The 144,179-nt window shown below is 37.8% G+C and overlaps 1 protein-coding gene across 2 annotated transcripts; it reads right to left on the bottom strand.

Annotated features, from left to right (window-relative positions):
* Nucleotides 1-43,056: 43,056 nt before the first annotated feature.
* LOC122819478 (mediator of RNA polymerase II transcription subunit 13-like) lies at nt 43,057-138,297 on the bottom strand. Of its 2 annotated transcripts, none has more exons than XM_044096235.1 (31): nt 136,851-138,297; nt 114,644-114,881; nt 77,924-78,008; nt 73,920-74,003; nt 62,244-62,389; nt 61,352-61,558; nt 60,373-60,537; nt 58,853-59,009; nt 58,651-58,755; nt 56,687-57,343; nt 55,661-55,880; nt 54,759-54,837; nt 54,532-54,647; nt 54,226-54,322; nt 53,602-53,816; nt 53,068-53,246; nt 51,836-52,764; nt 51,267-51,446; nt 50,763-50,992; nt 50,414-50,612; nt 50,044-50,317; nt 49,685-49,943; nt 49,409-49,597; nt 49,091-49,314; nt 47,360-47,502; nt 46,615-46,773; nt 46,120-46,284; nt 45,830-45,993; nt 45,074-45,238; nt 44,730-44,839; nt 43,057-44,615 (listed from the first exon to the last, which is right to left on the bottom strand). In XM_044096235.1, exons 1-31 carry the CDS (start codon nt 136,920-136,922, stop codon nt 44,483-44,485), a joined length of 6,345 nt encoding a protein of 2,114 aa, XP_043952170.1. In that variant the 5' UTR covers nt 136,923-138,297; the 3' UTR covers nt 43,057-44,482. The 2 variants fall into 2 exon arrangements, with proteins under 2 accessions (XP_043952170.1, XP_043952169.1); XM_044096234.1 differs by having other exon boundaries at nt 53,602-53,819; nt 136,851-138,296.
* Between the last annotated feature and the right edge of the window lie 5,882 nt (nt 138,298-144,179).

The following is a 144,179-nucleotide window of genomic DNA, read 5'->3' as shown; positions in this document are numbered from 1 at the left end:
ACCCCCCATTCAATCTTGGAAAAAGTTAATTAGTTAGTGGTCATTCAACAAAAGCACAGTTTTGCTAATGGAACGTTAATAACGTCCTACCATCAAAGCACAAAATAAAGCCTGGAAATGTATCTAAATTAAAGAAGTGTATAAGGCAGCAGTTCTTCTATTATACATGTAGATATTCATATCATCCACAAAGTCCAAAGTAAAATATGTGTCATCTCATTTCATCCCCCATTCAATCTTGTCAGCGCTTTCCACCACTGCCCCCACATCTACTCTCATTGAGTCACCTCCATCTCTCCATCAGCTCTTATTTTTTAGTAGAAACATCTCCATAAAATCAACTCAAAAGAACTTTTCACCTTGAAATTCCTACCAGAGACATCCACCATACCTCTCTGCGTGCTTTAGAGAGAAAAGCCATTCATATTTGATTTATGTATTAAACAGAAATGGCAGTAATGTCTCCTGTAATCGTGATGAGTGTAATCAAGCTGGCTTTTGATGGATTAATGACTGAATGCATGCTCCACTTGTGAGTTGAGAGCAAAATTATATTTGGCAGCTGTGTCACATTTTTCGAAAAAAGCTTTTCTTTGATTTTCAGACGAGGAGTCCCAAACGTTCAGGTAGCATTTACATCATTCTTCTTTGTTTCTTAACTTTTCTGTCACAAAGAAGAAAACTTGTCATTTTGCTTAAGAAAATGACTTTTCTTCATTAGCAAAAGTTTTACAATTTAAAATGTAGATAATTTACTTAATTTTGACTTGGTTACCTGTACAAAGATTTGGTGGACATTTTCATTTATATGGACATTAAAAGAACCTTGAAAGCAATGTGAAAAGTTAATGACCAATTACTTTTCTGGGAAAAATGTGTCATGACCAATGCTGAATGTTTCAAGGAAACAAGCTGTATATAATCATATACAGCTTGCACCATTTGCGCTCACACCATAATGTAAATAGCTTCCCCTAGCTGACTTAGTGCTACTTTGGTCTTTTTCATGACTATATTTTGTATGTTATTTTTCTTTTATTCTGCTATGTCTCAAAAAAACTATCTAGTACTTGTTAAATCAGTCCATTTCTTCCAGCTGCAAATGGTCTAACATGGTGGAAAGCAGGAAACGGCAGGAAAAAGATGTCGGTGAAATGGGTGTAATGTGTCGTCTAATCGCTACATGTGTGAGATCAAGCGAGTTTTGATGAGCTAGCTGTTAAAGTGCTCCCCATTTTTACGCCAAGATGGATATTACAGTTGGCAGCCATGTCACGTTTTTCGGAAAGCAGTTGTCAGATTTTCTGACAAAAAGGTGCTCAGTTTGAGTCTCTTTCCATTTCCTTCCTCGACGCAGACTTGTTAAGGAGGTCTCAGCTTCGTAGATCTGCAGAAACATTCCACTCATCTGAAACCGAATGAGGAATTGCAGAGTTTTTTTTTTCTTTCTTTGCATATAGACATGCTCTGATCCAGTCATTTCCAGAACACAGCCAAAAAATCATCTCACATGTGAGTTGAGTTTATTTTGGAAAGTCTGTTTTTCCACACATCCATCACCATCGTATTTTGTGTGATTTGACTTTTTCCATGCATAAGTTTTTGGTTGCATGCTGTTTTCAAAATCCCGAATGCACATAATCAAGTCTGACACCCAACCTGAGGCCCCTTATGTTCCTCACTAATTTTAACCTCGTTCCACCTTCCTTCCACCATTCTGACAGGGGCCAGACCTGAGCTCAGTTCATTTAACTCTGATGGTAAATAGCTTCCAGAGCTGTGCCAAGCTTCTTATTTTCATCTCCAAATCTGTACAGACTCGGGTGAAATAGACCACAGAGAAGAAAGAAGTTTTCATCCCTCCTTCTCACAAATATAAAGAAACAAACTAGAAATTATCTATGACATCCAGAGAGCTCTGGCTTGATTAGTGGATTTAGATACATTGATTTCATCTTAGTTATTTAAAAGGCATAGATATACATTAGGCAACACATCTCTCAGTGGTAGAGGAGATGCACCATACAGAAGTTACAACACAGTTGTCCCTGGTTCAATTCCTGACCCTGCATCATTTGCTGCGGGGTCGGGAATAAAGAAAAAAATAAACATACACAGAAAATTTTAGGGTTCTAGCCTGAGAATGTTCAGGATACCAGAGTAAAGAATTCTTACTGAAAACAACCTAATCTTTGGTGGAAAAGGTCAAGTATGAATACATTCACTGTAATTAGTGAGTGTAAGGAAGAACTGTGGTATTTTTTATGGGTATTAGAACAGAACAAAAACCATTTGATTTTGCTAGACACAAAAACCAAAGATTCCCCTGAAATAGAGGTTTTTAATCTCAATGGGATTTACTTTTCTTGAATGAGATTTGTTTTTAATGGAAAATTAAGAAGAAACATGATGCGGTTTGTGGCCTAATATTAAAACAATATTTCGTACTTTTCTAGAAATCGTTAGCATTTTCTGAATGAAAAAGTAGAACAATTGCTAAAATAATAGGCCTTCATTTTTAAAAATACTCTTCAGTTTGAATACACTTGGTCAAAGTTATGAAGAGCTACTTTGGTAGGATTAATTAGTCAAATTAAGAGATTGTAAATTATTGGTGTAACACAATATTAATGTATTAACTTATAAATTGAAACCCAATGTCGTCCTAAAAACCAATAGTGTTCCTTGTGCATTCTGTTTCTTTCTTCATAAAGCTCTAGAAATAATCATTTGAAGTGAGTATTTTTAGTTTGAGAACTTTTTGAAGTTGATCCATGACTACAGTACATGAACGCTAAATGCTGCTTCATTCCTTTTTCCAGTCACCATTTGACTCTTTTAAAATAACCATGTATAAATCATAAGTTTATTCTTGTCTGAAAAGAGTGACTTATTTATACTTAAAAATACAAGCAAATTAACATTGTTTTACTCACTGAACAAGACAAAAAACACAATTTTCCTTACACAACTCTGGAACACTTTACCCCATTTAAATTTCTCACTCTCTTTGGTTTCCTGCACTCATCTAACCTTTAAAGCACCCAAAATTGTTTCAATCAGATTAAGAAGAGGGCTTTGAGTGAACCTCGGATCACCCTTTCTATATAATAATTTTACCAGTTTCAGTGAATTCACTGATATGTTTTGAGTCATGTTGCAAGGCCCAGTTCCTTTGACAGGGCCAGACATCCATGAAATATTTTGACTTGCATTCTGAAGAAAGGGAGTAGCTGATGGGTTTCCCTGTTGTGCAAACAGGACTGACTAATAAGAACTTCTTATAGGCAACAAAACATCCTCTTTTGCATAACATGTCTCACAGCATTTTGGACACAATGTAGAAAGAAACTGATGAAGTGACACCAAAGATAAGAACATTGTTTAAATGTTGCAAATATGACTGGCTATTTGTCACTATCAACACTAAAGTTGACATCTGTTTCAGAGCTTTCTGTTGGCAATGAACTAAATGGCTATTTCATTGTTACTGTTCAAAGAAGTCTGAACTACATTTTCATAATCTAAAATACATAAACTGGCCAAACCTGGACTCAGATTCTTCATGAAACCCTTGACCTTCATTCCTCAAGAACTGGTGTTATGCATATTTTAGATGCTGACCTGGTCCAACATTTTAATAATTTCACTTTTTGTGTTGCTTAGATCTTCTCTTCGAGGAAAGGAGGAATATTCAGCAAGACCAACAATTGAAAAACTAAACCTGTAAATGTTTCCAAGACAAACTGATGAAGTTTTCACAAGGACATAATTTTATTGCTTGCTTTATAAGGGATTTCAGCTGTTCAATTACTCCTTGTTTTTAGTTTATGGTTCCTCAAATGTTTTCAGTGTGACAGGTGTGTCTTTATACCTAAATCATTGTCCAAAATTGCTGCATTGACAGCAAAGAATGGCGTGTTTACAGAACGAGGGAGGCAACTTGTTCATGACCTGCACAAGGGGCTGTAAATTATTTTGATCACTGACACATAGTTAACACCTGCAATGTTTCTTCCAAATGGACCTGTGATTGCAAGGTTGGATTGGTTCCCCATTAAACTGTTTTCCCCATTTTCCCTCTATGTGTTTTTCTGGCCCGTTTGGGACGTTTGAGATGATGCTGATGAAGAATTATGCTTTATTTGTTTTAGTTCGAGGCAAGAACATATTTCATGGTGTTGGAGGTCATAAGGCAAGTCAAATTCTATGTGATGAGGACAGGAAATGTGAGCCTTTAAAGCTCTTTAAGCGATTCCCCCCTTGCTATCTTGCCCTCGGGGCAAAGCCAGACTTGTTTCAACACACCCATACTAAAGAAGACCCAGAGCTACACGGAAGTGATTTGTGAGTGGCTGAGGGTAACTTGTGGTCACAAACTGAAGAACAGCATGACTTTTTGGAGATCAAATAGTGCAACAGAAGGTGCAATGATTGACAAACCTATGCTCACTTACCTTGTCATCGATTTTTAATTTGAACACTACACCCCTAGTGTCTGCTCTCGCTAGAGATGCCAAGTACAAGACACTCTTCACCAATAAAATCCGCTTCTGAAAGGCTCCCTTTCTTCTCCCAGCTAATACAAAGTTCGTTTTGGGGCCACAACCTCCTGAATGATAAACCACCACTATCAGCCCTATTGGGAAAAATAACGGAAACATGCCTGGGAAAGCACAGTCGGGGTTTTCCTGCAGCAGGAGTCAAAGTGACATGATAAAGGGTGAATAGATGACTGGAGTGCAGCGTCTGTATGAAGTTTATGTGTACAGTATCCCTTGTGCCCGTCTTGGCGCTCTTCCAGTTCAACTCAGCTGAGTTCTCAGACAAGGAGGAAATAATTGGTCCACTGATCGCAGTGGAGCGAAAAAAAGAAAATTTGCTTTTTTTCCCTACTATTAAGAGTTAATAAAGGCCAAAAAGTTCTCATCATTACAACTAGCCAGTTGTTTCTTTTATGCCTTGTGGCTGATTCATTATGGGATTTCACACATGTGATCATATTATATATGTGAGAGTGATTCAGGGGCCATGCAAGGGAATCTTTTGCTCTCTTTTCCCTCATGTCTCTGTTCTCTGTCTCCTTCACCTCATCATCTCTGGCATCTCACCACCATGAGGGAAGGAAGCCACGAAGAGCATCAGGGTCCGATCTGCTGAATGGGTTTGTGTATGAGGTGTGGGGATGTGCGCATGAGAGGAGACCAGATACGTTTAATGGCATGGCATATTTGACACGGGCCTCCGGTGAAGAGGCGGACTAGATGAGACCCACATTGCGCAGATATGCACACCGAAACCTATGTGCAGACGCTCATCCCTGGAGTGTGCCCCCCTCCTCGTCAGGCCAAGTGGTGCTCTGCTTTGATCTTCACACTGTGGGTCAACACAAGCCTCCGTCTCTCTCTCTCTCTCCTGCTCTCTCTTCTTTCTTTTTTTCTTCTACACTTTCTCTATCTCCCTCCCTGCAGCCGTCTCGATGGCTGGCCCGACAGCCTTGGGGTGTTTAGGTTCTGGAGGGATCCCAATTTCCTCTTCTAATCATGACATCATCCTGCCTGAATAGGTTAAAGATGTGGCCAGGATATTCCCCGCTTCCTTGTTCTGCAGCCTCCCATCAAATTACATACATTACAGTACAACAGACTCTATTAATTTATTGAGAAACAACAGGAGCTAGGACAACCATGGAAAGAATGAATGCACAGATTGCTTGGGCAAATGTTCAAATCATGTCTGACTAGCTTTCCGTATGTTTAATTTATTTAGTGGTAAGTGTGTCAGTGTTGCAGTCCAGACCCAGGTCATGAGGTAATTCAATCGTCCATCCATTCCTCTCAGTAGTTCGGCGATCGCGTCCCAGCCTCGTGCTTGATTAAAGGCCCAGGCTGATTAGAGGTGAAGAGTGGCCGAGGCCTGCCTGGCCTGTCAATAACTGTTAACCTCACCTCTGCTAGTTCGACTAATCACTCCAAGCGGGGCTCGTCTGGCAAGCTTTGTGCTGAGTTGAGGGGGTCTTCTCTTTTCTTCCTCTCTAATCAGCACAATTCAACTTCGCCATTTTACATTCCTGGAACCCACGGATACATAGCCTTCATGTCTATCCATGCTATTCATTTAAATGCTTCAGCCTAAACAGGTAGACCAAAATTTAATGCATAAGTATTTATCCCCCCTGAACTTTTTCACATTTTGTCACATCAAAATGTTATTATTGAGATTTTTTTCATGATGGACCGACACAAAGTAGTGGATATTTGTGAAGCTGAAGGAAACATTACTTGTTTTTCTGAATTATTCTTACAATTAAAAATTTAAGATATGTAACATCTGCATTCTTCTTAAATGAGCTCTAGAACCACATTTTGCTGCATTTATTCCCGCAAGCCTTTTCAGGGTGTGTACCATCTTTGCACATACAGAAACAAACATTTCTTCCATGCATAGTCATATTGGATGGAGTGTCTGTAAATGACAATTTTTAGATTTTGCCACAATTTTGAAGTTGGGATCTATTTAGGGGTTGTTCATCCTTTTATCTAAAGATTTCCATCATAGGTATGGGTGTGCATTTAGACTCACTGACTGGAGGATGAAGCTTCTCAAGTCTTCTTTAAAATGTAATGATGACACTGCAATCACCACGTTATGCTGTATATGTGCTGTATTCAGAGTTTTGTGAAATGTTAGTTCTCATTCACACATAATGTTTGAATGTTAGCCTTCAGCCTCATCAGAGCAGAATACTTTCTTCTACCCTTGTTTTTATCCCCTAATAGCTTGTGGTCAACTCTGAACAAGATTTCTCAGAGCATTCTGTCTGTTTTTGAGTGACTAATAGATGACTTGTTAGTGGTATGTCTCTGTTGAGCCGTAGATGTCTGCAGCTACTCCAGAGTTACCATAGCCCAACTTGTCAGGTTAGGTGGATGGACGTGTCTTGGTAGTTCTGCAATTCATCCCTGCTGTTTTCCTTTGTGGGATATTAAAAATTGCCATATTGTTTTACAACCTAACCTTTCTGTAATTTTGTGACCTAGGCCAGCAATTGGTTATATCAGATTTGATTTAGGGATGGAACAGTGTAGAATGAAATAGAAGTATCTTTTTTTTGTCCCAAAAGTAACCTGGGAAAATTCAAGTTACTTTTTAACATGTGTAACACTAATGATAAATACAATTTTTGGAAATATGTATATTTTATTTCCATTTCCCAATTATAAAATACATTGTTCTGGTGTATTAAGAAATATCCTGAATATGAAAACAATAAAGTTTTGTAATTGCAGCATCAAGGAATACTTTTGATGCTACAATTACATCCATGTTGTAGCATCAAATGTAATTTTGTGTTTTACAGCTTCTAAACTTCAGAAAGGATACATAAGAACAGGGGACTTTGGTGAACAACAAAACCTGGACATTTGTTGAATAAGTTTTAAAGGTATCATAAACATATTTCTAGATCATTTTTTAAACTTCCATTGTGAGATTGTGTCAACTAGTGATTGTTGAAGCACATTTACAGAAGATACATGAAGCGGCACTAGAAATACAAACCCAGAAATGAAAAAAAAAAAGATTTGACTTTGCTTGTGTAATGCTGTTCTTGGAACGGAAAAGGGTGTTACTTATCTTCTGGTTTGTTTGGCATCTTTCCTGCAACACTTGACTAAATGCATTAAGTGAGTAACGAGAGAAGTGCAGATTACAATCATACTCTTCTCTTTCTGCCAGGCTAACATCTGTGCTCAGTCATCATAGCAAAGCAAATTTACTGGGACAGTTTGGGATGCTACTGCACACAGTGTAAATTGTAGAAAATGTTGATGACCTTTGAAACTTTGATCTTTTTCACATTTGTGAAACCATCTCAAACAAAGCATTGAAAGTTAAAATTATTAATTGAGTCAAAATATTCAACTTAAGAAATGTTCAATGTAAATTCACATGTGATCCAGTGATGAATGAGAAGGCATGTGCCTGTTTGTTGTACAAGATTGCTGACCCTCACTGCTTCTAGAGTTTATGAGGAATACATATATAAATGCACTTTTTATGGTGATTAGGCAAGAATAATAAACAGACGTTTGTTCAGGCATTCAGTGGCATGAATAATTTCATTACTGTATAGGAAATGCTGTAAGGAAAAAAGAACTGAACAGTGATCCTTATTGCAAGATGCTTGTGCAGCTCCAGGGCTAGTCTGAGTTGAACCAGCGAATAAAAGTCTGTTGCTGGAGCCTAACTCAAATTATGTTTTTGTTTTTCTGTTTTGTTTTTACTTTTTAACAGAAACAAACAGTAATTTTCCTTTATTACTGTTTTAATGATTTCTTATGTTTATTTATGATTCTTGTTTTCTTTTTTCCCCTTTTCTTTAAAAAATGTCTTTCTTAAATCAGTTTTTTTATGTTTTTACATGTTTGTTTTTTTTCATTTTGTTAAAGTTATTTGCTTGTGACCACAACATTAAGACAATATTTTCCTTTTACTGGTAGCAATATGCCAGCTGAAAATTATTTTAATAACAATAACAATGGATCTTTGCTATTAACATAGTGGGCTATTGTAAAATTGTGGGTTGAACGTGAGTCTTTATTTTAGTGATGTTTTACTTTATCCTTATTCTACTAATAAATAATAATAAAGCATACATTTTTGAAAACATGAAGCTCATAGTCACTCATTTAAACAAAAGTATTTGCTTTCTCCCAAGTTATATCAAGTGACTTGTAAGAGATTAATTTTGCAGGACAGTCAATCCATGTGTAGTATTGCTTAGGGTTAGGGTAACTTAATATGATTAACATATTAAGTGCTTTAGCATTTATTCAATGTAAACAAAACTTTATGGTTTTGTTTACATTACAGACCAAATTTTTGGACACACTTTCTAATTGGATTCAATTAGAAGGTGTGTCCAAACATTTGGATAGCATCCAACAGGGATGATTTAAAACAGCAATAGTAGTTCCATAAAGCCTTGTTCTGGCTGACTGATCTCAAGACTCATATTTTCTGCTCATATAAATCTTTGTTTTATTTTTGCTTATTTTCTTCATTAGATTCAACTTTAAACTGAAAAAAGAGAAGCTTCTTTTCTAGAACAAATGCAGCATATTAAAAAATGGCTTGAAAAGTATGACATTTTATATGAGAGATCAAATAAGGCTCCATCAATATGTTTCTTAAATGTTGCTGTGATACAGCAACAGACTCAATGTTGGTATAACTATACAGAAATTGGCCGTAGGTTTTTATAAAACCAACCACCTAACAAAACGATTCCCTCATTGCAAGCATTTCAGCGTTCTCATTCACCTGTCTCTATATCAGCTAGTGACAGGGTCTCTTGGGCTCAGCTTTGGGAAATCTTCATTCCACACCTCTTGCTCAGAAACCTGAGCCAGGAATTTTAGGTCCTCAGAGGAAGGCTTTTAACTCAAAATTTACTGCTCCTACGTACATTTCCAGCGCTGAGGGGGCCGCAGTACCCTCACCAACTATTTACAGCTTCACAATCTTCTTAGATCCAACAAGTCAGCTTGTTCAGGAATGACTAAAAAAGCATTAATAAAATGCAGACCCTTTTGATCGGTAATGGGAGAGGTCCTGATTTCCACTTTAATGATGTGCTATGTATTTTAATTAGTGCTTTAATCACGTATAGTTTACCTGTAAGTCTGATCCCTAGCATATCATCTCATTATTTTTTCAGTGTCTATATTTTTATAGATGAACACTATGAAAACACCACAGGAATATTAAGTGTTTTAGGATTGTAACATTTAGCACTCTGGCAGAGCATGCAGCGCACAGAGTGTGTTTTACATTAGAGAGTGAGTGAGTGACACTGTGCTTGAACCTGGCATGTTGTAACCTTTATGATGGTATGAGAGGTGCTCAAAGTCAAACTCACACAGCCGTTTTTCATTCTTTTAACCATTCATTTCTTAGTTATGCTTCCTCCGTGGCAAACATGCCTTTCTCACAATTGCGATTAAAAATGAAAATTGTTCCTCGATGCCTCGGGAACACCTCTGGGGTGTGTTTGAAAAAATAGGATATCTTCCAAAAATCATACCAATTCTACGCAAGATATCACTATGAATGTAGTTTTCTTGGTTTTAACCAAGACAAACTGTATAATTTAAGCTTAGTTATTCAATAAGTCACGCATCTGTGAACTTACAAGCATATCTTCTTTTTTTTATTAGTGAAATGAGTAAGGAAGGTAGGAGTAGTGGAGAATTAGATTTCTCCGAGCCTGCTGTTCCCAGTCAGTGTGGTTGTAGACAGCTGGGCGCCCACTACAGTTAAGATCAGAGGCCTTGATAACCTGGGCCCTGATTTATGGAGAGCAAGCAGCCTCTGCAATCACCTAATGAGGGAGAGAACGCAGAGTGTTTACATGTTTATTAGATAGGCAAAACCAGCTGGGGACACTGTTTCCCACCATCACGCTTTTACTCTTTCCTGGTCTCTGCATCAGAGAAAGTCACTTTTGAATCAAAATTAGTCCATCATCCAGTCTGGTCATTTAAGCATTGTTTTATCTGTCTGTCCTCTGTAGTCAAATAAGTAAAAAATTTTTCTAGTCCTGTTAAACAAGTGTTTTAATCTGCAATTATATTTTCTTATACTTTTTTCCCCTTTGCACAGGTAAATTAAGGTTTACTAATGAATCATTCGGTCTTAAATGATCAATTATCTTCTACCATATCAGTCTGCTCCTTCCTCATTGATTTGCAAGTGCAGTCAACTTGACATTTTGTCAAGTTGTAACCACAATGTTCTTTGCATTTGAGGGTGGGGGTTAAGGAATTAATTTGTGAGAGGAAGATGCTCTTCTGAGACCAAAATGTAACTTTTTGCTACAAACAAGAGAAGAGAGAAGGTTCTAGTTGTGTCCTAAACAGTATCCTAAACCTAGTCAGAATCATAATGGAATGGCCTAGAGGCGAGTATCCTCATGTGTCAAAGCTAATATATAAATCCAAATAACTCCAAAATTGATGTTCAAAGATCCTCTCCCTCAAATCTGACCAATCATGAGCTTTCTTGATTAATCTTAAATGAATCATTAATAAACAGGGTTTTTTTAAATATTGCTTACATCGCTTGAGTTTGGTTTTTCATTTATTTCCATACCTTTATTATTAGCTTTTTATTTGTAAGCTATCTTAAAAACTGGCTTCCCTTTCCTTCTTCTGCTCAATTACAAATGACTGAAGCACAATTCACTTTACATTATGAGAACATGTACGAATTCAGTCTATTTGCAAGAAAGTTGGACGTTTTGCTCTTTCATTGAGCACTTTTTAATTAAGCTGTTTCATATCAAATCAAAACAAAATGCATTGAGGTTTGAGGATGTGAAAAAAAAGAGTATGAATACTTTCAGGAAGGTTCAGTATATTCTGATAATATTTCATGCTTTTAATAACAGACGTTCTTGCTATGGAAATGAACCGTTTTCTGCTCAGTAATTCCTTTTTCTGCCAGCATGTTTGCATGCATGACTGCTCACCTCCAAATAAAGACCTTTCTAGCAGCTGATGCTCACCATACACACTGCCGGCTAGACTCTAAAACAAAGACAGAGCCACAGTAAAGAGACGAGTGGGTGTTGTACTGAATCTCATGCATATGTATTATACGTGTGTGCACACAGAGTTGATCTCTCTGCCAAGAATATCCTTCAGGTTATGGCAGTAAATGATAAACACAACATGCATGTGTACACACAAGGGCAAATAAACACACTCTCCTGTCAGCCTCTCAGGAATCCTTCAGCACCTGGAAAAAGTTTGCTGCTGTCTAAAAACGTTAATGCACAACAGATCTCTCTGTCTCTCCCTGTGTCTCTGTTTTCCACTCTGCTTTTCTTTGTTTGGTCGAGTAATACTCCTGCGATTCACATTCCTCTGCTAGAACGCTCTTCTGCGAGCATTTGTAGCTTTTGATGACGCTTGATTCTATTTTTTAAGAAGCTCAACAACAACGGAGAGCACATTCTTTTAGGTGAGAATCTTATTTTCAAAAATTCCAAAGTTTTGTAAGTTATAACATAGCAAAAAAAAGATAAAAATAGCATTTTTCTGTTCTTGGAGTGCAAGATAAATTTACCATTAAATGGGCAACAAAACAGGACATATTACATTGTCAGAAGCAGTGCACAAATAACTAAGTGCATATCCCCACTCCCTAGAGAAGAAATGGCAGCATTTGGTTACCTAACCATCAACAAGTGGAACCCCTTCTCTATGAGCAGACCTTTTAGCAGTTTATAAGTCTGGAGCATTTAGATTCCTGAATTTTGACAAGATTGATCATTCAAGATAAGCAACTGCTGCTGCCCATCAACTCTGGAAACAATAATCATCCATTTTCATTGAACGTAGATTTCCTCTTCCTTCACTGAGAAAGATGACGCATAAGAGGAACACCTGGAGAAAACTGCCGACCTTCCAAGGAAGTTGTTGTCCCAGCAAGTTCAGTCCGAGGTCGACTCGTGCAATGATCGGGAAAATTTTCAAAAAAAATCCCCGATGGGCACACCTTAGACCTCACAGGCCTTACTTAGCATGCTGCAGGTTAAAATTTATGAGGGTTCAATTAGAAACAGACTGAACAAGTTTTGCTTGTTTAGAAGGGTAACAAGGAAAAAGCATCTTCTCTCTGTATAAAGAGTATGACAGCTCAGGTTTCGAAACATGTTTTTCCATGAAGCAAAGCATGTTATTAAGAAAAAAACATATTCCAAAAACAATAACACCAACTTTCATGGTAGAAGGCAATTTATTTTTAGGTTTGTTTCACAGATTCGGGATATAGGGACTTTTTTGTCATTGCACTGAGCACCTATTCCTCTCTACACCAAACGTGTCTGTGGTCCAATTTAAGGCCATCTGGTTGACAGCTGAAACTTGAGTGAAAATTGGTCATCTGCAGAACAAGGATCCCAAATGCTTCCCTACATCTACAGCAAAATGCTTCAAAAAGAGCAAGAGTTTACGCAAACTCCTGACATTGACATGCTGGAAAATAATTTAGAAAAAAATTCTAGATTTTTGCATAAATAATATCTGAGAACATAAATAAACTAGAGAAGCCTTTCAATGATGAGTGCAGGAAAACTGTGGATTTACGTAAAAACAATTACAGAGAAATTGCTGTTTAAATATCTACCCACCTGTAGCACAGATGTATAGTGCTCTGCTTTTATCTTGTACAGGACATCCTTGTAAAAAAATCAATAATCTCAAGAGATTTCTTTCATGGAAGAATAAAGGTAAAATTTAAAAAAATATCACATAGCAGTGGAATAATTATTGTTCATGACGACTTTTATTTAAGCAAAGTTCTTGTGGGAAAACATGAAGTGTTTTGTTACAGTTCAGGCATGTTTTTCTTGTTCCACTCCTTGAACAAACATAAATTAAATAAGTAGGTCATTATCAGGCTCCTGAATGACACGCAACATTGATACTTCACACAACAAATAAAAACTTCATGTAGAAAATTATCCTGAAACACACAGCATGATTAACATTAATCAGGTCACACTTCTACCACCAAGACAGAGAAAAAGCCATCCATCCATCCATTGTCCATCATGAGAACAAACTTCACATATTTGGACTTTGGGAAGAAGCCAGAGTGTCCGAAGAGCCAATCAGAACATGCAAAATCCATGCAGAAATATTTTAAACTGGGATTCAAACTCAGGATCTTCTTGCTGCGAGTCTAGTGTTCACAATCTCACCATCTTCCAGCCCAAAAGACAAAATTTATTGCACCTATAAAGATGCTCTAAAAAAGATTTTCAGGATCAATTTAGAATTAACTATGAAAACCTAACAAGGCATTTTTCAACTGTTTGAGGAAAATTACTGGCTTTCCATCAAAAGGTATTATATAGAGGTTTAATGATCCTAATAGTTTTTATATTCCTCTGTCTTTTCTAAAAAATGTTGATCAGCAAGAAAATTTCTGAGGGATGCATTTCCCTGCCAGCGTGTTTCTTCCCGTAATACAAGTAAAATTGCTTTTGGATGCTTTTGGTGAGTTATGTTTAAATAATTGGTGTCTATACAAACAGCAGTGTGTTTAAAAGAAAAAAGTAAAGCTCAAAACTCTTAAAATAGTTTTAATTTCTCTAGGTACACTATTTTAAAAACATGAAAAAAGGATCAAATTATTATAAAATCTAAAATGAGCAATAATGAATATCAGGCTGTTTGGAAAAAATAGCAGTGTTTACATTTTTTTCTTCATAAACTCAAACATGGACCCTAAAAGTACTAAATGTATCATAGATGTGTGGTTACATACACAATGGAGACTGATCACACTTTCTCATCTCACCTTCTGTCTCCCTCTCTTCTGTCCTCACACGCCGACCGTCCGGCGCTCCAAACCAGTCCAAACCTCAACAAATCACTCATTTTTATACAATTCCCTCCCGCTCCCTTCCTGAGCATGGCCGGGTGCAAGTGTCGCCCGTCTGCCTGCCATTGTGTGCTAATTTTAGGCCCATTATTTGCTGTAACAAATGTGTATTGGGCAGAGTCACTTTCACATTAATAGTTTGCACCCAGAGGGGAAGTCTTCCTCCTCATCATGGATCAAAGGTCTTCTCTATTGTATCGAACTTCCTGTTTCCCATTTTAACCACTGTGTGTTATTTTTTTTCTCTCAATTTAGAGCAAAAAAACTCCAGGACTTAACTTTTGTGAAGAAAGGAGGTTCTCTGGTGGTTGTTGTGAGGCAGAGAATTTATGAAAGGAGATGAGAGGAGGTCGTAAATGAAAAGATTCCTGTACAGAAACGTCAGCAGATAACTCTCAATAAAAATGTCATGAAATTACACGTTTTTTTTCTTTAGACTCGATTTCACACAAATCTCCATCTTGATGAGTTAGGGTAATATATTCATAGTTAAAAATGAAAACAAAAACACAATCCTTCCAAAGATTCTAAGTCCTATTTGTTTTTGTTTATAATTGTGTTATCGGTAATAACAGGACAGTGCTTGATAGAGCTCAGTCAGATGATTCTGCAATCTTAAGAGGTAGCCAAACATTTACTGATAGAATCATGAGTCCTTTGCTCCAGCATTGCTCCCATCCGTCTGCACAAAACAAAGCACAGAGTGTATGCTGTCTCAAATCTGAACCCTCACGGCAGAGATGAATTAATTTGTTATAATGAGCAAAAATTTCTCGTGATCTGCTTGACAGTACAGTTTGCTTTTCTCCTTCATCCCCACCTCCTGTTTTATCTGATCAGTGCACAAAATCAGGCACTGTAAGCAGTGTTACTAAATGATAGTACTACCTGGGTTTTCCCTGAAGTACCAGTAAATGTGAAACACGGATCTCCTACTCAAGGAAATAATATATAACCATCCTTAATCAAGTTTCACTCTCACTGTTTTATGGAGGAGCTGCAGAAAACTAATTCAGTTCTATATGTAACAGATATCACAATATATTTTTCCTAACAGAGCAAATTATTAAATGGTTTTTAGGAAGAAAACATCACTTTGGGCTCAGTCTGAAATCCTGCAGTCGGAGCTGCGGCTCAAAGTTACTGCTGATTGTAAAGGTGAAGGGCGGGGAAATGAAAAGGCTTCAGCCAGCATAGCTGTTACACAACTTTATCATTCTCTGTCATGCAACATTTAATGTTATTCCAACAGGGACTGAATGAGTAGAAACTGAGCCTCAGCAGGAGCAGCTTGCTCAAATTGTTAATGGTCTTGCAGATTTTGGTGCTGATGATTTCATCTGTTCGTCTGAAAGTTGCTCCTAACTAGAGCTACATCGTTTCTTTCTTGTTTTACAGAATTTTCAGGCCAGATAAAAAGACTGATTACATTATAGCTCACTGTATGGTGAAACTGATGGTTTCCTCCACGGCACTGATGGGAGTCAGCGATGGCTTTTGATATGGCCCACATGGGCCGTTGTCCAGAGTGGTATTAGAAAAGGATATGCACGAGCACCATTTTGTAAAGACATAGTGCTGGTGCAAAACTGTCATTATGCCCTTAAAGTGCTTCATATTGCGCTTTGCAGCCTTACTTCTAAGAAGGGTCAGATCAAGCTCAGCTTACTGTCTGCCACACTGAGCTAACATAGAGAGAGCTTCAAATTATCCTGTGTCTAGGAGGTACTTTTATTTACGCTTAAGCAAAAATGACATTTTTACAAATTGTGTTGTAGTATGGGTTGGGAGAAGTGAAGGAAAAGTTTGTCGATTCATTCAAGAACTGCCACTGGGTCCCCCTGTTTCCACAGATTCTCTGGTAATTTCCCAATACTAAATTTTGATTTATCTCATCATGTTCCAAACATAGCAGCTTCTTGAGAATGTGCTTGTTTACTTGCCCACTGCTGGTTTGCAAGTGCAAAACAATTCCCACCATGCCACTTTGACATCTACTGATAAATTGACTCATTTCATGATTCAGTTCATTTGGAGATTTTGAAGAAAAGTCAACCCACAGTATACAAACTCCTGACACTAGAATATCCATTCATTCTTCTTATCCAAAGTTGAGTTGCCGGAGAAAGTCCAGGAGAAAGTCATAGACATTTCTTTCTCCAGCGCAATGTGGCAGAGTCCAATGAGTTAATGGGCCAGAAGTTATCCAGTCATATTCAATATATTAGAATGTCATTAAAAAGTTGTTTATTTTTCCAGTTTCTCAGTTAACCAATTGAAACAGATAACAGATTTATTATACAAAGACACATATTTTCCACTTACAACTAAAAAAACTGGAAATTAGTAAAATTCTTTACTAATATGATGTAAGATTACATTATATCACATTAGTTAATTAGTACATTTCTTAGTAAAGAAAACATTTTCATACATAAATGTCATGCAGCCTTTACTTGTTGCTGCAGAAAAAGTTGTGGTGGCAAAGCAAATATATCGGTAAGTTTGGCATATTTTGCTGCATTCACTTGCAGACTTTTTTTTTTTGCTTTTTTGACCCCTTTGTTTTCTTTGACTCTGGTCAGCTCTACTGGCAAAATTTAATAACTTTGGTCAAAGGGGAGGTGTGAGTTAAGGAGGACTGTGTATGTTCTTCAAAATAATCAACCAATGGCTGTTGCAGTTGACAAAATATATTTAGAATATACTTCTGTGCTTAAATTATGTTAATCCGTGGCTGGCCTATACATGCTGGGCATTGCCCAGTAGGTCTGATGCTTACTCACAGCCAAAATCATGTTCTTTGAATCAGGATTTATTGTGGTATTAAATACAATTTGAATATACAATATCAAGACAAAATAAAAAACTACACTTCATTTGGTTCCATTGGCATTTTCTGAGCGTTTTATGTTTTATAATAAAGGAGTCTAAAACCTTTGGGCTGTCTTTCCCATTCTTTTGTAATTCTGTGTGTTTCTTGCATTTTTACACAAGTTCTTATGTCATGGCATTTACAATGAACAAGTTTCTTTGATTTAAAGCCAAATTGATTTTATAGCATGACTTTCAGCACTTTGTTGATAGCTTCCTAATCCAAAAATGTATAATTTGTTCCAGTTTCTTGTGTTGCATCAATAAAAAATACCGAAGATAATCCAGCTTGAGAAGCATAAAAAGTTGAAAGTTATATCCTTAACAAATAGGATAAAAATGCACTTGTTAACGAAAGACAGAGATTTTTCTAAAGTTTCATTAGAAATGGTCTTTATACACAGATAGCTCTAAAGAAGTTAGTCTTATTAGGAAAGACTGCACAACCTCAAGAACTTTCTTGAACCAAAGTAAAGTTATCCTTAGCAGCAAGTTTCATGCCATAATCAATCTAAATTTTAGATTTAGGAATAACATGCGCCAGAAAGTTTCAATAACTATTTGACAACACAGTCCAACCTGTTTCACAGGTAATCAGCATGCAGTTTAGGTGTTACTGCATGCTCAATAACAATAACAAATACCAGCAGACATATAGATCAGGCTTCTTATTGTCATTTGCTGCATTGAGTAAAAATAAACTCAGACACATTACGTTTACAGTAAAATGAGGTAAGGTCAAACTTAAATTGATGGTAGTGGTTGACAGACTCTGTCACTGGAATTGTAAAAAAAAATAAAACTAAACAAAAAAATCAGGATTGATGGGAAGGTATGGAGGCAAGAGAGGAATGAAGACTAAGCGAGCCACCTTTGTCCAACTGTTTTGCCAGCTCCCACACTGCTGCTAATATTAAAAAAATAACTAATGTCAGAAGTCAGCATTTGTTGTAACTTCTGTCTGGGTTAAGGTTAAGTTTGGACCACTGTAGATGCCGTTCCTGCACCCATCTTGAACGCTTTCATTGGCAAATATCTTGACACACAGCTATCATACAGCAGGGAATGTCTGCCTTTGACTGGAGTTGTTCTTTTTCTGAATCCAGCAATTATTTTTTTCCTTATTAGGTTCCGTCAAACCAATTTGTAAACAGTTCAAGAGGTAGTCTAGGTACTACTTTTCAGTTTGTCTGCAGATGCACAAAGGCAACAAAAAACGATGCTTACTGAAACTGTAAAGAAGGTTAGCTGGAAAAACAAATGAAAATCATATATCTGGAAAAAAAAAAAGCTATTGAATCTTTAAATGCTTGTCAGGCTTGATGAATTTGTTTGTGAGTTGGCATTTAACAACTTAAAGGCATAAAGGATTAGTTTGGCTGAGTTCAACATCATGATGAAGGTCTTCTGCAAAAGTCTTTGGTTAGTGTTAAAATGTAAAGGAAATCAGATTTCTGAGTTGTTTATGTATCTAAGATATTATGTCATTTTGTAACAGAGGGTGATCAGTGTGACCTGCCAGGAATAATTTGAGCACAGTCATGGCCTGCCGTCCGTAGCAGTTTGAGAAACTTTTTCTGCAGTTAATCCAGTCAATCATGCATTAATTCTGTTCAGCTGCCACTTACTGTGCAGGAAAGGCCTGCATCTTGAGCCTCTGCTTTGAAGCCAGCATGTCCCACCTTGTTACCCCTCAGATGAGAAGCTGTTGATTTAGCTGCACTGAGCTCCGCCTGGAACAGGCGTGGACAAATTGACTTTATCCTTTTCGCAAAGTTCAGGGTTCTGACAAACGGAGGGATACACGCAGATGGGGGAAATATTTCTCTGAGCAACTGTATGTCATGGAGTCATGGGGCATCTTTGGAGTAAAATGGGAGGCAGTGGGGGTTAGTGCTGCGTGGAGTAGCACATACTGAAGGGGGGCAGGTCATTGTGCCTTGGGCCAGGTGGGGGTGGGCTTAGAAGGTAATTGGTAGTTTGGGGTTTGATGGTGAATGGTGGTGACAAGTCTGCGTGGCCAGACCCAGTGAGCTCCTGCTGCATACTCACTTTGTCGCTGAACATTGTGGCAACTGTTACAGCTCACTGTGCCGCAGAGATAGAAACGGGGTGGAAAGGGGAAGGGAGGGAACATTAAGTGTAACCCTCCTTTACTTTTTGTCTTGCTTTTTCTTTAAAGCTACTTGCTGCCATCTATATTCTGAGAATTAAGTGTCCCCAGAGGATTAAAAAAGAGCCATCTGACAGTTTCAAGTCAGCTAGCAAATGTGGGGAGTAGGATTTCAGGCTAAAACGACCTTGCATGGAGTATGACGCTGGGGTGACTCAGTCAAGCTCTGATCCTAATTGTGGCCCAGGGAGTCTATAGTAACTGGGGTGCAGGTCACCCCGAGCCCCAGGTAGGTTACATTGGCCCTTTTAAACCTGTTGTTGCCTGGCGCTCACATAAAAATTACACCTCGTAAATATGGACAGCTAGGGAGTGCGTGAAGCAGTACAGGGTCCTTTACTTTCCTGAACCCTGCCCTTTTAACTCACAGTCACCTTGGCCCTCGCGCTGAATGCCAGTTACCTTGTTCACATGCAGCCTGAGCAGCACAAAAGACAGTAAAATCCAACAAGTTTAGGATGTTTTTGCTGCAGTAATTTCCATTTCTCTTTTGAAAACCAAACATGCATTTCTTTTAGGTACTTTTAACATTGTTACTGTCTAATTTAAAATGTATTTCTGGTGATTTAATCATTATTTTTTAGACTGCAAGATAGACTCCAGATTTATAATGCTGTTTAAAAGACTAATGTAATTTTCTGATATGAATACTAAAAGTTAATTTATTAAGACACGTTTTCAAAACCATATCAAGAATCTTTGAACAATAAAAGGCCAATCTTATGTAGACCAAAAGAAGTGAAATAAATTCATGTAAGCTTCTGATTCTGGAGCGAATCATTATTCAGGCAAAAAGCAAATATAAAAACAATGTTAGTAATGAATGACAGTGAGAAAAAAGATTATATCTTTTCACACAGTATATCAACATACCTGTTTTCAACTATACATATATAGCTGGTTAAAAAATAGAATTGAAATGTTTAGAAAATCACTTGTATTTTTTTTTCTTAGTGTGAAACAAGTGTTCATCATCTAATAATTATTAAATCCCCTTTTCCATGTGGGTTGAAACTATACAATCTGTGTGTGTGTCTTTATTTTTAAGTGATGAGCTTTCGTTATGTCAGTGACATGCTTCTTAGTGTGATATTGTTTTACAGCATAGTCATTCAGTTGCAGCCTAATCAGCCCCTTCTCTCTATAGTCAGTTTCCTTTTCTTTGGTATCCCAGGAACCTATGTAGGAACAATAGATGTACAATTAACGTCAGCCAGGCACCGAAGAGCAAACGTTTGATGTTACTGTGGAGTGGCCAGCCTCCTTAGTGTGCGTAGGAAAGCTTCGCTTGGCTGTTGTACTCCAGGTTTTCTGTGTTTTCCATCTTTCTGAAGCTTATTAGCTCTCACATTATTAAAATTCAAGCCATAAATAATAGCTGATTGCAGCTGCAATATACCAGAAATAATGTTTACAAAGCCATGGCCTTCATTATCTCCCCAAGGCCTAAAGTAGGAAGACAAGGAGTTGGAGGAAAAAAGAAACATGCTTTTAACCTCCTGGATACCTACTTTTACTCCACTCTTCCTCACTCTTGTTTCCTCATGTGCCACCCCCACTTCAACTAAGAGGGAGCTAAGACGTACCACAGGATAGAATCATGCTAAAACCTGACTAATAGCAGCAGTAGTAATGGAGATTCACTTCACTTGTTCTCCTCAAAGTGCCGGACATAGGATACATGCATATGAATAAAAGAAGGGGAAATTTTTGACTGTACTTTAATCTTCACAGGACCATTTTTATAGTGTAGTGCTTGTGTTGCTTTATATGAAACATCACTCACAGGCCACATATAATCTCCTACATTAGTTGTACCAACACTAATGTTACATTTTCCCTCTATATGAGGACAGAAAATATTAATCAGAATTTAATGATGCCATTGATGAAAACTAAACTGAGACGTTGCTTGTACCTGTTTCTCTTTGTGGACTCACCAGTGGGTGGTTGCCCATCTCCAGCCTGGGTTGGGGTACACCTTGGACAATTCACCAATCGAGGAGGATAACACTGGGAAAAATAAACTTTACACACATATATTCACAACTTAGGGCAATTTGGAGTAACCAGCTAGCCTTGCAGTTATGTTTTCAGACTGTGGGAGGAAGATGAAGAATCCAGAAGGAACCCATTGATAAACAGGAAAAACATGCAAACTCCATGTAGAAAGATCTCATGCCAAGTGTCAAACCCATGGCCTTCTTGCTGCAATGTAACAGTGCAATTAACTGCACCACTGTGCAACCCTATTATTATTACTTTAAGATTTAGGAAAAAAACTATTTTTATAGAGCAAATTAACATTCATTAATTACTTTTCAATAAATGTAAACAAGAGGCGAAAAGACATTTTGTTGTTTTACACAGACATTGTTCTAGCTAGGTTAATTTCTCTAGATTTGATTTTAAGCGTAATGCTATGTATTTACCTACATACAAAGCATAGTATTTACCTAGAGGGAATTGGATTATATTGAGGTAGATTTAAATAGCACATCTTCAAGAATTTTCCATGAGTTTTTGTAGCTCATCCTACATAAAACAATTACTCACAGAAAGTTTTAGTGAAATAATTCACTCCCATCTCACCTGAACCTTATAGACTCTATTCTCATCTTGACTTGGGCACGTCTGAGAAAAAGTTATTAAAAATTAAAAGTGACCAAAGGCTGAAAGGCTGATAGAAAGCATTTATGTAACCTCTCATCTCTGATAAAGACCTAATAACAAGTGTATTCAAACACATAATTATAAAATGTACACATGCTTAAAAATGTACTCCCCTTTTATTTGAAACCACAAAATAGCCTACGTGACTATTATTTGTCTTCATCAGGCCTTTTTGTCAGACCTGCTTTTTGTGGCCTCAGATGTCTCCACTAAAGAGCAGTTGGAGTGGGTCAACCAAATGAGCCCATGGACATAAGGACTACAAGCAATTCATCCTAAAATGTGGACATGATGAGAAAGGACATTCGGGTCCATGCACGCTTTGTTACTGCACAATAGCCATTCAAGGGAGAGAAATAGCCATGAACTGGAATCATTTGGCTGCCCTGGCAACCTTAAAAAAATTAGCAGTGGAACAGCAATGAAAGGTTCAGAACCCAAAAAAAATAACAACAATAATAATAATTACCAAAACATGTTTGCAACCAGTTTTTCTAACCTTTAACTTCTAAAACTGTAAAGCGGCTAGCACACCCCCATACACAAGCTGAAACACAAACAGACAAACAAACATAATGCATGTTCTTTCAGCCTGGTGGTGGTAGCTGCTTGCTCCAAATTTAGTTGTTGTGTCAGAGTCTTTGATCAGCAGGGCTGCTGATGGAGAATGGTGAGGGTCAGAGTGTGTTTTCACAAGAGATGAGTAGAGGAAGAATGACAGCATAACACACAAAAAAACCCGGTTTCTTTGTTTGAAAAGAAGGTCAGAGTGAGTGTATGCTAAAGTGTGAAGAAATTAGACGGGTACTGAGGTACCTCAGGGATCTGATCAGATTCACAATAAAGCACATTCCATGAAGGAGAGTAAATTAAGAACAAAGACTTCCTCAAGGAAATGCAATATATGTTCAATGAGTTTCCATTTATGATGATTTGGATGTTATTGTTAGACAGGCGTGGGTTTAAAATATTATTTAAATTTTACCAACGTGATTCTTTTGACTTTGATTAAAATTAATCTTTCAGTGAGAACCATTCAGAAACTTAAACATAATAGAGAATCTTGGAGCAGCTTTTAAATATTAGAGTGATGACAAGGATGCCAATCGAAAACATGCAAAAAAGCTGGTTGATATTGTAAGTCTTTGATTGCAGTAATTTCATCAAAGATTTTCCTTTGAACATTAAGAACAGCATAGATAAGTGCTGACATGCCATTTTTAAAACAAAATTTAAATGAAAACAAGTCAAGTGCTTTCTTCAAACCTTCTTACTCCGTCCACTTGTTCAGAGATGCTCATTTCTTGTCAGAAACAATCTATGTGTTTGAATACAAATAATTTTAATTCCAAATAGGCAGGGGTATGAATGAGTTTGGGCTTAATTTTATAAACAAGTGCATGCAAAAAAGTAGTTTTTTTTATCCGGTTGGTAACCTAGAAAATCAAGCAGATTACCTGATTCAGAGGAATGTACAATAATTTAGAGAAAGCTTCTTACAGTCCAATGAATCTGAAATACTTAGTAGAAGAGGAATGTTCACTGATTTCTTTCTTTTGTGAGAAATATAATTTATTTTCTGATAGTCTGAGTTGGAAAGGGATGTTCGAGGAGGTAGATTTAGTTTTGGAAGGAAGGTAGAAGCTACCCCTCAAATACGTACTGCAGTTTGCAGAAGTTTTAACCGAGAACAATGAAGCTTTTCCACAGAAGAAAGAAAATCTACAGTATTTGACATTTCTGTTCCAAAGTGTAAGGAACAGGTTGCATAGTTTTTATAGAAATCTCAGTATATTATAAGAAAAAGAAACATGGCATGCATTTGCATTTAACCCTTTGAATTAGTTATTTGTCAAATCTTCTTTCACTGCAATTATAGCTCATCTCATTTTAGAACATGCGATAACTTCGTTTTCTTTAAAACTTCAATATTTTCATTTTGCCAGCTGGTAGAAGGAAGCATGTTTTCCTTAGTAATTTGTCAATGGCCAAAAAAAGACAGTTTTAAACTAATTTTTTTAAATAACGGTGATGATGTTAAGAATATGGTATTAAAACAGATTTCCCCTAAATTGAGAAGTTTAATCTACTTGGATAAGCAGAGGAAACACATGTGGTTTGTGTTGAGGTGTCGGAGTTTGTCATTGTGGTCACAGTAATGAGGGCTCGGTTGGGTCAGCTGAAACTACAGTTTACAGTCTGCTTGAATTCAAAACTGAACAGAGGTCTTCCAGCAAAGTAAAGAGGCTAACTGACCAACCCAAAGTGAGAGTTTTCATCTTTGTTCTCAATGAGAGCAATCTTAACTCAAGCTGATAAATGACTTTGTCACATAAGCATTTGTTCTCATATGACAGGATCTATCCAATATTAAGCACACTACGCAATATTGAGGTTATTTCGAGTTACAGTATTCCAACACAACAGAATTAGTATTTTCATATGGAACAATCAAAAATCAGGTAATGAATTGTTTCCCTATTCCAGGCAGTGGTTGAGTTACTCACTTATTACCAACGCTAAGGTTCATTTGCGATCTCTTTAAATAAAAAGAACACAAAACAAAGACTAATACAAAGTATATACTGTTGCAAAAGAAGAGAGTAAAAATATGGACGTATTCAAAATGTGATCTTATCAGAGCAACGTTTTAGCTCTTCTCAAAAGTTATTCTGGTCTCTCTGGAGTTTAAACAAAGGGGTTGTGTCCTGATTTTGAACTAGGAAAATTTGTTTGAGAGAAGTAAAAAAAAAAAGAACAAGCAAAGTTTCTAGAAAACCTGGACTTGCTAGATTGCAGAAGAAGCTGAACGCCTTACGAGGGTCCGACTCTTGTTGTGTCACCTCTTCTTGACCTGAGCCTCTAACCTGCGGTCGTCATCCTGTTCTACACTTGACTGATTGGTGAATCTCAGCACAGCTCTGGTTTTCTTTGACAGGAATCTACTGGTAGATCTGTCTGGCCCATGGCTCTTTGGATGTTTGGATGCTTTTCCACTTTGGACCACTCCAGAACCAACTTGAACATGAAAAATTTTAATGAAGACTCATAAGATGTAAGGTCTGACTAAAGTCTTTGTCTTCTTTTCTTGCTTTTGCTCTGGTTCTTGGTTCTTCATCAGATTAAAACTGTCGAGAACCGATTTGAATGGGGTTTGGAAGATTTTAAATAAAGAGATGGTTGTTGAGTTTCAAAAGCTATTTAGTTATGGCAGGGTCATGTAAAGCATAAAGTGCAAAAGTTTGAGAATTAGTTGGCACATTAACCCCAAAAGAAAAAGTCTTTTGAGAAGAATTTAGCTGGGTTATAAATTTGGGGCATAAAGTGGCAAAACAGAAACTCAACTGCAATGTTTCATGAAACACATCCTTTTCTTCCAGCCTGCAGCAGAGCTCCATTTTCAAGCGATGGAGAATTGAAATTCCAAGATGCCTTCAGCCAGATCTCTCAACCTGGTGAAACATTAGAGTAATCAGATTTGGAGATGGCTTTTTCTTTTTCTTTCTTTCTTTTTTGAGGAAAGCAAGATCCCGGAGAAAGCGGGAGCCCCTGGTGATGACATGAGCTGAACAGATTGGACAAGGAGCACTTTTTCCTGACTGACAGACAGTTTCAAACAAGGCTGCTCTCTGAGGGAACAGAGACAGGGGGGGTTAGGGTCTCGTCCTCAGACATGATCCCTCCAGCAGCTCAGCAGAAAAAACTTTGAGGAGGAAAAATGGAGTTCTTTGTGGATCTGAGGACACGTCCGCTTGATTTGTGGGTCTGATAAGGGGTAGAAGAACTGGGAGGCTGATAGAGGAATAAATCTTGGCAGTTTCTATTTAATCACATTTTAACATGCTTGTTTGTTGTCTTTCAGGTCACTTACTGTAGTAAATGTATGTGCATGCACACTATTACACGTTTTTTGTGGCTTGTTGTTGATGTTTGCATTTCTTTTATTTTCTGAATTTCAAGACATCAGGAGTACAAATAACAGATTTTTTATGTTTTTTTTTAGTTTTTTCTTAAAACACGTTAGAAAACTGAAACATATCTGCTGCCCTCTCTGGCAAAACAGCAAGACATTTGAACTGTGGTTACATTTTCACAAAGAAGCTGCTGTCACTTAAGTCGGCCACTGACTGCTCCATGCTGTTCTGCAGTGACGTACATTTATCTGTGGAGGCTTAATGAAACATGAGATCTGTCATGAATGGGCAATGAAGCAATCAAAGAAGTGACTCATCCATCCCAAACAGAGCGTGTTTGGACAGGAGAGTTTGAAACACCAATTATGTTGCTCTCTTCAAAACATAAAAGTTAAGAGGCAAGTTCGCACCAAACGTCAGGAGTCCTATTGCTTACACATTATTAGATCTGTATTAGGCTTTTCTTAATTGAATTGATTGTTGTTATAGAGAGTTGTTGTTTATTTTTATTTAACATTAAATTTTTTGGATATTTTGCACCCTTTGGTATCTACAAGGAATTTCGGTTTTATTTGTTGTTGCTTTACTTTTTTTAAAATTAAGTTAGACTGAGCAGGAATAAAACCCGCTAACATTAAAAAAGCAACTATTTTTTTTTTATTCTTTTGTTGAGACGTTGTAGCACAACAATTCTTTTTTGTGTGTAAATTCTTCCAGTAAAAATAAATTGCATTGCTTCCTCAGGACATCGTCTAAGCACTGTGTTGGCTTATTAAAAAATTATGTTATTTTCAATATATTTTGGCTCTTACTGACCAGTTACGATGATTTGAGCCAGTGTTCTTCTGTGGTTCCTTTTGTTTTCCTCTGCTGAAAACAAACGAATGCTGATGTTTTCGTTTCCTAAATTGTGATCTTGCAAACACATGGTCAGCAGAGTGACAGTGTCAAACAAACCGCAGGAAGCCTTTCAGGTGTTGTCAACGGCCCAGCTGTTTGTGTTTGGCTCTTGCTGATCCATACCGTGCAGCGAACAGAGCCGGGGAGCAGCAGCAGTATGCGGCCGGGCAGGCAGGCAGGCAGGGCGGGTTGCTGTAATGTGGAAAGCACCGGCGCTTTGACCGCAACAGACCTCACTTTGCTGTGGTCACTGTCCTGCAGCTCACAGAAGCACTTTGATGTCCCTTTTTCCCCCTGCTGACTGGAGTAAAGCATGCACTGCTCTGTGCGTGCGCGTGTGCCTGCGTGCGTGCGTGAGTGTGAGTATTCAGAGCCGTGCTGCGTTCTTACTGCTGCAGAGGCAGGTACAGGTTCCGATCACACACAGAGAATCAGCCGTGTGTTTCTGCGGAACAGAGACGGACAGACAGCAGTCAGGCGAGATAAGGTGATTGGAGACGCAGGCATGTATTTACTTGATCTTATTTATTTCATTTTTACACCTTGGAAAAAAAAGACCCAAAAGGTTAATCTACTGAACACCATGATGGGACAGATTCCAGTAGTGATTTGCTGCTGCATGTGACTGTAGATCAGGCCCCGCTCGGATTGTCGTTCACTAATGCTAACATTTTAAATCTTCAATTGAGTGGCTTTATTACGTAATTTAGCAACAGGTGATAAATTCATATTTAGAATTAAAAGTTTTACTATATATATATGTGTGTGGGTGTGTGTGTGTGTGTGTGTCTTTAGTTAGCAAAATTTGAAAATGTAAAAAAAAATACAGAAATAATTTAAGAAATATTTTATATAACTTTTATATTTTTTTATTAATATAAAAAAGGCAAAATATGTAATTATAAGTATAACCTCGTTCATGGTAAATTATGACGCGGCCATTAAAAGTCCTTTTAAGGAGGTGAAATTATAATAAATAATGTATGTTTATGTCGATGCAAAAAACAAATTAAACGGCAAAAAATAGAATCCTAAATGTAAGTATATTGAAGCCACTGCAACAGTGAAAATATATATGTGTATCTAATACCCAAAGCATATATTTGCTCCCATTTCACCGTATTATTTATACGGTAAACCATGGCATCATTTTATTCTAAATCTATTCTTCATATAATAATCTAAGAACTTTATTATTATTATTATTATTATTATTATTATTATTATTATTATTATTATTATTATTATTATTATTATTATTATTATTATTATTATTATTATTATTATTATTATTATTATTATTATTATTGACGGATTTAAAGGAGATTCTAACCTGTTATAATGTTAGTGAAAGCGCGCTGTCTTCGGTTCCTTAGCGCCATGCAGTGGCAGCTGAATATTTTCAATTCAGCCTAATCCTCCACATATGCTAACTCTTTTATTTATTGTGTTATTATCAATAGCAGTGCTGTATACAACTGATTAATTTAATATAATAATACTCACTAATCCTTGTAGTTTATTTGAATGCTTTTACCCCCCTCAACCTTCACTCCTTCCCCTTTATATATATTTTCCCATAAGCTGTGAAATGTTTACTCTGAATAAGCAATTTGTTTCCGCCTCTAAAACTGTCTAACAATTTTTGTCGGCACCAAAATCAACTTTTGTTTAACTTAACTTTGATGTCAGCAATCAAACACGTCTCAGCAGCAAGATCCGCTTGAGGACGAAGCGCCCTAACAGCCTAATTGGCTCTATCATGTAAAATTGATACAATAACATCCTCTCGGTTCGCTTCAAAGACAGCCCAAAGAAAACTGACACTTTTTTTTTCTTCCTCACTCTTTCTTTCTTTGCTCTTCTTATTTTTGCGGTGTAATGACCCTGGCAATTTTCTTCCACCCCAGAGTCATTTGCGGCGCAAGAGGAGGAAATATTACGCGGGTCCATTTGAAGAGATGTGTTTTTTTTTTTTCTTCCTTCTTTGAAACATTTTCTTCAGGTCGTTCCTGAAGGAAGTTTGAAAACATGTCGACTCCAATTAGCGCTTCAGACATCACAAACGAATCCAAGAGTTACTCCTTTGGACTTTGACATCAATCTTGTAAAAAAAATAAAAATTAATAATAATAATAATAATAATAATAATAATAATAATAATAATAATAATAATAATAATAATAATAATAATAATAATATTAATAAATAAAAAAAGAGCTCCATCCCCACCCCCATCAGCTTAAAACCTTGATTTGTTTTTATGTTTAATCCTAACTTTAGAAGTTGAAAGCAGAATATCTTTTTCAGTAAATGTGCAATTTATTTATCTACTAATTCAGGAATGAGCAACCGTGCTTTTAAAGGATCTGCATATATATATATATATATATATATATATATATATATATATATATATATATATATATATATATATGGAAACTTGTCATTTCCTTCTTAATTGATTTTGCTTTTGCTTGTGTAAATCACATTTAATAAGTCAATATTATTATTGTTTGTAATTCAGCTTACTTACCTTGTTATTGCTGAATTGTTTTGACATGCAGAAGTCCAGCCACCCCAGTGTGCTGGTGTATTAATACTTATTTAGCATTATTGAAAAGATAGAATTGCCATTTTGCAAATTGATCTGAAAACAGAGAGGATGCCATCATGCAGCATGGGCCTCCTCAGTCACTGTGCATCAGTGATGATACCAGTATCACAGCAGTCATTTAGCCCATTGCCTATTAATCACCTTCCATTAGTGTCTTTTATCAGCTTTCAGATAGCTTCCATGATCCCTGTCTGTGTTTCAGGGTAAATTAGTCATCAAGCTATACAATAACAGACTACACATAGTTCCTGCATGTCGCTCCAGCAGATTTTTTCATTATAGGGTGCAGAGTGTAAACAATGGAATCTATTTGCCCCCTCTGCCCCCCATCAGGGTCTGACGTGTGACAGTATCTGTAGGGACCAGTAAGGTTGGTGTGGGCACACTGGGAATGGGAAGCAGACACACTTTAAAGAAGGAGGGTTCTTCATCTTGCTTTGTCGGGGGGGAGGGGGGGGGGGGGGGGGGGGCTGCTGACATGGGGAAACATCTGCTGTGTAGAAATAGAGACTGATGACTCAAATTATCTGCCATCAGGAGGACTGCCAGCTTACAGTATGGAGAGTGAAACGCCACAGAGCATTGATAGACAGCATCCGTTCAGTTAAACCGGTGACCCTAAGGGGTTTAGAGCTCAGGGCCTGCAGAGTTGCAACCCCTCCACTATTGCGTAGAGACTATAAAATGGATATAACACATCTATGGAGGTGTGTGTCTGTGTGAAGAGTGAAACTTCAAAGATAGGCTGGTATGCGCTCAGCCCAAAGTGGATCCACATTATGTCAAAAGTGTAGCTCACCTTTGCGTGCTCACAAGAACAACCGCAGCAAAACACGCTCGCACACACATTTCAGCAGAGCTGTTTGTTGTCTGTCTCTAATAATGAACCTCTGCCATTTGATCTGTGAGGCTGAGAAGTCTGCCTGCGTCTGCAGCGCCGTTCCTTGTTGTGCTCGTCCACTTGAGTGAAAATGGAATTTTTAGGGGGCACGTTTCACCTCTTGGTTTACTCCGCAACAGCAGCTCGCCAATGCTTTTATGATTAGGGACGACTAAATTAGAACCAGAGGAAGGGCAAAAAGCAGGAGAGAAAACGCTGGAAGGACCAAAGAGAGAGGATCACCTCAGAGCCAGCAAAGCCTTTTGTTTCCAAAAAAGCTGCATGTTGTCATTGTTGTAATGATAATGGCTGCATTCAGAGCTCACGGAGAAAGCCCTCCGCTCCTTGATAGCACGTCAGTTGTTATGATCATAAAGACAAACAGGCACAACACAGGATCCAGCATTGTTTCATAACATTTCTCCACCATAATAGTCTTAATTTACATGCAATTGTGAGTGCTCCATGTGAACAACAGCAGAGGGTTGGGGGAAGCTTATGTTTTAGTCATAGTAAGCCTATTCTTCCAAAAGAGGCAGATCATGTCTATATGCAATGAGAGAAAAGCTGATGGATCATTATTATACGTCCCTCACGCTCTATCTTTTGGACTGCGGGGCTTTTGCAGCTCTGGCTTTGATTTGGAGCCATCTCTCCAATGTGACTTGAGTGGACTAGCTGAACTTAGATGTGATCTCCTCCAGAAGATTGCACAGTAAGTGCCTCTGGCAGGACCTTTTTATTTATGTAGCACTTGACTTTATTCCTCCCTCCTTTTGGGGAAACACAGAGTGAGAGGGCTTTTTTTTTTTTTTGTTAAATTGTTTTGATTTCTTCAAAGGATAAAAATCGTGGCTGGATTTAATGTTGCAATAAATATCAATAACCGAGTGGATTAGAATGATCCCAATATATATCAGGGTTAAGTCAGGTTCAGATCTCATAATTCTATGAATTGTGTTTAAAACTTCTTGAGATGAAGTGACAGGTTTGGCATGGAGGATATTATTTAGTAACGCAGCCAAGGTGCTCATGGTAACTCTGGAGGAGCTGCTGAGAATCCACAGCTTAGGTGGGAGAATCTGACCAATCTGATTTTAATGTAAGAGGAAAGAAAACTACTGCTGAAGAAATCTTGTTTAAGCACACCACAGACATGTAAAGTGGGTGTTCTGGCCCAACAAGATAAAACCTTATACTTTTTGGCATATGCACAAATTGTCCTGGTGACAAATGGTGGCGGCATTATTATTCTGTGGGGAGACGTTTCTTAGGAAGCTCGTAAGAGTTGTTCAGGAAATGGATCGAGATAATGACAGGGCAATCGTGTAATAAAAAAACAGCTAGAGGTTTGATTGGAGGTTCACCTTCCCGTAGGACAATGAACACATACATGGCTTAATCAAAGTTCAAACTAGAATTGAGCAATTCCACAAGACTGAGGCAAGAAAAAAAAAAAAAAAGATTTCAGTCTAGGGCTGCATGGTTCACAATTAGTTTTCTTAATCTATCAGACAAATTCACAATAAAATATGTCAAAAGTTGTACTTGCAAATGAAAGAGAGAATAATTGTTAATTTTTGCAAGCTACATTGACCGCACAATTTGTGTCAGCACTTTAAAGAAATATAATCAATTCTGTACAAATTTACATTAAGAAAATAAGTGGTTAAATTGAGCTTTATGCTTGTGTTCAGCTTTCATGACAAATCTTTCCTGTTTTAAGAAACTGACAGAAATAATTTTGTGTTGGAGCATATTTGAGAGCCTTGAATTCTTCCTCATGGCATGCAAATTATTGCCTAGATCTCAGGATAGTTAAATCAGAGGAAGGATCTAAAATTATATGTTTTGCCTGCAGGATTAGTTCAAACAAGCAGTTCATACATTGACTTACAACTCTCCCTTGTGGGCATGAAGGACACTACAATAGGGATTGAATAGGCTTTGAAAATGTTTTCATTGACGCTTTGTACAAGTCAAATTGCAACGCTCGCTTGATTTCCTCCCATGAAATGATGCACACAATGTAAACATAACATAAGGAAAAATAAACATTTCTGACTTTTGCAAATCAGGAAACAGTGCATTTGTTTGTTATTGTGCTATAAACGTGCATTAAATACGATAAATGCGGTGGCCAGCAGTACAGTTACAATTAGGCTGTTGGTAAGAAAACACTGCAGTTTCCAGGCAACATCAGCAAGAGTGTATAATTACCAGTGTTAGTGGCAGTTTTCTATCAGCGTAGGAAACATTGAAATTCATAGCACAGGTGTGCTGTTGTTGCTTGCCTTCTTTTTCAGCAGCAGCTTCAAACATGCCTCAGACAATCATAGCTGCTGAGTGGGACCTCCTCTTGATAATTAGGTCAAATAATTAATGAAATAATGAAACAATGAGCCTGGAGAGGCCATGTTTTACATCTCAGAGGCGTTGATAGGCCTCATCGTCATTCCAAGTGGCCGGCTGAAGTGTTGAATGGCTTATTGGTTTTGAGAATCAGCAAAACACTTTTATATGCTTTTGTATTGGAAAAGGGAGTAAAGGAAGAGTTTGCTAAATGTTAGCTCTTTTTTTTGAAAAAAAGAAAAAACATTCATAATAAGTAACAGGAGGGTTTTGATATGTTTGTGACGTGAGGCTCAATGGCAAAACATCTGTTACAATCTTACAGATTTTATCATGGCTGTCAGCTCTGTAACAGAAGACGTGACAAAGCAAAAAAGTTGGGCCCAAAATATGCTAAAGATGTTCAGGCACATAAAAGGCCTTGGTGTTTGCTTCGTAGATGTCTGTTAGTCCATTGTAGTGTTATTTTTGTTACAAAGATATAATTGGACATTGACAAGTTAACTCTATCAAGATATAATAAAATCTTAAATAGTTACTGTTTCAAAACAACTCAAATATCCCATCGTACCAAAATGTTTTAAATCCTTTTAAGAGAAGCAAGCAGTTACTACCTTGTACTACAGTAGAAAGCAAAGAGTCCCACATTTCCCCCTTTTTTATTACTGTTTGCTTCGAATTCTGATCAGTGTGCTAAAAATGGCTTCTAAACTTTTTTTTTTGGTTACAAAACAGGCAAATTTACCTATTTGGCAATATTTCAAATCCAGAAAAACACTCTTTTTATGGTAACTCCATGTAACAATCAAATATATAATAATAAACAAAAGCATAATAATGTCTGGCATTTAAAATGTAATAAATAAAAACAAAGTGCAAATAACAAAATAATGTTTTTGAACCAATATTGTAATAAAATACAACAAAATGTAAATTTCCACTTTAGATATCAAATATTTTATGGCAGTTTCAGTGCATTTTGCTGAATCTTTAATGTTTTTGAGCCATATTGTGTTTGTGAGACGACTTCACATAGAATGCTGTTTATTGGATTATTGGATTATACATGTAATAATGTCATGAATGGATAAATGTATGGTGAAATATTCATATAATTGCTCTAGAATAGATTCAGAAGCTATCGTTGAGTGTACAGAAAGAGAGCAGAGGGCATGTGACCTACGTGTGTTACATAGCTACTGGCAAAACATTATATTACTGCATTAGAAATTGCGATTTAATTTTACTACATTTTATTATGTCCCCATATTATTTTAATATTGGCTTATTGGCTTATTACCCGTTGCTACATTGTTGTTTCAAAGAAATTACCCAAAAAAAAACCTCACTGCAGGTGGTCTACTTGAGAAGGTAGCCAGAAATCATTAACCACTTAATAATAATTTTTTGTAGTTGTGTCACTCCATAAAGAGCAGAACTGTAAGAAACAGTTTAAAATTATTTGTGAGCAGTAAAAATCCGCTTGGCTACAAAATTGAGTGGATGTTTCGTTCTATAAAACTGTCTGTAGAACCAAATAAAAGTAACAATATGGTAATTTTTTTTTGGGGGGGGAATTCCAACATAGCTGTAATGTTGAATATATGCATTCATATTTTAGTAGTGGTGGGACAGATTAGAGCTTTCCTATGTTAAAGAGAAGGTCATGTTCCGAGGTCGTTCTGACAATTTCCTGAGCAGGACAAATGCAGTGTAGTCCAGCATAAAAAGCACATGCACTAGTCTCCCTATTCTAAGCAGAAAACAGGGGACACTTACTCAACACACGCAGCTGCCAGCTCCCTGCACATACATAAAAGCAACAGAAAGGTCACAATTGAAGTATAAATTCTGTTTTATCACAACACAGCTTCGTTTCTAGTGCAGCCGCGAACAACTACCCAGGTGGCACAAAATCAACTTTTCCTGTATTTTTATTTGAAAAGTAAATCTGTGATAATGTAAAACTGAATGTTATAACCTTTTATAATGTTTTATAAAAGGTTATCATATTGGGAGAAGCTTCAGTTGGTCCAAGCTTAGTCTTAGACTGTCGAAGTTTCCACAATGAGTAAAACAATAACATAATCCAACAAAAGCTATCTTGATTTAAATATATGTTACCCCAAAGTTGGGTAATATTTGAGAGTTATATAGAGGCAAGTTCTGATTGAAAATCATTATTTTTAAAACAAATAAAACAAAAGGCTCATTAAAGAAAGTAAAATTAAATGCTGAAGTTGTCTTACCACAGCTTGCTGATGTTTGATCACTCCATTGAAAAACAATCAAACTTTGTTCAGTACAGTAAGTAAAAATTAAGAATTGAGCTCAGGGATGTCTTTTTTCTGCTGTTTTTATGAAGCACCTGGTGGGTTTTGTTTTTCAAAAGTTTAATCTACAATATTTGATTAGGACTTGGTGCTTCTTAGTCTTATTTTTTAGATATCAAAAGTAAAGTAAAGTTTATTTAGTAACTATCTTGTGTATGACCACTTTTTACATTAAATTGAAAACTGCAAAGTGATTAACAGGAAATAAACAAAATGGTCTACTTCTGGAAATATGAGACAAAAGATAATTGAAAAAGTATTTGAACTTAAGGCCATTAACACTCTGTCTAAGCTTTTAGAAGAAATGTAATCAGTTTTGTTGTTTTTATTGTTGTAAAGTGTTTTTTTTTTAGAGGTTCATCAATAAAATCTCCAAAGACACATATTTTCTCAGAGTTGAATGTCTGCTCCTTTTAAACTCCATTTGCTGTAGACTTTGACACAACCTGACTATTCTTCTTTTACGGCTTCATCTGGAATGTTTTTTCCTGTCGAGCTGGTTCACATTAGCATTTTTGAACAACCCCACAAATCAATCTTCCCTATTTCTTTTTTCAGCATTTTTTTTTTCAGAACCCATTGTGCTGCTATTTTAATTAAAAGTCTAAAAAAAACATTGTATCATTGTGTCCTATTTTCTTGCTTAGTCAGCATTTTATTTGGAACTTGCAGCATTTATGGTACAAAACACTGAAATTGCTTCATTTTTTTTTCATATTCCTGCCTTTAATAAGCCTGGTCCATGAAACTGTGCCACTGATTTTACTTCTTCAGTAAAACATACAAAAAGTTAATGTTTATATTAAAATGTTGAGAGGAGAGCAAGACTAAGAAATCTCTATATCATTGCAGTCTATTTGTGGTTATTAATAACAAAAATCTAGTCATTCATTTAAAAAAAAAACTTATTTTATTATTTTTGGTTTTCTTAAAATGTTAGATTTCCCACCTACCCTTTGTGAAGGGCTTGTGGCACGCAGTCATCAAGTGGATTAATGCTCCTCATAGTTTTATATTCAACGTAAACGACAGATTGCTTTTTTTCCCCCTGTGTTTTGATGGTTTGAAAAAGAGGAACCCCTTTGAAGTCTGCAGAGCTTTTATCTTCCTCTATTTACACTGGATAAAGTGTTAAGTGGAGTTCTTGTTTGGCCTGAAGGATGTAATACGCTGCATCAAGAGATTTACAGGAAGCAAAATTGTAATTTCTAGCATGTTCCTCTCAGGCCCTTCTAGCGAAAACTATTTATGCAAATGGGAAAAGGCTAGAGATGGGAAGCACTTCCAGACAAAATCAGATGTTTTCTAAAGAGTGGCCGTGCTGAGTTGGCAGATGTTCTGTCACTTCAATGGGAGCTCCTTTAAACAAAAGCTGTGGATGGCTCTCTGGCTTGAGTGTGAGCCGTTCTGAGAGGCACATTTTTCTTGGAGCCATCTGGGAGATGGCCGAGGATTTACTTGGATGGAGTTGTTCTACCACAGAAGCACAGGAGAGTGAGAGTCACTAATTAAAATCAACATTGATGCCTAAGAACAGCCAGTGAGCTAACGTCAGGGAAAGATATATTAAGTCCTTTAATTAAAGTAAGGAAAGAATATCAGCACTATTTGACCAAATTTAAAATGGAGTGCTTAACATAATTAAGGCTTATCTCATCGATTTGTAAAAACATACCATGTCTCAAAAGAGTAAAGTAGATTTGAAAAGTCCACAGGTTTTTGTGATGATGAAAGATAAAAAAGACAAAAGTAAAGCCCCAACCTGAAACATGCATCCAGACCTAAAATCTTTAAAACCTTGTTAATCAAACAAGTCTGTTTATTGTTGTTGTTGTTGTTGTTGTTATTGTTTGCTGCATCCTGTTTGGCAGCATGACATTCAGAATTAAGGGTTGTTCATAATTCATTTTAACTTAGAAACGTGATGCAGCTCAGTCTGAAGAAAAGTAAACCCAAAGTGTAGTGGTGGCACTGCCATATTTCACTATAGTCATGATGTTCCTGTGGTGATACTTATGTCTATGTATAAAACTCGTAGACTCTTTTGCTCCTATCTATTGCATTTCTACCTCGGTTCCTTAGGAATAGATCTGTGGGTTCTCAGACCCGCTGTTAATTATTTGTATGGAGTGCACTGAGGCACACACACACACACACACACACACACCCACACACACACACACACACACACACACACACACACACACGCAAGTAAACGCCCACACACACTCATAGGTGTTTGGATTCATGTATTTACAGATATACTTTATATTGTGCTGCAGTTACCACTAAATACATCTTATGTTAAATTTATACTTTGTTCTTTTCAGGGATGTCATTGGTGTTATTTATGCATGTGTTGCTGTTTCTTGCCTATTTGTTTATTCCTCTTTCTTTTAACATAAATAGATTCACATAACAATACTTGTCAGTTTTGGAACAAAATATTTAGGTGTCTACTAGAAAGCTACAGAAAACGAGTGGTGTTGCTTTTTAGCATTGCAGTGAGTCCAAATATATGCCAAAATGATAGATTCAGTCAGAAAGGATAAAGTGCTTGTGGTGTTCTGTTGAGGTTCGGACAGCGTCTTTATTTTAAAATTTATCCTTACTTCATGAGCTGAAACTACAGTTTTCATTCACACAATGCCTAATTGCACAAATGAAAGACCTGCAACATAAAAATAAAATATATGAAGTCTTTGTTGTGACACTACAAATAAAAACAGCGATGAAAACAATAAAGTAAAATTAAATTATCTCTGAGCATATGGGGTTTTGTGTTATTCTGTTTTTTGTCTTTAGCTATGTTTTCCACATGAAAAAGTTGAGTGACGTTTTTTCCACAGTGAGACAAAGGGGAAGGTTTAATTTTGAGTGTTATAGAACAGGACTAATGATGCAATAAATCTCGTAGGACTTCTTTCACATTTGTTTTACTGGACCCAAAAATTCTCAGAAGTTAGAATTGTGAAATCTAAAGAAAAAGTGTCATAAGGTCCATACAATCTTGCAAAAGTATTTATCCACATTTAGACGTTAGATATTTTGTCACACAGAAACCACAAACTTCAATGCTGTCCATTAAGATTTTATGCAGTAGAACAAAGTAGCACATTGTGAAAAGGTAGAAACACGATGCAAGTTTTTTAAAAATTTTTTAAAATTAAAAATCCAGACTTTGGATTGTATTTGCACTCATGTGCCTATCCTCTCAAACCCCCAAATAAAATCCATTGCAAACAATTGCTTTTATAAGGTACTTCATTACTAAATACAGGCCATTAGTGTTTAATTTACTTGAGGTAAGGCTTTGAGAAAATCAGAAAAAGACTCAAGATCCCCAGTGTAACTCTGGAGGAAGCTTCAGAGTTCCACAGGATCTGCTGATAGGACAACAATAAGCAACAGACACAGCAAAGGTGGATAAAAATGAGACAAAAAATGTAACTTGTTGACCCACAAAATTCTATTTCTGTTGTAAAAAAAATATTTCTGTTTTTTTTCTGTTGTAAAAAAAAACAACTGCATCTTGGAGACAGTGCAGTTAGTGCAACCTCACAGCACTGTGTTCAAGATGGTGGTGGCACCATTATAATTCAGTAGGCCCAGGGAAGCTGGTCAGCGGTGATGAGAAAATGGATGCAGCTTATGATAAAGAGTTGGATTAAAGTAACATGAAAGTCAACACATTTCCCCACTCCAGGGTGACATTTCAACAACAAACGTGATCATTTTGAAATAAATCAGATAAAATGTTGCATTAAAATATAGGTAAGGATCGTAACCTCTACCACCCACCTTTCTCTAAGACCAGTGAACCTTTCCTGACCTGACTGGCACACAGGAGGTCACCGATACAGGACCCACCACGATGTCCACCCCCCTACATGACTGCTGAATAAAGGCTTCAATGACAGACACCAGACAGAAAGCAACACACTGAGTTATAAAGTGTGTGTTATTCCCTGGCCTGTAACTTTAAAAGGATTAGAAGGCTTGATTTGCGTGAAGCTACTGTCAGCTGGTTTTGCTTTGGTAGGAGAGGAAATAGCAAAGTGCATCGTGAGGCCCTGCAGAATTTATGTACACAAAAGATGGATCAACAGAGTGACGTTTCTGTCCCTTCACCAACCTTTGAGCTGTTTTCTGAGTCTCAAATCTGTCAACACATGCATTTACATTACCATGATAATTACAAGTAGCATCATAACAAAGCTTTTTGAAATGACACATCATAAGCTATTTCAGTAAACTCTAAAATGCGACCATTTTGCTCTATGCTATTTTCTGGTATTCTTTTCAACCAACGCAACTGTGAGTCAGACAACAAGGAATGATTGTGCTCGTTCATTAAGATCTGCTATTATGCTGGTCAGTAATAATATCAGCTGTTTTGTTTTTGACCCACAATATCTAGCATTAAAATAATGGTCAAATTTTCAGAATTTAAGATCTAATGTTTAGAGCACCCAAGCTGTGTCACATATCCTATGCCAGACCTTTAGGCAGTATCCCAAATCGAACTGTCTATACACAGGAAGTGTTTCATATAAAAGCATGAAAGCTGCTGTCCTTTGAGGCAATTTTACACAGAATAGTTCTTGTATCTTTCAGGGTTCCTCATTTCATTTCATGCATTTTCTTTTATATTCAACAATAACTGTCAGCTTAGGGAGGTGCACCTTGTTGAGATTTGTCAAGTATTATTTTAGGCACTCATTAAAATGTATTGCGTGTAACACTAAAGCTTCTATTCAAGTCTCAAATGTCTTCAAGAAGAAATTAATTCCGCTTTCCCTCTTTGCTGAGCCACATCATGGACACTGAGTTGAATCTATTGATCCAAGATTTCTTTTTTTTTTTTTTTTGAAGAACCTTGACGTCTAAGGTAGTGCACTGTTGGCAGGAGAGATGCACTTGTAAAATGTAATTGACTTCTAATTGTGTTTCCAATGCTATGTCAAGGCGGCCCTTGGCCTAAATTGTCCAGTCTGTAGGCCATTTGGCAGCAAAACAGCACTTGGCAAGCCACATTACAGGTGAATGGCCGTGGTCTAATAGGTTATCTGTGGAAAACACATTGCAGTCAATTAAAGAGTCCACTTCCTTCAGTTGTGATGGCCATTAGACAGGCCCACCACAACAAGTGACTCTTCAGTGGCTTTTACTCCACAGCTAGCCAATCCTTTTCAGTCATAGTGTCCTCGAGCTGCCCAGTCCCTCAAAGACATAGTTTTTGTCTGGTTTTGTTGTCCACTAAGCTTTTTTAGGTGGCTTAGAGACACAATATTCACTCAATGATTCGGCTTGACCCTGATGGGCAAATAAAACCCTTTTAACAAGTGATTTTTTTATTTTTTTTTTTTTTGCTTCCACTCATCCGTAAATATTCTTCCCTGCTCACACAAAGGGAACACAGCTCTTACCTTCTTTGAGGCGGACATCATTTAGAGTCATTACATTTGCACAATAAACTAATTCAAAAGTCCTTAATGTTTTCAAATTTTTATAACATACTCCAACAACCATCTAAAGCTCACATACATGCACACATAAAATTATTCTTACACATAACAAGCAACTTACTCTTACCTCATTTCCTATTTTGTACCTATTCTGATTTTATCCACAGAGAACATTTTGGCTGTCAGTATTTAATTTTACTGCAACATGCAGTTTCCTGCAAGTTTGCTTGCTGATCTGTGGGAGCTGAATCAGAAGGCATTTCATCGGCTCCTGAGGTGAGCCAGCTGCGTGTTAATACTATCCTGCTGAACAAGAAAGACCAACGACAGTAGGAAGAGTTCCTCAGTAGTGGCGTTCATCAATTTTGTTTGCTCTAACAAACTATCAGTAAATATTGATCTTTTGCAAAGGTTGTTTCTGCATTCCAACTTTTTACACAAATAAAAAAAAGGCAAATTGATAACAGGCCCTAATAACATAAGGTTTAAACCAGAAGTCTACACACGCCGAATAAAAAGATACATGCAGCTTTTTTAAATTTGTATTTTTTTACTGTCTAACATTAGGTCAGACAAAAAGTTTCTTGTTTTAGGTCAGTCAGAATTACAACTATTTCTGTTTGCTACAAGGCATAAATTTGAGAGATGGAATGTCAGATTGATTTATTAATTTCTTAAAAATCTAAAGTTTACATACGTTTCCTCAGAATTTGGTAGCATTGCCGGTTGCCTGTATGAAAAGGGTCAAATGTTTTATGCCCATGAAGTTCTGTCCCATTCTTGTCACGTACTGTAACTAAGCCAGGTTTGTAAGTCGTCTTGCTCACATACAGCTTTTAAAATTTACCCACAGCTTCTCCATAGGACTGAGACCAGAGCTTTTTGGTGACCACTCCAAAATGTTGATGCTTTGTTCTCAAGCTACTTCTAACCACTTTGGCTGTATGCTTAGGGCCATTGTTAATTTGGAAGACCAATCTGCGCCCAATCTTTAACTGGCTGGCTAACATCTTTAGATGTTGCTTCAATATTTCCATAATGTTCTTTCCTCAAGATTCTATCTTCTTTTTGAAATGCTCCAGTCCCACAACAAGATGCTGCCACCCCCATCCTTCACAGTTGGAATGGGGTTCACAATGTTCCCTACAAATACAGCAATGCTCCTCATGGCCAAACAGTTCCACATCAGACCGCAGGATATTTCTCCCAAAAAGGAAGGTTTTTGTCCCTGCATGCTTTGGCAAACTGCAATCTGCCGTTTTAATTTTCTTTCGGAGTAGTAACACTGTCTCACCAGCATCAGCTGGTCATCATCCTCACAAAATCTTTGGCTTTTGTTCTGAGTTAGATTTTAGCACATTTTGGACAAAATATATTATTTACTTCCTGAGCATTGTGGTAACCGGAAATTCCCATCATGTCTAGACTCGCATATAATTGTTTGAACAAATGAATGCGTCACCTTCAAGCATCCGAAAATTCTTCCCCATGATGAACTAGTCCACCACAAATATCTCTTCTTGATATTGATGATTTGTTTTCAAATTCCCATCATAGCAAACTAGAAGGAAGTATGTCTGAGGAGGTACCTTATAATAAACCCTCAGGTGTGTCACCAATTAACTCAAATGTGTCAGTTGGCCTATCAGGCGTTTCCAAAGCCGTGACTTCATCACTTAAACTTTTCATCATTATTTGAAAAACATAAAAAATAATGAGAACCAAATGTACCAGATGATTACTCCGTAATCATCTGGTACACAATGTTCTGATAAAGAATTAAAATTGATCATCACTGTACTAAAATTCGGATGAAGAACTTTATGTGCAGGACGGTTACTAAGTAATCATCCGGTACACAAAGTTCTAAGTAATGAGACATTAAAAAATACTTTCAGTATTGTGGCATAACAAATAGAAATAAATGTGTTAATTCTAACTGACCAAATACAAGAGATGTTTGGTCTGATGTAACTTCAGACATTGAGAAAGAAAGGTGTACATGTCTTTATTTGGTGTATGGAAATTTCTGGCATCAAGAACTTTTGTCGTTATATCCACCTTCCAGACCACTCGGGTGTTCTGGTTCAAATCTACTTTGCATTCCCAGAACCAGAACCAGACATGGAGAAGCATTCAGTTTTTATGCTCCTCTAATTTAGAATAAACCTCCAGAAAATTAAAAAAATGCTGAAACGCTGAGTTCTTATAAATCAAGACTAACAACCCTCTTCTTTCAATAAAAATAACTGGAATATTGAATAAATTCCCTTTTTTTCCTGCAACAATATTTCAGCGTATATGATCCAACACTTTAACATCTGTCCCAAGGCAAGTAGATCTTCAAAAGGTAAATTTCAAAATGAAAAACAATAAACAAACGTCATGTATTAAAAAGAAGCACTGAACGCAGCATCATTCTCAAGAGTTTTAATAATTTACTAAAAAAAGAGTGTAAAAGTAACAGATCACTTCCACTAAAGGTAATCTGTTTAATATTCAAAGTGATGACAGATGTAACAAACTTTTGCACTTGTCTGTACATGTGTGTACGCTTACTTGGCAACTGGCTGGAATTCAATGACTTTTGCACATAATATGTCTCAAAAAACTCACAGCGGAAAAAACAATAATCATAAAAATGATATGAATTACTTTAAAATAAACCAACCATCATGAAATGTACAGCTCTTAAAAAATAGCAAAAATAACCCCCCAACAATCTGAAATGTGTATATACAAACATGCTTAGACTCTAACAAATAGCAGACCGAGGGAGGCGGAAGAAACTGAGCCTTTTTGATGGTTTGCTTGACATCATCTAGGAAAGCCAATGAAATAAATGGGTCAGTCTTAAAATATCTGATCAATTTGAACTATCAGCAAATTTTACTTCCTATTTCAAGTTTTATCATTTATTTTTTTGGCTGAATATGAATACCTTATAAATATACAGCATACTGTATTTTCTGCATCAATTTAAGTTAAACTCATTAAATAAAAATGTCCGTAAGTTAAGAAAATAAAAAAAAGGACAAAAATGCATCATTAATGTGTGCACTTCTAAAGGGTTGGCTTTGCCCACCCCATCTCCATCATTAAGTGCCTGTTTGCGAGAGGTAATATATATTTTTGTATTTACATTTATATATATTTATTTAGATTCATATATATCAAATTCTAAGACATGATATAATCTGTATAAATATGGCATTTTTACAATTGCATTAAATTGACATTTCATTTTGCATCCCATGACAATTATCAGTCACTTGGGAAAAAAGGCTTTGTTTCTTTCTTTCATTGTTTTAAATATTAAAAAATAAGTCTCAATTCTTTGTAAATGTAGGCCTTACAATATAAATAACACATCTTTTTTTTGTCAAATAGTTTCCATTGCGTGTGTATCTGCAACACTTTAGAAAGTGAGGAAAAAAGTGGCATCAAATTGCTCCCCCCGCAGGCAAAAAAGTTTCCGCAACCAGCTGCAAATCCAGTGCAGAACTGTAGAATCCATGTGTTTGTGTTGTCATGCAATCTGCTGGTTGCGCAGTATGGAGTTATGTTGTCCTGCTCCGATGACCGTATTCACAGCCAGAACTCCATTCCTCAGATGCTTATGCGATGCCCGTGATGCTTTTCCTTTTTTTGGGTGAGCATATTTGGAGCCATCCGTTTTGCTCTTTGCACGCCACCATCAGAGTCACTACTGACCTCACTCTCCATATTTCAGCCCTGCCCATGAAATCCCTGTCTACTTCAAAGCAACAGAGGAGCACTGGTGCTCTCTGGTGGTCATAAAGAGGCACAAAAAACTGTAGACTCCCATTGGTCCACAAAGCTACAGTAAGTTCAGAATGGCATTGTACATCTGGACCAGGACAGCAAGATGGACAGGCAGGCAGGACTGACGGTCTTGTGTGGCAGGTGTGCATGTCAGCCAGGAGAGGGCGTTGTACTGTTCTAACACAAACCTGTAAGAGAAATATTCAGTTTTTACATCACTAGACATATATGAAATTCTGACAATATTAAAGTTTATTTCATAGTTTAAAATCTAGACAGTGCTGTTTGTGATATATATTTACCTTAAGACATCAGAGGTGGTCTTTGAGTCTAAGGGGTGAGGGGTCCGCTTGGTCTTGTCAGACGGGATCTCATCTGACTGAGCTATGGAGATATGGTGGTGGAGAGATGCCTGGAGGGAAGAATCAAATTACAGTGTCAAATGCTGATTCAAATAAAAAAAAAAAAAAAGAAAAAAAAAAGGCTGCATATTTTAACTTCCCAGGGCAAAGAATCATATATAGGGAAATACCTAAGGGAAATAAAGCCAGAGTAACCGGGGAGAACCAGCGCACTCATAGGGAGACCATGTAAAAGCTCAATCCCGAAAGCCCCCCCAACAGCCTGCACATTATGATTTCAGTACCTTAAGGAAAAGTGGACACTGGCTCTCAGCTTGTGGGCAAGATGCCCAAAACCAGTGAGGAAGTCCGTTTGCCTGAGCGGTGGAGACGTAGTAGCCCAGAGCCAGCGGCTGCTGCTTCAGCTCCTCTGGAGGGTTGTCCCTGGACAGCAGGCGCTCTCCCTGGCTCTACAGACACAAAGCAGAACTAGAAAAATTAGGACCTCCTTTCACCTCTTCCATTATTTATCCATTGATGATGGCATGGCCTACTTTTGTAAGCTTTTGTTATTAAACTGAGAGATCAAGTGTCTAACAAAACTACCGTACTATGAATTTTAATCTTTACAGTATGATGCAGAGGTTTCAAAATACACTCACTTGAAGTTACACAGTTTGTGTTTACAAATGTACCAGGTGTGTATAAATAAACTGAGGAAAATCTCCATAACCTCCAGAGTAATTTTAATTCTGGCTTCCTCTGTGTCGGCATCTAATTCCCATGCATGTAACTGAACTATTGCTACACAAAATAAACAAGTTCACTTTGAAGATTTAAACTAATTCCAAATGACATTTTAATCAATATATGCTCTAAGACAAGGTAACACAGCACATTACAGCCCATTAAAGTGTTGTTAAAGAAACCTTTGGAAACATGTGAAAAGTCTTCTAAATTATGGGGAACGTATTTATTTTTAGTAGGCAATAGTTGGTGTTTTTCCTAGGGATCATGTACAAATTCTATTCACTTAAATATTATTTGTATAACTGACTCACCCTGGTATGGTGAAAATGTGATCCCATTCCAATCCCTGAAGGTGACCCAGGCGAGGGCACAGGAGAGGTGTTGGGCGGTGAGTGAAGAGATGTGATCAGCATCATGTCATGTCCAATATCGTTTTCCAGTTCGTCAGGGAAGGGAAGATCAGGGAACATGTCATCTGAAGAAAGAAACAAACAGCAGACAAGACTTCGAGTATCAGAATGTAAATCACTATCCGCAGGAGCTTAGATTAATCCCTGTTTCAGTCACATTTAGCACAATTTATATCATTATACTTTATTACCATTATTGTCTTCAGTGGGGTAGGAGCTGGGAGCCAGCTGAGTGGTGGCAGAAGTTGGGAAGACTAAGATATGTGTGCAGGAAGCATCCTGAGGTGTGTTCAGCTGCGACGTCTGTAGGTTTAAAGCATTGCTGCGTCCAAACACAGAGCCCATGGTCACCGCATCTAGAGGCAGAAAAAAAACAAAATATGATAGTGATGTTTTCTATGTTGTGCATTTCTGCATGTGCAATAATGGCACATGTTAAAGGTGAGCAATGCTGCAAATGAAATGGTCCATTTTTAGAGGGATTTCACCCTCAAAAGCAAGAGCACAGAGAGTACAAAATGCGGCATTAAAATGAAAAATCAAAACAAAGATTCTCTGGTACAATTAAGAAAAAAAAGCTTAACTTGGAACTGAGTACAACTTATACTTTACGTTCACTATTAAAGCACACTGGATTCCTTAGTTACAATGAAAAAAGGAACATTTATTGTGCAGTTCCTACATACCTGGCATGATCACAAATGAGCCCTGGGGCTCCATGGCAACCAAGCAGGCACTGAGGATGGAGGGAGAATCAGCAGCTGAGATCCCACACACACGACAAGCCTCCCTCAGCTGCCGTCCAATTGATTGGAGGGAATGCTCCCCGAGGAGTGAACTCCAGTCTAGTTGGAAGATAAACTGAGTGAGAAGTCTTTTTCTCCCATTATATTCCATAATATCATCTTACATTGAGAAAGCCAAATGGCCTCTAGTATCAAAGATGGACTTAGTGAGAGCAAGTTTCCCATATTTTTTCATGTAACATTGCAATATTCTCCTATTTTTTTTTCTTTTTAATTCTCTGTTCATTATTGAAATTTTGAAATATGCTTAATTCACTATGACTTTATGGAAGATATTTTCCCACAAATATATCTATTAAAGCTAAATTTAAATATGGTAAAAATAGAGACAAAAGGAAGAAAAAAGAAGTAAAGAAATGCATAAAGCATGGAAGGAAAGAAAGAGATCTCTATTCTATAATAAAAACCAAATAGGGTGTAAATGTTGCATTATTGCATTTTTCTATTGTTTTATATGCCAATAAAGTAAAATGTTATATTCAAAAGGCAGAACTTATACAAACCTTTTGGTATTTTTGGTATTAAAACTAAGTAATCCAGATGGGCATGAAGTATTTTTTTCACTAGCCATAACTCAACAAAAATTTTAACCAGAAAGGACACTTTATTCTGAGCACTTACTCACCTTTAAGCTCCCCATGACCCAATCTGCCTAATCGACCTATAACAATCCTCCAAGGCAGGGAGGTCATCTGAATGATGCCAATACACCACTCCCACACTTTCTGCAGACCCATCTTCCTCGCTGATACTTTAGGACGCCTCGTTCTGAAGTGAAGAAAATGTAGTTGTAGAGAATTACTCACATTAGTTACATTAGTCTGACATGTCATCAAGAGCAGCATAAACATTAACAATAATTATTTTTTGTTATGTTTCAAGCTTGGTATTATGAGCAAAAATCCAGTAGTGGTATTTGACAGGGATGATATAACTCTTCATCCAAGGTTTCTCTGAGGCAGGTGTCGTGATGAGGGCTATTCAACTACTAAATTGCATCTCCAGTCAATGGGGAGTTAATACACTGCACTGTCAACGCTGTAGGACACTACTCACATTCAGTTCACCTTGGCTAGATAGAAGTGTGGAAGTAAGCTTCTGATTTGAGATCCTTACTCAAGATTAAATTAAACGGTGCTTCACTTCTTTAAAGTTATTTGGACTGCATTTGATATAAAGTCATAATATCTAGACTCTCCAAAGCTAGACAGGACTATTCTATGATGTACAGAAACTCTGTAAAACACAGTATTGGATTTGTAAAATCTCTATTCTAAAACTTAGAAAAAGTTTCTCAATTTTAAAGTATTGAAGAGAGTGGAGCAGTTTGTAAAAGCAAAGGGAGTTTCACAAAAACATCAACAAAGCTGCAAAAACATACTACTGGCAATGATTATAGCTATATTTATAAACTGGAATGTTTCAGTGCGTTCCGTTTAAGCCATAATCTGGAAGAAGAAAGAACATAATTTCCCCATAAAATAGCAATAGCCTGCTGGGACTCATAAGACTTCTGACAGAGGAGTCCAAGAATAATTAAAATACTTATGAATGTAGCTCTTACAGAGAGGTTCTGAAAACCTGGAAATAACAGAAAGAGTCTTTCCATAAAAACAGTAAGTAATGCACTAAACCACAATGTCCTCTATGCACAAACACTACAAAACACTCCAGTGCAGAAAAAAAAAACAGATGCTGCAGTCTGTTTAAGGTTTGCTTCAAAATATTTGGTCAAGCAAATGAAATACTAGAAGAATATGATCTGGTCAGATGAGAGCAAAGCTGCCCTGGTTGGATGAGTGGTTCTGTACATCACCCCCAGAAAAACAAACAGAACAGTAAAAAATTAGTAAGGAAATATGCAGGCGGGAACGACTGGTACTGTCAGACTTCATATAACTGAAGAAAGAATGAATGAATAAATGCACTTGTAGATTCTTGAAGATGAAAAAAGTGTGGATTTCTAAGCAGAATAATAGTCCCAAACTCATGCTAAGTAAACTCTTAATTCATAAAATGTAAGTAAGAGTCTAATGATGGCCCAGTCAATTAACTTGTATCCAATTCAAAGTCTATGGAAAGAAAAGAATTATATGGAGTGCATTGTATCGGCACCCAGAATCTTCAAAACATATTCCAACATTTTACCTATAATTCATCTTGTGGATTCATTTGCTTTAATTTCTTGTAAATGTGTTTAACTTCAGTTGTTACTGACAATATATTTATTGAGAAAAACTTTGAAGTGTTCAATTCTTATTTTGCCCACAGAATACATACGATTGCGTGCAGATAGAGGGGCTTGCCAGGGACAACAGGCAAACAAGGACTGCCAGTGCAGATAACCACAGCTTACCTATTAGGAACATCAACATTAATAACACAGGTCTCCAGGAGCTCCCCCTGCTGGTCCGTACAGGACACCAGGATCCAGCGTTGGTCATGAGACAGGCAGTATCCTACAAAGAGTACGTTGAATTTGGGTGGGACCTCGGCCCATATCTCTCCTGGTTCTGGATGCTTTGGACGGCTCGGCCCGAGTATGAAGGGTGGTGAATAAAGCTGTAGTGGTCTAGGATACTAAAAGAAAAAGGTGAAAACAGAAAGATATTAAAATGTTGCTATAAGAACAAGTGAAAGTTTAGCTTAAATCAAGTTAAATTCTCATGCAGACCTCAGGGCTCTTCAGTACCGAACTGACGGTGGACACTGGGCCAAAACCAGTAAGCGACTTGATATACGTTTGCTGGGGTAGCAGCCGTCTGCACTGTGAATAGCAAGAGAAGGCCATGGAGCGGAGGTGTTGCAGGTACAAACGGCTTTCTCCACTCGCTGGCTGGAGAAGATACTGGCACGGCACCACCTGAAACACAGGCACAGGATGGAAACAAACTAAAACATGTGTCTTTACTTCAGAACTGCCATAAGGAAAATCAAAATATTTTTCTACCTGTAGTACCAGTGCTGGTCTCATAGTCTCAGGCAAGTTTTGCAGCATTTCTGTGTAGCAGCGAAGAAGCCCGAGAAGCCAAATGCTTCCTGACTCTACTTCTTCACCCTCTTCTTCCTCCTCCTCACCCCCTTCATGTCTCATTCCACTTGAACTGAGAAAAGCGTCGACAACATAAATAACAACTGCTGGTGGGTTTGCAATGCTGTCTGCTGAGTCAGCCTCAGTGGGGATGCCGATTCGTGTCTGCTCTGAGGAGCTGCAGAAAGGAGCAAAAGAGGCATGAAGCTGAAGAACACTTGCTCTTGTTCAAACATAATTTAAATTGCAGCAACTACTCTGACACTCTGTCTCCTTACAGTTCAGGAGTGTCCGCTGGTGTGTTCGCTGCTGGTGTGGAACTAGGCTGGCCCTTTGAATCACTGGATCCCCCTTGGGTTATCTCTCCAGGCTGACTTGAGATAGCTCCACCAGGGGTTGATGCATTTGATGCACTGACAGCACCTGAAGCTTGTTCTCCATCAGCACTCCAAGTTTGAGGCTGTCCGGAAGAGGATGTGTTGTTTACAGGAGGCTGCGGTTTGGGAGGCAACAGAAGACTGCTGTCTAAAGTCAGGGCTGCAAGCTGAGGGCCTTAAAAAGAGAAAACAAAAATATTATATATGTGGTTTATTTATCGATAGAAACAAATGTAAAAGATAAGAAGATAATCAGCTTATTAATTCTCACCTAGTTGCTGCTTCAAGGCATAGGCATATAGTTTAAGTTTGCTAATATTATCACTGTGCTGCTGTCCAGCCCACTGTCCACTCAGCCACTGATCGACATTCAGCTCCTCCAGCTTGTCTGGCTCCACTTCCTGCCCAACTTGCACAAGGCCATCCTTGGATACCTTGGACAAAGGGCGGTGCTTTCCCAGACGGCACGTCTGCAGAATAATTCATTTTCACATTTGATAAATATATTACAAAAGTTGTTCATACAGTGCATTGAAAAGCATTTAAACTCCTTGAACATTTTTGTTTGTACTATGACTATCACTTTTAGGGTTGCAGTTTCTGATGCTTCTGATTGTTACCTCATAAACAGCACTGAGCTCCAGGAAGAATGCCTGTGATGCCGCAAGCAGCGAGGTGCTATTAGGACACACCACCACGTATGCAACGTCCCTCTGTCCTCCGTATGGTTCCAGAAGCAACTTTTCCCAGAAAGGCAAAGCCAGGGGGGACAACGCCAAGAAGTCTCGTTCTCGGTCATAGCCTAATAGCACTGTCGGAATTGGCAAGGGCTCTGGTGACTCCTCAGAACCTGAGACGGATACAGATTATTATATCAATTTCAAGGTCACTTTTACATTCGGCATAGAAGAGTGGTCTCCAACTGTCCTTCCATTGTAGGGTTGTGTTCCAGCCCATCTGATCTAAACTGGTTGAATTGCCTTCTCAACATGTTATCAAATTCTGCAGAGACCTGGTAACGTGGTGGAACACATCTGAGTGTAAAGCTTCAAGAGAGTGGTTCTCAAGGACTGACGTTTGAGAACCCTGGCAGTAAAAAGGTGTAGACGAGGGTGTGAATTCACCATAGGAGCCTCTTCCAGCCATCTTGTGGAACTGCTGCCAGGTGAGCGGACCCTGAACGTGTTGGATGTTTTCCCAGGTCCGTCCTGTCCTCTTCTTTTGGATGGCATCCTGCAGGAAGGGCTGCATAGACAGCAGCATTCGAACCATATCCTGTGACGACAACCTGCTCATGTCCACCACTTTGGAAAGTGCAAACACACACAGAAACACACAAACAAGAAGGTTCATGAAAAGATGTACAGACATATTAACATTGATTTTACTGATTCATTCCAGACATGTCCCAAACACTATGACGAGCAAATACACATTGAGACTAGGATGAATCTATGCATTCATACATGTAAACATACATACCAGCCTACACATACGTGGGTAGACATATGATCACACATATGATCAATTGTGTGGTCATATGTGTGATCACACAATTGATCACACATATGAAAAGAAACTCTTGAAAATAAATGTATACCAATAGATACATCTACTTTAATGGAATATACTAAATTATTCCATTACTAATATTAATACTAAATTATTTGCAAATATAAGTCACTCTCCTTACCATTTGTGTGAGGCCATGAATGTATAGCACTGCTTCTCACGACAGTGAGGTCGACTTTCCCTCCTGTAGGGTTATCCACATACTGCAGCCCCTGCTCAAAAGCATTGAAACAGTCCACACAAGCATCACTCGCATCTGCCCACTGCTTTTCAGACATCCAACTCTGGAGGAGCGCTCCCTTGCGGCCGTGACAAGACGAATGAATTGGAAGGTGCAACGAAGTCAGACAGGAAATTGGTTGGGAGCACTGCTCCTGAATAACAACCATGACCGATGGAGAGCCAGGACCAGCATCCTGGGACTGCTTAGCTCTGGAGTCTCCCATTGTTGGGTCCCGGCGACAAAGAGCAAGCCTCCGCTCGGCAGCTCTGCCTCCTTCAGAAGTCCGACCAAATATGTCAAGCTCATCCTCCAGGAAGAGCCCGGTGCCATGAGCCAGTCGCCGGTTCACGATGGCACTGAAGCCACACATACAGCGGTACTGATCTTCACAAGTGGAGTCTGGGATGTACACCCCAACATCTGCCCCTTTCACATTCATGTTGCACGCACAGATGCAGCAGCTGTCAAAGTTGCGATCCTTAAAGACGCTGAGGACGGAGTCTGAGAGCAGAAGGACTACATAGAGGCTGTGGGCCTCAGGAATAGGGGGCCCCGGTCTAGCTAAATGCTCCACAGAGCTAAGAGGCAGGCTGGTGGAGGGGGTAGAGACTGGTGAGCTGAGCTCAGTTCCATCCTGCTTCACAGAACCTTGCCCTGAGCTGGCAGTATTAATTCCCCTCGGTGTACGTGGAGTCCGTGGAGTTGGCACGGAGAAGCGTGGCGTTGCCGGTGAGGGAAGGATGCCGGTAGTGGTGCTTACAGAGGCAGTGTTGACACTCATCTGCACATAGTCTTGGTCTGTGAGGGTGTTAACACTGGGAGTGTTCCTGGAAAACACACATTAGAGGAAACAAATAGTCAAACATCTGAATGATAGCGGTGAAAAGTCACATGGGTCTATATGCTTGTGCAACTGGAGCTGCAACCACATATTTACATGCATTGCACAAAAAGACAGGACAGATTATTTTTATTCTTCTCAATTCTGTGTCAAATCTGACAAATCTTCTGCAATTTAGATCATTTAGGATTACAAAAACTATTTCTTTTTTATGCATTTTATGTAATTATTTGGTTTCAATTGTTTTCAAAAATTGGTTCTCAAAATCTTTAGGCCTATTGTTTCTTACGTGTATCCATCCTTGGTGAACGCAGCATTCTGGGGATGCATGATGGGTGTAAAATGCTCAATTTTTGGCAAAAGTGCCCAGGATGGACGGTAGTAACATTGTTCAGGGATCTTTAGTGGCGGTAAAGTTTGGCTGGGAAGGCAGGAGAGCGGCGCAAAGATGGAAGATCCAATCTGTGGCTGGAGAGAAAGTCAGATGTATGTTAGTTAAGGTTTTTAGGATATGTTTCTTGCAGCTGCTGCTCAGGTCAGTGATACCAGAAACAAGACATAGTTGCAAACCCATAGTACCACTTGAAAGCTTAACATCCCCCCTGAAGTCCAACAGGCTGAAACCCTTCATTCAGCTATTACACCTTATACAACAACACATGTACTTCTCCAAGAGTAAAATATTTATTAATAAGAGGGCCAGCGTCAGGAGTAAGGTTAAATGTCAAAGTAACTGACAGGTTTATAGTTAAAGCATAATAGCAAAGAATTTCTGAATGGGAAAAGGACTAGATTTGTCTACTTCAGTGAAAAAAGCATCTACCTTAACGTCATCCTGCCGGGGACTAGTCGCACCGTCCTCCATCTCCATCATGTAATCAGTGAGTTGGGTGGGGGCCAAAGATGGAAGGTGGTCTGTCACTCCACTGGGCGCAGGCGGCTCTTGACTGGGTGTATCTCGATATGGTGTGATGGGAGAAAATGCTGGGTGTTGCTCCAACGAAGGAGGAGTGGGGAACATTCGCTGGAGATCTGCAACTGCTAAAAGGAGACAGACATGAGGCATGAGATGAAACGGAAGAAGGAGAATGATTTAAATATATTTAATGCAGAAGGGAAATTATATCTGTAAAACAGTCTGGAAAATATATGGCCAATTGTATTGCAAAGATGTCTCAGAAACGTTGTGTAACTTGATGTAATCCTTGGTTTTTTGATAACAGAGTGATGTGTTTCACTGTGGGAATCACCTCAGGGTGACAAATAATTACTTTACACATACAGGTATTTTGATGTAAATATTTTCCTTTATTTTTTAAAAAGATTTTTTATGTCATTAGTGATTGTTATACAACAATCACTAATGACATAAGTGATTGTTGTATATCACTTATACAACAAGTGATATACTGTGGACTGTGAATTGAACTGAGTATGTTTTACTTACTTGGAGGATAAGATACACTAACTCTTCCTTCTTTGCCACTAAGCCGATCTTCTGTTGACAATAGCAACTTTGTTGAGTGTTGGTTTGGATAAACAGTCTGTAAGATATAAATCACTGATGAGTTTTATTATATCTTGCATTTACTGCAGCAAAACTAGAAAAAAAATACAGTACATTATTAACTTATTTTATTTTATTTACAACTTTAATGGCACAGTAAAACGTTACAAAAAAATCGAAAGCCTTGTATTGCCAGTAAGCACCAAAATAATGTCAGAGACTAATGCATAAAAGGAGATGTCTTACCCCTACATCTTCTTCATCAAGTATGTTTTCCAGATCTGAGATGTTGACTGCCAGATCTTTCTCTTCGGTCAGAGAAGGATTAGTTTTAGTGGGAGCATCGTCTTGGCCCAAATCATCTAAAACATAAATAAAATCAGATCCAGAATTAAAATATATCCATGAGTGAGTGATCTCTAAACGTGAAATAAAACACTAAAACATGGCAATGTTTGTGGTCATTTCCTCACCGGATTTTGGAGCCGAGTTAAAAATAGACATTGCATCTTTTCCATCAGGCAGTGAACCGTTGCTGGTGATTTCTTCTCCCTAAAGAATGAGTTAGATAAGACTTTAATTATTGGCCACAAAACAGAAAAAAAATAAATAAATCGAAAGCCACAGTTTGTGAATATTATGAGTCACAGGGTGCAGCATCACAGTTCACGTTACTGCCATACAAAATAGTAATATTAATTTCAATTTTCCTTATTATTTTTTACAAGAGTCTGTGGATTTTGTATTGTATACACTCATATCATATGTGTAATTATGTCTATCCACAAAAAAACTACATGCCCTTCTCCTGCCACACTAAAGAATTATATATTTTCCCCCTCTGCAAGGACAGTAAGCAACAACATGCTCTAAAGAAATTGGTACACAAGATATATATGTAGTTTGAATTTCAAAATCTGCACCTCTATATTTTGGCCACTTGGGGGAGACAATTTTGGAATGTAATTTTAGTGTTTTTCTTACACTCAGGATTAAAGAATTAATTTGTAAAACCAATCTTACACATAACCTCATTAGCGTTCAAATGGAGTGTTGCAGCACCTGGTGAATTTAAGTCTGGTATTTACTTTCCATTTAGCTGCTTTTGATTTCACACAACCTCCTGAGGGAAATGTCTCAACCTTGTGCTGCTAAATGTGTGTCAGCACTTTCACCAGCCAGTTACTTTAGCTTATTTATATGCTGTCAAAGCAAGCAAAATTTCTGCCGTCGGAAAGAAAAAACAAAAAATTAGGTTTTCACTTTAGTTTTCACCATCTTCAAACTGGTGACTATGTGAAGCTACTTTCAGTGGCTTCACATAATGGTGGCTTTGAATTATTGTATTTAGCTTTTAAAATGTTTATTCTTTTACCTTGGCCTTCTGCTTGGTTTCTCGCCCTGAGCCCTTGAACTTCTTGGAAGATGGAAACGGGTACTCAATATCTCCTTCCTTGAAGTCGTAAGGATCGTCCCCAGTTCCAGTTTCTCGCAGCGCCTCTACGCCCGGCTGCTCAAACAGGCCCAGAGCGTGGATGTGCTCCGCCACCTTCTCTTCAGAGATTTTAAATCTCTTGTGGCTCCGACTGTACAGTCTGGAAAAGGCAGAAAGGAACAAGTGAAGCAGGAGTTTGTTCTTTATTTACATTATGTCCTAGCTTTTTTTTTTGTCTTTATGGAGCTTCAACCTCATGTTTGCAAATAAGTTAGCTTTTATGCAGAAGAGCTTCACACCAATAGCTGTGTCTCTGCCATAACTAGCCTTGTTAGAGGTTCTGTCAATAAGATGCTGCCAACACTTATTTGCTCTCTTAACATCTTTGTCGGGTGCGAGAATCTACCGCAGTGTGACTCAATCCAACAGGTTGAATTGCTCATTGACCTGAATAGTGTGAAATCATGCCAAATGGAATGCAATAGCAATCAAATATACAACTCTAAACTGTTCATACTGTGCGAAAGTAAGATTACAAATCTTACATAGAGTTGAAAATAGATATTTACATTCTCCAAATAAAATACATACATTTTTTTCCCTCACTGCCTGAAGGAAAATCAGACCAAATATGTCTTGTTTTAAGCTATTCAGAGTTATTGAAATTATTTTTATTTGATAGAAAATTGAGAAAATATTTTTTTGAGATTTTTTTTTTTTTTTTTACTTTTTTCAAATTTAGAAGTTTATATATACGGTAGTTCAAAGACAGTTACAAAAAATCTCTAAAATGTTCTTGTTATGTTTTTTGGCATTTAGAAAATCTAAAAATATGATTTTATAATTCTAACTAACCTAAAAAAGGAGAAGTTTGGTTTGATTTAACTTCGGACTTCAGAAAAAAATTGCATGTCTTCTAATTTATCTGGTTTCAACTGTATTTTTCCAACGTGCTGTATTTCCTACCTTTTAAATGCATTGTTTACAGTGGATGTTTCTGTCTCCACTTGCTCTAATTTCTCAGTGGGAAGTTCAGGGGGCCTGAATTCACTTTTATCAGTCCTGGGAGTCCGGAAGCCTCTCCACCAGCCAGACCCACCCTCCCTTTGCCTCAGCTGAGCAGTATAGGCCGCTGTCTCGCTGGTAATCACCCCCAGACCCGAGGCCCCATCTGGACACGCTAGCATGTCCACAGAGGCATCTAGAACCTCCGGGTCCTGCATCCGGGGGTGCGGGCTGAGAGTGGGCGGGAGTGGAGACATGGATGAATGAAGAAGGGACTCAGGGGCTTTTCTTTCATTAGAGAGAGACTTGGAACACTTGCAACTTGGCAGAGAGCTCAGCGGCTCCATCGGTGATTCAAGCGCAACAAGGGCACCAAGCTGGGGTCCTCCAGGTGAGTCCTGTTCCAGCGGGGACTCCTCCGTGACAGAAAGACGATGGTGAAAGGGAATCACAGCCGGCCTCTTTGACTGTTTGTCAGGCTTTTCCGGCCTCTCGCTTGTCTTGTGTTTTGGCACGGAGGTGGAGTATAATGACGGGCCTGAAGACAGTGAGGAGCTGGAACAAGGTTGAATGTTAGCAGTGGGTGCGGTGGACATGTTGAGCTTCTGCTGCTTTAACCTACAAAACAAAACAAAACAAAAACATAAAATTAAAAATCCTCAACAGCAGCATAAAATAATAGTTTACTGAATGTATTGATAAGAAACGGTAATGCAGTAATGGTATTTAAACTCTTGTAAAAGTATTTATAACCTTGTTATTCTTCAAATTTTATTACATATTTTGTTGGTATTCTATTTGACAGAGTGAATCATTAGTGTGCAGTGGGAACCAGGACATAAACGTCCTCTTCAACTGAGAGGCTAGTGGCTACTGGAGGATCTGCAGATATCTACATCTCAGTTTATAGTAGTACTCAAAGAAATTAGAAGTTACATTTAAAATTTGCTATAAACATTTGGGTACATTGTGAAAGAAGGGAACCTGATCCGATGACACTAAACTTCAACTTTTGGGCTTACTTATAGAGCATAATTTGTGGTAGAAGATGAGCATCTCGTTTCTTCTGAGCGATACGGGTTGTTGTGGTTTGGTAGGCTATTTTGTTTGCTTCCAAGGAACAGGTCCTGAATACATTGGACCATCAAATCGTAAACCAAACTGCAACAATCTCTGCTGTATCGCTCAATGGTAACGAAGCTTAACACTACTTATCATCCTGAAGAAATCAACGTACGGTATAACATTGTGGTGGCAGAATAAGGAATGCAGAGATGCTAATTTTCATCGAGGAAAGGAGCAACTGGTCAGGGCTAATGGGAAAATGGATGGAACCAAATATAGAGTAACTGCAGGAATATTAAAGTTTGAGAAGCTACAAAAACCTTGAGACTGGGGATCTGGTTCACCTTTCACCAGGAAAGTGACCTGAAACGTACAGCCAGAGCTACAATGGATTTTCCTTAGATCAAAGCATTGTTAGAATAGTCCTGTCAAAATTCAAACCCGCGTCCAACTAGGAGTCTGCTGCAGCGGTGAACATTGTTGTTCACTGAAGCTCTTCAATACCTTATTGAAGTTATTTTGCAAGAACAGTCAAACATTTAAGTCCCTCGATGAGAAAATACTAGAAGAGACAGACCCCAAAGACTTTCTGTAATTGTAGTAAAAGGTGGTTATACAAAGTATGAACAAATTCATGCTACACTTTCAGATTCCCGTTTGTTAAAACTGTGAAAACCATAAATTTTTTGTTTGTGTTGTCTTTCACATAAAATCCTATTTTCATATGGTAGACCAACAGCATCGCATTTTTAGGTGTGTAACTTGTTTCAAATTAAATTAACATAAAAAAACCCCAAAAACGTAATTTTGTTGTACAAAATTATGCGGGTTTGAAAACTTCAGTTTAAACAATGTGTTACCTGGAGCAGCTGCAGGTTGTTCGTGCTCCAAGATCGTTAAAGTTCCACGTAGCAACTGCGTTTGGCACTTTCTTTCTCTGTGACGCATCAGTTACCTGATTTGGTCTGAAGGGAAAAATCACATCCAGATGAACACTGGTTAATATAACAAGTATTAGAATAATAAGCAGAAAGGGAAGAAAGTAATTTAGAGGTTTCTTACACGTGCTGAGACTGGTTGAGATAGCATTCCCTCCAGGCCTGGTGGACCACCTGGCAGGTCAGCTTCTTCCCAGAATGCTTTGGGCTGAAAGTGGTGATCCCCATGCCACTGTCCGGTGTAGGGACATTAGAGGCCGAGGTCACGAAGCCACTGTCCGCTGGCAAGGAAAAGAACAGATACCATCCTCTCAGCGACAGAGTTTTAATCTTAGTCAGCAGTGAAAAATGTCTTCTTCACTCATGCCCTCCTTTTCATTAATCTGTTAGCAGCTGAAAAAGTCACAGTCATGTGTGAAAATATCCAACTGGTGCCTTTTCACAACAATTTGAAGCAGAAATGTGAGAAGGTCAGAGTGTACACTATGAGCTCTTGTTACACATTAATGGCTACTTCTGTCTGTTAAAGGTGGGTAGCATCATTGGATCGTTTGCACCTTAGTCACTTCCTCATGCTTCACACAGACAAGCCTGGAAAAAAGTGCTATGAAGGTTACGCACTATTTGTTTATTCATGGAAAATTGGTCCGTACTCACGATAATTTCCATATCATCAAACTGTAACTCTCAGGGCATATAATACAAAACAATATGTAATAACAATGCAACAAACCTTTGATTGACTACATTACATTAACAGAAGAAAGGAGATAAACAGCACTTATTTTTCTCATGTTTAGCTTAATTCAGCAGTTAAGCTGTTGTTGTAGCACTCTACAACTATTTGGCTTTAAATGCTCAGATGTTCCCAGCAGTCCAGGAGAGCAACGCACTCCAAAGCAGAAATCAGAGTCAGCAAATGTTAAGGCTAAGTTTACGAACCAGAAGAGCAAGTTTTGTCCTCACATGCTTAAGGGGAACCAAATGTTACGAGCGGAATTATCAACGAGTCACATTAAAAGTAAATGTGAACAGTTTAGCAAACTGCTCCCCGTGAAAAAAAAGATAGGAGCTGGAGGTTTTAATAAAGACTGTAGTGATATGGGTGAAGTCAGAAAATTTTAGAAAAAAATTAAGCCATTTGCTTCTTTAGGTTATTCTATGTCACTTGATTGTTTTATCAAACAATCAACACCGGAATAGCTTTCGTAATGTATTTAACTCCCTGTTAGAGAAGTATGTTGAGGCTGACCAGGAGAACCTCCTGTTGGGAAAAAAATAGCTTGCTATATGGAAAAATGTGTAAGAAAGCAATTAGGACAGACTCAAGTAATAAATGAACAGTAGCATTATTTTTGCTGAATGTATATAGCGCTTATTTGATAGAACAATTGCACAGATTGCTGGTTTATGCAAATGCATATTCTTAAATAACTTGGAACAAAAGCAAAAAAAAATTAATAAATAAATAAATAAAAATCAGGACATCCTGAGAACAAAGTTAAAAATACAATGAGACTAATTTTAAATGGCCCTAACAAATCTGAATTAAACTAGAAGACACATTTAAAATCCTGGATCTAGAATCGTTTACTTCAAGCTGTTAATGACTAAAACCCTGCGCCATGCATGTGTGTGTGTTACCGGAGCAAGGCTGCTCTGGTGACGTCGGCGGAGTCAGCGGCACGCTGCAATTGTTCAGCTCCTTGTTGAGGCCCAGAGCTGCAGGAACAGGTGGAGACTGCTCCACCGGTAGGTCCCCCTGGGCAATCAGCACAAAAGCAGCTGGGTAGGTCATCCTCACGCCGCCTAGGAAGGTAAGAAAAAGAGGATTTGCGGCACTCGTTTAACAACAAATTCATGAAAATCCTTAATAAATCCTTGCAAAGATAAACTGTGTGAGCAAAACATGCTGTTTCTGTTAGAGATTTACAGCATGTTCCCAGATTTCAGCATGAATAGCCACAAATGCACTCACGCCAAGCAGTAGCTTTGTATTGCATTAATGCAAGCACACGCTTTCTCACTCACTGCTCTGATAAAACATGATCAAATAAGAATCCTTCTACTTTCAGGCTTCTTCTGGCTTTCCTCTTTAGCTGTAAAAGCTGCCGGTATCCAAAAGAGTTTTAATTGTAATCAGGTCAAGTCAACGCTGTGGGATCAGACTGATTAGGCTGTAAGAGAGCCTCCCTGGAGTTTATGGCTCTGCTTCCAGACTCTTCCTCTCTGCCTGTCTCACTGTATGCTCATAGCTTTCAGTCATCCCCCCTTCCAGGCATGTTGGAAGACCGAGAGGCTCGTTGCAGTCAAAGCAGCACTTTTACTAGTTCCTCTGCTCAAACAAAGACAGAGAGCAATCAATGCGATGTCATTGTCTCACCGTTTGCTTTGTAAAAGCAACATCACTGAAGACTAATATAATTATTCATTGCTATTTGCATGCTGAAAGGTTAGCAGAGTTCTTTTGTATTTGCTGAAATAAGAAGGATTGTGCAGGAAACTGTTTTCTATTATTTGGTGAAGTAACTCCCTTTACATGCTGTATGTTCTTCAAATCTAGTAAATGTTTTTTTTTTGTTTTTTTTTACCATTTTGTGTGATTTTTTTTTTTTTGCCATACCTACGATGACATCCACTGCCACATGAGAGCTGCGATCGTAGGCTTGCCCTGCTTCCTTTTGTTCCTTCTCTCCGCTCCCCTCTTTCTGTGGAAGCACCATGGGATAGAAGTAGCTCCACTCCTCTATCAGCTTCCGAGCAGCAGGGTCACTCATTTTGAAGGCCTGCCCTGTAAGGGTCCCGCTCAGGCCATACGGACTCAAAATCACTGCACAGACAGGAGCAGAGCGATCAGAGACTGCAAGTAAGGAGCAATTTAAAACTAAAGGTGATATAAATAAAACGGTTAAACATGATCCAGATATGTTTCTTAATATGTTTGCGTTTAGATCCGTTTTAGTATTTGCATCAGCATAAATAACAGAATTTTTAATTAACTTAAATTTTATTTTAATAAGTTTATAAAGTACTTTCTGAACTCAGACACTTGTAGTTATCACAGCCTATGATATAAATTTAAATCCAGTAATGTCAACTCTGCACTACATATGTGGTAAACAGAATATGCAATATTATAAAGCAAGTTTCATATTTGGTAAATATGTGGAAGAATACACAATATACTCATCTTTTCACCAAGAGCTGTTTTTTTTTATCTCGTTGTAATTGTTCAGCATTTTGTTGGAAAGTGCTTTATAGAGCACTTTATAAATAACATTAAGTATATTTTTTTAATTATTATTATTATTATTATTAGTAGTAGTAGTAGTAGTATAATTTCATTGGAGTGATGCAATCTCATAATAGAGACATTTGAAAAATCATAACTTTAAAATATATGCTTCTGCTCAAAATGATTACATGAGAGCAAAAGGCTAATGTATTAATTCTGATTTAAATATATATGTGTGGTTTGGGGTGCGCGCATGTGTGTGTGTGTGTGTGTGTGTTACCTTGCACCGGAGTGGAGGAGGTCTGTGCGAGTCGGATGTGGCGCTCCGTGATGTGGTACGCAGGCTGATGCTGGACGATCTCCACACTAGTGCACACGTTGCTTTCGCCGTGCAGGAAGAAAGAGAAGGAGCAGGACAGATGTTCGCTGCAAAAAGAAGATTGAAAAACAATGGAATTAAAGGCGACACACATTAAAATAGTCAAAGCAAGTACACAACTCGGAAATCAAGCCTGTCTTTGAAAACGACTGGCAACATGGGTTTGCACTCCTGTCTTTGTCCGGTTTAATTACAAGTAAAATCACCTACACAATTTAATTAAGCTCAAATTAAAATGAAACATAATTACTTTTTAATTATGTCCAATTGAGATGAAGCAGACTGAAGATGTTAAACATGCCAGGTTTTTTAGGCTGAGATCTGACAGACGAGGGGAGCTTATCTACAGATCAGAGAACGCCGTCTGACAGCATGTTCACAAAACTCTCCCACCACTGATCTCACACACATGATTCTTATTGCAGGTATAAATCCTCATTTGCGTATGACTGACTGCGATGGCTACATGTTTACATATTGCAACTCTCTCTTTATTACACCAGCCAGAGTACAGTTCATCATGCATTGCTTCTTTTTTTTATTTTTTATTTTTTTTGTGTTTTTTTTAATCAAGGAGGAGTAATTGTTGGAGCTTTATTGCAATCTATACAGCAGTGGGCGGGCTGGACGTCATTAACCGCCTCGACAGCTCCACTGATGTATATTTTTAATCTATAAACCACCTCACTACCTGGGTTTATATATCAGAATTACAATAAAGTCAGCAGGTACTCTAATCGCTTTGTGATTACCCTGCTGCCTATGCAATATCCCCTTTGCCCTGAGGGAGTTGGACCTCCATTTGAGCTGTAATGGATCATCAAATTCAATAAAATGGCCAGTTCCACATGCGCAGCCAGAACTAAACAGCCTATCTGAGCCCGATGTCTCAGTTCTGACTATGAAAGCCTCCAGATGGCGCTGGATTCACCCAAGAGGTTGAGAAGGGAAGGTTTTCTGCTTCATAAACACTCCTCAAGCTCCCTGAGAAAAAAAAAATCCCTAATGACAGCAGGTGGTTCAAACATAAGCCTGCACAATCACAGGGAGACGAGCACAGCTAAAGTGCATACATATGCATGCCTGTGATAAACTGGGACTCGGGCTCACAATGCTTTCTCACCCCACAGATAATATCCCAAGCGCACACACAAAAACTCGGTGGCAGTTTATCATCTCTGCAGTTCACATTTCCACAACACATGAGTCAAAAATGCTTTCAATGTCACTGCCCTCCAACCTCGTCCTCGGCGCATCGTTCCAGTCACACGAAGAGCTAAATATAGGTGCACAGGGAAGCTCGGGGAAAACAGCTGCAAGTCAAGGGTACCAATCTGCTCGGCACAAATACAAACATAAGCAAAATTAACGGGGGAGGGGGGTGGGGGGGTGTTCATCTCTGTCGCTTTTGTTTAATTTACAAGTGAAATGAGATTTCTGCAGACTCATAGAGCTTCAAGACATTCAGGGGGTCCAACAAATATTGCACTTTTTTTTAAAAAACATCCAGACATAAAATAAGATAGCTGTTTTAAATATTTAATATATATTTTTTATTGTTATTTGGGAAATATTTCAGGTTTACAGTATGAAATCTGTACAGACTGTTGGATTAATGGCTGGATGGATGGATGGATGGATGGATGGATGGATGGATGGATGTGCAGTTGTCTGTCCTGAGTGACCTGGAGAGAGTGTGTCCCACATCTCGTCTAATTACCTTCAGTCTCGCTGCAACCTTGGCCTGACAAGTAGGTGTACAAATTGATTGTAAATTCTTTCAAAATCTTTTTCTTTTTTTTCTGAAGTTATCGAGCCCTGGAAAATCAATTTTTAGACTTTTCAGTTGCTTTTTTTCAGATTTGAGCCAGTGATGGGTTGAATATAATTTTTTTCTGACAGATGTCAACAGTTTTTCATAAATGTAACAATAATGCAGTGAAAATTAACAATGAATAAAAAATGTATCTCTTTCTCATATTGATGCTTGCTTATTTATGTGAGATGTAAGTGTAGACAAAGACTTTAGGGTTTGATTCAGATTGTTCCACTAATGCTGCTGTTTGCAAAAAAATCTATGTAACAAGTCTCTCTGACAATGTTTACACAAAGTTTATGTAAGTAATTACAGCCAATAAATTTATAAAGTCAACACTAAAGCATGACATGTGTAACACTAACTCGTTTTTTTTTGTTTTTTTTAATTGCAATAAAGTGTGACAACTCGCAAGTCAGTGAAAAAGCAGAGCTACAAAAAGCAGCATCAAACTGCAAGATGACCCAGCTGGGAGATTGATGCTCCCTGTCCTTTTACAAAGGGCATTTTCCTGCACAGTAAGCGGGTGTGAGTGTGTGGACACACTGGGCTCCACACGTCCTCTGGGGGGTTTTGTTCAGTCGGCAGGCAGAAGTATGTGTGTGAGAACGACAGACCGGGGATGTGTGTCTGTATGAGTACAGGTATTAATAAATGAAGAGGAGAGACAGCTGAGACATAACTAAGGGTTGACAGTACAGGAGAAGACGGGGAGGAAAGAAAGGATCGTGAAGAAAGAGAAGGAAAAGACAGCAGGAGAAGAAGATGGAGACATGGGGAATCAAGTCAGGTGGGGGTATGCATGAGCAGGATGGGCACAAAATGGGAAAGTAGGGAGGAGTAAGAGGAAATTAAAGAGATAAGGAAAGGGAAGACCGGAGGAGCCAGACCAAAAGCAGTGTGAGAGACAGAGGAGGAAGTGAATAATTCAGTGCCACACACTGCAAGTGCTGCACACATATCGATGAGATCAGAGTTTTAATAGGAGGCTACTGAGCATGATTTTATGGTGAAATCAATCAGCTAATGTAGAGGTATAGGGGAACACACAGACATTTTACAGTCTGTGTGAATCTGTCACTTGCTCTGGCTTCATGATGTCTGCAGGCTCCGTCTTGAATTTTGCATACTGAACATTGTGGGCAACAAATCTACCAACAATACCATGCTGCTCAAACTAGACAGGTAAAAAGCAATAACATATCCAGTGGTCAGAGCAGCATGTGGACAAGAAGAATGGCTTGCATCCAGTGCCTTACAAAATGATCCTTTGAAACATTTGACATGTCAAGAACCTCAATAAATTTACGTAGGATATTATGTGATAGAACAACGTTGTGCCTCATTTTCAAGTAGAAGGAAATAGATCATGTTTCTCTAAAATATATGCTAATTTTATATTTACAATTATATCCAGACCCTGAAAGCTGCAAATGAACAATCAATGTAATTTGTTTAAGGTCAGCTTAAACATGGATGAAATGTACAAATTCTTCATGCATAATGTCCCCAAAATGACCAAGAATCAGTTCTGATTCTTTGCATATCTGATGAAACAATTCAATCACACATTTTAAAAAAAAAGTAATGAAGAAATTTTGTATATTTATCAAAAGTAATATGTATTTACTATGAAATTACATTTTAAAAAGTAAGGGTTATATTTATGAATAACTACACTGATAGTTATTCATTATTATTTTTTCTAATAATTTATGTAAGTAAAAAAACACAACTAAGCAACAATTTTAGCACTAATTCTACTTACTTCTGTAATCAGAGTACTTTTACGAATAAGGAATGCACACTAAGATGTTCGGAGTTAACAAGGCCTCACAACCTAACTTGGATGCTAATATTTATCTCTCTATTTTAATTTGTACATAGAAATAATAAATGATACAAAGTGACAACTTCGTATCATCTACCTCTCTTTTCAGAAGTGCCACTTTTTGTTGGTCACATAAGATCCTAATAAAATATAATGAAGTTTGTGGTTGTTACATGAGAAAATGTGAATTTAAATGGGTAAAAATACTTTTGCTGAACATCACTGAAAAGGGAGGTGATTAAGGTCTGACATGGATTATTAAGACACACAGCTGCACAGAAAATAACAACTGTTAATATAGCAAGAAAGATCACTAAAACAGGAATCCACACACTAACCATTAGGATTACACACAAGTCTTATATCTCCTCCAACAGACCCATCTTAATCTGATGGCGCGATAACGGTGCTCAGCTAGCAACCACAGCCATGTGAACTAATCAGGTATGATAGTATTTTTATCTGGATTCTCTTAAATCTGAGAGGTTAATCTGCTTAAACTGTACCTTGAGTGTTCGCCCCGCCACCAGAGGAGCAGCTCCGTGAGTTATCCTCTTCCCTCCAGCTAACCCTTTTCCACACACACGCGTAAGACGCTCCACTGATGCTTGTGGACCATTGTGGAGGATGTTTACACTCTTGTAAGCTCTCGTGAGCAGCATGTGTACACATGCTATTGAAACTGCTTCCAGAGTGCCCCCACGATTGTTTAATTTATTCCAACACAAACACAGCACCAACATGTAGACTCATTCACAGGCTTAGTGCAGGTGAATCTAAATGCTACTGCATGTACACATTCTGCAGTATGCAGAACATATCAGAAGCGACATAAAGGCAAAAGCATTAAGTTTGATGCTTTATTCAAGGGCTTTGAGGAGACCTGTTACCGCAATGTTTACGCTACAACAAAATTTACATGGTTTCACAATAATAGAGAGCCAAGCTATAGGATAAAAGAAGTGCAATTAGAGATTCAAGTACAGAATTTATGAAATTCAACTTCCACAGGTTTTTATTTTATATACAATGCCTTCCTGTCCAGCCCAAAGAAAAACATCTCCACAGCATGATGCTGACCAAACTATGTTTCCCTATCTAGCCATCTGTGAAGACTCTCCATGTTTTTGGTTGGTTTCTAGCCACACATAGATTTACACATACTGCCCAGTGAGAGACAAACTGGTGGTGGAAAGCCCAGTAAAATGGTTTGCTCAGCTGCCATTGTGAATGATAGCCTGAACAGTATTTTGTCAGATGTTGAAAACTTAGAATAAGACATTAAACTAATTTAATAAGACTAATCTAAATTTCTCCACAACTTCCTCCCTGACCTTTATCGTGTATTCCTCTGTCTTCATGATGCGGTTTATTCACTTTTGTTCTCTGACAAACTACTGTGGCTGTCACAGAACATTTGTGTTAATATTAGAACAGTAATGCACTTCACTGACCTACTAGTGGACTTTTCAAGGTGATCTTACACAGTTATCATCTTGATAAGCGCACAAGAGCAAATGCATGTGGCGTTTATTTGATTATTTTTTTTTAAATATACACATTAAAAGACACAACTTTAACTTAGTCTATCACAATGTTTTTATTTGTATAAAATAAAATGACTTCTTTCATAATTAATTGTTGGTATAGTTAGTCTCATAGGATCCTAATCAAAAACAATGTCAAGCAGTTTGACAACATTTGCAAGGTACTGTATTGTTGTAATTTAAAAAAAAAATGAAAAAAAAATGGTCATGTCTCTGTAACTCATCATCATTTTCAATTCTGCTCTACACGTTTATTTTCTATTTCTTTCTTATCTTTAACATCTTTAACACAATGAAGCAAAGGCCACAGCTATCTTTGCAAAAATGCAAGTGGCAGCACCTTACGCGTCCACTCCTCAGACTCTCAGAACATATGAAAGAGTAAACATAAAGGCACAAAATTTTAAAAAATCATTCACTCATGAAAGAGTTGTGTTGAATTAATGAAGACAATGATTAAACAACACAAACTAATACCACTGCAGGAAAGATTGTACTATGTCAAGTCAATCACTGAGCAATTGTACAAACCTTTTGCACAATGAAAGCAATCGTCAAATTCCCTGGGGATTGTTAAAAGTGGTGTAACTTTTCATCTCTATTCTTACAGTCACACATTATTTCCAGTCAGTCACCACCTTCCAGCTCATTCACTCAGCAGCTACTTATCCATCCAGTCAGGCTGTCAGTGCATCTAGCAATCTGTGACTTGAAGGAGCATTTTTCTTGTCTGTCATTTTTCTAATTTAACCTGTCTACAGCTGTTCTAACCCTTAATTACACTGTGACTTAAAGCTTTCATGTTTTTACCAAATGGCAAATTGTCCTCACTTTCTTCTAATCACATCTGTCAGATTAGCAATTATTTAAGACTTAAAAGTGAATATCATCACTGAAATTCTTGTTTTAGATAACATATTAATGTAATGTAACACACACAGTGAGATGCAGAAAATTAGATTTAAAAAAAAACCTTTGTCTCTTTTTCTTTTGTACGGGGAAATGTTTTTTCTACGTTTCTGAATACACCAGAGAGCGCAGAGCAAAAAATACTAAGATGAGCAAAATTAGGTCAGATAAATTTTTTTTGCCTTTTTTCTTTTTTTGCTGGCATGAGTACTTTTCAAGTGAGTTCTTACAAGCTCCGTCTAGCTTCCTTTCCCTCCCGCCGATCTAAATTTATCATGGCATTTGATTTGTGCAAACACATAAGAGCAAACAAACAGCACCGACATCAATGAAGTTATTCCACAAGTCTAAATGAAGACGCTGTCTCTGTACCTGCGGCGTGGTAACACTGAAAAAAATAAAGAAATGCTGTCGCGACAGACAGAACACTAGATGTTTAAAATAAATGTAAAAATCTTGGTGGCTGTTTTAAATTTTTAAAATAATTTTATAATTTTATAACTGAAGAAAATTGTAAAACCCCAATTCTGTCAGGTCAGCGAAGAATTCCTGAGATTAATGAACCAAAAACAAAAGGCAGCTGCCATGTTTTTCATAGCAGAGAACAGGTCTGTTACTCTGAACTACAAATATTATTTATGCATGAGTTTATAGCCATTAGTGAAATGAAAGCTGCAATATTAAAAAACACTGAGCGTTACACTTGGCATGCAAAGAATTGACTGAACTAATGAGGGAGACAGACTCTAATACATCCATTCAGCCGTCTATAGCTATGATTAATTTACGACCCCCCACCTTCTCTGATCACCACCGCACCACCACCCGCGCCTCCCTGCTCCCCCCGCTCCTCCCCGCTCTGATGCCTCGTCTCCCCATCCTCACTCTGCATCCCTGTAACGCTCTCCCCCTACTCCTACGTTCTTCCCTCGGCGTCTGATGCAATGTGTTACCAACCCAGAGAGCTTTCCTCCCATTCAGACACAAAGAGAGAATGAGAGTTGGGTTGAGAGGAAGGAGTAAAAGGGGAAAGCGGGGGGGGGGGGGGATTGTGGTTGGGGAAATTATCTCCTGGATCTAACGCAACCCGCTGTGCCCAATGGACACAAACAAGATAAACACCTGATAAGCCCTGACAAAGACAGCTATGCCAAGGCACTGAAACTGGCACGGGTGTGGAAGCATGGCATGAATGCTCGCATCAATACGCCCCCTGATGGGGAGAAAAGGCACAGTGCAGAAGAAGAAAAAAAAAAGAGACAAAAGAGATAATGAGATAAGAAGTCATTGTTAGTGAGAAATGTTCCCTCGTGGGCTAAAAGTATTGCTGGTCGGGGATCTGAAGGTGTTCTCACACTCTCAACTTTGGGGCAACTTTATAACAATAGAAGCAAGAGGCAGTGTGGGATTATGAGTGGAGACAACAGGTGGATATCAGCACTTCTTTTGTGCCACTGTATGGTACAAAAACGGTTTTGTAATAAAAATTCATACTCTTCACCTATGCATCGCACACACATGATTCAGGTTTGTTTTGGTGGGAGCTCTAAGGAACATTTCTGTCTTTCTCAGTCTCTCTTCCCATCTTTGCCTTCAGGATGTTCAATAATTCACACAAAAAAAGCAAGTCTGAATCGTCTCAGCAGGAGGCATGCAGCACATTCCGGCGGAGGTTTCCAAACGAAGAGGAATTAACATGATGTACTGAAGTCTCACTGCCACACACAAACGCATATAAAGGCCTGTGAAACTTCCAGAAGAGTCTTGGCACTCATGTTTATATATGCGCATACTCATGGAGGTGTCTTCTACCTTAATACTTTCCACTCCTGTTGCTCTATTTAAATTCATATTTTTCATGTATTCCCACGTTGAGTTATTTCTGATTATCTCTGTCCCCAAATCCCTTCTACAGAAAATTAGAATATTGGCTGTACTTGTTATTTCTAACTGCAATTTCTAATTTTCTCTAAAATAAATTAAAAGCTCTATAGTCACAAGATGACACAGAACAAAATAAAATCTCTACGGTTTAGCTAGCATAAAACATCCATGATTAATGAATATTGTCTTGTTTTGTTGAGTAATTGACAAAGGACATTGCAACTTCAGGTGACAGAAACTTCATTCAAATAAAAAGGCTCACAATGTTCTTTTAAATGTGGATAGTAAAAATACATGGAAAATCACACTTTCCCTAAGGATAGAAAAATAATATTGGCATTGAATAGCCAGGACAATAAATATCCAGTGGACCATTAATATTTGCTGGGGTTAGGGACCACAAAATTCTTAGCTGCCTATTTTATTAGCTAAAATGCCAATGTAACTTAATACGCATCAACACAAACAGTAAAAACTGTCTTTGTGCTACCGCAGATGTTAACATCTATAGTCTTCCTTATCTCTGTTCGAAACAGTAGTAAGATAAAAGAATAGCATTCCTTGATTGGCTGCTTTACAAATGGCAACAAATAGTGTAGACTAGCATTGTGCCTAGGTATTTCATTTTCTTGAAATTATTTTAAACATGCGCTGCATATGTGAGTTTTCCATGGATACTTTGGAGTTAAATCTGAGAATATGTGAATACTGAAATGCAAACTGGTCAGATTTCACTGTCCTTACATTTAACCCTCGCCACAGATTCCACACTGTCATTATTACATTTTATTATTAAACTGAGGTTCAAATGGAGAACTTTGAAACACAAAGGGTGTGATCTAGAAATATTCCAAATAAGAAGCGCTACGTTACGTGAGCAAAAGAAAAGATCCACGTATAGTAAATGGACATTTTGCAGGCGATCTACAAGAATTGCATGTGCAATCAATTGCCCTTTTTGCATGTTCTACTGCAAGCCACATAGTGCGGCTGACTTATTTAATTCAGGGATGTGGCAGCAAGAAGACACCTAATTCATGCAGGACAGGAACTTGAGAGACAGGACTGGGAACCACTGCTTTAAAAGATCAGGCCCTGATATACTCCAAAAAACCCTTAGATATATTGTATGAAACCCTTTAATTTAACCTCAGTTGTAGTCGATTTTACACAATCAGATAAAGGTGTTTTTTGGTCTATGATGGTAATTATTATCTACTTTTCCATGATAATGTCATGTAACTTAAAGTGGATCCCCTTCAGACTGAATTCATTATTGAGCCCTTGTTGGGCTAAAGGCTACAACTAATAAAACCACATTGAAAGCCTGAAAAAAGCAGTTAAAATTTTAATAAAGCTCAAATAAACAATTTCTGAAGGGATTATTCAGCTAGGCCTTGTCCTGGTGTCCCTCATTTGATTCTTTGTGAATGTGATCAGACTGAGTGGAATATTATGGAAGACTAGGGCATTTTCCAGCTCTATTAGTCATACCTTTCAGAAAGAAAACATATAACCTTCATTGATTTTGCTGTTTTGGTTAAACTACATAAAAGTCTTCTATGCTCAGTGTTGAGGAGTGTTTGCAACATAATTAACAGCAAAGGTTCATCCACAGCTCAGTCTATTAGAGCAGGGTGGGAGCATGGAAACCTTGTTCTGTCTGCAGCAGCTTCCTCCAGCTGCTTCTGGGGTATCCCCAACTGCTCTGAGCCAACTGGGAGATATAATCTCTCCAGCAGGAGCTGTGTCAGGACTGGGACTCCCTCTCCACCACTAAGGTATGTAATAGCAACCGCATCACAGCAGGAGCTGAATATAAACTCCTCCATCTTCATACATCTGAGAGGCTAGAAGGGCAAATGTACCAGCCATTACAGGCCATTATTTTTGCATGAAGTCGATCAATTAAAAAAGTAGATCAAGGTTTAAGTGTTGACATAAATCCTCTTAAGTAGATACATTCACGGCTCCCGCAGCATATTCCCTGGTTTTATGATGGGCTTCAGATTCATCCCTTTTTATACATATATACACACATTCAGTGGGCCCTTCTACCTATTGCAACTTCAGCAGTCAATACAATATCTGTTCAAGATTCTGCCGTTCTTTGCTTCAGTCTGAAGCAGATTTCACCCAGACAGTGCCTTCGTAGACAGAGATGTCACCATCACATCAGCTCTGCACACCAAATTCCCCAGATATAAACTGAACAAGTGACAAACACTCTCTCTCTCGACGTGTCAGGCGGCGTGCCTAAATCAGGGACTTCCACCTGCTCTCGGCTGCTGAACCTCACTATGCTATGGCACGTCACGGCAGAGTGCAATCGTGTCAGCAACTTTCTGCAGAGACAGACTTCCCTGTGCATCACTTACTTTGCACCATGCATTGATAGCAAAGGTAATATAAAATACAGTAATTCTTTAAAGAAGCGTGCGGCTTTGCTGCCTCTAATCAGTGGTCGTTCTTGCATGAACCACCTCTTTCTGTTATTTCTGACAAACACAAACCCAAACAAAATAAAACTTTTATTTGGGTAACATCCTACCAATAACTAAACTATGTGTTGTGATTTTTACTGAAGTGTGGTTCTAAAGCAGCTAGGAAAGCCTTGAAAATGCTGTTTTTTAATGCTTCTGCAAAGTTTTAAAAAAACCTCAAATTGTGTTTCAGACAACAGCTGTTAAATAACACAAGTTATGTCTAACCATTGCAAACATGTATGAGTTGAAATGATCAAATTTAGTCAAAACGTATTTTAAAAAGGCATAGCCTTTTGATTTATATGTTTTTACTCAGATACCAACTTCAGCGTCATCATGTTTCTTCCGGTACTTAAGCTGTGAACAACACAGCAGACATAAATTCCCAGTAACAGGATATGCAAATAAGGAATAAAAACCTAGTTGATGTGCAATTGACAACTATTTTCTCAATTGTGGTACTTATCTTGTGGTCTGTCGCCCTGGGCAGATAGCCATATTACACAAATAAAAAACCGCCACAGCCTCTAAGCAATATATTAGTTTTTAAAATGACACCACTTAGATGCCAAAGTGGTTTCCCAGCATTTAGCGAACTCAACATGTTTCAATGCAATTGAAACAGTGCTATGTCAGAGATGTGAGGAATGTTGCATCCTCACTGCCCGGAAAAGTGGGCAGAGTGAACTGTGAAAGGGATCTATAATGCCTGAAGCAACAAGTTGAACTGTCATCACACCCATCCCTCGTTTTACTCTGTTTCAGTCTCTCTGTCTGTCTCCCACGCTGACAACACTGTTATACAGCATGACATGTGCAAGCACACACACACACACGCACACACGTCTCTTCACTCAGGGAAAGAGAGAGAGAGAGAGACCGCTAACCTCTGGACACCATTCACATGCTCTGTTTCTCTTTTACAGACTCACACCATCGGCCTGCTGCTGGAACATCAAGGCTTAACAAATACTGCATCACATGAAAGTCAGTCACGCTGCCTCACAGAATGACATTACCGCACTTTTTCTTTCTTAGAGCATCACATGTACTAATGTCAACACATAAACCATCTTAATAAAGAGTGTGTATGCACTTTCTTACCTGCTGCCCAAAGACTTTTCTTCTAGCTCATGTGGCTTAAAGAACCATTTTCCGATCCTCACGAAGCCCTTATCGTTCAAACATCTGGAGCGTTGAGCAAAAGAAAGATGTCAAAATTAGGACATTTTTCTGACATCTATGCATCATTGAAATAAGATCTAAATCAGAGCAAACATTTCAAACACAATTATATATTAATTTCACAAGGTAAAAATTTTGATTCCTAGTAGAAAATGTTTTAGAAAATATTGTTTAAGCACTTTATGACTGTAGCTGAATAATAAAACAATCACATTTTTTTCATGATTCATTTGAAAATGAGTGCACTCATCCATACAGACATAAAGCTGTTGAAATCCAGCAGTAAACTCACTATGATTGTTTGTAGGCATCACAAAATCATAGCAAATGATGACAACTTTGAAATAATGGTTTGTTCATTTTCACCTCTAGCAAGTTTAAGTTCCTTTCAGGTACCATTTTGAACATAACCCAACGTAAAACTTTATATCCTAATGAGCACCTATGGCATTTTTCAGATGAAGTTCAGAACAGTTGCACTATGCCTGACAATTTTATTCAGACATTTTGCCACAGTCAATGGAGGCATGCACAGTAGGAGGTGGGTCTTAATTTGAAATAACATCTACTGTTCAAAGGAAGAGAGTTCATCACGTCTCTGTTCAAACTTTCTTTTTATAAAGTTATTTTTGCTGTTATTAGGGGCAAATCGTCACACTGGCTGATCCAAACTTTGCAAAGAGTTTTTAACATCTTTGTATTCACATTCAAAACATCTACCGTATTATCCAGACTATAGAGCGCACTATACTATAAGCTGCACCTACATTTAAAAAAACAAAAACAAACAAAAAACTGGAAAATATAAGCCGCACCGGGCTATAAGTCACTGGTATCTCTGCTGCTCTCGGTTTTCCGTTATTAATAAATCCAGCTGATTTTTCCATCTCCATGGATTCGTTCACGCCAAGTTTATGTACAGCAGCTCTATTTCCCTCCTGTACTGCCAGATCGATAGCCCTCAACTTAAAAGCTGCATCATATGAGTTTGAAGAAATTTCTCCGTCGTGCCTGCTGCTAGCATGTGCTTGTTCTAAGTGAAAATTAGCACTTTCTTCTTTGATTTCCAATTTTGACTTCCAATGATTCACTTCCTGCTAAAGAGCCCCCTGGTTGTTGAAGAAAAATACACAGAAAAGCCACACTGGCTATAAGCCGCATGGTTCAAAGTGTAAGAAAAAAGTAGCGGCTTATAGTCCAAAAAATACGGTAATATGTATCCAAAAATGACATGGAAGAGAGTAAACCGGTGAGACGCAGAACAATGAGAAAAGAACTGCTAAATGAAGAAGCCTTTTTCTTCAGCGAGCAAATTCCAGTGTTATTTTGGGTAATTTTACTAATACAGTTTATTTGCCATTTATTATTATCATTACTGATGTATTACTTTTATTTCTATGCACTCTGAAAATCCACAGTGGAACCAGTTATCACATAGCGCTTTCATGTGCTGATCTCTGAGCAGATTAAAGCAGTGGGATACTTTATATCCACTAATAAATGATAATAAACTCAAAAGCCTGCTGCAGCGGCTCATAAATCTTTCCCCATAAATCTGGTGGAAGACGTTTCCCTTTATTGACTCAACAAAACGTCTGTGTCTCATTAGTTGATTTCCTTCAGACACTGAGCACCTTCTTGTTATGAAACATATCACTGAGCGCCTGAGCCGAGCCGTCCTAAACAACACGTCTGACTCATAACGTGGAAAAACATATTTATAACATTTCGCTTCACTTCTAATGTAATTAGTTTTCTCAATTATATTAATTACAATAGCGCTGAAATCCAGCAATATTTGTAAATATTTATACGACAACATGGGATACTCATTAGATGCATTTGTGGAGATCTTTGCAGTTATACAAGAGCAAAGCAAAAGTGATCCCTCTAGTGTTGAAACAGTGAGCTATAAAAGGAGTCAGCTCCAAGGTAATAGGAAGGTTAATTCTGCCTTTCCCCTGTGATGATCACTGAGGCTTAACTTAATAGAGAGCAAATATGTGCTGCTTCATTTAACAGATGGCTCCGACTCAGAAAGGAGAGCTTTGGGTGCTTGAGCAAGTGATTCAGAGCACAGATTATAATTTCATTAAGATAAAACTTATGACAGAAAAGGTTGCATATATGTTTAACTTTCAGCTGTTGAAATATGCAGTAAATAACTAATGGCATATTAATTTAGAGCTACATAATATCATATTGTGGGTCATAATGCACTTAAAAATATTTAAGCGCGTTATGCTATAAAATACTTTCTTGGTGTTGAGCGTTCCAGTAAGATTTCCTCTTATTTTTTGCTTATTTAAAGGTGTAGTCAGCGTAAATCCCTTTCTACAACACTGGATTTATCTCATGGTTTCACTCAGTGATCTGCAAATACCTATCCGTTTATTGTTTTGAATCTGCCAAATTAAATAACTGGGAAAGCTACTGGACCTGAAATTCAGGGGAATTTTAATCTTTTTTTTTTTTTTTCTAACTTGAAAATTAAATCTGGTTTGAAACCCATGCAGCAAATCCTGTCAACCACAGAATGGAAATGAACCATAGAATGGAAATGATTCATGATTTACAAACATATATATAGTCTGAAAATAAAGTTTGAAATCCCACCAATAACTATCTACGTGCCTGTGTGACCACGGCAACAGGTTATAGCCTCTCGTTCTGCTCAATCTTTTTCTGTCCTGCTGCCTTTGTCTCAAGTATGCAGAGCAACATGCTGATTAGCTTTTTGCCTTGCCCATTGCTCGTCTGGGGGAGCTTCTCATGACAGCTCCTCAAACATGCAGCTGCTGTCTACGTGACATTTTTCAAGTGGCTTGGTCCTCTTTTCAGTGCAAGGTGAAAAGCCAAACTAAATAAAGGTGTAGCATTTCTTTGCTTTTAGCTGTTCAATCTAAAAAGTGTCCCAGACTCTACTTGCATTACAAGGTCATAAATAAGTCAGCATTTTCCATATCTGACCTTAGCTTTAAATGAGTTATTTCATGCAATAACTCCTTCCATCAGCTTTTGGGTTGTTGTTTTTTTAAATATATGTTAATTCTGTGTAGTTGTTTTGGCTGAAGAATTTAGATGTCATCAGTACCAAAGCTATAACTGATTTTTGTTAAGGCAATAAAGATCAAAATGTCCCTGTTATCTTATCCACTTCCAATTGTAGAGTATGTACTGAGACTTTCAATTCTCAGATTTCAATAGTTTCCCCCATTTTTTTTTATTACTTACTGCTATGGTGGATCTTTTTTACTGCAAAGGTTTGAAGTTGGACAAAATTAACTTTCTGTAGCAAAATGTTGGTGACCTGTGTCTCAGCATCGACTGTCCTCTTTCTTCTATGTGGCTCACAACATTTTGGCCGAGATCCTGTGTTGCTTGCACTTTGTTATATTCCTGCCAACACTTGATAGTAGAATATTTAGTAGCGAGGTAATTGCACGAGTGGACTTTTTGCACCGGTGGCATCCAATGATAGTGCCACGTTGGGAATTGGCAAGCTCTTGGGAGCAAACCCATTCTTTTGCAAATGTTTGTAGAAGCAGTCTGCGTGCCAAGGTGCTGGATTTTATCCAGATGTGGTTGGAACCTCTGAATTCAATGATTTGGATCGGTGAGTGAATACTTTTGGCAAAACAGAGTAAGCTGTAAAAGCAACGGACTTGCATGCCAGGGCCAAAAAACACAACTGAACTAAGTTATATTTCACTAGCCTATGTTTTTAAGTGAGCCAAATTTGAGTTAAGAACGTTATTAAGTTACTTCAGTTAGATTTTGCTATTAATGTATGTCTTACATTTGAACAGTATTTAGACGTTCTAAAAAGTCTTCCTAAAACCCTTTTTTACTATGTTAACATTAAATTATAAGAAAACACATGGGATCCCCCTGTTATTCTGTCTGCAGGTCATTGGTTTTACCTTTCCAGCAGGTTGTGTATGGCTTTGAACAGGAGGGTCCTGCACTCGTAGGACAGTCCGCACTCCCAAAGCCCCTCATCAGCCACTGAAAAAGAAGAAGAAGAAAAGCAATGTTAGAATTTAAACGTCTCACACATAATATAATTTATAGATGGTGATATTAGAAATGATGATGAAGCACACATATTGCTTCTGTGTGTGTGTGTGTGTGTTTGTGTGAACAGGGGTTGCTTGGCTGTACAGCTGTCACACTGGCTGCTCTGACATCCCAGTCAACCCCCCCCTGCAGTTGTCAACCCTTGTTAGACAGACAGTGTGAGTGTGTCTGTTTTTGTATAGGTTGATACACATGCCTGCATGCTTAGGTTTCCACATTCACACGACCGTTTAGCTGTTCCTTGCAATTTTGGGAGTCTGAAGGTTTAATATCCTTAAATCAACTTTAAAAAACCTGCGAGACATAAGCAACGACTACACAGATCTGTCATGTGAACAATTCTGCAGCCTCTCAGACTTCTCCCTGAATCCACCCCAGCACCAACACCCCCATTTGCCCTCCCCCAAAAGTGGAGACACACACACACACACACACACCCTGACAAAAACATACACAGCGGCCAGTTAGCAGTGTTTCTCTTTGTTCTTCGCCGTATACCTGCAGGGCTGCTGAAGAACTGGAAGATTGTGGGTGGGTGTTGTGTTTGCTGATAGGGTGGTGGCAAACAAACCAAGCATCACAGAAATACACAAGAAAAAAAAAAAAAGGAATGAGAGGCAGAGAGGCAGTTCGCCTGGGGGATGGGTGGCACAAACCCCACTAGATGTTTCCTCTTTTTCCTCCTGCCTCTTTTTTTTTTATCTCCTCCCTTATTTTTTCTTTTTTTTGATTATGTATTCCTTTCTATTCCTCTGCTGCATTGTTAATACCCCCCTCTTTGTTTTTGTCTTCTTCTTCTCATACCAAAGTGAATGAAATTTCCTTACTCGCCAGAATTACCCTGTAACCATGGAAACGCTGGCGGTGAGAACATGGCGCCCTGGCATTCAATTTCAACACTGGATTCCCTCCCTCCTTGCCGCCCCTCGCCCAACTCCCCTCCTCCTCCTCCTTCCTCTGTTCTATTGCTTCCAACACCCCCTTTCCTACCCACCCCTCATTTACTCCTGCTTCAGGGCTCAGACAGGAAGCTCGCTCCAGCCAGCTCTTCCACAGCAGAGAGAGATACAGCGAGCACCATGAGCAGAATGCAAAGTCTCTGGAAAATCCAACTCATTAGTTCTCCCTGTCTCTACATCTTCCTTCTTTCTCCTTTTCATGGAAAAAAAAAATATACCAAACTTTTTTTTTTTTTTTTTTTCATTGCCAACACTCCCAGCTCTCTACAAGTCATCTTCATTCTCTCTCCTTGTGGCAGTCTAGGTGGCACACTCCTGACCCCCCATTAGTCTAAATCTATGTAAGTGACTCCTCAACCCTCCGTCATTTCAGCACATCCTGCCAAAGAGAAACTAAATCCATATTCTTAAAGAGACTACCATAAACAGGAAAAACTTTTCACATTTGCCCCCAGAATTCCTGCAGCATTCAGCACGTGTCACCAATCTCAATAAAGTGACAGCACCATATTTTTAGGAGCCACATTTAATGTAGATTGCCTGTTTGTCTGCTTAAATCGCAGTTGTCAGCAAGCCAGCTCACTGCGCCATATCAACGCAAGGTGTGACAAATCGCTGTAGCAAGAAATTAAGGTCAGGCATCCACAAGAGCATCTGCACACACACAAAAAATCATTACATATATAGAAAAATAGAGTGTGAAATAAAACATTTGTCTGATATTTCAAAGCAGTAATATCCCAAATGAGTGTGAAACTGACACCCCGTGAAACTGACATTTTTCCCAGTAGTCAGCTAGTAACTGCCACATTTTTAGATGTTGCTTCCAGTTAATCAGAAGAGCAACGCAGTTGGCCCAGGGGACGAGCAGGCTGTAAACAGTAAATGCCCCGCTAAGTGTAGTGGCGGTTTTTATAGCGTTACAATCAATCATTAATCACAGTTGGAGTTACATGAAGTACAACTAAATATTCTCTCACACTATCACCCCTTTCAAAGGAGTGTTACTTCAAGTTCAAAGTAAGCTGCTCATGACTTTGGTTTCCATTTATGCTAATTATGTCACATAGGGATTATAATAAATAGCTCATTTTCTCATGCACTCATTTTGTTTTTAAATGTCAGAATTGCAAATCTACTCTCAATATTCAATTTAGTTCAGCTTAATTCATTTCAGTTTATTTTATTTACTTCTGTTTAAATGAGTTTAATAATCTACTATCTATGTTTACCTGCTTTTTCCAATAACTGGATGTTGACAGGATTGGTGCCTCCGTTTTAATTAAATTCAATCTAATTTACAATTCACTTATATTTAATTAAGTTCAAATTAATTCAGCCCAATTCAGCTCAACTGAATTCAGTTCAGTTCTATTGGATTTTATTCAAAATCAGCTCAGTCCAATTGAATTGAATTCATTTCAGTCTTTGTCAATTTTATTTCAGTTCTTGTTTTATTTTATTCAACTTGATTTAATTAAATTCAGTTCAATACAACCCAGATTAGTTCTGTTGTGTTTAATCAACTTTAGTTCAGGTAAATTGATTGTTTTTTTGTATTTTAGATTCAATTACACACACCTTGATTTAGTCCAATTTCAAATCTCTGAAACAGATTTAAATTTAGATACAATCTGGTTTTCCAAATGGCAATTTTCCAGTTTGAATTAATTGAAATTCCGAATAAATTCAGAAATAAAACCAGGTTGAGGACATTTATAGCTAAGTTTGTAGAAAGGTAGTACCTTCTTTCTAACAAAAAAGTCAATAAAAAGGGTAGTTTAAAAAACAATAGCCAGCAGACTGCATTCAATCTTCATTTTGATTAAAGCCCCTCTCCTGAGCATACAGTGAATGGCATGTAACAATGGACAGGGGAAAATTTTCCTTTAGAAAGGAAGAGGAAGTTTCTCCTTTTGATAACATCAGGTAATGAGAAATAATCATTCTGGGAATTCCCATTAGTCATTTTCAGGCAGAGTCAACAGTTATGTTAAGGCACAAGGTGACAGACAATGTTAGTACCCACTGTGTGGTCATTCAAAGGCTGGTGGATTACAGTTTTGAGACCTCAAATCTGTTGGGACTTTATAATTTAGTGCAAGGAGGAAGAGAGATGAAATTGGAACAGATAGATCAGACTGTGGGTTACACCTGGATCACAAAAAACAAAATGCCACACTAACTAAATGCTGCCTAAAAGGGTCAATAATTTACAAAAATGAGCTCAAAATACTTATAAATAGTTCAAACTAATGATTTAGACAATACATACACTGGAAAATGGCTGACAATGACATCCGTTATCTCATTACTGATTCAGATCAGGTTTTAAACTACTAATCAATAAATCTTTCAACCAATAAACGACATTTAATAATCCTCAATGAAAGTCAGAGACCAATCGAAAATAAATTGTGCCACTCACCACAATAGTTTTCTTTCAGTGTAGCACTTTATGATTTATGGAAATGAAAGCTTAACGACATTAATGTGCTTTGATAATGATGTTTAAGGCTTTAAGTACCGCTAATTAATTTAATTGATTTCCATAAACACCACAATTGCACAGATTTGTTTTTGCATCCAGTTATTTGTATTCCTTTATATGTGTTATTATTGTTGTGATTGCTTTTAGAAGCCTCTAAGATTTGCTTTGAATTTATTTAATTTGTGCACATTTTACTTTTCATTCTTCACAGTGCAGAAAAGTAACCGTTTCCTCTGCAACTATCTAATGTAAGATCTCTTCTGTTTCCTGTTCTTAAGAGCTGTATGAAAGACAAAGTTTTATCGATTAAATATTTTTTGCCAAATGTTTAAATTTAGGTGGATAGATAGATGGATATTAACCATCACATGTTTTTGATAACTTAAAAAGATCAGCGAGAAGGTGTGTGGGATGAACATACAGTAAAGTATAAAAGCTAACATTTTATTCATGTGCAGTAGTCAGTACTGTCACCCAAGGTGAATTCTCATGCAGATATATGTGTTGGGCCTGACTTTGCATGATATATGGGAGTGAGGTCATGCTCTCACAGATGCATGTTTCCTTCACACAACCTTCTCCCCCCTCATCTTCGTGCCACAACGCTCTTTACTGCCACACCGCTCAAAACACAAACAAGCAGTGATGGAACTGGGTCGCCACTTCCACTCTTTCATTTCTTTTCCACCTCTCTGTCTCTCTCTCCAGGTCTAGCCCCAGCTTTCCACCTCCCTCATGTTTGTCCTTCAGCCTCTTTCTTCCCTTCTCATCAACCGACTGTGCCTGTCTCACACCACAGGAGAGAGTGACCACTCACTGCTTCAACTCTGTGGAAACAAATACAAAGAAGGTATTGATCTGAGACGGGGGGAGAAGGCGAGAGTTGAGCTGCGACAACGTTCTATCTTGCACATGATAGCCCCATGCCCCAAGTTTCCTTCCTCCACTCCCCCACCCTGTGTCTCTCATTTGTTCATTTGTCTCAGATCGATAACACGAGGCGTAGTGATGTTATGTTGTGTCTTTTGCAGGGTGTGTGCCTTCAGCTCGAACTGGGAAGTATGACGTGTGTGCAAATTCACTCATTGTCAAAATGCTTCTTTAGTAATTAGCTGCCCTGCCGCACATCTGAACAGAGGTTGATCTCTTTTAACTATTCATTGAGGGTTCGGTGATTGCTCATTGTGCGTTCATCAATAAAAATAGGGAGAAACATTCACGAGGTTGCACAGATGGGTGGAAAGCGAAACAGAGCAAAGATTGACACAAGGAAGCAGGGATAAAGATGGTAATCATAGATTTCCTAAGTGGATGTTCTCATATATTGCAAAACAAGCTTTTAGATTACAGAGAACAACTGGAGGAAACTATAAATGTGTTTCTAAGTCTGAAAGTGAGGTACATTTATATTTAAAATAAATAAATACTAAGTTGTACAACTACAAGGTAAAAGCTAAATGTAAATTTCTTTTGCAAAGCCTCAATGATTGATGCGTAAATACTGACCTTTTTGTTTTTGTCAGGCTTATATGCTTCAGATCATCAAACAAATGTTAATAACTTGCAAAGAGAACTTAATTATATGCAAAATAGTTTTGAAAGGATGATATCTCTGTTTATTAGGAGACAAAAGCTCACCTCTACAACATGGACTTATCTAAAACGTAATTACCCTCTAAACCTTGGTATGAACAACTCCATCTGAAGTTTGCAATGAGTGGCCAATGTTGTCAACAGGTTAAGTCTTCTCTCATTTGTAGAAATGTTGAAATTCAGCTACATTGGGGAGTTTCTGAGCATGAAGGCCCTGCGTGAGGCCAGGCCTCTGCAACTCAAACACATTTCCATCCAGACTTTGACTAGGCCACTTCAAAACTTTCACCTTGTGTCATTCAGAGGTGGACCTGCTGTACTGCCTCAAGTTGCTTCCCTGGTGCATAACCAAGGTGAGTCCTTTGTGATCTCCTGGATGAGATTATAATGATCTCATCCAGATCATTATGAGATCATTATACCTAAACCATCTAATTTAGGTTGATGGTGATTCCTGGAAAAGTTCACCACTTTTCCATAATATCTTCATTTATGTATAATGTATCTCACTTTGGTCACTGAACTCCCACAGTTTTACATACAATTTTGTAACCCTTTTTGGTTAGATAAAGTGATAGATGTCAATAACTGTTGCACATATGTTCAGAAATTTCTGTAAATCAGGACATGATGTGATCCTTTTTGAGATGCAATAGTCTGTGCTGTCGGATTATAACCATCCGACAACACGGATTATAACCGTCCGTGTCGTCGGATTGTTATCCATGAATGATTTCATGATTTTGTGGCTGCTGGAGCAGAACCAGGAGTCTGAATTAGAGTAATTCTCTGAATGAATGAGCCCATTATGTGAACACTACATTTTGAATTTACTCTGGTTACTTATGTCAGATAGAATTTGTTTGACTATGGGAAAACCTGACGTGTGACAAAAAAAAAAAATAAATTGCAAGGGTGCAAATACTTTTTTAAAAGTGATGTATCCTAACCATGTAATTGAATTGGTACAATGTAATCATGTGCTAAGATTAGAAAACTACTTATATATAGGACAAACTGTGCACATAAACACACAACTGTCTGCTCTGCGTAAAGCCCAGAGTACATTTATTACAGTCAAACTGATGAGTATAGGTAGTTTGAGAACACCCTTAGGTGCTGGATAAGGTCTTAAGATGCCACACAGGAAAACTAAGAGGCCATAAAAGCTGACTGTTATATATCCAGAAACCATTTCGCAGAGTTTTTGAATCAGCACAAATAAAAGTAATTCTCCTTTCACATTATCAATAACGCTATTAAAGCTTTCAAGTGTTGATGTATTGGCAACCTCTTTTTTGTACATTTATTGACTTAGGTAATCACCAAACCACAGAGCAGCTGCTCTGGTTATTCAGTATTAGACAGTTTGCAAACGGGACATCTCAGGAAAGGGCAGTTTCACGTGCAGCACTCAGATGAGCCTCACAATAACAGCAGGAAGGTTCTACAGGAGAGAATCAAGATGTACAAGGGTTTGACTCCTGTAATTCATAGTCTTATGCTGATAACATGCATCAGGGCCTGGGAAATAAAACAGAGCACCAGTGTCTCACTATATCAGAGTATTTATGCACAGAAAAAGAGCAAAATAATTCAAAGCAACTCAATATTCGCAAACTAAACTGTCAATTCTAACTTGGAGGAAACTGAAAGCTAATCCACATTAGCATCTTCAGAAACAAGTAAAAAATACATCCCCATTGATTTCTGTGAAACAATGCACACCAGTGCAAAGCTACGTACTTTTTCAAAGCTGTATCATTCAGAAGTGTCAACGATAATAAATGAAGCAAATGCAAATACTATTACATCCAGGCTAACGTAGCTTCACTACTACTGAGCTGCTTTGGATGTTCCTCTTTTTTGTTGTATTGTTCATAAAAAATATATTGTGAAAGGATCATGTTTTTATTAATATTGAGGTAATCATTAGACACAAGTGGAGATTCACAAAATGACACAATACAACCTGAGTTGCAGATATATATATATAAACCTTGACAGTAGGTTATAAATCCTCAATAAATGTGCAGTAAATGAGCTCATAATATTTTGACTGGGTGGAACTGAGGCTGTCATGATTGTTAAAGACTTCTGGTCATAATATAGTTCCTACTCTGATGTTAATCATTTTTTTGTCACATTGTTTTAATGAAAACCAGCCAATAGTAGAAGAAATTATACGAAAACAACAAGATATTCAAAACGGCATATGCTCAATTTGACTGTAATTTTAATAAGCCATATTTAATTCAATGAGATGATAAGGTAATTAATATGAAGAGCCTCTTTTTATTTAAATAGCATTCATACAGTGGAATGATCTGTGAATTGATTACTCTAAATTATCCCTTAACTTATCAGTCAACAAATTCAACTCGTTTTTCAAATAAACGAGATGACTATCTTTAATTTAGTTTGTTTTAATGGTGGAATTTTCCACACAATTTTTAAAATATTTACATTTCATAATTTTCATTCATATAAAATGTGAGGCAGGTTATGAGGACGATAGGTATAAATAAAATACAGTATAAATAAAATAAATCATGAAGTACCTGTATTTCTAAATTTATATTCAAAGATGAACTCCAAAGTCAAAATTGTCTCTATTTCTATAACTAAATGAGAATAACATTTCAATTTTGACAGAATCAGAAGAAAACACAGAACTCATCAGGAAAATAAGATATTTGTTTTATGTTCATAAAAATCCCTGCTGATGTGATTTTATCCAATCCAAGATTGAGCGTAAACAAAAGGTGCATCAAGCAATGATTGTTTGAAAGAAACTGTTGTTTTATAAGTTATATCAGAAAAAACACCCAACTGTCATAATTATTTAACATTAATGCATCAATTACAAACTTAACTCACAATAAATAATTCATATGTGCTGGAAAAAGCAAGCATGTCATTTGGCATATTGTATGTTGCTTTGCACCATTAGCTGTGCATGTGCCTTGTTAGGTTTTATTATCCCAATTATTCAAATCCAGGGTCAATTTGTCAGGTGGAACTGTTATGTACTGCAACTGATGTGAGATTTGTGATCTGCTTTTTACCATCTCTTGCTTACTGACCCTGATCTTTCGCTTTGAAACTGTGGAAATCTGTGAAAGTAGAAATAAAAGTTTGAGGACGAGCTAGCCTTTAGCTGTTACTTTTTTATTTACGGTGTCCAGGTTCAAGAATCATGTTGTGAAAAGAAGCTGGGTCAGTTAAGTAAGCAGCTTCTAACACCGGCGAAGCAGAGAAATGCCTTTTCTGCGCCGACAGTACCTTTTACTGAACGAAGACCGCTGGTTTCTAACATCGCAGTCATTTCTCTGTCAAGTTTAAGCTTTAGTCGTGTAGGTGAAGCATTTTTATAATGAGGTTTTCATGTATTGTCACTCTTCTAGTTCATACCCATTAAACTTTTATTTTGCCCCATTATAAACACCAATGTGTCTTGGGGAATTTATTTATTTATTTATTTATACAAAGTAACATAATTTAGTTATTGTAAAGTGGAAGAAAATGGCTTTTACAGCAAAAAATCTGAAAAGTATGATAATTCTGGAGGAGATTGAAAATAAATGCGTACCAAACTTTTAAGTTTTTTGTGTAAAAAATATTGAAAACCACATCTAATTTTTATTCTGTTTCACGGGGATCTGTTACTTTTATGTAAGTTGGCATCTGTATTGTTTCCAGCTTTTTTAAGCATCTTCTTAAGTGATAAGCGTATAAATCATTAAATAAAAAACTCAAATAGACGCAATTATACGACCACTAACCTTACAGCACTTTGAAATTAAAGCACATAAATATTGCATTATTACCCTGAATATGGCTATGTGAAAGGTTATTTCACATTGACAAATTTTAATATGCAAAACCGTGTGACTATATTTTAATGATAGCAACAAAAAAGGCAGTGAGACCCAGCAGGCCTAGAGTGATGGAGAAAACCAAGAGCTGGGGTGACAGCAAGGAGGAGGAGGGGGAAGACAAGGGAAAGGAGGAGGGAAAGGAGGCCTGAAAGAGCGAAGGGATGAGGGGGAAATCTGGAATCAATTAGGTGACTGAGCTGGAGCTGCTTGCATAGTTGTGGGGGTGAGTCAAGTATATAGCCAGTAGAAGAGTGTTGTGCCATCAGAGTGTGCGTTCACATAAACACAAGCTCACAAAAATAACTACAGAATTTTCCAGCTTGACTTGTCAGTGTGAATCTTTTGTCTGCCTTAATCTTCTTTTGTAATTTATCCACCAGAGTCATGTTTCTGCCAGAAAAAAAAAAAGACTCCACCTCTCCTCCACTGAGGTCAAAGCGGAGGGCAAGAACGGATGGCTGGCACCGATCCAGGCTATGTCAACACAGCAGCTCACACACTATTCCCTTACACAACTTCTGCTAGTTCCTTCTCTGCACCAGATCTACAGCACTTTGTTTTGTATCACTGGCTCTGTCAATGGGGGAATTTGACTTGAAGAAAAAAAAAAAGAAGAAAAAAAAAGAGAAGCACATATTGTAGAAAAATGGCTTGTGTCTTGCTGCGAGTGGAGATTTGGCATGCCGAGGCAATTTGAATTTGCAAGGAAAGCACGGAATATATCAAGTCTCAACTTTAGTGTAACATGTAATGTATTTACTTAATATAAACAAAGCCTGCCACAAACAGAAAAAGTGCTTCATGAAACATAATATTTTCTCCCCAGAGTTTCTGGTGAAATGTCTTCCTCACAAGCAAGGCATGTCAAAAGTTCTGTTGTTGGCTGCAAGGGCAAACAAAGATTCTTTATTTGATCCTGACATCAGTGCAGATAAAGCCGGTGACTTATTGTTCAAGGGAATTTTCCCAGGTCTTTCAGGCTAAATGGTTAGCAGCAGAGATCCACCGAGACTGATAATCAGATAACAAAAGCTGCTGCAGAAATGCACTGTAGACAAGCAATAATAGGTTTTTTGCTAACAGTAGAGAAGGCATGAGCAAGATACTGATATCAAAGTACATCAAAGTTTTAAAAATATCAGAAATGCATTTTTTCCTCCGTACCATTTGCACTCTTTAAAATGCTTTTGATGACTACAGTTGTCTCTGACTCTATGCAGATGACCGTCCCCTTCCTGGGGCCCATTCAAATGGCTGCAATGGTTCCTCCAGAAAGCTTTGTAGGTGGGGCTGAAAAAGGAGCAACTGAAAATCATAATCTAGGACACCAAATCAAAAAGCCTGAGCAGAAATTCAGTTTTCCTTAGGTATGTTTTTAGAGTCAAAGTTGAAATTTAAATAATTTGAAAATAACATTTTTGGTTCCCATGAGTTTTTACCCTCGTCTTACTGCTACAAATCTACCTTACCTTCTATTGTTGTAGGAAAACACAATGATATAGGAAAATCCAATTCTGGCATCACCTTAAGATGTATTTTACACTGCAGCAAACACAATCTGATCACGCAATAAACCAGGACAGTGCAGATTTTTTTGGGCAGAATTGGCACGTCAACTCAGATATAACCAAACAATACCAAGTGTTATATTTGTGCTTCTCTATGCTACCTGATGAAAACTGACTTCCCTCAGCCTGATGGAAGCTTTAAACTGAAAGTGAAGTGAGGGAATGAGAGCATTAAAATGTGTTTGACTTAATTAGAAATCTTAGAGTCCACACTTTCAGAATCTGTAAAAAACTCAAAATGCCCTGGTGGAGGATTTGTTCCAGGTTTTGTCATGGCCAGTCACATATTTTTTTTCTGAATTAGGTATAAAAATAAGAATGGATATAAAAACTTCTAAATGCAAATATTTTAACTGTAATAATTAGTATTTGTTATCTTAGCAGAAAGATTTTTTTGCATGCTTTTATATTTTGAAAAAAATAACTTAGATCTTGCTGCACATTTTTGCAATATATATTTTGTGAACAACCTGAAACTATAAGATGGGTGGTGTATCAAATGTCAGAATCTCTTTTTTATGTAGATAAGGGGGTGAAAATCACATAAAAAATAATTAAATTTTAACTGGAAAAAGAAAACATTTTGACTAGCTTTTATAGGTAAGAAAAAAAATACAAAGCAGGCTGTTCTTCTGCCAACAATGAAAGTGTGGCAATTGTAAAACTTTAAAATGTTCAAGTAAATGCTGAGGTGCTTCAAGCTTTTTGCATATTTGAGGCCTTGAAACTAACATCCCACGTGGTTCAAATTGTAAAAAAAATAGTACAAGGCACAGTGTCGTGTCTTTACAGAAAGAAGCATGTAGTGACATGCCAAAGAAGAGAAAACAGGCACGATGCACAGCATGACTTGGCATGTTATTAATGTATTTCATGAGATGCAGCTAGAAAGAAAGAGAGGTTTCTGCAGACAAAATAGGAATCAATAAGAAGTGGGAACATGAGTGTTACTAACTAAGTGTTTCAGCAGAAACTGCACAGTTAGCAGAAGACTAAAACTAACGCATACAGTGAGTCTCTAAGGATAAAAGATATTTTATCATCTCAAGAGGAAGGAAATCAGTGTAGGAAAACAGGAAATAGGGAAGAAAATTAATTATTTAAGACTACAAAGAACAATCACAAAGAGCACAATGCTGCAACATTATGCTAACAGAGAAGTACCAGATGCTTCCAGCTCAAATTTCACATCAGATAAACAAGTCAGTGCATATCACACCATCCTTGTCTTCAAATTTTAACAAATAATTGACTTCTTGGTCATGTTTTAACATATTTTTAAAGTTATGTCTAATTCAGTAAACAAAAATGACACAAACTCTATCATTTATTTATCAGCTCACCAGTTAGCCCAACACTAATTTGGAGAGATGCTGTGAGTGATTTCAGAGTTTCCCATTAAGAAGAGCTTGTTGACAGCATCATTTATAATTTACATGGATATTTGATGTATTAATGTAAATTCAGTGATGTAATCAGAGAAACTGAAGACAATCTAAGTGAAGCTAAAACACCAAAAATCAAAAATCAAATAAGATAGCATGTGCTGAAAAAGCTGTAAGAAGAAAATTAGATTTGAAAAGACAAACAATAACAGAGAAGAAACAACAATGTAAGGTGGGGGAAAAAACACGTAGTGACAGATCAAAACTAACTCTGTATGATACAAAAATAAGGAGTGGGTTTGTGTGTGCTGCTACAGATTCATTTCTTAGGCTTCTTGCCAACACTGGCAATAAAAAGAAGAGCAAACTGTGCAAAGGAAGAACTGCAGAAATATCCCACATCCTTACATAATTTGACAGTCACTTACGTAGTTTATCCACCCCTGCACAGACTCGTTTGTGCCCACAAAGAAGCACCCGTCACAGAACCTTTTCAATGTCCAAGGTGCCGGACATTGAAGATGTATGCTGAGTGCTAAGTGTTCCCCCTGAGATCACAGGGAAATAAATAAGTGAATGGAACATGGTGTATGCACCGTTTTCCACAGACAACTCATACAAAAAAACACATTTGTCTCTGTAGTCTCAAAGGATTATATTTAGCCTTTTGGATTTTAGTACAGCATCAAAAGAAGAAAAAAAACTGAATGAAAATTAAACAAAAATTGGCCTCAGTGCCAATCCTCAGTGGAGATGAAATGCAAATTCGCAGCCAAGATGCTGGATTATTCCTCTGTATTCCAGTCTTACTTTAAAACTAATCTTCCATCTGTGATTTAGTGCCCATAAACGGCCTACTTGGTGTTTCTGACAGGATTGTTTTTGATTATGTACTCTTCAACCCTTAAAATCTGGGTCTAGTAACTTTCTTAGGGAATTGTGCAGTTAAGTAGTCAGTGTTTCAAATTTTCCTCATCTTGTTAACTAGGTAAGTATTATTAAAGTAACATAAAATGTCTTTCAAAAACATTCCTATTCTTTAACTTTTACACATTTTATCACAATAAAATTGCAAACTTCAGTGCATCTTACTTGCATTAAACATGACAGACTGATGTAGGGGAGCTTATATGAATGAGGCGTAAAGAATTATTACTTTTTTTCTTTTCTTTTCACAAATAAAAGTCAAACAACATTCAGACTAAACAAAAAATGTAACATTTTGGCCTACACACAAATTGCTATGAGAAAGGGAAAAAAATCTTTTATATTTTCTATAAACAATTTCCACAGAGACACACGGCAATGGGAGTGTCATTGTTTGGGCGATGCTTTTATTTAGAAGGTTGATTAGAGGTAGATCGAAGCTAAAAATTTATTGCAAGGCATAAAGAAAACTTGTAAGAAGATGCAAAAAAAAAAATGTAGAGTTGTTATTCTGCTGGAACCAGAACCTACTCTCTACTCTTAAACATTTTCTAACAAAGCTATAAAAGAATGGTTCATATCAAATCATGTTCACGCATTGGAATGGACCAGTCAAAGTTCACACTTAAAGACAACAGAGAATCAGCAGCATTTTGCTGTTAACATAGACGTTTGCTATTACTAAGTTTGAGTTGTTTGGCGAAGAAGAATAGGCAAAAAAAAATGGTTTAACATAATAAAAGCTCAAGAGGTGTAAATACTTTTGTAAGGTACTTTACTCGTGTGCATTATCTTTACAGTTTCAGGTTTAATAACTGCAGCATAAATTAGGTGTCAAACTGCCACCTCACGCTAAATTTCTTGCTGCAGTCAGAGTCTAATGTGTTTTCTCAGGATTAATCTCATTTGTCTGAGTTGACAGGCAGTAATAGAAACTGTTTATTTCAGCTTAGATAGCTGAATGAGGTGAGGAGGACTTGGTATTTGCTGTTCGATTTTTACAGCAGCAGATGTTTATGATGACTCCCGTGGTGGTCTAAGTAGATGTGAAGGTTGGAATGCTGCTTTTCCAAAAACTTTTTAACCTTCTACCAAACCACAGGTAAACATTGCAGAGGATTTGAAAAGACAGCAATACTTGCTATTTTAAAAACAAAACCCACCAGGATTAACTTTTTGAAGATATAAGAAAAAAATGCAATATGAAAGATTATGTTTAAAGGAAAGATTATTTGAAGCTTCTTTTATAAACAATCCTCTAATTGTCCTTGACTGTTTTAAAATAATCCTCAATTTGAGAGTGAACCTTGGCTGTACCTGTTCATACTTGTTTAACCCATGCAATTACAACAAATCAGACTCAAACTGCGTTGTGCAACTGCACCGTTCACGGCAACACCCAACATCAGCCAGAGATATTAAATGACAATCCAGAAAATAAAAAAATAAAACAGCAGCAAGGGAGTTCCTGAAGTGGAAGAGTAGAAAGTGAGTTTATCCTAAGTGGCTGTTGTTTGTTTTAAGCAATGCCAACTGAAGTGCACAAGGTCTGTTCGGGACCTTGATATTAAAGAGTGTTGTTCAGTTCGTGTGATCCACTCAGTCTACCTGCAAATGTCAAATGTTAAGCACCCAGTGTTGCTGTGGCATGCAAATTACACCAATTAGGCAAAGGGAAACTGTTTATCCTCGACTTCAGCTGATGTAGGTGTTGAATTACGACTGCTTAATATCATGTAAACAAGCTACGGTGAAAGGTTTTGTTATTTGCACAGGAATAAAAAAAAGTTTGGCAAGCTTTGCAAATGATGCATAATAAAGTGAATCATTTACAGATTAAAGCATAAGAGCAGGTTATCATTAATCACTTAAGTGTTTCCTACAATGACAGAGCAAGCCGAGTAAAAAGGAACCGTTCCTGTGTGTTGACCCTTGTGTTAAGCCATAGACACTTGAGCACCTCATTAGAAGTGAATGAGCCTCGAGGTGGGAGGCAGGGCAGCTATTGAGAGGCTTAACAGGACTCCACAGGGCTTCCTAACCGCCACTAGAGGCGAATTGAGAGAGAAACAGAGAAGTGACAAGCAAAGCTCTCTCTCTTTTTCTCTCTCTCTTTGTTTCAAAGATACAGTGAGAACGGATGGTTCTCAGCTCTGCCCTGGCACACCAAGTGGCAGTTCAAGCAATGGCTGAGTCGTCCGAGTTGGTCCCCGTCTGACCCTGGGAGCACTTGTGCCCAGAGGGCACATTGTTTGTGAGGTTTTCTACTTCAGTCAGTATTGAAAATACTGAACACACACATCTGTCCACTAATATCATCATCATCATAAACAAATTCTAAGAATTTGTTTATGATGATGTTTCTTTTGTTTATAAGTAACAGATTCAGTTGGGTCAGTTTATTGAACAAAACAGCAACAGTCGGTTAATGTGGTTCAGTCCCAATTAATTTGTCGAATAAATTGAGACCTTTTCAGAATATGTTAATTTATGCAGCAGATGTAACATTGAAAATTTCAATTACTTTAAACTTATTATTATTGAAATCTTTGTGATCAGCACAAAGCAACACTTAGTTGTGACATGTGAAGACGTCAATTCATTCACTACATTTGATAAAATGAAGGAACTGCATACTCATAGCAGAGGATATGAGGCAACATACGTAGGTTTTAGTCATTCAAAAGTCAGTCTTGTGTATCCTTATTGTTTACACAAACAGTGGAAGAACCTGCAGGGGAATGGAAACCTGTTGTGGGGGCAATGATTCGCTGGCTTCTGCTACAAAATCAGCATCTCGACACTTGTGATAAAAATGCCAGGGGAAAAAATCAATTTGGCTCTTGCACTCACTTGATGCACACTGAGAGACTTCACAAACTGCAGATATCAAAGAGAAACGGCTCATATTCAAAACGCAGGCAGGGTGTAAAGAAGAACATTACTCCATCAATTTAATCCTCAATCTCCCATTTGAAACTGTAAGTACATAAAACTCAATCCTTTCATCATTTCTGCTAATAAACTAACTTTACTTTACTATAGCAGTCTTAATTTATATAGACCTTAGTTACCTTTAGGCATTTATTCTTTTTTTGTTTTTTTGTCACAGCATAAGTCAATCCTCCAGACAGCTGTTATAATGGAAACCACACCAACAAACACAACTTACCGTGGTTTATAATATGTGCTCAATATCTTTAAAACTGTCAGATGTGACCAGCTGAACTCCCCACTGACAGGGGCTTTTAAGATCCTATTGTGCATCGTGATTGTGGGGAAGATTGTCAGATAAATAATGGAGGCGAAATGTGAAGCAGAAGTGTACTGTGGGTGCCAAACTGTCAGCATGAGGTAGCGTTAACATCTATAGGCCCATCTCAGCCATTAATTTTGCATATGTACAGGCGAAAGGTGGGGTTGAGCTACTCTTGTAAGTGCCACAGTCTGTTCATTGTTCATTGTTCACTCTAGTCCGCATGTAAATGCCTGGTAAAGCTTCAATAAGATATTTTTTCTAAACACAGTTGCTGGATGTTGGTATTAAACTGGTAATTAACAGAGTCTGATCATTTGTGAACTTATACATTCAGTATTTATCTAGTTTGTAGTTTATTTACTTTGATTCAAGCCATAATATGTTCCCTCATGGGTATATTTCATCATATCTTAGAGTTATACCCACACTTTTCTGATATAGTAAAAGCTTTTGGAAGGCAGTCATTTATAAAAAACAATTGACACCACTATGAATGCAGAGTTATGAAGTGTTATGAGGTGCAGCAGAATGTGACTCAGTCGAAATAAACATTGCTATTGGAAATACAGAAAGAGTTGAATGAGAGCTGTTACTTTTCTCAAAGATTTTCCATGCAGGATATATAACAATGTTAAGAAACAGATGGATTTCTACTCACTGACATAAAGCAGTGTTTATTTCTTCAAAATACTTCTTGCTAAAAGTTTACTGAACCATTGTTTTAAGTATATGCAGAATCTTGGCTTTAAAAGGTAAATAAACTGTCATATTGGACAACAATATGACAGGTCATGTCAGTACAACAACAAACAGCTCTATCAATGAGGCAGAAAATCAAGAGAGGCCACCGCATAAAGTTTCTTAGGAAGGAAAATGTGTAGTTAATGATTTGTTGTTTAAATGTAACTTATGCCACACAAAAAACTCAGGTAATGCCTGTGGATTGTTTTTCTAAATTATATCAAAAAACAAAACAATTGTATCTTAACGTTTCCCCAGCAACAATTAGATGTGGCAGCAAGTCACCTTCTACAGCATTCAGCTAAATAAAAACGTTTTACTCGACTCGGTGTCTAATTATGTTTTGGTATCTTCACTTATCATTTTCATCACATGTGTAGCATTGATCTGAAGCAACTCTGCAAACCTAAACAGCAAACTCTTGTCCAAACACATGTTGAATTTACACAGTTTGAGTGACCTCACAGATGGTGTCTTCAGAATAATGTTTGACAGCTTTGTTCCTACAGAACAGCTAAACCCCTCAGGAGGAAAACAGAGTTATTGAAGTTTATGTAGAGGTAAGATTTCCAGCTGCTTCCATTCACTGCTATGGTGCTTTACCAACCCACAGCACAGCTTGCTTACAGCGCATCTGGAAACTATTCACAGGGCTTCACTTTTTCCACACTTTGTGATGTTGCAGCCTTATTCCAAATGTAATAAATTAATCTCTTTCCTCAAAATGCTACAAACAAACACTCCATTAAGAGAAGATTTCTGCTAATTTATTAAAAATCAATCAAGAAATTACATGTACATAGGTATTCATGGCTTTTACCAGGAAGCGCAAAATGGAGTTGTTTCTGCTGATCATCCTTGAGGTGTTTCTACAATTTAAACGGCATCCACCTGTGATATATTCAGCTGAAAGGACTTCTTTTACAAAGGAACACGCCTGTCTACACGAGATTCAACAGCTGACATTGCATGTCAGAGGTCAAACACCAAGCAAGAAATTAAATTATTCGTCTCCAAACCTCAGAGACAGGATTGTGTTGAGGCACAAATTTGGGGAATAATACGGCATCAAAAGCATTCCTTAATAAAAGTTGCATGGCTTTGCCAAAAGACACCCGAAGGAATGTCAGAGTGAGAAACAAAATTCTCTGGACTGATGAGACAACGACTGAACTTTGGTGTGAACGCTAGGGGACAAAACTCTAGTCCTTCAGGTATCTTTCTACAGCAAAGCACAGTGCTGGCAGCATTATGCTGTGGGGAATTTTTGCAGCACTTGGAACTGGCAGACAAGTCAGGATGGAGGAAAAGATGAATGCAGCAATGTACTGGATACAAACCTTCTGCAGAGCACTCTTGACCTCAGACTGGGAAGACGGTTGCTGGACAGTCTAGACTTGAATCCGAATGGACATTTCTGGAGAGGTCTGAAAATGGCTGCACATATATCTCCCATCCAAGGTAAGTGTCCCTGCAGGCTGGTGCTTAAGATGCATAACATTCTCTGCAGTTCTCATTTTAAACAACAGGCAGAGCTAATGAGGGAAACGTACGGCTAAATGGCACAAGAAGTAGAGGCATATGGGAATTAATTTTATCATACACAAACTGAATTAAATGCCCAAATCAGTATTTGCTTTAGGGAGTTTTGTATTCATGCAACAGTCATAAAAAACTGACCCTAAATGGGGTTCTTTTCTCCATAAGATTCCTGTAAAAACAAACCCTCCTGCTGCAAACACTTCCTGTTTTAACAGGCGCCACTGGTGGAGAATGAGGCAAGTTAGAAAAATCAGCCACCCAAAATGACAAAACCAGCCTTGTGCAGCGCTGTTTGTGAAGCTGAAAACACCAGGCTTAAATTCACTGGTTTATTATGTTCCCTTTTTTCTTGTCCTTTTCTTAACTTATCCCACTTATGAAAATCAGCTCTTTGGCAGAGCAGATTACACAAGAAACAGTACAGGCACAATAAATGTGAAAATTATATATACTAAAAAAGAAAATAATAGGCTTTTATTAAGGCCGTGAGTTGTTGTTGATCATATTGAGCGGAAATAGAAAAGTCACTCTCATTTCCCCTCTTTACCTTACAAGCCTCTACACTCGTCCAATAATTTACCCCTCCCCTTAACCGTGTTTTACTCTTTCTGAGTCGAAGTCGACATTTAAAGACTCCTTCAACTCTCTTTTCTTTTCTCTTCTTTCTCATTTTAAAACTCCCTGTCCCCTGTCTGCCCCTCACTTTGTCTTGTCCTCTTTTCTCTCCCTCTTCTCCTCTGTACGATACACACAAAGCTCTCATTCTTTCAGTTTGTGGCTTTTCAAAACACAGAGCTTGTGAAGGGAGAAGCCGTAGCTCCCACCCCTTCTCTGTGCAGCTGGGAAACTTCACCCCTGCCGTTGCATCTTTTTTTTTTCTTGTGCATGCGCATGCACACGCATACACACATGTGCAGCAGAGGTTCAGGAGGTCATGGGCCACGCCCCGACCGCTAACAAAAGGGGAGGAGAAGAGAAGAAGAAGCGGGAAATTAGAGATCGTCCATCCTTGGCCACATATTTAAAAGGAGTAAACATAACTCAAGCAATTTTTTTCCCTTAATCCCTGTTCTCTGGCTCACTATCCTGACTCCCTTCTACGGCCAAAAGAAAGTATCAGGACAAAGTTTATTCTGCAGAAAAATTGTGGGTTTTTTTTCTTCTTCTTTATGCTGTGAAATTATCAGACCGTCCACGCTGTTAGAAACTGCCACAGCCGAAGAACAGACTGATCCTTTCACACGGATCTGAGATGAGAGAGATGTGAACAGGAGGTGTGAAATTTTTTCATTTTCAAAAATATGCGTATGTTGAGATATATATATATATATATATATATATATATATATATATATATATATAATTTTTTTTATTTTTTTATTCTGGCAACACAGCAAATAAGAATCTTTGGGGGGAAAGAAGAAACACGTGCAGGACACCACACCAACTGCATAACCAACTCACGGAAATCGCAGATGTTCTCCTCTCCCGCAAAACAAACCACCTCTTTTCTTCTTCTTGAAGCATGAATTCACATCAAAAAACACACACTCCCTTTCTTCCCCTTTTTCCTGCCTGCTTTCTCTTGTTCGGGGACTTTTTTTTTCTATCACTAAATTGCTGCTTTCCACATGTGACTCACTTTTTCAACAGCCTGAGCCAGACAGAGGGAAAAAGTCAAATCATGAGTCTATTCGCAACCTCTCGGTTTCTTTAAATCTCTCTCATTTAGGTGAAGCTACATTCCTCCAGGGGGGGCTCTTATAACCTCCACAGATCCCCCACTTTCTTTTCCAACAGAGTTGTTCCCTACTAACATGTGTGTCGGCCTGGCGACCCAGTTCCCAACTGAAGGAAAATTTTGGGGAGGCTAATTATTCAGTCTTACTGTTTTGAGTTTCACATCTGAGAGCTTTTTTTTTTTTTTTCAAAGACAAATCCTGGAGGAATAAAAGAAAAGGAGTAGGCCTTGATTGGCAACCGTACACCCACTCCTTTTATTTGCCAAGGAACTGAGCGTGCTCGCAGACATCCACCACCCTGACATCAGAGAGAGCGACCCCCCAAAAAAACAAGGCAGGAGGGAAAAAAAAGCATCAAGCACAAAAAAGCGTGAAAAGGGGGAGGAGAAGCAGGAGGATGGGGTGGGAGGATTGAGAGGATGGAGGGAGGGCAACTTGTTGACATAGAAATGGAGATGGTGAGTCATTTTATTATTGGAAGACTGGGATTTATATTGTGCGATCATAAAATTTAGGATGAAGTCTAACCTGTGCTTCCTTGATTTACATTTTATCTCACCTTCGTGGATGAAAAATACACTTAATAAAAACCTCAAATTAATAGAAAAGTGATTAATTCATGTATTACACATGCATAAGATACATTACTGTACCATAAATATTTCTCTTTGAAACAGTTCTGCAATCAAAAAATAAAACTCATTTTCCTCATATCTCTTTTATTCACATCCCGTCTGTAAAACTTGGCTCTAATTGACCTGTCTTGGAGGAAGACTTCTTAATCTTTAACTCCAGTCAGTCGAGTCCTGTTTACCAATTCATGACAGAAGTCACAACCTTAAATGCTTTCTAACAAAACACACATGGAAATAAATTACCACGATCACCTAGGATGTCAAATCAAACAGACGGTCTGTAAGCTGTTTTAATCTTTTTTAAAACTTTTTTTTAATCTGGTTCATATTTCAACAAGGTATCCCAGTTGGTTTGGTTGCGTGTATTTTGCAGTGCAACATATTTGCTTGTTTAATGATTCTACAGAAACAATTTGCCAAACTTCACTCTCGTTAAGTGCTGAGGAGATGATATGTAACTAAAATCTCAATAAAACACATTAAAATTTGTAGCGTTAGATTGAAAAACTTTGGAGAGGTCGAATACTTCAAAAGGACACTGTACTTTGCAGGTCTCAAAATGCTACTTACTAAAACTTGGCAAAGAATAAAGTATACAGAACATCCTGATGCCTGTTGCCATCATTAAATGATCGTCTCTCAGCTCAGTCTAAAGGATGAAGAATGGACACTGTAGCCATAGCGGTTTCAGTCCTGGCAGCAATAATCAGGGAGGTGAAGCGGACTGCAGTCACATAACAACTGAGATGCACTTCAGCAAAACACCAACGCTGCCACTGATTTGAGGTGATTCACCAGAACAAGGCTGGTTGTAATTGGGCCATGAGCTGAACAGGGTTCAGTTTACAATCACCTAAACAATAGCATTCAAGTGAAATATTAATACTATTGGGAGTTCTGTTTAAGTTATCAATAATGAAGATTATTAAACATTTTTTAAGTGGCAGTTTCCACATATTACAACCTCACTCAGCGTGTAAAGAGGAACAATTTTCTTCAGAAGTGAGATGATCAGCATTTTATTCAGATGGACATGAATTGGGCTTTATGTTATGACACTGGTCATGATTTGTACAGTAATTGGAGGCTTTCCTTGTGTCTGGTGAAATAATCTTGCTACAGAGACATAATAAGCAGATAACAAAGTACAACTTAATGCCAAAACTACCTATTTGACTTACTTGAGTCTTTTTAAAGAGCTGTCCTGGAAAGCAGGATAAGTAGATTAGCCAGCGATGTTGAGCTGAAATGCTAAATTTAACAACCAAACAACATCTTTTGAAGATTTAATCTATTCCCAAGCCACTGATTCTTGACTTTAGAAAGATAAAAAAAAAAAACTTTTCAGTCTCCACATGTTGAGATGAAAGGGAATGTACAATGGACTCGATTTAACTTGAATTGAGTCAATGAAGTGACTTGTTCATGATTACTGGACAACTAAATAAATATCTTGATAGAGGAAATCAGTGCAGTTCTGCATAAACCACAGCATAAAAAAACCCCTAGGCCCCTGCACTCAGCTGCAAGCACATGATGCTTTCTCATTATATGGGGCTCCCAATTCCCCTTTTAATGCACATGCATAAAAGCGATCGAAAAAAAGCTATATTTTATTAAATGGTGCTTGCGTTTCCGCCGTCTCAAATTGCTTCCTGGTCAGCTGGCCATACGGCCCACATCAGAAACTGCCCTGGGTGGAAGTAGTAGATTAAGGAGGTTTTTTTTCTTTAGCATTTTAGCATAACTTGCTGTAGGTTAAGATAAGGAGAGCAAAGATTTGCAATAGATTTGTTTGCAGTTTGAAGGATTATCAAGCCTTAATAGTTTTTCCAAAAAAAAAAAATGTTGTCTTAACCTTCTCATAGAATAAAGTCCTTAGCCTTTATACTTCCTCACCACCACTGCCACCACCAACAAGTTGCTGTGCACTTCTCATCTGTTTACTTATAAGCAACACACATTGAGCTGTTCATTAATAATATTTCCAGTCATAAAAGCAGAAAAAATAGGGATATGGAAACAGACAGCAGTTTACTGCAGGCTAACAAAGCAGATAATCACACTATTAACCTGCTGACATCAGCTTGTTAAAGTATCAGCGATCCTTTGAAAATCTGAATGATACAAAACTAATACTGAACTTACTTGTTGTCTATCCACCATTGTTGTTTAAGTCTATTCAGTAAAATTTACGAAAAAGCAGAAGGTAACATTATTATAACTGTAGGAATAAATATGCCATATTATTAGAGCAGCAGATAAAATTTTTATTGTCTTTAATAAAAGTAATTAGACAATGGCATAAAAATGTTTTGTACTTGTTATTTGAATGTAATGATACTATGGTATTTTTGCTTGTGGTGATCAAACTTGAGAATCTTACTACTCCATCCCTAGTGAGAACAAAAGAGCCAAAAGGGAAGTGAAGACCTGCGGCAGGAAGGACAAAAGTCAGATTAGATGACAGTCATAAGCTTTGTCACAAGTTATAACTGTTAAATATTAGCTCAGCCTTCTCAAAGTCAATGACATTTGCCACTAATTTTGTTAAATTTATAGAAAGTTGGGCAAACTGAAATATGTCATTTTTACTTCTTTATTCATTACAAGCTCAAAGAAACAAATCTCATTTTTATTCTTCATTTATTCTCTTTCCGAAGCATGCTTAAATTAATTCAGAAAAAAGATTTTTAGTCATGATTGAAGACGACGCAACTGTGTTAAATACCTGTCTCTAATGAATTAATTACCTTATCTGCAAGGAGAGAAAAAAACACGTCCTTGTGTGTTCACATTTTCTGCCGTCTAATTTTTTAAATCTGAAGAAAAAAGGCACAAATGTTTTGAGCACAGCAGAGGCGTAGATTGTCAAAGCCAAGTTTTTTTTTTTTTTTGTAATATAAGCTCTCTCAGGTGCATATAATTAGAGCAAATCAAGCAGGAGCATTTATGTGGAGCAGAAGTTAAGCCCTCTCTGTGAGAAAGCACTTGACTGTTCCTTGTGTCGGGATTTGATGCTGCTACTGCAAACACTGAAAAGAACCCTTAATAAAACTTTAAGCCCGCTCAGTGTAGAAAATGTAAATCCAGAATCGGTTGGGCAGAGCCGCAGAAATAAACAGGAAATTATGTATGGCGCTTTAATAACTGAGCTTCCTCTGCCGGCAGATCCATGACAGTAATAACCTCAATCTAACCTGTATTTCTGAAGCAGGCGGCTGCAGGTGGAGAGGGTTTGTCTCCACAGGCCAGATTATGAGTTCACAGCCAGACATGGACAGATGGAGGCAGAGGTTAGTCCTCCCTCCTGTGCTCTGCCACACACACACGCGCGCCCGCGCCCACACACCCACGCACATACACACATTTGGCAAGCACTTTTTCACAGGACAATTACCTTACGACCTCTGCCAGCCCACACACACACTCTCACGCACACGCATGCAGGCAAACACACTTGGCCAATTACGAACACACTGAAGGAATGATAACAGTCACAGAGGAGCCACTCACACAACCTGTCATGGTGTGCACATACACACTCTACAACGCCTCTAGCTCTGTAAAATATGGCAAGCATCTCTGTTTCTGAAGGGCACAGCGCCCATCTGTAGCTCTAGCACAGAGAAGACAACCAGACTGTCAGAGTATCCCTGTGTTCTGTATTTATTAGATTTTTTATTTTTTTTTACCTTATTTAAACCCTCACAAAATAAAAAAGAAACTCTTTCTTTCTGCTGGCTGATGAGGTCTGATCATTGTGCTGATAATGCAAAGTTGCATTTTTATTCCCTCCTAGCATTTCTCAATTAGCGCTCCCATTTAAGGTAACTGTGATGACAAGAAAAATACACAGAATGAGGCTGAAGATTTTATAGTAAACTAAATTGCAAGTCTGTATTATAAATATAATTCCCAAAATTTTAAATTATATTTTTTTCTGTTCAGCCTCATGTCTATGGTGCCTGGCTTATTCTCATTCAGATTAACTTCAAAACACACAGAGGCTCTCAAAAGGTGTACGGACTCTGTTTATTTAAAAAAATTGATGATATAATATCACAATTTGTCCTGTAAGATTTCTAAGAAAATAAAAAATAAATCTATTAGGTGGGGAATGCAAAAAATAAAAACTATTGGTTGCATAAGTTTGCCTGCTCTTTAACTACTCAAAATACTTGTCTGAGGTAGTTTCTGATTTACTTTCACCAATCAGTTTTCTTGAATTCATACCTAGCACCTAGGAGACAGAAACTAAAGATCAAACGGACCTCATTGTTGAAGTGTTTCCGTCAGGTAAAAGATTTGGAAAGCCAAGTTTTAGCTATAAAACATGGCTCAATAAAGCCAGTCTTCAATAATCAGAAAAATGGTGGGACGTTATAAAATAATGATTATTTCTTTATTTGTGTAGTATATGTTATTATATTTTGTCACGTTACAACCGCTGTTTTAAACTTAAAAAAGTGCAAATGTATGAAATGGAAAGGAGATTAAGGACTCATCCATCCAATGTCTATATTTGCTTATTTGTGCAGTTTTGTTTGTGTGTGAGTGGAAGAGGTGAACATCTGTGACTTTCTCCCCAAGTCACAGAGAAAGTCGTAGATTTTTCCAGACTCTGAAACTTTCTCAATCAACTTCTTCCTCTTCTCACTGCACAAAAGAAACTCCACAGCATAATGCTGCCACCACCATGTAATATGACTGTCTTGGTGTTTCAGGGTGATGTGCAGTGTTAGTTTTTCACCACAAATAGATTTGTGAAACCCAAAAAGATTACATCCGGTCTCATCTGACCAGAAACCATTTGTGCTGAGTCCCTGACATGGCTTGTGGCAAATCTCAAATACACCTACTTATAGCCCAAAGTACCACACTCTACATGTTCTCTAATTTGGTGACTTTTAAAGGCCAGTGGTAACTTTTAAATGGCCTATTATGTAAAAACCACATAAAACCTCCATTAAAACGTATTGATGTTTATGGCTTTTGACACGTCAAAATATAAGAAATGTCAAAACAAATACAAAATAGTAAAGCTGAATTCTTAGCTGTACGAGTGCTCCACATGGCTCATTAAATGTGATCTATCATTACATATGTGATAGATCACAGTTTAATTGGGAAACACCTGCTACACATGGCTTATTGAATGACTCTCTAACTCTTTCTTATGTTCCTGCATTCACCTATATCACATGCTGTTTCAGTGGCACATAGGAGCACCACCAGCAGTGTTATCAAAGTCATCAGCTCTAGGTTTTCTGTGATTGAATCTCCTGAATAGGTGATATTTCACCCACACCCTTTCTCCTGCTGTTAGTTTCATTCATCCATTGTTAAAGGCTTATAAAACAAACTGTCACCTCATTTTTCAGGGATCAAGCAGATGCTTTTATAAAGATTTGTGAATTAAAAAGGAAGAATAATTTGGATTTCATAAACTGTGAACTCTGTGTTAGGGTTGCCGTGGCTGCAAAGTAGTTTATGTGTTGCTCATTGACGAGGCCACATAAACAAGAAAGTGCATCGGCAAATTTAACGACTGCTTAAATTTGGCAAACTTAAACGCTCCTTCAATGACAAAAGACATTCCAAGGAGTAAATAAACCAAAGAACTTTACACCTGAAAATATAGCTGATTGCACCATTAAGCAGATTAAGAAACTGCTGCAAGAAAACAAACAATATTTATACAGTCAGGATAAAGTTTACCAAGTTTCACCACGCAAAGTGATTATGAAGCTAAAAAAAAGTTAAAGAAAAATCATTAAATCTCATCATTAAAAAACTGCAATAAATTTTAGAGAAGTAAATTATGCTGCACTAAAACCTAAAAAATATTTTTAAGATTTTTACACATCTTTTCCATGGGTGGCAGTGAATGTGGATCATCAATAATAAAGGATGACGAAGTAAGAAAGCCTTATACTCCATTTAGATCCAGAGTTGTGACTCACGTCTAAGTGTTTAGGTAGAGTTCATTTAATGAGTCACCTTTAAGTGTGAAAATCACACCACAGGAAAGGAAGGAGACTAGGCAGCTGCTATGATGACTGGGAAAAATAATTTGGCTTTTGCACCAAAACAGAGAAGAAGGTGTCCAAGTTGTGTCCTGAAAGTCGGCCTTCTATCACCTGAAGAACATTTCCAGGAAAATGTTAAAGGACTAATGTCTCAGCCAGATCTAGAGAAACTCATCCATGCGTTTATCTTCAGTCGTATTGATTATTGTAACGGCGTCTTCACAGGTCTGTCCAACAAATCAATCAAACAGCTACAGCTGATCCAGAATGCTGCTGCTCGTGTTCTCACTAAAACCAGGAAGATAGAGCACATAACACCAGTTTTAAAGTCGCTCCATTGGCTACCTGTAGCTCAAAGAATAGACTTTAAAATACTGTTGCTAGTTTATAAATCACTGAATGGTTTAGCACCACAATACATTAAAGATCTGCTGTTGTTGTATCAACTTTCCAAACCTCTCAGGTTTTCTGGTTCTGGTCTGCTCTGCGTCCCCAGAACCAGAACCAAACGAGGAGAAGCAGCATTCAGCATCTATGCACCAAAAAATCTGGAACAAACTTCCAGAAAACTGTAAAACAGCTGAAACACTGACTCCCTTTAAATCTCAACTAAAAACCCACTTGTTTAGAGTTGTATTTGAAACGTAATCAATTGCAAATTTATTGACGGAATCTGACTTGATGTTGTGTTTTTATTGTTGATTCTATGTTGCATTGTGTTTGTGTTTGATTTGATGTAAAGCACTTTGAAATGCCTTGCTGCTGAAATGTGCTATACATATAAAATTTTATTTGATTTGAAAGTACTTGTTTCAGATTTTAGTAAGTTCCAACAAAAATGGAGAACTGAAACTGCATTTCTATCTGCCAGCTGACGGATGAGAGAAGACAATCTGCAGTTATGGATGCTGTCAGATTTTGAAAAAGAAGCAGACTGAAGCTGTTAAAATGTTGGTTTGGCAAAAAGCAGGCACAGAAGAAAACCTTAAAGAGGCTTTATGTTATGCAGTATAACCTGCAGCCTAAGGAGTAAAAATGCAGTAAATGCATCAAGATAAACAGTGCCCTCCACAAATATTATTATACAATATAAGTAATGTGTGAATAAACCTTTCTCCAACAGTGGAGCTTGACCTTCTTTACCATCTAAACTTGAATTCTTTCCAGTCTCGTCACATTTTACAGGTGTTTCAAGCTTGTTAGTTACTGCTCTTAGTACAGAAATGAGGAAATTAATCAAAGTAGTTTTTCCAGACTCTCTGGCCTTTGCCCTGCATATTAGCTGTTAAAGTTCACATGTTAAAGTTCAAGTCTGACTTGTTTGAAAGAGTATTGAAGAGATGCCACAACTCTTTAGAAACTCTTCAAAGAAAGATAATAAAACCGAAGTGCGGATGCCTGGCCATAAAATGTGCAACATGTTTGGTCACAAAAACCTCTTGCCAAGTGTGAAATGTGCATCCATCTGTTTGACAGTTAAAGCTTGTTTTACGATGGTCCATACGTGAGAGAACAATTCAAAACACAAGAAAGAAAATTAACAATTAAATGGTAAAAAAAAAAAAAAGGCCTACAAGTACGTCCTTTAAATCATTGCTGCTAAATGTGGTTATACAAGCTGTCAAGTTGCGGGGTGTACTTAGTTTTTTTACTCGCTGCTTTTCCTCTTTGGCTTTATTTTTATTTAATACTGCCAGCATGTAATCTGTGTGTATTTTTGTACCCTTGAATTTTAAATCAGTTCGGTACCTGGTAAAACCAGAGCCCATTTTTCATTATGTCCTGATATACAAAACCTGAGAATTGAAGCCCCTGTGTGTATTGAGGATGGATTTTCTTTTTTTTTCTATATCTACTGAATTAGTGTTTGTTTTCTACTTATAAAATCCTTCAAGTTAAGCTTTGGAAATCTGTACATTTCTAGAAACCTATGCAAATATCTGGAAAAATCACCGGCGTACGTCCTCATTTCATATTTGTTATTACCTAAAATGTACATTTCCACAGATTAACCAGATAAGAAGCTAAAAATGCTACATTACAGAAGGCTAAGTGGGTTGTTATTTGGTTCTACTGGACATGTTTTTGGTTAGTGTGATGTGGCGGCTGACTGCAGACAGCTGTGAGTCTGTGACTAAGACCTTATCATAGTTGACTCAGACACATTTTTCAGCTATTTGTCTCAAAGGGGAGGATGGGTTTTATCAAGTGATACTGCTTGTTATAAGCATTTACAAGGTCAAAAAAATCCCCACATATTTCCACTGTCATGTGTCAGAATAAAATAAACTGGATTTGATTAACTCTTTCACCCTTTTATTTGACTTTTCAGTCTGTAAATGTGTTGATTTGTGACAAAATGAAAACTATGTGTGAATAGAGCTGTGGAGGTTCACCTCATACCACTGAAAGTCTTAACTTGAATCAATAATTGATTAAGCCAGCATTTTTTGTAAGTATTTCACAAATACCTGTACATTATTTGCAGAATAATTACAGGTGCACCGATAATCAATCAGACATAAGAATTGGTCAATTTCTCTTGATTAACAGATCAAATCCTGTGTTTATTTTATATCCTATTCAGTTATTGCACTACAGCAAAGAATCCCACCATGTTACTTTGGCATACTTTTCATAAACTTTCATTAGTTCATAAAAATCAAATACAGAAACTAAAGAAACTATCGTTTAAATCAAAGATTTTGCTGGACACTGTTTTTTTTTGTTTTGTTTTTTTTGCATGATAGTCATTGAAATAGACAAATCAAAATAGCTGGAAATTTGAAAGTCTTTATATTGGTCTCTATTAGATCCTTTGGACTCTGTTGGGTGCTCATTTTAACTGTTTTTTTATGTTTTTTCTATGGCAAATTAAAAGCAGATTTGAAAAAGTCTGCAAAAATACTATATTTTTAACTGTGGTCAGTTTCAAAGAACTTTAGTCATGATTCTTCAATAAATTTCTGAAATTAATGAATAACAAAACCTAAAAAAAACATCTTTGATACTATTTTGGCTGGAAATACAAGAAGTGTCTGAAAGAAAAGTTAAAAGTAGTGAATAGAAATCAGTCTACAATTTCATGTTTAAAAACCTTACTGCAGAGCAAGCTTAAATCCAGATCCTGTAAGCAAATTAGTATTGGTGTCTTTTTCCTTCAAAAAGCAGCTAAGGCTTGATTAAAAAGTCCTTCAGATTCTACAGCAGCCATTCACTCCTCACACTGAGCGTAATTTAAGTCTGATACAGAAAGATTTGCTCAGTTCAAGTAAGCTAAAAAAAAACACTAATGTTCATTTGGATGTTTTCTAAATCACATGAAGACTACTCAGTAAAGAGTTCATTCTCATAAATTTGTGTGTAAAAAACCCTCATTATGATGCACAATGCAGACTCTTCTTTTTGTAAGGATTTTTCCTTTGGCAAATTAAAAGCAGATTTGAAAAAGTCCCCAAAAAATACTATACTTTTGAGGACCAACGACAAACCACAAACACCAACGGTACAGAAATGGCAAAAAAAAAAAAGAAAAAATATTTTCTTACTGTGAGCTGACAAAATTGAGCCGAGTTCTCATTTGAGATGAAATTACTAAATTTGTAAATGTGAATGCACATTTACTATTGTAAACTATAATAATGTAAAACTATTTATTTTAGTTTGACTATATCAATAGGATTAGCTTAAGTAAACCCCATATCCCTATACCATTGCTAATAGTCTGTACAATATTTAATGTAATCAGTTCTGATAGACGAAAAAAAGAGATCATTTAATTTGGTTATTTTTACTTTATAAAGACAAAAAATTCTTTTGTTTCTTTCTCCTTTAATTTAAATGAGGGACAGACTGTCTTCTATGCAAAAAGGCTGCACTGCATGACATGTTAATTCATTTGAACTATAATTATTAATCTCCACATGTAAGGCACATTAAGATGGCATGGTTTTACACAACTTGTATTAAACAGAGAAATATTTTACAAAAATTTCTAGGGATACATCACTAGAAGGAAGGACAAACTATTCCTTCAATGACATTCATGCACTCTTTTTTTATTCTGATTTTTTCTTCTTATGAAAATTACTGGCTGCTTTCAGAAGATGGTAAAGATTTCCCACAATTTCCATGTAACAAACAACACTGGTCTTTGAAAATCCAACACTTCCGGCAAAAAATAGAAGTACATGAAAGGGCAAACGACAAAGAGATTTTCTTATTAGCAGAGTCTTAGGAGCAGATCTCTCCGTGTGTGAGCTTTAAGTAACCTTTAGTGCCTTGGTAGTGTTATTTATTACTTTATTGATTGTTAGATTCTATGAAAGCATATCAACATCAGAGGTCTGGCATAAAAACCACTGGCGAGCCGCCATGCATTGCAATGGGTTATTCAAATTATACTACTGGATTAACCTGTGTGTTTTCTGCAATCATTACAGAAACAAGCTAATAAGCATTCAAGATGTCAAGATAATTAAAGTTTTTGTGTGCTAAGTTTTGAAGATACTGTGACGCAGTTCTGTTTGAAGCTGTAAAGAGGTCCAATTATCCTGCAGTGTGACTTTTGTCCAATCATTTATATTATTATTGTTGTTCAGCTCTCTAATGCAAAAATGCAGTGAACAACTTTCACACAATTGTGGTACTAAAGGATAAATACAAATCATTTTATCTTTACCGACACACTGAAATGAGAAGTCTGTTTTTGTTCATGTCATGATGCACAACACTGTTTCTGCATGTGGATGCAAATTTACTAGATGTTTATTGATACCTTTGTTAGACGACTATAAGTCTATCCATTTTCAATGCTAGTTTATGCATGTGTGTCCACAACAGCCTGCTCATTTGCGTGATCGTGTGCGTGCGTGTGTGTGTGCGTGTGTGTGTGTGCATTCATATTTATGTCCCCCTGTCCAAAATATGTCACTTTTTCTCTGGCTGTGCTGGCAACACGTTGATGACTCAGCCCATTCAACACATTAATCCTGTTTCTTCGCAAACTGTACTCAGCCCACGCTGAGTTTTTAATATACTGCATATATTTCAGACCATCTGATTTCAGGAAAGCAAGTCCATGTGAGCTGAACTTGACATCTTAAGGTCTTTCGTTAGGAGCCATTACAGTGCTGTCGTGGCAAGAGCTGAGAAAAAAAAAAAAGTGGTAATACTGGGTCAAAGTTGCACATACTGCCAAATCTATCTCAGAGTCATGATCTCTCTACCTGTGTTGACATTTACACAACTGCATCAAATACGACACATACTAGGTGTCTGCATTAACTTTCGTAGTATCACTTTAGTACAAACAAATACAAAGAAGTTTGAAAATTAACTACTGAAAAATGGGAAGTTAGCAAACCAGACAGAAAACCCAATGAGTTTCTAGTCATGGACACCGGTGATAAAGTTAGAGCAAAGGGAAGTGGCTGAAAGAGTTATCATGCTTTACTGTGTAAACATTACTTTGTTTTATAACTTACCCTAAAAACATCTTTAACAGTCATTATTTCTGCTATTCAATTGGCCTAACAGACCATTTAAAAACTGCTTTCAAAGCCATACCACCACTCAAAAATAATAATATCACACTTTAATTATAGTCTTCAGTAAGAATCCAGAGGTGTTAATGTGAACTTTTTGCACTTACAAAAAAATATCTCACAGACTAATGGATGAATCCTGAAGAAAGAGGACAAATTAATGTTATTGAGCTAGACTGGGCATGATTTTCATGTATAAAAATGTCAATTCACAAGTTTTTAAGGTGATACTTCAGTTAATGGTACAATACTGTAATGTTAATTATAGTACAGTGTTCAGTTTTCTAGTCTTTTTAAGCTCAGGACAGATATCAAGTAGAATTTGTCCTAAATCGATAAATCTGTACCAGGGGAAAGTTGCTTAGAGTTATGTTTGTTTTGATCAGACGTTATAATGTCTCACATTTCATAAGAGTAAACCAGCCCAAGATGGGATCAGAAACATGACAGCAATAGTGTATAATCTGAAAGTTTTAGAAATCAAAATAGAATTAAATGAGGGATCTTAGTATTTGGCTGTCATCCCTTAATCGATGAAAATAATTAGTTCAACTAAAAGATACTAACTGATGCACAATGTTTAGCTTTTGGTTACAAAAGTAGATTGGGACAGAAATGTAACACATGAGTATCAAAGAGTGAAGGAGCAGATTTTTATAGGGTTGTTTTATTCATCTGTGTGCCAAAATTAAATTTATGTTTCTTTAATTACATACAAGTTTAAATCATTAGATTTCCAACGTAAATTGCATTATTTTAGGGCCCGTTGGAGTTATTATACATCTTATTGCCAACAATCCTTTATTTTGTGTAAAATTTCGCAGTCCAATTTTGCACCGTTTTGTAATGAGTGCTAAGCAACATCATGTTGCCATCCATGCAATTAAGCCTTCTAAGAATTTTCCAGACGGACATCAGTCTTCGCCTTTTCACACAGAAATCTGCACTGCTTTAATTTTCATTTATGACTCAAAACATGAAACAGCCTGCTAATTATTCACACAGCGACAGCTGTTGCCGTTCTGTCAAATCTGCATAAATCAGCCAGTCGTTTCTGAATGGAAGAGCGTCTCTGTCGCAGGAATTAACTCACACAATTTGTGAGTGGATATGGCATCGATTAGCAACAACAATCATTAATTTGCTGCAATTGGTTCCTCTAGATATTCGTTCTGAAAACCCCTTTGGTCTTCATAAACAGAAAACATTGAATAGTAGTTGATGTAACCTCTCACAGGAGCTGATGTACATATTATATTATTAAAAGCTCTTTACATCTGTCTAGTCTGAAATTACTTCCAAGATGTACATGAGAGACACATTTTTGAGAGAAACTCAGATTTCTAACACTAAATGAAACAACAGCTGATCATGTAATGCATGGATATTATTAAGACATTCTGCTGCACTTGAAAGACAGCAAGGCACCTTCACAAAACCAGGGGATATCAGATAAAGTAAGAGTAAAAGGAAAAACCTCATGAAGGAGACAAAAACAAAAACTGAAGGAAAGAGAAGCAAATACAGCAAATAGATGTTCAGGTCTGAAGCTTCCTAAGTCTTGATAAAACACTGATATTCCCCATGTTATGACTGATTGTAATTTGGAGAAAATCCAGCATCTTCTTAATTAACAATTACCAAATCCTGTTCACACCCTAAGTGCTATTTAAGGCGAGTTAATGGGAGTTATAAAGAAAAGCCTGTGAGATTTTACAAAATAAACGAAGCAGTCTTGTTATCATTACTGAAAGAAGACAGTGTGTGTCTGCGGGATTGTGCAATTGTGTAGGTGTTTGTGTGTAAGTGAGCACCTGTTATTTTTTCCAAAGCAATCCTCCTAAAGAAACATTTATGCAAATACAAGCACAGCCTGTAGTAGTAACACCTGTTTTTAGTTCAACTTTTCAGATACAGTCAGATTGAGTGTCATGAATCTTCATTCTTCTGATATTTAATATAGAGATGTTTGAAGAAATTAGCTGGTCAGAAACTAAAAAATCCTTTCCTTTTCTGATGCGTGAACATACCATGCTTAAAGGCTGGCAGATTGCATAACACAACTCCTTTTCAACAAGGACTACTGAGAAAAGAAGAGTCAAAGTTAGCTTTTTCGGTATAGGTGGGCTGATTAAAGATGTAACTGTGTGATATAGACATGTTTGGCCATGTCTGTGGTTTATTCAAACTTTGATACAACAAAGTTGCTCTGCTTTATCCTTTGAAAAGTCAAAACAAATGTAAAGGTCCATATTTTATAGCCAGTCAAATTATTATATACAATTTTTACTATTTTAAAATATGAGTCAAAGCCAGTTTTAAAGAGACTATTAGAGAAAATTAATGGGCACTGAAGCTTGAACAACGATAATCATAGTTCTTACAAAAACTGTGAACTCAGCTGCAAAGCTCTGATTGGTGTTATTATTAGTTCAATGTAAAACATAATTCTTTGTATGTGAGCTTACCCTTATAAAGACGTTTCTGCTGCTACTAAATGTGTAATACTGATAAATTTAACTGGAAAAGCTCTATGTAAGCTTAGTTTATCTATAAGTAGTAGATTTGCAGTCGGTGAGCTTTAACAGTAATCATTTCAACAACCAACTTTGTACTTAGTAATATGTACTTTTTAATAACCTAAACATTACAGTAGGTTTTGAAACAACAAAGCTCAAACAATATAAGATTACAATTAATTTCTCCAACAGCAAAAAATTTCCAGAAACCCAGGACATGGGGGGAAAAAAAAGTCCTTCACACCAATGTTCTGATTACGTCTTTATTGTCTGAATGAATAAACAGACAAATAAAATCACACTTTTTGAAAGCAGTGACACAACTGCAGCAGCTCCAAATCAATAGCCATAAAATGTAATAGAATTGTCTCAGTTATTATCAAGTTTACTGGACCTCAAAGAGAGTCATAATCAATATTTTCGGCAGCCATTAGCAGCACGTAAATTGGTGAGGTAATGCTAAAATTTCGCCCTCCTACATACTCGTTTTATGGCTTCAGGTAATGAAGTTTTTGCTCTCAAAATCAAATCGCTACCTCTTCCTCTCGCCACACTGACTCGTTGTGTTATTATGATAGTTAGTAGCCCGTGTGGATCTTTCAAAATCAATAAGGACGACAAAATACATTATTCAGGGAGGCCATTGTGTACCACTGCAGGATGGTGCACTTATTTGTACGTAAGTACAGCTTGATGCAAATATAACTCTCTGCTCCTCATTTGTACAGAGTAAAGGGCTCTCCCTGCAGCAGCAGTTAGAACATTTGGCAAATACTTACTGCAGCCCCTGAGAGGCCTTTTCACATCAAGTCAGCTTATTAGGTAACTGATGCTTCAACCTCTCAAACCAATATACCTGTTTTCCCCTCCTGGCTGTTGTTCTGCAAAACCAAGCCCATTATAATCCCTCTCCTTTCCCCCCCCCGTCTCCCACTGTCTTCCTGTGGCTCGGTCGATATGTTGGACAGCCATACACGTGCACAGGGAGATAATGCAAATGTCTCTATAAATAGGGACAATAATGCTGACAGTAGCACTCTCCAAAGTGAGATATCGCAGTGTAATTTTCACTAACACGCACAGGCACAAATCCAGGTATCTGGTAAACAGTAGCAAGGGGAGAAAAAAAAACCCAACTCCGTCGCTCTGTGCTTCATCACAGCGATACTCCTGAAGCAGCACAAAAATGCTTGAGTTTGCAAACCAAACACATTTCACATTTATGCTATATGAGGCTCAAAAACAGGAGCGCTCCACAGAAAACAGATCAATGTCTCCAGAACATCTTGAACAAACAGCACAGCAACTCCAATCTGCAGCCGACTAAATAACCTGAATATTGACTTTGCTACATGTTAGCCTCTGCGGCTCATGTAGTGTATTATGTTCAGGCACACTTTAATGCTTAGATCCATTTGGCACTCAAGCGGCTCACATCCCTGGCATGCACCTCCATATTATATTTTTTTGCAGCCAGTTTTTCATAAAACCCTTCTAAAACCACAATATAGCTGTATCCCATGCAATATTTCCCCAGTCTATACAAGTAAGCGCAGCATCATAAAGAGCAGCCATCAAATTATGTCTCATGTACAAGCTTCTAACTCAAACTTTGAGAGCACAATAGAAGCTGAGGTAAAAACCGATGGGATGAAAAAATAATTGAGACGGATAGAGCAGAGCTGAGAGCCTCATCCTTCATCTCTGTCACACTTTTTTCTTTCCCATCCCTTGCTTTCTCACCTTTCAGCTCATGATGAATGACATCAGAGAAGTCGGGCTCCTCGCCCCACCAGAAGATCCACAACTCCCTGGCATCGGGCTTGATCTTGCGTCGCCACACACACAGCAGGTTGGCCTGCACGCAGTGCATGAAGCTGCGCAGAACCGGGTCATCCTGGGCCGGGGCTGAGATCACGGGCCCGTACTCTCCGCCGCTGCAGAAGCTGTAGCGGCGCCATTTGATGCCCGTCAGCTCCGCCTGGAAGAGGAGAGTAATGATTAAAGCATTTCTGCAGTGAATGTTTAGCTATTCAATAAGCTAAAAAATTTGCACTTGTTAGGCAATGTTATCTCTACAGTCTGTTCAGAATAATTTTTGCTTGTAGCTGTGCGCTTGTGTGTGGTGTTGCTATTGTAAACAGAAAGATGCCCCAAGTCAGCTTGAGCACAGTTACCAGACACACAGAACAATAAAGCCTGATATAAGACATCTTGCTTTAAGTCAAACTTATTTTTCCAACAAGTAGTGAGTGGAATGGTAAGAAAAAAATATTTTAAAATATAAAACTTTTACACAACGATATCCCTCTGAGTTTTAACACTAAATGTTTATCGGTGATCAAAATATGTAGGCCATGGTGCAATGAGGTTATAAACAATAAAATGTCAGACGTCACAGACAAGTATACAAAGAAGCTGAAGTTTTCAGCATCACTCCAACTGGTTGTCATGGAGAACATGACGTCACTGGTGCTGACAAGAGATAAAGCAGAGTTATGACACATGCTGTGCATGGATGTTGCTGAAAGAGCATACTCCAGCACTTCTCTAAACTATAAGACTACATGGGTGAAAGTGACTAGAGAGCAGCAAGCGCTGCAAGAAAAATGGGACTTTCGTCAGGATGCGGCCATCTATATTGCCATGGAAGTTCAGGGAACCAGCTGTTCCCATCAATCAGCCAGTGAAACGATTTTCTGCAGGTTTTCATCAATTGGGAAAAACACACCGGCCAGTGTGTACTGTTAGGTAGAAAGTAAATAAAGCTTAATTTCTATGTCACTGATGTGTGTTGCACTTTAAAGGCTCTAAATAAGACACCAGCGTCATATTATTAGCAATTATTACACTTATAATACTGGACAACACAGCTGGGCACGTCTCACTGTCACAGACCTTCCATATCAGCAATATAAACATTCTGTAGGGCAAAACTGATCAATCGATTTTATATATATATATATATATATATATATATATATATATATATTTATATATAAAATCGATATATACAATCGATTTTATATATATATATATATATATATATATATATATATATATATATATATATATATATATATATATATATATATATATATATATAATCGATTTTATATATATATATATATATATAAAATCGATTGATCAGTTTTATATAGATAGATAGATAGATAGATAGATAGATAGATAGATAGATAGATAGATAGATAGATAGATAGATAGATAGATAGATAGATAGATAGATAGATAGATAGATAGATAGATAGATAGATAGATAGATAGATAGATAGATAGATAGATAGATAGATAGATAGATAGATAGATAGATAGATAGATAGATAGATAGATAGATAGATAGATAGATAGATAGATAGATAGATAGATAGATAGATAGATAGATAGATAGATAGATAGATAGATAGATATACATCTATATCTACCTATCTATATATAGAGAGAGAGAGAGATAGGAGAAAAGGAACATTAGCCATCTAGTTATTGTTTATCAGATGCTTAAGAGGGAAGTTTTATTATTGTATGTAATTACTCCATAAAATGTAGCAGGAAACTGAAACTGAGCCAGATGCTGTCATGCGTAGATACACTTGTAATGAACATTCCTCCGTTGTGTTTGTGTATGCTTCCTAAGGGGCAGGATAACAGTTTCTAAGCATGCTGTGAAGATCTTTAGAGATGTGGACTCCAGAAAGAGACATATCCAGAAAGAGACATAAACACACATATCTAACATCAGGACAGTCCTGAGACACAGCTGCTGCAAATACAAAATTTACTGCTATGTAGCTTCACTTGGCTACATAGCAGTGAAGAGAAGTATTAGGGAATTTTGGGAAGGATTTCTGGACGTATCATAACACATATCATACATATTTGGAATGACCAACCCTAAGCACTAGGCATTCCTGGAAGTTCTTGAAAAATATCTAATAATTTAAAGATTGTTGTGGCTATGCAATTCTTTCTGTGAGAATAAGCCAGCTACCTCACACAGCACTGGGGTTAGGGTTAGACACTCCTAATACTTCCTTAAATGTCTCTTAGTTTCCAAGAGCTGCCACTTTCTGGAGAAAAGTTTTATTGTAGTGTCTTGTTGGTAGCATCATGATAAGGGTCTTATTCAACACAGAAAAATTTGTGGACCTTGCATTGAAAACCATTAATGAATACCAGGAAAGCAACCAACTGAGGAGAGATCTATCAAGTTCTCACAAGAAAAGCTGTCAAATGTTTAACCAGAATTTTGCAAGAACCTGGTTGATGGCCACAAATGCCTTGAGGTTTCTCTGCAATTTGCTAAGTGACATGACACCAAATATTAGAGAGTGGTGTTTGTGTTTATTTGAGCATGTATGTATAAATTTGACAATGTGTGGATTAGAGGAAATCCACAGAAACCTCAGCTGTGTGCAATATGTATTACTGATAATCATTCCCCCCTGGAAAAGGAATCAGTCAGAGGTTTGTAAAAGTCAAAATTTCACATAAAATATTAGCCTTGATGAGCATATGCAAACTTGTAACTTGGATCCATTACTGGTAAAAGCAACACAAACAGTAACTAGATAGTATGTTCTACTTGTTTCATCCTCCCTCATGAGTCAACATGCTGGTTCTTCAGCTTGACTTCACTCAGCTGTTCCCCTCATATCCGTTTTTATGCCTTACTGTCTCTCTCCTCCTCTCTCTCTGCAGCGATTACACTATTTAGTCTTCCTCAAGTGAAGCGATGCCGTGTGCGAGGTTCAAACAGCTTATCAGTGAGACACTGACTGATCTTAAACATTTTCACAAGCCTTGTAGTCATGTAAACAGGAAGAGGGCAAAAGCCGACAGCAACTGTGGAATTATTGATGAAACAAGCTCTGTCTGATCAGCATTTTTATCTGAAAGCACAATATGTAAAAAAATTAAAATAAATCAGATAATGGATTTACAACACACTTGGTCTTGTAAACCTTTGAAAAATCTGTTGGTTTTTTATACAAAAAAATAAAAAACATAAATCACTGAAAATTTATATATATATATAATGTGACAATTAAGATGTACAGTTCTACTAAAAATGAAACATTCGTGAAAAACAACGGAATAAAAAACCTGAAGTGGCCGGGTTGCATTTGCACACTCATAAACTTATCAGCATCCCACATCTAGACTTAGCAACATTTGCACTTGCTGACTGGCAAACGTTGTCTGAATACCTCAGATTGTAAGGACATCTCTTGTCAACAGCCTTCTGCAAGTGACATCACAGGTTTCTGGTAAAAATTTAGAACCAAACTAAATGCCTATAGGTCATTCCTAGACAATAATTGTCCTCTCACAAAGTTCATCTTTGATTTGGGTTATGCTGTGTGGATTTATAGCTAAAATCTGAAGGTTTGAAGCAAAAACTGAAATTATGAACTGTTCATAATTTCATCACTTCACTTAAGAAGTCCTATTTCTTTTGAAGAAACCTAACCCTATCTGGAAAACGAAGAATTCAAATTTATCAGAAAAATCTTATATGGATTTAATGCCGTTGAAGTAGATGTCTTGCTAAAAATGTATTTTTTTCTGTTTCATCAGAAACAGATGCCTACTCCATTTTTAATTTTTTTTTCCATGAAAACACTCTTGATCCTTCTGTGCTTTGGAAACTTTTTACTATGTTTGTTTGTGTCTTTGTGTGTGCAACTGTGCATGAATGAGTGCAGTTCACAAAAGGCATTGCAGAACAGGAAAGAGATTTGGCATGCCGGGGAGAAGTGGAGGGGCCGGGGTCTCTCAACACTTTGCACTGCCCTCCTCTTCTCCCCTGTGTCCACCCAGCTGTGAGGATCGTGTTTGGCACACTAGCCTGGGCACCGAGCCATCCGACGACAACTGAGAACAGAAAAATACTGACCCATTTTCACACTAGGACAGGTAGAAAGAGGCACCTCAAAGGAAAACAAAGCCTAGAGAGTGTTTGAGTGGATGAAGAAAAGCCCGCGACTCAGGTTTGATGATTGTAGAGGAAGGCACTAAGCATGATTATGTCAATTTAAGTGCAAAAAAAAATAAAGAAATCTGCATAAAACACAGATCTAACCTTCAATGGAGCATCCTAAAGGTGAGCACACACTAAGCTGTTAGCATGACCCCTATGAGCATCCAAACAGTAGAGTGCACCCATAATTACAAGGATGTCCCTCCTGTAATGACAGCATGTGTAATGAAAGACATAAACATTGGCGCTGTGATAAGCCAAGCACTAAAATTAGCCATGACAAGGTCAAGGATGCTGTTTGTCCCAAAGCAAAGAGAAAGACATCTGCTTGCACTGCCTCGTCACTCCCAGTCAATGTCAAAAGTTCCTCCAGTGTTTGGCGCAGCTGTCTGCCAACCACTGAATGCTAAGGCAAAGACGGAGGCTGGGGGGGCAAGCAAGACATCAGGAAATATATTCACAGCTAAGGCACACCAGTTGTGTTAAAAAGCAAAACAAGCTCTCCTTCGAACTCATTGATAAATGAGCCTCTCCAGACATGTAAGACAGAAAATTACTCATCTCGGAAACATTTTTTTTCCCCCCTCTCTCTCCTGCGAAACGCGAAGAGATGAGAGAGGAGCTGTACTCATTTCAGCTAGATTCCAACATCAGTCGGATGATGATAAGATATTTTAGAAGGGTAATAAATATTATATTTCAATCTTCTTCCTCTCTTTAAGAGAATCCATGAATAGGCAAATATGCTTAATTAATACTATTTCACTAAAACTGCCTAAGCTGGGTACCAGATCATGATAAGTGTGCAAACTGGTTGAAACATCTCAAGATACATCTCTCAAAATCTATATGATGCATGTTTTATGATCATAGTGAAACATTCCCCTTTCATGACACGAATGTAAAATGAGCCTCATCCATTATTCCTTACTGTCAAATAACAATGTGAAACACTTTTTTTTCTTTTCATTTTTCTAGTGTAGCAAAAAAAACAAAAAAAAAGGACTCGCTGTTAGCAGCTTATAAGATCATTTATATTTCCTGGTTTAATCAGTGGCCAAAGGCTGTGCAAACACAGGTGCTGTGTATTTATTGGCCATGTGGAAAACGCTGTCCTAACACCCCGCTGAACTCCTCTGAATAATTAGCAGGGGCATGGTTGCAGGAAAGGGAAAAGAGCTGCAGTTACATGCTTGCAGGCAGCATCCAGACACGGTAACGCCGATGCTGCACGCCCACATCCCGCTGAGCAGCTATGAGAATGAGCAGAACAGAAGTGCTTGAAAACACTTCTGTGTTTGGGAAGCAGAGTGGTTTTCCACCTGATGTACAGTCATGCATCAGAGAACAAAACTGAGATCCACCTGCTGATCTGTTAATTTATTGCCTCTCGCAAAGGTGTTCAGGAATTTGACTTTTCATAATATTTTTGCTGTTATGAAACACAAAGAATTGCATAATTTGGTTATAAAAATATATCCCACAGTTTGAACATCTTACATTAAATGTGATGCTCACTGTCATCCAAAAAAAAGAAGAGGTAAAATCACAAAAATGAGAAAAAAAGATTTCTCATTTTTCACAAGTGGACAAAGCACACTTGTGAAAGAAAGCTGTCTATTGACCATTGGCCTTAAAAAATCCACCCTACACATCTCTCTGAACACACCGTCCCTCCAGTGAAACACAGTGGAAGCAACATCATGCTGTGGGTGTTGATTTTCTTTCAAAGGAGATGGATGGAGCTACAAACAAGGCAATTTTGAAAGAAAATCTTTCAGACAGCGCAACAGCCTTGAGAGAGGACCAGAAGTTCATCTCTCACCAGTAAAAAAAACTCCAGCCAAAGTTACAATGGAATGTTTTGGATCCATTTATATCAAAGTCCACACCAAAGTAAAATCCAGAATTGGTGGCAAGACCTAAAAATTACTTTTAAAAGATGCTTTCCATCCAATCTAACTGACATTTTTTCCAATCTGCAAAAATCTGCTCCAGTTCAAACTCTGGATGTGCAAAGCTAGTAAAGAAATTCCCCAAAGGACTTACATGGTTCTTCAAAGCACTGACTGAACATCACACATTTATTATTCGTACTGCTCCTTTCAGTTCAAACTTTTGCACTTCTTTTTTGTTGGTCTGTCACATAAAATTCAAATAAAACACATTAAAGTTTGTTGTGGTGACATGAAGAATGTGAAAAGTTTTAGGGGTATTTCTAAAGCATGATCGCTGCGTGTTTACAAGATTGTGTGTGCAGAAATATACATCAGTGTCAAAATCATCTGATAACAGACTGCCAGTTCTCATATTTATTTTGAAACCATTATCACTTGTAACACATAGCAGAAAATCTGTCAGGACTGTAAATTCATCTGACAGAATCTACTTAAAAAACAGATGCAGAGCATTTGCAATACCAGTTAAAATATATTAAATGGAAACAAGCTTTAATTTATCCAACAAGGGGTAATCAAAACAATGTGGAAACAAATTAAAGCGGGTTATTTGCAATATTTCAGGCAAATGCTACTAAATTGAAAAGGCATTACATCATAAAGGTTGATATGAGAAGAAATAACTTGGAAAAGAAGTCCTCTGTTTGGAGTCAGTTTATTTTTGATTTGCTGCATGTTCCTCATGATCATACCTCAGTCTCTGCTGCATTTCACTGTGCAAGAAGTCAAAGATCCTTCTCTGCTTCTTAAAAAAGCAGTGGCATAAAAAGGAAAAGACAAATAAGATGGTGGATTTTGTTTCTCTGTCAATAAAACCTGAGCTGCTTTAAGCCCCGTGTTCGGCAGGTCCGCCAGTTCAATCTCTGACTGAGTACCAAACCAAAAACAAGAGCTTTTTCCTTCAATTGCCAATACGGACTGGAGCTTTGACCTTACCCTCACCTCTATTATCTTCCTCGTCTTCACTCTCACTCTCATCTCTCAGCACTCTCTCGCTGTCACAGATGCCTATTGAATACGAGAAGAATTTTCTGCTCTCTTTTTTTTGCCTTTTTCTAGTCCTCTTTCTGTCTTTTTTCAGAGTAAACACTGAAGAAAATATTAATATTTTTAGACTAAGAAAGAGCAAGTACTACCTCTACACCATTCAAAGAAAATTCCAACAAATGACAACATTTCTATCTTTATGCACTACATTTGTTTTACAAATAGTTCATCAAACCTCTGACACCACCGTGAGTTCAGGATGTATCATCATTTCTATCCCAACTGTGCTTAGATCTCAAGGTTCTTGTATCCTGCCTAAAATCAAAAGCTGTTCATGTGTGGCATATTTTCCTCACACAGAAACTGGTTATGAACATGAGGAAATAATCCAACTAGTGATTAAAATTTTTGTTGTTCCAATAATCTTGAAATGAGAAGGAAATCCTCCTGTAGACACCAAAGACAGAAAGGCTGAGAGAAAAGAATCTGTGAAATGCACCTTTCAAGAATGAGGATGAAAATATTTCAGCTCGTCTTGTTTTGTCTTTCAAAAATCTTTGCCACTTGAATTGAGGTTTTGAACAATTCAAGATAACAGCGTACAGTAAATGTGAAGTGCTTCCTGAAAGCTATTAAGAATACTTCGGTGTCCCTGACTTCATTTTAAAGTCCCTATGAGTTGCTGTTAATGCATTTGTTCATTCATCATTCTCACAGTTTACCTTCATAAGGAGGAAGCAGGAGACTGATCCAGCTGGTGTCAGGCGAAACGAGGAAAATAACCTGGGAAGCTCACTGGTGTAACACACAGGCACATGAGATAACCCACCAATTACAATCAAACTCTCTCATAAACTCTATATAAAATCAGTAAGTCACTAAACATGGATGTGTTTAAAATATTAAAACCCTTAACTCTACACAGAAAGGATTGCACAGACAAGATTTGAAGTGGCAATCCTCCTCCTGTCAGAGAATTGTTTAAGATGAACTGAAATGTGAACTCTTTACTATGCATGAGGAAAAAGTCAAGAAAATATGTGTTAGCTTTGCTTGTGCGCTCCTTAAGGCCTACACCTCCATGTTCATAAATCCGAGGTGCTTGAATCTCATCGACAAGCACACTCTCTTACTCATAGCCTTGTTGGCTTAGCTGAACCACAGTGTTCCACTTAGGGAAATGCAGTTTGGACAATGTCCTTATAAGGAGCGATGATGTGTTGATTTGCACTTTTATTACTCATAGAAGAACTGAAAAAAAAAGCAAACAAGGTAAGTGATTTCTCACAAAGATGTCGATGCAGAATCCTTGTTTTTGTGGTTCCTGAGAGATAAATCATCTAAATGGGGATCTCCCCATACTCTACTTTTCAGAAACAATCTTCGTAATCGTTTTTTTTCCACTCGCGACAGAGCTCACCAGTATCTTTAGCTGCTTTGTTTGTCACTTCCTTTTAAATGGTACTCTTATTGTAACTCTCAATAAGAAGTCACAATCAAGTGGTGAATAAGGTAAACGAGGTATACAGTAGACCATCTACTCATGGTTCAAATTTGTGAATTCATCTATTTAAGTATTTTTCAAAAATCCACATATTCACAGATTTTGTTCAAAGAAAATATTCAAAACTTTGGAAAGAAAATGCAGTGTGGGTAGTTTGAATAACTAGGCCCAATGCTACAAGACCTGCTACTGGCTGGCATTTGCAAAACAGTCAATCCAGAAGCATGATTTATTTTTATTTGGGCTGATAAAAATGAAAATAAGAAAGACCACCGATATTAGTAATGTTTTAACAACTCTAGTTGCATGGAGAGGAGAGTACTTTGCCTAGTGTTGTCCACACATTGAAATTATGCACTAGTAGTGGCATGAACAACATATGTAAACAGATGAAGTTTTACAGAAACTCAGCTTCTTAATACAGAAAATAGAAGTGATATGTGCCATTAAAGCTAATGGCTAATGGTGACTGCAGTGTGTTCATAAGCTAAACTTATCACAAATCCCGCAGTTTGGAAAAATCTCTGGTCACAAAAAGCCAGTCGGAAACAATTTTCCTATAATAGTAAGTTCTCTCTCTGCCACAAGCACAGCTGTAGCAAACCAACAATCCTAAGCTTGTGCAAAGTGCTGACACCAGGCAGCGCGTACACGAATGTGAACTACAGAGCTAAGACCCTCCTTCTGTCTCTGATTGGTTGCTTCTGACCATTCTGTGTATTTCTGCAGATAGCAGTAGGAATAGTGACAGTTTTGAGAAATATGTTTAAAAAAAAACAACATATTTTTAGAAAAGTTACATACTGCAGCTTTAAGAGCACTGTCTTCTTTAAGCAACCAACTGCAGGCTAGCTACCTGAACAGATATCCTGACTAATTAACCACTTAATATCAGCTAGTTATGCTTATGTTACTCTTTAGAGTAACATCTTATTGATGTGTAACACTCTGCCCAGTCAGTCATAAAAAGCAGAAGCATAAAGAGTTTCTTCAATTTGATTGTGCTAAATATTTTGGTTTCAATTTTTGGTGTTATATTGTGAAACTATTATTTCTCATGATTATCACGCTTACTGTGAGAATGTCAAGCCAGCCCAGCCCCCACGTGATTCTGCTGTTTGAGCTTTTTTACTGCCACAATTCAACATCAAGTGCAGCCTATGTGACTGATCTTACATCTGAGTGAGTTTGTGGTTAATACGGCATCCCAGCAGATGTGCTACTTCTAACAACATGAGAGCCTCATCCTAACAAAGAAGCCACTTTAGGCTATTGAGAGGGAGACTATATCAGCAGTTTTACATACTGTGGCACATGCAACACACTTAATATCAAAGGCATCCCTTCCTCATCCACGTTGAATCTGTTTAGATGCTTGAGAAACTGCTCATATCTAGGGGAAGACAAGATCCGTTAAAATAATTTCAGAGACAAGTTTATTTTTTCTAAGTGATATTGTGTAATTAAAATTGCTTAGACTTCAAAGTTTGTTTGCTTTACCAATACCTGATATGTGTGGGTTACATTTAGTTCACTGTTCCTCATTCTAGCAATGCCGCGACTCAAGACACCTACTTGCAATTTTATCTTATTGATGTGCGCCAGACTGTTTGCTCTTCCTTCAAATAAAGTAATCAACAAGCGCGGCGCTGGGTTGGTTTTAATGTGAAAGAGACTACAGACAGACAGCACATTATCTGCACAATCTCAGCTTCAGATGTTTTGCTTGCGGTGTCAGATCAGATAGTTGTCAATGCAAAATAAAAAAATAAAAAAACAACAAAAAAACAATTAAGCTCTGCATGAAATCGCATTGCATTTTGTTTGTGCAGCAAATATATCCAGTTGACGCTCGTCCTTTATTAGAGTCTGCTAATTTGTGTTAAAAATAATTTTTTCTTTAAGACAAAGACAAACGAGATTGTCTGAAGCAAAGTCTTCGCAACTAGCACTGAGAAGTCACCAATTAGAACAGCCAGTGGCAGAAATAAGACCACGCATCGACTCCCTCCCTCCCCTTCATCAATTAACCCGATGAAATCAAATTAACCCACAAGAAGCCGTACTCCCCTATGGCATTTTGCAACACAAATCAAGAGCAACGCACATTATCACACACAGGAGGCAGGAACAAAAGTGATGAAAAGCACAATGTGTGTGAAAAAGGAGGTTTCTGTGTGGTTGCTGTGGACGCCAAACAGATGCCTTCCCTCTACCTTCTGCCACCATGTCCCCCACAAAAACAAGGGCCTGTCATTTGATCTGTGCTCTGCTGTAGCATCCTGCTCTGGGAGGTGAGCAAGCCAAGCGACCTAATTAGAGCGAGCGAGGGTCCCAGGGGCTGAGTGACGGATAGACCTGCCAATCACGCGGCAGAAAGCCCTTCGCCGAGCCACGACTTCTCTCACCTGACACAAAGAGAAGCAGGCAGCAGGGGGAACAGCGGCGGAGGAACCAATAGGATGCCACAGCCATTAGCAGAACAAGACCAACTGGAGCATCGAGGACAGTCAGGTGGTCTCTGCTTAAATTATTCACATGGTAATAAACAATTTTGTTGTAATTTTTGTTAAACCAGAAGCAACGATGGGAAGAGAGGTGCAGAGAAATAAATAAAAACCCAGAGACACAAAAAAGAAAAACAAGAAGAGAGAAAAAACAGTTACTAGGCAACATAAAACATCTGTATGAATTCAGTAAGCTCAAGTTTAGAGATTTCTGTCTCCAGGGTTACAGTAGAAAAATAACACGTTAAGTCCCTTACTGTACTCTAAAAATGTGTGTGCGTGCGTGTGTGCGTGTGTGTGTGTGTGTGTGTGTGTGTGTGCAGGCGTGGGCGTGTGCGTGTGTGTGTGTGTGTGTGTGTGTGTGTGTGCGTGGGTGTGCGTGTTGGCTTTTTTAGGGCAGAACAAAAAGCTCAATTTGTTCTCCTGCAGCTGGAATTCATGAGCTCAAATTTACCAGATGATTATGGCTTCATACAGCAGGATTACTGACTGAGAGCAGTTAGAAAACTGCTTAACTTGTGTTTAAAAATTACTGTGGTAATTTTAGTCCAATAATTGTGCAATTAGCACTGCATGGTGGCTTCTGAATTGGCCACAAGAAGCAGCAAGTTTGATTGTTCTTGAAACTGGGCAAATGGAGCAGAAGCAGAATGAAAAATATCTCATTTGGCTTCTAATTTCCTGCATTGATTTTTTTTTTTCTGCAAAAAACAAAAAAAAAAAAGACAGCAAAGCAAAAGCCATCTTTTGCTTTGCTATCAAAGTATCAGGGAAAAAAAACATAAATAACCCTCTGTAGGAGCATGTAGGACGTAGTCTGGGCCGGCCTGTCAACGTCACCAGAGGTCACACCTGAACAAGTTCCAACTTGCAACTTGTCCGACTGCTGTCTCAAATCTGTTGTTTACTTACTAACCGGGAGTGGCTGCCAATCTGAGCTTTTACGCTAGAAGTCATCTGCCGAGCAATACAAATATGCAAGCAAACCCGCAGCCTATGCGCCTCACAACATATTATTCCCAAGATAACTTTGGCTGCACCTGTCTGTGCAGATCACCTTAGAAAGCCCACGTTAACTCAGTCACGCCTCTTCAGACACTTCCACAAAACCTGTCTGCATTTCTATTGTCCTGCACTGCCCATTTATCCTGTAAAGCAAGCCAGCACTGAAATAGAGCTGCACAAATTTTCATTAGCATCTGAAAAATCATGAGCGTCTGTCTTAATTCACAACGGGAGAGAGCGCCGTTCGGCAGAGCAGAGAGAATCAATGCAACACAAATGCTTGTGAATCAACCGTCTGTGCATAATGTGTTTGTTCTCATCAAGCACCAGTCCGATCGGTTGCGGATAATCTCTCAATGGAAGATCAACACGTGATAATTAGAATTTGCAACAGCACGCCAGGCAATGGTAACGTTTTCTGTTTCTCTCCCCCTCTCGTTCCGCAGAGCTGACATCCTTTAACCTGAGAGCGCTCTAACTGCTGCTGAATCCCAGCCAGCCATGATATCGGCTAAGCTGTCTGGCTTGCAGAAAATATTTGCCCAGTTACAAGCGGGGCAGTTTCTCCCTTTAAAGAAATTGTCCTTGTCGATATGCAGGCAGTCAGGTGAGGAGACTGAAAACAGATCTTCTGCAGACAATTCCCTGAGTTTCTCCTGTTTGATGAAGAAATACCCAGATTTACACATTTTATGGTTTTAGAAAAGTGTCTTTGAAAACAACACTGGGCTTCAGGAATTAGGCTTCATTAGAAGGCAGTGTAGCGACACCTTAAGCAGGGCTAGCCTGATAACTTTGCTACCGTCTAGGCCCACCGCAGGTTCCAAGAGAGATTAAAGTTCTTCAATGTTGCACACATATACAAGGACGGTAAATGTTAAATATCAGAAACTAAATGGGACAAAATAACCGAAAAAAGGCTGAAAGGCAAACAAGAGGAGACACCGTCAAGAAAAAAAAATTACAAATAAACGTTTTACTGATAAACTGACTTAAGGTAAAAATAAATTGACATTTATTCAAAGTGCATATCTACAAAAGCATACTTGACGTTCTAGGAATTATTCACACATATTCCAGTTTAATACTAGAAAATCTGTGAGATTTGATAATTGTTGCATACTATTAGCAATACAAGCCAATGCCAACATATTTCTCAACATATTCTAAATTCGAATAATGTAGCAGCATGTTTACTAATGGATGTATGGACTAGCACTACAAGTTATGAAATGTAAGCGGTCAGTAATGTAAATAAAGACCTATCACTTTATTTTACACATAAGGCAGCTATATTGGAGTTAGAATTGCAACCAGTGCACTAAAAATAACAATGATTCTGATAAATAATATAAAAACATTATTTATTCAACCGATAAAATGGAAAGCTCAACTTACATGTCTTAAACCCTGACTTGCGCTGGAATAAGTGAGATATTTAACAGCATACTTTATTTAGCATTAAATAAATAAAGCAACATTGAGTTATATTAGCGGTTAGTATGCATGTCTCGGCTAACAAGCTGACTTTCTCGCTATCGCAGTCATTTGATGGCACCACTTCCCGCCCATTCCTGCCAATCCTCGTTTCACACACAGCCTTCTTTCGCCCTGCACACATGCTGAAACGCCAGCAGGCACTAAGAATAGAACACAGCTGGCACTGCAGGGCTTACATATTTCACACTCAAGCCACCATGCTCAAAAAAAAAAAAAAAAAATCCAGCCCATCCTGTCCCAATTCCAGCTCCGGGACCAGCGGTGGTTCCCCTCCCGCCCCGCGTCTCCTCCTTCCCTCCCTCCCTCTCTCCCCACTCCGCCTTTGAACTGTTCTTCACCTCTGTGGCAGGGCTCTGACAAGCCTGCTGCTCAGATAAGATCCATGACTACGCTCCGGAGAATTTACTAGAAAAGAGATGTGTTGTAAAAACAGAAGTGAGAAGATCCCGGCCTTCCTGTTTCCAGCTTACACTCCACCCTGTTTCTCTGACCCACGGCGAGGCTGACTCACAAATCATTTTCTTTACAGCAGCCCGAATGCCTGTTTTTCGCTCTCTCTCTCTTTCTCTGAGTTACAGTGTTCAAACTGTCGGGATGTTCTCCCATTGTGATGACAAGGAATTCCCACAGCAGTGACAGGGGCAGATTAGTGGGAGGTACCTCATATATACTCAAGGTGAAGCCAGCTCTATCTGTCTGGACTGCAAGCAAGCAAAGCCAAGAGCACAGGTTGGGCGTAGGGGGTGGATTGTTTAGTGCGAATCAACCAGATGGAGATGCTCCGCGGGGCATGCAGCAGAAGACAAAGATGCTGCCTTGGAAACCTGCACTTTTTGTTCCCTTGACGGTGGCATGGTCTCAGTGTCACCTGTAATCCACGTCATCATAACATTTGCATTTCAATCCAATTAAAGAAGAAAATGCTCATACCAGCAACTGGTTCTGAGTGTTTGTATTCAAAATATTATAATTATTTGTGTACAATCATTATTATACAAACTGTATTAATGCCGCAGGTGAGAAATGTATAAAAAGCCTTAAAATCACTAAGAGATGAACAATGACAAGCTGGATAATGAACTATTGATTTTCACTTCTGGATTTAACTAAATACAAACATTTCTTGTCACTGAAGGGGAAAAAAAAGACAGAAAATTCTTTGTACTTAAGTTGATAACATCACAATAGGCACAAGAATGGAGCTCAATCAGCTGGCATTACTAGAAATAACACCAGTTAACACTTTTGAATGAAAAATTTAATTAAAAGATGAATAATGACAAGAAATCTAGGAGAAAAATCCAATATTTAGACTCCATCACTGCATCATATTTTATTTTATTTTACCAGAGCAAAATGCGCATGGTAGCTAGTTTTTCAGAGAGTTGATGCCATATTCCTTAAATAATGTGTTACAACAAAATAACAAAAAAAAACTGACCATGACATGTTATCAACTTCTCCACGGGTGACAATCTGTTTCCATAATCACAAAGCTCTTACTTTACTTTAAAATGTTTATTTTACTGAATTAATACAAGCATCATTTATGACAAATGGATACCAAAATAAAGCTTTTTATATATATATTGGTATAGTTTTCTTTGTTAAAAGGGTTTGACTAGACCTTCACACATTTACTTGATAAGGAAGTAAAATCCTGCAAAATTAACAAAATTTAGGAAACATTGTAGATGAATTTAAAGAACTCATCTACAGAGAAAATCCCTAAAATTTTTATGTTTATCTTTAATCTTAAGATTTTTTTTTATTATTCTAAATATTTCTTTTTAACACAAAACACTTAACAGTTGCTTTTCAAGCATTGAGCAGAGGAAGATGAGAGGTTATCATCATTTCTGCATTCCTAATGTACCTGCAACTGCTTCTCAGCATGGTTTCTAATTAGACATGCAGATGGTGAGGAAAAAAATAAAAAGACACCACAACAATTTCAAACAGTGTATGGTCAGCAGACGAGCCGGGAGACGGGCAGGTTTAAAGAAGATGGGTCCACCTGCTTCATCGCTCTCGCTGCAGGACTGTCTCTCAGTCTCGGGTGGCCTACACCCCAGAGCGCATGTATAAAATAAATGAGAATGATCTCATGGGAGGCTCTGGTGACATCATATTAGATGAACAAATTGACTCTCCTCTCCAGAACAAGAGGCTCCTTTTTCTTCAGCTGTGTTCACCTATTTTTTATTTTTTTCTCACCAATTTCACAGTTATTTTGCTGCGTGCAACCTGAATGTAACTGATGAACAATAAGCTAAAAAAGGGAAACCTTGAATCTTGATCAAACTGTGATTTATCAAAGTGGCTTTGTCTTGGAGATTAATTGGGCATGAGAAATAAGAGCTGCTTGAGTATTTCTTTTGCATGCAGCAAAAAAGGAAAAAAAAAGCCATCGTGTCGTGACATATAAATAAATTTTCCTTACTTAGCACTGAGCACACAGACCATTTTTCAAGACAGCAGTTGCCTAACTGATTATATTCAGCCTGAATATCTCTGGTTAAATATAGACTCTTTCTTAGACTAAGCAGTTTTACTCCTTATTGCAAGATTTATAAATCAAACTGTAAATATGTAAAACACATATTTCCAAAGTAATGCGAGAATCCATTTCTCTAAAGTCTGTCATAACTTAGAGTAGTTCATTTTCGGCCTAATGTTTAGTGCCACAGGCAATTTCTAGATTGCTTCTTCTTGTCTAGTACAAATTAATGTTTTTGGGGGTTTTTTATTTGTCTATGAGCCAATTTAACACAACTTTTCGCAAAACTATTTACTTTTACAGTCCCTAACAATCTGTAAACATTGACGATAAGTGTCTTAATACTAACTTTATATTGCAAGCAGCTTGAGAATTATGTTTATCTTTAAATTTGATTGTAGGTCTAATTTCAAGTAGAAACATTTCAAATGGACCAGGTCATTTCTATAATCCACTTTAAAAGTTTTGCTCTGAAATGGCTCTATAAAAATTAACCGTCTATTTGTCCATTTATTTTTTATGTATTTACGTTGATGCCTATTTTATCCTTTTTCTTTTAGCTTCATAAACTACATTTTATGGAGCAGTATTCATCAGTTTGTACCTTTTTAAAATTGCTTCTTTTACACTCAACTTTTTCCAGGTACTGCAGGACTTTTCATACTGACCATGCATCAAATTGCAACCTATAAATAAATGTTTCTGGGTTCTTTTTTTTCCTGTAGCAAAATGTGGTTATTTGGCTTCCACAAATAACAGCTGCTTTCTCTGAGTTTTCAGTTATTGTTGGTTGATCAGGGTTCTTATTTCATATTATTCCTAAAAAGGAGTCAAAATCAAATTAAATGGGCACGGGTGTAATATAAAGTCTAAATTTAAATTATATGTTAAATATGAGTAATATTATGACTATGTATCTCTACATTTCAAGAAAATAAATAACAGAAAAGAAAAATAATCATATGCACCACAGCACAAGTACGAAGGTAAGAAATGGTTTCCGCAAGGATATAATGTAAAGGAAATGGTACTGGTACTAAATGAGGTACAAATAACCAGTTTAAATCAAATAAATCTTTTGAGTATGGCTGATCTCAGACTGGATATGCATCAAGTGATTTATTATAGATTATATTTTCAATTGGAAAAAAACAAAAAGCAACACATTAATTTTTTTAAATTACCACTTGCCTATTTAAAACTTTTTATCCATTTGTACTTCAGTGATCGTATGTGACTATTAAATGCTAAAATGCTATAACTGAGCCTGAAATAAACCTGACCAAGGTAATCACTGAGACATGTTACAGCTAAATACTAAACAGTCTCAAGGTGACACACGTCCCCTTTAAACGTACTTTATACTTCTACAAAATATCTAATTAAGATAATGGCTTTCCAGTATTTACACCTGATATGTACTTTCCAACATTTACTAAAATAATTCATTATTCCAGCTGGTGCGACAGACTGGTGACCTGTCCACGGTGAACCCCGCCTCTCGCCCGGAACGTACCTGGAGATAGACACCAGCAGCCCTCCCTACCCCATTAGGGACAAGGGTGAACAGAAAATGATATTCCAGCTGGAGTGAAACGGGGCTCTACAAACCTATTCATATTTTTCAGTGTAAGAAAACACCTTTGTTCTGGATTCAGCTCTCCAATATAGCAAGAGCACAAGCATAACTACATTTCTAATGTTTCCCAGGTTTGCATGAACTCCCAATAATTCATCAGCTCAGCAAACACTCTGTCCAAGCACTGCCTCTTTCTTCTCCCTAGGCATTCCTGCACCCTCTACCACCATTAATAATGAGCAAATGCAAACAGGATGTATTAAAAAGGCACCACTCCTGATTACCTGCTTCTCCTTACAAGCCATGGCCACTCACCTGCCATAAATCACCACACTGCAGCTATCTCCTCAAGCCTCATCTTTGAGCACTTTATTTCCTCGCCAGAGAGTAGCATCATCGTTATACAAGCGAAGATCGCTGTTGGGATACAGTTGGGCTAATGAGCACCTCCTAGTTGATCACATTAGACCTCTACATGAGGACACTTAATTACCAGCGTTGCACTCCACACACCTCTGTTGAGAGGAGAGGAGAAGTCCCTTAATTAAGGTCTACCTCTGTTTGCACAAACCTGCATCGTCGGAATGCAGGGTATATTCACAAGCCCAAATATGGGCGGTAAAAGGAGTGGTATATGAGTGCGCGTGTGCAAAATACAGCACATGCTGCGTTTGTGGTACATATGTTTGTGTGGGCACCGGGATTTTTCCCTCTCCTCGCTGCTTGTGTTTGTGAATGCGTCTGTGTGTGTATAATATGATGGCTGTTTGAAGTTTGTCTCCTGAGTCTGCGTGGTTTACAGTGCGCTCAGTATAAACACACGCACACAGTGAGGCTTCCTGTGTTGTGTGGCCTTTAACTGTCTCCTCCTTGCCTTTCATAATCAGCCTGGAACTCAGTCTTAAAAGGAAACCTGCCCAGTCCACAGAAAGATGTTTGTTTTCTCTGCCTCTCTCTCTCTCGCTCTTTTTTTTTCTCTCCCTCATTGCTGTCTCCCTCTTTAATTTTCTCTCGTGCTCTGTCTCGTTCTTTCACTCTCAGTTTCTTGCTCAAATAGGCTGAGGCTTGCAGTCAGGAAATGCACATCAGTCATAATACTTTCCTAAAATGAAAACAGATTCTACTGCAGTCCTTCAGCCTCTCGTTGAAAAACCTTCCTCCACCCTATTCCCTCCTTCACTGCCACTTCAACTCACCAGCCCCGGCTCTTTTCTCCTACTTACAAGGGTCTAGTTTGCTTTCTGTCACAGATGGTTGATCACCAGCACACAGGACAGTTGTTCTGTGGGTTGTGTGATTGCAGACGATCCAGAGTATCTTACACAGGCCTTGACAGTAATCTGCTGTTGCCCCCATAAAATCCCCTCAATATGGGCACTTTTGCTTTCTAGTTAGCTGTTTTTTGTTTTTATTTTTATTTTTTACTGTTGTGCGGTGCAAAATCAGTGTGAGGGACAAGGTTAATGCATGCTGGAATGCGGTTTAACAGCCTGTCAAGAGTTTTTTTACAAGACCTTTATCTAAGAGTGCAGCCATCATGACCTACAGGGAAAGGTTACAAAGTATCATTTGACAAAGCTAACATCGCATTAGCATATTTTCTAAGCCAGTGGGCCATCTAATGGATGGAACATGCTTACTGAGGATTAATATCATTTGAATGTTTTTTTTTGTTTGTTTGTTTTTTTTTGGGGGGGGTAGCTTTCAAAGCATTTAATGTTGATCTGATGGCTTAAGATCAGATCAACATCTTAAGCCATCAGAAAGGCTGCATGCTGGTAAGAATAAGATTCCAAGAAATTATAATGAAAAAATGTGTTGTGTTTTGTTTTGTCCAAACTTCTATATTGTGCTTTCTCAAACAATGTGCATATGAAAAAAAATGGTATGCCTTTTTCTTGTAATTGCAGTAGCATATTATTGCCTATTTTACTTCCTCTTGTTGTAAAATGGTACGCTATGGTAAAAACTTTACGTCTGGATCCAAGTCGGAGAAAGTGAGGGATCACATCTGTTTTATTTGCATATTTTGAGATCATGTAGGCCATCAAAAACAAGCAACATGTTTCTGTGCAATATTTATTTTTAAATGATTAAAAGTATTGAATAAAATAAAAAGAAACAAAATATCCCATTTATTATTTCAAAGCATTAGATGATTTTATATCAGCTATAAAATAAATTTAAACACTGCATGGTGCCAATAGCAAACTTCAAATAGATTTTAAGGTTAACAGTTGAGGTACCACACAATATTAATTTGTGTTTCTTGAACATGAACAGGCTAAAGACAAGGTAGAGAGGTAAAAGAGCAAAATTTAAATATTCCTCAGGTGAAAAAGATCTCAACGCAGATATCAATCTAAAATATTTAGTAATCTTGCTTTTGCTTGTCATTTATGCAACTTTAACTGACAAAGGTTGCTTGTGATTCCTGTATTTGAAAATCAAACATGTTCACTGAGACAAATTATAATTCTGTCAAAAATACAACATGAATTATCTAATGCTAAATATTGTCAAACCATTTTATGCTTTATATACTATAGATATAAAAAATAAATATCTATAGTTTGCAAACTGCCAACAAGAAGCTTCATGGGGATTATGATAGAAATAGCTTAGCTGTATTAGAACAGCTTTCTCCAACAATGTGCCAGCAAAAAAAGTGCCAGGTTTAAAGATGTCTCTGGTAAAAACAGAACTTCACTTATAGATCAGTCTGAATTAGAGATCAGAGTGTGAAGTACTGACTGATTCCGCTTTCCAAGACAAACACACCTCATCCAAATATTGGTTCAGATCAAGAAGTGTGTCCATATTTTCTGATAAGCAATAAAAACTGTTTTATTTATGCCAATTTGCCACAAATGGAAACAACTTGTTTTCTGTAACATTTGCAGAAAAAAAAAGACTTCCTTATTTATAAATACTGATGCCACCCACACCACCGACCTTTAAAGTGTCAACATCAAGATACATGTTTTGCTGCTGCGTCCGATTCAAACCAGTACATAAGGTGTACTTTACAATTTTGTCCTGTCTTGGACTCCCCTCTAGGAACCCCGCCAGTTAGTAACCGCTGAGGCACTTGCCAGTCATAAATATTCTCAACAAGCCAGCTGATGGATGGTCTCTTTCACCCTCAGTTTGAAAAGGATGTTCATGATGGCCAATAAAGCTGCAGTGAGTGAATGAGAGCTTCTTTTTTTTCCACAAAGGGAATAGCCTCCTTGTCACCGGATGAGACAGTGACAAGGACACAATCACAGTTTTCAGCTCTGTCAAGCTAGGAAAATTTAAGACGCACAATTCTGCATGTGCATCAGAATCAGTGCAGAGGAATTCATGCAAGAAGCTTCTGAATAGTTAATGATGCTGCTTCATAATTCCTTTCTCCCTGGTGTCAAATATGTAAGTTTTTTTTTTCAACAAAAAGTTCTGCGCAAGCCTGAAAATAAAAAAGAAAAAAAGGTTTGCGCTTCTAATTCCAAATATTCTCTGGGATGTATTTAAATAAATAGCTTTGGTGTCACATTTAGCGCAGTGTAACACAGTCTGCTGCCGATTCGCAACCTGCACCATCACCTGAAAAGCCCTCAGGACCCCTATGATGATGTGGTTCTCGGCAGCCTGAGATCAGTCTCCTGCATGCCTTTACACTTGACTGCTTACTGTGGTAAGACAGTTAACTCTCTGATTGCAGGAGGAAAACTGTGAAAAACATGACGCTTTGTCGTCTGCAACCTCAAAACCAGTGAGTTCTGCAAAAAAAAAAAAAACACATGACATTGCACGTATGGAGTCCATCACAGTCTTTTGGGGGGTTTTTTGCAGCTTCCGTTTTACGCATGTTATTGTCAAATATTTTGTACTCCATTGTTTTTGGGGTTTTTTTGCTACTCATCAATGCTCTTCATGTCCTGCTTAAGTAATTTCACACATGTTAACCTATTTTTTTCCCCTTTCTTTCAAAGAAAGAATCCTGAGATAATAAACAAAGACTTCCTCCTTGAGAGTTAGTTTCTTGGCATTGCAACAGAGTTCCAGGAAGATTTCCAGCAATATGATTAAGTGAAAGTAGAGGATGCTAATAACAATAAAAATCTGGTGCTTTTGTGTCAATATATGCTTGGAACACATTGGATTTGCAAATGCATGCAAAGAAACATTCAATGTAATTTGTTAGATTTCTTAAAAAAATTAGTTTTTCTTTATAGGTTGCACAGAAATGATTAATCTTACAGGATTAGTGGTCAAATGTGATAGTTTGCACGTGTGTTAATGATTGCCCAATAACAACATCACCAATTGGTCCACCTTTGTACAGCAGGCAGACATATAAGCGTGCCTCCCACGGTCTTATGACCTGTCTATCATAGCTGGCCGAGCAAGATTTATTGATACTGTACCAGAGAGAAGATGTTGGAGTGGCAGTCCTCAAGGCTTGCCCCGTTAGCCACCCAATTCGCCGTTGCAGTCATAATCGTCCGCCTTTGGGGTCACCAGCGCAGGGCATGTCGAAATCCTTACATCGGTATCCAAACACCGATCAGGGGTGACAAATCGGTTCCCTTGTACAAGTCTTACAAGAGCTGCGGATAATAGACTCGGGATGGTCGGTATGAGAGAATGGGCGTATTCAAAACCAAGTGCACAATGCATCCATAAAGCCCGTGCGTATAAATCCAAGCGTGTGTTGAAAGAGCGGGCGAGCAGAGAGAGAGGGAGATGATGTGGGGAGCGGGGGGGAGAGAGAGATCACAACATTGTTACAATCCAGGTCAGGCGATTCCAAATGCGATCACTGTCATATAATAGATCCATTTCAATCCACGCACAGAGGAAGATCGGCTTGTTTCCAAATCAGTCTTTCCGCATGTAGTTTCATCATTAAATCGCCCCGATCCATGAGAAAACCACTCCTTTTCTCCTCCTTTCTCAGAAAACAGCCCAAATATGTAGAAATTCTACGCGTCAAAACTTTACATAGAAACGCTGCAAGAAAAAAGAAAAGAAAAAAAGATCAACTCAATAAAAAAGGCGATTGCTATGCAGGATATCTGATTCCGTGTGCTCCACAAGATGATGCACCACTTGTGATAGTTTTTGAGAATTGCATGCGCTATTTATAGCCCTTCTTTCTCTTGCCACAACCGTTCCTCTCACAATGTAAGCCAGTCTGGCTCGCACAAACAGGGCGCTGCGAGCAGGAATATTTAATCCCTCTGTTGCTTCTGAACCAAACGATCCGAGGATCCCGATAGCTTTATGAATATAAAAAAATAAGACAAAAAAGAAAAGAGAAAGAAAGAGATTCCCCCCACCCCTTCTCCTCCTCGTTCTGCGTTGCTCCTGGCGGACAAAGTCAAGCGGGTTCCCAGCAATAACACCCAAAAATCATGGGTTAAACCATTCAGGCAAGAAGAAAGAAAAAAACTATTCTGACACTCCACCAACCAGGAACACGAGAAGCAGGCGACTGCTGTAGACGGAGGTTTGAAAAAATCCTTCCTTCCTTTCAGTTTTATATCATTACGAAACGTCCTCTCAAAGCCACAAAAGCCCCAGCGTTGGCGGAAAAAAAATGTCAGATAGGGCTTTTTTTGTGCGCGCGTGTGCGTGTAAATGTGTACACTTCCAAGTCAAAAGTCACCCTCCTCGTCTGGCGCCGATTCTGACATAAAGATTATGTTGAAAGGCTACAGATCGCTCCTTCACAAAGCGCGCATCATCCGTGTATTTTGTCGAGAAACCGTGCGAATGTTGATTTAAATCCTCCAACATGTGCATGATTTCCTCAACCGCAGCGGCTCCTTCCTCATTGTTTATCTGTCAGAGTGCGTTATTATACTGCTCGATGGGCGTGCGCGCAGTCTGAATGTGTCACCCTCTCTCTCTCTCTTTTTCTCTCGGCGTATGTGTGTGTGTGTGTGGGGGGGGGGGGGGTGTGTCTGCGCCCGCGTAGGAGCGTGTGTGTGTAGGTTTTACGTGAGCGTTGAAGCATTTTTTTTTTTTTTTTTTTTTTTTCGCGAACCATAGTCCAGCCTACAAGGCATTGTAATAATGTAATGGCGGTCGGAAGCGTGTACTACAGAGACTCGCCTTCCCATTTGGCCAAGTTTGCACTCACGTGACCAAAGTCTGGGATTACAATCCTGTTAAGTATCTGTTTGATGAGACGCTGGATAGGGCGATGGAGAAGTCCACTTTACTGGGAATCCTTTTAAATCCCACCTATCCCCCTTTTAGCAAGTATACTTTCTAATATTTTGTTTAGTTTTGTCATCACTGCGTGGTGTCATTCTGCGTGAATCCCTTACATAATATAACAGTTCTCACAACAAGAGGGTGTGACAGAATAGAGGTCAGCAGGACTTACTTAGCTTACACTGTGTTTCATAAGAGATGCAGAACCAATGTAGGTTAGTCTCACAAGCTGCAAATTCACTTTGGACAAAAAGACAAGATCTCTGCTCAAGATCTGGAGTTATTCAGGACTTCAGACAATAAAACACAACTTGTTAGAAGGGACAAAAGGGGCATTGGAAATAATTATAGCACGTTTAACAAAAGCTAAATTGTGGTACTTATATGACTAGAGCATCTTCAAACCTGCAGATCTCGTGGTTGCTGGTCTTAAAGATTCAGTTTTGAAAGTGATCCTTGGGGTGGGGGGGAGCATTGGTTCATCAGAGAAGAAGTAGTCAATCCTGGTTCTGATAACATTGCACAATGAACTACAGTTTGTTGTAAATGGAAGTTGATAGTTTACTTTGCTGATCGTGAAGCATTGGACAACGGCCTTCCATTTTCTAAAACAATCCCTTTCTAAGCCAATGTACAATGTTGAAGACAAGCTGAGGCACTGGGGGGCTTTGAACTTTGTTTCACTCAGAAACTTTGGTTCCTGCCATCCAGTTGGATGTTACTTTGACATATATCACCTAACTAAGCATCGTTGCAGACCTTGTGTCTTTTCAGAAACAGTTCAAAAAGGATTTGAACTGTTTCAAAGTAATATGTTTACTTTGTGTGCATATTTATTAGACCCATAGGATGCTCTGGATAAATAAGCAGAATCTCTGGAGGCCCCACAGCCTGAGAGACTTTTACTGACCTACAGACTCTTTTCCTATGTTCAAATGTAAAATCAAGAAATAATCAACAGTGCTGAGAAGTTTTGATCACTTTCTTTTCCTTCACACCCGGAGAGAATGGTGTTGCACCACATGATGAAGCTGCCTCTCCAGAGAGACTCTTAGTCTGTTGACAGACTCTGAATTTCAGCATTCTGGAGCTGGAAGCATTCTCTTGTTCTCCAGCAGATTTCATGCAAGAAGATTCTGAACCTGGTGAAGAAACTGAAAGAACTGTAGGTCAGTTCTTTCAGTGTATAAAAATTTGTGTTCCTGACTTTTGCTGATTGAAGCATTAAAGTTTTAATGAAGAACTAATTACAAATATCAATATCAAATATCAATAAATATCAATATCAAGAAAAACACAAGTTTGTAGTTATTTGGAATTGACGGCTCATGTTTCCTGTCATTCAGGCGGGAGCCACAACTCATTAAGATCTGCAAGTACTGTCTTTAAATTGTAGACTATCATGCATAGTTATAGATATTTGTATTAGAAATGTAAATTATTGTGTATGTTATCTGAACATTAAGTAATTACCCCACTTTTGACTCCTGTTTTCTAAGACATGTAATGTTTACATTATAAACACTGAGTGTTTGTATTTTTTTTCCTCAATTTTATTAATTCCACATTTCATTCCCTTACCACTGACTGATTATTTCCTTTCACCCAAGCTGAGTAACTACAGACTTTTTTTCTCCATATTTAATGTCTCCATAACACTTTTTTCTTCAACATTTTGTGATACCATTGTTTTCTCAATGGTGAGTGACTCAATACATTTTCTTTCAGCAGTACCTCTAATTTGTGTTACTGACACAAAGTGATTCTAGATTTTTTTTTTCACTTTACAAAAAAAAAGCACTGTGATGTATTATGGTTTTGCGTGGTTAGCTGCCAATAGCAGCTTTTTCGTCTTTGTACTTTTGCTACAAATGACTGACTGAACGTCATTCAAAGGGATTCTCTGGTTTTGCCCGTGGTTGTATGCTAATGAGATTAGGGTGGGGATCAAAAGAATGAGATTGCAGATACATAACAAGATTTGCTTTCTTGTTTCAGCCTAAAGAATTTGTATTTACATGCTGACTGCAATCTCTTTAACTACTATGGGAATGTTTCATTCTATGGCTGCAAAGAAAACTGCAGAGGCGGCAAAACTGTAAAATGTTTCATTTCAAAAAGAGAGAAAAAATGTGTTTCGAGTGGAGATTCCAGTTGTTGTTTCTGAATAGCTTACATTTTTTTTGTATTCTCAGCATTTTTAATTCAGAATTAAATTTGTTTTTTGCACAGGAAGTTTTAAGTTTTTACAGAACCCTGAACTGGCACATTGTGTGCAGTCAGGCATTGATGTCAACATTCGGTGAATGTTGTTTAGCAGCAACAACAGCAGAAACTAGCGTGTCAAGTATCTGACATGATTCTGTGATCCAGCCCAAAATTCAAGCAAATATTTACAAAAATTTGTTTGTTTACTGAAATTTATATTCCTCCAATAAAGTGCTTGGTGATATGTTCTAATATTTTGCATTAAATGTTTGGGTAAAAACGTGAAGTAAGATTATATTGACCCAGTACTATTATTAATTATAAACATATGCAACATGTTTAAACCGGTTTTCTCTGGTTTTATATCTTTATTAGGGTAATTTTTACAGATATACTGAACCTCTTTACATATGTAGCAACATTGCAGGTTGCTACAAATGTCAGTATTAATATTAATGTGATATTGAAGAATATTATTCTGTCAGTAAGGATTCTGTCACTTTATGAAACCTTTGATCTAAAATAACAGAGTTTGTATCAGGTACAAGCCGGCACATGATCTGCGACCTCTTATTTCTTTGAAAAAGCAGGGGACGTGGAGGAGCGCTGGAAAGGGAGGGCGAGTGGTGAGAGATATGAATCAGATGGATGAGCAGGGGCTTAGTCTGGCGGTTATTGATCCCTCTGCTCCAGGAATGATCCAGATCTCATTTGGACACTTTTGTCTCCTTTTGTTCGATACATCCTCAGCGGCTTTGAAAAGACTTGTGCTCGGTTTGACACACTTGGTATGGAGCTGATGGGATGAGATGCTTATCGGTTTGAATAAATCTATTTCAATATGCTGCGTGTTTTCACTCATCAGGCCCCCGCTGACTTCATCTGCGTGAGGAGAAGAGATGCATCTTTGTTCTGATTAAAGATAGCACAGTTGTCCTGACGCTTTGTTGAGGCAGTTTGACGAGATTAAGCATATTCATATCTAGACACAAGATGTAGATATTGATGTCGATGTAGATAGACTGAATCATCGCCGCTTAATGCGGTAGAGGTTTATTTGCTGACAAAACTGTGGCTTAAAACCGAGCCTGGATAAAAGCAAAAAATAAAATAATAAAAACACAGAAAATACAACTGTCTGCTGAGAGCATTATTACTATATTGCATATTCATGAGGTAATACAGTGCCTTGCATATTTCTCACATTTTGTTACATTACACCTCCAAATTGTATTTTAGGTGTTAGACCAACACAAAGTAACACATGACTGTGATATGCTAGAAAAGTCTTTAAATATCTTCACAAATGAAAATCTGAAAAGTGTGGCTGCATTTGTATTCAGCCCTAAAAGGTCTGATACCCCTAAATAAGTTATCACCTTCCGAGGTCAGAGAACATGTTGGAACAACTTGCCTCATTAGGACCAACGAACACACCAAGCTGTGGAGAAGTTTGGAGATGTATGAAGAAATTCACACATGCTTGTCTTGAGACAGAGTCGAGACAAGAACTTTATGGAAGGCAAGACAGAGGCTAAAATCAAACTAAGACCAAAACTAAGTCTGTGATCATAAGAATCTTGTTGTTACGCCAACATTTCAAAGTTAAAAACTTGTTTGCATATCAGAGCAGCAAGGAGTTTCATAGCAAATTGTGGTTAAAATACGTGTTGCTGCTGTGGTCTTGAAACCAAGAGTACTACAGTACTATTCGAAGCTCAAGTGGGGCAGTGTGTGAACCGGACAACTGTCAGTTGTGCCATCTGTAAATTAGGCCTTTACAAAAGAGTGCCCTGAAGAAAGCCAAAGTCCTTCTGTAGCTTTCAAGAAACCCAGCAAACAGGTGGAAGAAGGAGAAGAGAACAAATGGAACAAAACTTAACTTTCTGACTTACATGCATGTTGTGGGAAAACTTTTCTAAAGATGACGCAGTCCTGGAAGAAGGCATATCCTACGCTGCACAAAACTTGAGTCTGGCGTACGTGTTCAGTTTTTAGCAGGACAATGACTCCACACATACAGTCGGAGCTGCAAAGGTAAAACTGGCTGAAATCAGAACATTTCCATGCGTTAGAATGGCTCAGTTAAAGTCCAGAGCTGTGTCTAATTGAGAATCTTTGGTAAGACCATAAAACACTCTCCATGCAATCTGAATTTATAATTATTATTATCACAGCAAAAATGAGCTCTACAAAGTAATAGGATTGAAATGCTTACCATGCTTTTCAGGGTTTTATTTTCCTTCCACTTCACAATTACACACTGCTTTGCATTCCATAAAATCCCCATAAAATGTAACGATGTTTTGTTTCACAAAATTACAAGATATGAAAAAGATCAAGGGTTATTGCTTTTCCCAGGCTCTGTGGGTGTTTGATACTCTTCAACTTTTTAAAGCCACAACTACAAAAAAAGTTCAGATTTCTTTAGATACCAAACTGTTCAAACACTGCATGATTTCATTGATTTGCTTTTTAAAATTATACATGCCACCTAAGACTTTTGAAGTCGTGTAAGAATCATAGTAGACCTATGATGCATGCCCTTTACATTTAAAAAAATATATATATATTTAGCAGCGCTTTTTCTCGATGCAGAAAATGTTTGAGAAAAGTTTTAACATTATAAAAGAATTATACTTCCCAGAAACCCTTTTATCAAAACTATACATGATTTTGAGCCAAGGATTACCAGCTCAAAATAGTTTCCTCAAAAATATACAATATGTGGCCAAATATAAAAATACTGTAGCTACCTCAGAGTGGCTGAAGGATTTTGTGACATAGCCGATAATGAAACTACTTTATTACTTTTCCTTCTGCATAAACACGATTGTGATGGTGAGTGGACAAAGAAATAACCAGGACAGACATTGGAAGCAGATGGAAACAAATTAAAACAGCATGATTGGAAGGAATTTATAATGTGCATTCAGCAATCTGACAGGGAGACAAACAGCTGGACAGTCCTGCTTCCTGAGAGTAAAACCAGAAGTGGACCGAGCAGTTTGGAAAAATAACAACAACGAGCCGCTGACAGTCTGGGACGCCTCAGACCTGCAGACATTCTGTGATTTAAAGTCTCTCGCTTTCCCTCTCTTTTCTGGCTCTGCTATAATTTTCCCAGCTGGAATGATGGATGAGGTGGTGTCAGCCCATGTTCATTATAATGCACACCATCTATTCTTCTCAGCCGCACTCTCCGCGCTCCAGGAAATGCCAGAGCAGTATTGGACCCACAAAGAGAAGAGGAGACTCCCATATGATTTCGTGGGGAGAATTTGCTGCTAGGTGTGTGTTAAGTCGGCGCACAGTAATCCATC

This window comes from Gambusia affinis, linkage group LG17 (genome assembly GCF_019740435.1).
Source record: "Gambusia affinis linkage group LG17, SWU_Gaff_1.0, whole genome shotgun sequence".
Lineage (NCBI taxonomy): Eukaryota > Metazoa > Chordata > Actinopteri > Cyprinodontiformes > Poeciliidae > Gambusia > Gambusia affinis.
The sequence above is the reverse complement of the archived record's forward strand: the minus strand, read 5'-3'. Positions and strand labels throughout refer to the sequence as shown.

Bases quoted from the DNA above. Each gene is read 5' to 3' on its own strand.
- LOC122819478 (XM_044096234.1), bottom strand. From the start codon at position 136,922: ATGACTGCAACGGCGAATTGGGTGGCTAACGGGGCAAGCCTTGAGGAC. The intron at 61,559-62,243 runs GTAACACACACA...CTGTCTGTGCAG, and splicing joins CTCCTCCACTCCGGTGCAAG to TGATTTTGAGTCCGTATGGC. The intron at 49,944-50,043 runs GTAAGGAGACAG...TCCTTTCTGCAG, and splicing joins CCAGCGGACACTCCTGAACT to CTCCTCAGAGCAGACACGAA.